At 43.1% G+C, this 144179-nt stretch overlaps 3 protein-coding genes across 3 annotated transcripts; 1 reads left to right on the top strand and 2 right to left on the bottom strand.

Annotated features, from left to right (window-relative positions):
* Positions 1-521: 521 nt before the first annotated feature.
* LOC142965733 (uncharacterized) lies at positions 522-5777 on the bottom strand. Its single transcript, XM_076106804.1, has 5 exons — positions 5343-5777; positions 4439-4804; positions 2746-2985; positions 1213-1312; positions 522-919 (listed from the first exon to the last, which is right to left on the bottom strand). Exons 1-5 carry the CDS (start codon positions 5392-5394, stop codon positions 859-861), a joined length of 819 nt encoding a protein of 272 aa, XP_075962919.1. The 5' UTR covers positions 5395-5777; the 3' UTR covers positions 522-858.
* Positions 5778-33471: 27694 nt separating this feature from the next.
* Positions 33472-34476, top strand: LOC142965760 (free fatty acid receptor 2). The gene has a single exon (XM_076106840.1). The coding sequence runs from the start codon at positions 33472-33474 to the stop codon at positions 34474-34476; it is 1005 nt and encodes a 334-aa protein (XP_075962955.1).
* Positions 34477-50675: 16199 nt separating this feature from the next.
* Positions 50676-141612, bottom strand: iglon5 (IgLON family member 5). Its single transcript, XM_076106790.1, has 8 exons — positions 140946-141612; positions 66412-66490; positions 63446-63678; positions 61626-61745; positions 54710-54841; positions 54315-54435; positions 53061-53212; positions 50676-50779 (listed from the first exon to the last, which is right to left on the bottom strand). Exons 1-8 carry the CDS (start codon positions 141004-141006, stop codon positions 50676-50678), a joined length of 1002 nt encoding a protein of 333 aa, XP_075962905.1. The 5' UTR covers positions 141007-141612.
* Positions 141613-144179: the final 2567 nt, after the last annotated feature.

Below are 144179 nucleotides of genomic sequence, written 5' to 3'. Positions count from 1 at the left end.
CAAGAACACTTTAACAAAACATAAATGAACGAGACATCCCAGAAGACAAATCGCTGAAGTTGAATCCACAATGAGTCTGGAACATTTTGAGCGGAACCAAGCTGTAGTTGAAGACTCAATATTCAACAACTGATCAATGTAAAGAATTTAAGTTTGATGTGTTTTACAGATTCGCCAAAAAAGCACTGGGAAAAAAATGACCCAAATAGCAAGAAATAATCACATTTCAGTTTTATATTTCCATTCTTTTGTATACTTACTCTTGCCTACATCTTATCTTTTTCTAAATTGACTCCCTATCATTGGATTTGCTATCTAATACTGTTTTCGCAGTTTCACAACTGTCAATGTCAAACTTTTGTTGAAAGGGTGTTTAATAGATGAGTGCTTCAAACAAATCCAACATCTAATAGTAGTTCAGAAAAAAAGATAATTGGGAACACATTTCCAACAATTTTTAAATCTATTTTTGTTTTTTAGATTGATTTAAATAACGAGTAAATCACTGAGATTCGTCACATACCGTAAAGGGATTTTATTATGAAGGCATCATTAGAAGGTACATTTCAATACATTGTACAGCTGATTCAAGTTTACAAACCTGGTTACTTTATTAAATACACAGTGTCAGGTGCAGCCCAGCAGGAGGCAGTGTAAAGACATTGCTGGCACTTCAAGCTGAATATCCATTTTGAGATATTTTTCACTTGCCAGCACGCAGTTCACTCGTCACATTGTTGCAATGCAGTGTAAGGTCATACTGCTCACAGGACAGGAAGTTCCAGTCTCACAATCCAGTTCATTTTGCCGTTTTTCCTCTTTTGTATCTCGGGTCTTTTTTTTAGTTTTTTTTTTTTTTTAGATGGTGTCATCCAAATGTTCGTGCAGCCTCTCTCCTCTGTTACTGTGCCTGTGTCGCCTGTAAAGAAACAACGTTTCCCATTCAGATCAAACAGTGACAAACCGAACGCCGGCTCGGGTAACCAGACAATGGTTATGTCAGCAGACACAGTCTGGCCTGTCATGCCTCGTGTGTGTCACTTAGGATGCTAGCTGTGCAGCATTTTGCTGTTTTCATCTTGTACTAAAGTCCTTTTTAACGCAGCGCCTACCAGTGTGTTATTTTCTCTCAGCGTATGGCTTTATTATCAGAGCATAACCTGAAATGAGATTTGTGTCTGTGCCTGCCTGTGTCGGTGTGCATTACTGTACCTCCACAGCAGAAACGCCAGCACTCCTCCAAACAGCAGCAGCAGGAGGACGGGACACAATACAGCTGCTGTTGTCTTTCTGCCTTCTGTCCCGCAAGGTGCTGTCAGCCAGGAAAAACACAGCCAATGAGGGGGAGGAAAAAAAAACATCATCTGACATGGCTGCCCTAAAAGGCCAAAAAAAGGTCGTCTACAACAAGCCTGTAAAGCCACTAAACTGACTGGAACAGCAACAGCTAACAGGAGGTATCCTAAAATACCAGCACTGTCTTTGGATCATCACGCCTCTTGGCAGATAGGAAGAATTGCATTTGTTTCGCCTGTTTAGCAACAGTGGTAGGAGCAGGAGAAGTGGCGTTCGTGATTTATTGATCGCACTGTGGAAAATCCTTTATCTCTGAAACACCACCAGTGATACAATACACAGAACAAAGTGCAATGAGGATATGGCTCATGATGGACGGTATAAAGGAGTCTGATTTCTGAATGACACAACGCAGTGAGCCGACTTTAAATATGTCAAATTTGCACAGCCACCTTCTCATCCAGTCATCGAGCTTAAACAAATTACTATGTTTTATTCTGGAATTTTGTGGTGTTGAAGTACCATAAAACTGAAATACTGAAGTAAAGTAAGCGCCTCAATATGGTACTTTGGGGCCTTTCAACAGGCGGTAAACACAACATTGATAAGTTATCGCACCGAAAAAAAAAGGTATGGCATCCTGTTTCCTATTTACACGTCCAGCAGACGCGGAGCAACATTACCATTCATTTGGAGTTGTGTTTTTGGCCACCTGGTAAATGTAAATCAAAGATTCACTCTCCTTTTTTATAGCTCTGTTTTGGTCTCAACCAACTCCTGAGGGAAATACTTGGCTCTTAAGCTGCTAAATGCTCCACTATATTCATCAGCTGCATACTTTGTGTGTCTGTCATTTAATGTTGGACAGGTGGTGTATGGTGTCTTTGCTGAAAGATGGTGAACCAAAACAGCAAAGTTGTGGGCTGTAAAACCCAAACAATGTGCTGGGATGGAATGGAAACTGAAGAGTTGGAGCTCTCTCTTAGCATATTTAATCACTTTTTTTCATTGTTAATATAAAACTATTGAGTGCAGCTTTAAAGGGGACATATTATGCTTATTTCCAGGTTCATAGATATTTTGGGTTTCTAACAGAACATGTTTACTTAAATGTTCATAAAAACAAGCCCCATGTGCTCTGATTGGCTTCGCAAAAGTAGTTCTTAAGCCATGGGTGAAGATACTCACATGGGGGCCGGTATATTTTAACAAGCCTGCATGTGACTTAGGAAGGGGAGCCAAATCTCAATGGCTTTTTAAATCGCATGTTTTCGGATCCAGGCAGCCCACAAAAAAACTGACCTGGTTATCTTATTTCACAGTTTGTGGGTTGGTAGGCACTCTAGATAAACAAATGTATGTGCACAAGCACTGAAAAAGAAAATTGTTCATATGGCCCCTTTTAAGTAAGGTAGAAGAACGGACAAACAATGTAGTGTCAACTCGTACCTGCAGTGTAGGTGGCAGAGCTGTGGCCCAGCTTGTTGCTGACCGTGCAGGTGAAGTGGCCGCAGATAGGAGTCTTGGTCACAAACAATGTCGTTCCATCTCTGGAGACTCTCCCCACAGTGTTGGTGATGGCGACTCTCTCATGGAACCAGCTGAAGCGAGGCTCCGTCCCCCAGGCCTCGCCACAAACCAGCGAGGAGTGAGACACGTTGATGCTGACTGAGACGTGGTGCACTGCCTCTGTAAAGACAGAAGAGAGACGGTGAGAATGAAAAGAGGTGATAGGGATGGAGGTAAAAAACTCTCTCTGTTATAAAATAAGAATAATGACGCATGGCTGTCCAAGAGGGTTGCAGACAAAGAATCATTAGAGACGTTTAATGCCGTCAGGAGAAACCGGCTCAGGTTCATGGACAATAATGAGACTGGAGAGTGCGGCATAAAGTCGGAGAAAGGGATGATGGAAAGCCCTGGAAGCTGAGAGAGCAGATGTGGAGTGGAGCTGATGAATTGATACTGTTAGAGCAGACGGATGAGAGTTAAAAGCATGAAAGCTTTGACAGAAAACGAGAAAGCTACGATGCCACCCAAACTCATCTAGAAGCACAGACACAAAAGGAAAACCCAGCAAGCAAAGCATATAGGCAAATTTAATTTCAAGTGTTTCATTATTAAATGAGACATCCACAATCGGAAAGAAACACTGGCTGCTGGCGTGAAATTAAAACACATTCATTATACAGTTGGTAATTGTTTGAGTCAACACTATAAAGTTCGGGACATCGTCGGCTGATGAGCATTTAAAATATTTCTACTTTCATGTCATTACTCTAATAATTATAAGGCGACCACTAACAACCCTAACACTGATCCTTTCTACCCATAGGACCTTCTTCTTGCTTATAGATTGTGGAGGACACAATCATCTATCATAAGGGCTGCAACTAATGATTATTTTCATTATTCATTCAGCTATCAGCTTATCTTTGCAATTAATCAACGGTTCAATTAAGTCACAAAATATCGTAAAATGAGGACAAATGCAAAGCCCATGTTGTCGTCTTTCAATTACTTATTTTGTCTGAGAAACTGTCAAATAAGCCAAAAGGGATTTAACAGGGATTGTTGCTTCAAATGTCAAAAAGTGAACTTTGAACCTCAATTTCTATGCCAATGTAGAAAAAGAAAATGTAATATAATTGAACGCTATACCAAATGGAGCTTGAGGTGCGATGGCTTTGTCGACAAAGGCCGTTAAAACGAGAGAACTTGCAAATCGTCTAATTGGAGAAGCCGTTACCTTCATATGTTGGTCGGTTTCATTTGATGTATGAATCAAAGAGCACTCCCTTTTTAGCTTGAAACAAAATGCATTCAAGGTGAGGTTGCTTCATACTTCAGGGTATGTTGTACCAGACGTCAGAGGGTCTAGACGACAGAAGTACTGAGAGGAACTTATGTGTAGTGAACACTGCAGAGTTGGACCATGATCAATTCAAAGTGTAATAAAGTGACTGCATGCATAAATCTCCAACTCAAGTTGCTCTTTAAAAATGGTATACGATTATAAAAATAGTTTTTCATTTTCATCAATTGACTCATTGATGAATCTACTAATAGCTTCAGCAATATCTGTAACGTTAACCAAGTACCTGACCATGATTACACTCATATGCTGAGTATCATACTGTACCATAGTTCCTGACGATGCAGTGTGCAGTGGTCTTGACCCCTCTGTGATCCGTCACAGTCACGGCGTACACGCCGCTTTCCGCTCCGCTGTATCCATTCACCTGAAGTGTCGTCTCCTGCTGCTCCACGTTCACCTGGACATTTGGCCTCGTACCAGCACACTGGAGGCCTGTGCCAGGGCAGCTGGCCAGCGTCACTCTTTCGGGGGCGATTCCAGTTTCGGGCTCCCGTTCCCAGGTTACCACGGAGACCTCTTCCAGGGGTCCGTGCTCGATCTGGGCTTTCAGAACCAGGCTGGAGCCTGGCATTACATGCACAGGCTCCTCGTTGAGGATGTGCACCGACATACAGTGGAGCCCACATGGCACTGAGGACAGAGATTGAGACCAATTGTTGTTGCATCAAAATGGTGCATGCGGTTCATATTTCTATCCAGATGACCAGTGTGAGCCAAAAGTATTTCATATTCATCGTTTTTTGACCTTTTGGCTCACTGCTTGGGCAGAATATGAAGCTAATAAAACAAACGATGATATAATACTTCATCTCTGTCCCCAGCATACACTTTATGAATATGTATGGCTGCTTTCTGTCAAAGAATGTCAAGCGATGATTTATGGCGCATGACAGCCATGCCTAATTTGATATCCATCAAACCACATCAATATCTTGAAATCTGTGTCGAGACTGCAGTGGACCTGGTAAGCTTCTGTGCATTCACTCCAAGGAGTATTAATCACACGTCTTAACTTGATAGGCAAAGGATGAAGGAGATGTAAATAATGCAGCTGTGGGCACTAATGTCAGGATGCAATGCTGAAAATACGGTTTTTTTTCTTCCTGTAGTTTCGTGCAGGTTTTTAAACAGGAATCATTCGACCGGTGGTTCCAACAAAAAGCCTTACACAGGAGAAGCAGCAGGGCAACTTTCCAGCCCAGGAAATACTGTAGATCCATAACACCTGCTGATGTAGACAGAGAACAGAGAGAGGAATTTGTCCATGATCTCAGCGACAGCACACAGTTTCCTCTGCAGCATGGGTTGCCACCACAGCAAGAATAACAACATCACCTCCAGAGAAAATGTAAAATTAAAAATGAGAGCAAAAAGCAATTAAAGCAGCATATCTCTCTGTGTTAGAAAATGGAATTCGAAATGTTAAGGGTAATCTTTTTCCCTTAATTTATTTGTGAGGTACCCAGAGAACAGCAGTACTGGCATTGCAGACAGAACTTGGAACAGAATGTGGACGGGACTATTGCCAAAACTGAAATGAGCCCCCTCAAGCACAGCGTCTACAGCAAAACACACACAGAGGGAGGAAGCAGTGACAGCAGCGCAGGAACACAACCCTAACCTGCATGCATTAAATATAACCTTGATTTCCCCTTGCTGTTTACCTTGAAGTCATCCACATCAAAAGGCCCCAGAGTGGGATTCACCTACCTCTCCAAAATTGAGACAAACAACACAGTCGAGCCAGAGCTCTTCCACTTCACTTTCTCAGAGGTTAAGGTGCAGCGCAATTCACTCTGCGAGTAGATTTATGGCACAAAATAAAACAATATCTTCAGAGCAGTTGCCATGACATTGTGAGATATAATCTAGTTAAAGATGACAGTTTCTAGATCTGCGGCTGTTGCTGCAAAACAACTTCAAAAACAGGAGCGGAGCTAAATGTTGCAGGACTGTCTTCTCCTCTCTGCTCCGCTGTTTCTCCGCCTGTCGGGTCCAGTCAGTGAGTCACGTAGGCGTCACCTTGTTTTCAAGCAGTTTCCTCCCCTCCCCGACTCCCCCATTTCCTTTACAGTAATGGCATTTTTTTTTCTCCTTTGTGCTTCAAATCAGTGAACTTTCCATTGTAACAGCCCCCCCCCCCCTCTTCCTCATTCCCAACCTGCCCCGTCCTCCTCTGACCTGCGTCCAAACATGCTCGCACAACAGTGCACGTTCGATTCGTATTTTCACACCACTGTTGTTGCACTGTTTGTAAACCGAGATAAATGCAATGGTATTCTTTTGAAGGGAAACCAGTGACAATGTTGGAAGTCATTATAAAATAGGCTTTGTGCTGCGGGCTTCTTATCCAGCACGAACACTGTTTGCCCCGCAGACACAACACATTGCCTTGGATTGTAAAGGGGAAGTAATACATGAATTACTCTATTATTCTTTTTTTTCCAATAATTGTCTCACACATGCAACTGAGAAACACCTTCGAGCCTGTAAAGTGGGAATCCCGATGATTTTATGTTTCTTCCACTGGGATTATTCAGAAGAAAAACCCTTAAATACAAAGTCTGCTTCATAGGCTAAATGAGATGCTGATTTAGTGGAGTCACATTCAAATTATGCTCATATTCTTTTATACATCTGAATTTATACCTTAGCTGGTTTCATGAACTCTCAGAAATAAAAACATCTGTCGAACAGGATTATGTAATATGATTGAAAGCTCCAGAACAGCTTCTAAATAGACTTTGGGATGAGATGGTTTTGTCAGCTATATGCCTCTTTTACACAACTAGAGCAGTGAAACATAATCTTGCACTTTCTCTCTTCATGAAACGCATCCTGGGGCACAGATGCAACGAGTGATTCAAAACTGATTATAAATACATTTGTATTTGCAGAGGGTTTATGAATAATCATGGGAATCACAGCTGTGCCTCCCACTGAGTTCTTTGTTGACAGGCGTGCTTGTTTGCTGAAATTAACCAGTGGGTGGCACTAATACATCAGCTGAAAAATATCAACACTTTGCCCTTAGCATTAGCCTCTTTTTCTTCAGCAGACATCATCACTATTAATCATTAATCCATACCATTGCACAAGGGAGTAAATGGAGCAATGAATTGAATGTATAAAAATAGAATTACCCCATATCATTTCATATGCCGCTTCATAGTAACCACAGCAAATACAAATGACATTCGAGTGACTTGTAAGTCAAAAGGAAAATCACCACTTTATACAAAATAAAATAGTTGTATTCTCTGAAAGGTGATATGGTCTTTGCATAACTACTATCAGTTTGGCACTCTATTTTATTGTCATCAATATGGTCGGTTTTGAAGCCTTGATTCCTGCACTTTGGACAATGCCATCTTGTTTCTTTTCAACCAGAAGTGACACGAGAGGGTGGAGCTAAACACAACAGAACGCTGATAAGACATTTTTAGCCGATTTAAATTGTCACAATTAACTGTCACGAACTGAAAAACACTATGAAAGGGTTAAAGTTGGAAGACAAAAACACAGACTGTATAATGCTCTGGTAGCGACCTGTCAATTACAAGGTAGCCATGCCCTAAACCTAAAGCATACCCTGATTTATTGTTTATTATTATCATTCCACAATATGAACATCATGCTGTAATGAAGAAGACATGAAACTATAGCGATTGAGACCATAAACTAATTTTCACAATGTTTACTGAGGTAATAAATCGAGTGAGAAGTAGTCATTTTCTCATAGACTTCTATACAACCAGACTTCTTTTTGCAACCAGAGGAGTCGCCCCCTGCTGGCTATTAGAAATAATGCAAGTTAATGGCACTTCCACATTGGCTTCACTTTTCATAACCTGGAGGTTGTTTCCTGTTTATTCTACAACAATGCATTGCGTTTTGTTAAGTCCATCATATGTTTTGGAGTGTTACACAAGTCTGTAAATTAACTTGAAATGAAGTCTGCAACTTCAGCTCTAAAATGGATCTAGTGGAATAAAACGTACAATATTTCCCTTTTGAAAGTTCTCACAAATGTAAATTGCTTCATGAGCACTTCCCACCACTGGTGATTCTGCTGCAGCGCTATCGCAGGCTGCGGGCCCTTTAAGAGAACAGGTGCGTCTTTGCAGGTAATAGTGGAGAAACAGGAAGTAGACTCATAAATTCGGGAGCACAAACCCACACAGATTATTATTTCAGCACAAAAATGAACATGAAGGCAGGGGGAAAACACTTTGGTAAGTTTCCTACAGCTAACTCCTCTTACCGCAGCTCAGGAGATACTGTTTTGATGTTTGTTTTTGTCAGGTATAATCGAAATTGAATAGCATATATTACAGTAATCATCTGTACAGGCAAACAGAACTGCTTAACATATCAAACAAAGTTATTTTGCATATTAAAAGAGCCTCATCTCTCTACAGACCGGCCTGACTGAAGACATGAGACAACCTTTGCTGCTTCTCAGTCTGTCGCTGGCAGGTAAAAACAACTTTCACTGACAGGTTTTTTTTCCCTCTCCTTCTGCTCCAAATAAGAGTCACAAAAGTCTCAAAAGGAGAGTATCAGTTGTCTCTTCTGTGGGGGGAAAAAGAAACAGGCCGGGGAGGGGACGATGTGGAATTCCAAGCACGCTTAAAAAAACAATTGCATTTCAAACACAAAGCTCGTCTTAACCGCTCGCAAACCTGCGCGGCTGCATTCCCGTTTGTGCACTGACTGCTGAGTGACGTGATGCCTTCAGGGCCTCCTCCCAAGCTGGTAGATCTGAAGTGTTGTGATGATTCAGAGTGAGTATAGCAGGTCATTGTTTCTATATTTGTATGGCATTTAGTAGTTTGTAGTTAGGGATGGGCAGTGCTGCAGTTTTTGATTACAGACCGTAATGATACGTAGTTGTTGCTCATGCATGAACAATGGGCCAACACCGATACTTGGCTATTGGTTAATATGACTTGGCATGTAATAAGATTATTTAGTCCGGGGGTCAGACTGCTTCTAATGACACCAATCACAGAGTTTGCAAACAACTTTGTGACAAAATAACGAAAATCAGCAAAATTACATAATGTTTTACTGCTTCAAAATATTTGTTTAATCAGTGTAATAGGCCACATAGATTTGAAGAGTGGTCTTGTCATTCGCACAACATGGTCAATTTAAAGAATAAAGCTGGTGATGATCTATGTTTTCATTATTGCCACCAAATCCCATAAAGACGACCAAAAGCATACTAACATGTGATGTCTGTGTGTCTACAGCCTGATGTATCTTTATCCATGTCCAAAAACATTTAAAAAACACACGCGAGCCACTGATTGTGAATCAATCTGTCATGTGCCGTCATTCTGCTGTAAATAACACACGAGCACCCAATGTTACTCCGCAGATGAAATTAAACAGATGCACCATTTATTCCTGTTTGTTTAAACCACAGTGCACAGCTGTTGGAAATTACCCCCGAAGAAATGTATTTGAGCGTTTTTTTTAGAGGTTTGCAACTTCAGTAAGAACAAAGCGGGTTGGCGCTACAAACGGAAGCATGGAGAAACAGATTGACACATTGCTGGTTTTGTTTTTTTAATGGGATTTGTTGACAATAACAAAATTATAGAATGATGCCAGCCTTACCTTTTTTGAAGTGCACTGCATTGTAAATTTGCAAAGATAATGTGCACCAAATGAGTATCTATTGTGGTGTTCCCGTCCCAGATTACAGATTGTAACTCCCTACTCGGGTATAATACAGTGTTGGAAGCATAACAATGATCCACTTTATTTGTGCTGCAAGATGAGCACAGAAAATTATTACCAGGAATGTAAATGATATTTTAATTTGTCGATTAACTAAGGACTGTTGTTCAGACATGAACCATAATAATTAAAGTAATGATCAGCAACCTTTTCATATAATTAAATATTCATTTTGCTGCTGTCTGTCTGCGAATCAAAATTGAAATTCAACCTACACAGTACATAAAAGCTTTTTTTTTTTGCCTTTTCTATTCTGAACGCCCGGGGTAAACGTGTTTTGGTGCATAAGAAGGGATTTATTTTACATTTTCAGAACCAGCAGTTAGTTTGGGATTAATGTAGGACATAGGTTGTTAGAATGAACATTTAGACCCACCACCTACCAGTTAATCTCTGTGGTTTATCATCAGTTCAACACAGTTGTTGGCATGGCTGCTGGGCTCACTGTCATTGTTCATTCAAGGTACATATCTGCAACTAAAGCAATTCCATAGTTCTTTATTAATGTTCACTCTTGCAGTCATACTTACAACTTCTTTGAATTGCTCTTGTAAAAACAATCCAACAGCACCACAACACTGTCACTCATTGGAGGTGCCTCCCGTCTGACTCGCGTCTCTTTATCTTTCTGGCTCTACTGATAAAGCAACAAGGCCGGTGATATTTATAATCTGGCACCAAAACACTTCTGATGTCTTTAACAACTCTGTGTGGGGAACCTGAACGCAATCCATCTGGCTGTTGGCCGGTCCTTGTATACTCTGCTCCCCTGTGAAAACCGTCAGAAGGCCGTCCAGTGAGACTGATCGGGACCATATTGATTTGCTTCACTACAATTCATTGGCCAGAGCGTTCCTGCGTGGTAGCTTTATGTGCCAGCAAAACTGCATTGAGTATTCAGCCTGAATTTGTAAAAAAAAAAAAAAAACACAAACAAGGGGGAGGACTGGCAGCAAAAATACAAAAACACTGATTTTCTTCCCATCTTCACTCACACACAGACTACAAACATCATACAATACTTCAATGCCTCTAAAACCTTTGGTTCTTTACGACACTGTTTTTGAAAAATTGCCTATGCACCGCTGATTCTTGAGGAGAGAGACAGCAAATGTGATTTCGACACGGCTTAGTTTAAGTCAGCCCAACAAAAACACAAAATGGATGTTTAGCTTGGGATCACTTACAATCCAAAAAACACGGTGTGAGATCTGCGAGGCAGAATAGAGTGATGACACTTCCTCCCACTGTACAGAAGTGAATCCAAAATATTTTGGAAAAAATGTATTTGATGTGTACTTTTTTGTGTTTGCCTCATATCCCATCCGCTAATGGAGGCTTGTACTGCAGACAGCCACCAGGGGGGCGATGAATATGTTTTGACTTCACTTTTGTGGAGCGGTCATCTTCTTGATCTCTATGATATAAAATATGATGAAATGGAAATACTAAAGTGAAGTACAAGTAGCTCCAAATTACATATAGTACTTGAGTAAATGCACATTCCACCACTGGTTCTCTCTACTTTTATTTTCTTTCTAGTCCTCCTCTCTGCCAATGTGCTGGCTCAGAACCAGGTACAGATCCAGTTCCAGACCGACCCGGTGCTGGTTCGAACCGGTGCTGAGATCGTGTTCACGGTGGTGATCGATGCCCCGGTTTTTTCCTTGACATGGGAGTACCAAGGAGGAGTCACTGTGGGTCTGTGGTCCGGAGCGTCCTCATCGATTAACTCAGGGACCCAGTTCACGGGCAGGACCACCATCACCGCCACCCAGCTCCGAATCCTAGGCGCCCAGCTCCGAGATTCGGGGACCTTCACGGTGGTGGTGGCCCCCACTGGTACAACAGCCCCTAACTCCAGATCGATACAGCTGAGGGTGTTTGGTAAGAGATAAAGAAGTGTGCCTGTGACTGAATTTAAGAGAGGAGAAGAAGAGGCAAAGGGAAAGGTGGGCGGGCGGGGTGAAGTGTGCGGTAGAGGATGGTTTTGAGGGAAGCGATAATGTTAAGGAGGAACAGAAGGGAGTAAAGAGAGAAGAGGGAGGACTTGGGGAGTAAGAGAATTAGTCTGGGAGGTATAATGAAATTAGTGACCCATAGAAGGCGAGGTAAAATTAATGCAAGAGGAGGGGATGAAGCTAGTGGCTCAGGGCTTTATGCTAATAAACCATTTGATATGCAGCGCTCATGCTCTTAGATGTTTGATATTGTAGCTGTCTAAATATGTGGCGTTACATTTACATACAGTCGTAGTATTTGCATTAATTTACATTCAGTACTGTAATGAAGCTTGAACATTCTCTTTTTACTTTCAGTCATCAGCCCACACTGGAGGGATGACGTCAGTCCTTCTCATTCCTCTTACCACCAGCGCTCGTAGGGTGTCAGAGTGACTAAATTGTTAGAAAGACTAGTCTGTAATTGCTGAAAGGTCACATCCCCCAAACTCACAGCAGCTAGTTCATGTCACGGCACATCCGCCTCCTTGAGCACGACTCCCAACCACCTACTCACTCGTAATTTGTATGAGTGAAATAATCCTAAAATATAAAATGCTTCTGCTGAGTCACAGGCAGAAAGTTAGCAAAAATGCAAGTGATTAGAGCTATTTGGTAGCTGCTCGGGTGTTTTTTGCTGTTGCTGCTGCGGTTCTCTCTTAGTCACAGCCTTCCACGTCTGCACGCCCCCCTCTTCTCCCTCTCCAATTATTTAACTTAGGCTGCCCGCCAAGAGGCATCTCGGCTACCACTCACACCGTCTGCCCCCTTATGCGCCATCTGTGCCTCTATCTGAATCCTGTCCCTCCGCAGCTCTCACTTTCTTTGATTACAACAAATTATCCTCAACAGAAACATAAAGCTGCCCTCTATTGTTCTGTCACTCCAACTTTTGGAATGAGCTCTCTCATACTCTCATGTCTCTGTACCTACAGTAATGTTGCCCTTTTTAGAAAACCTTATCTGGGCAATTCTGCTTTTGCAGCTCTTTGGTAAAACCTTCTTTTATTCTCCCTGTAGATGCAGTGGCTGGGGTCAGTCTGTCGGTCCCCTCAGTGGCGGTAGAGGCGAGAAATGTGTCTCTGAGCTGTACGTGGAATGGTGGGACGGATGTTACGGTCCAGTGGGGCAAAGGAGGCGTAGCCATCCTCGCCGACGCCAGGATCACCATCTCAGCTGGCTCTCTGGTCATCAACCCAGCCAGGCGGGGGGATGCCGGGGAGTACATGTGTACCGCCAGCAACCTTGTCAGCGCCCAAACTGCCACAAAGAGCCTCACTGTTTACTGTGAGTTTGCACCGATCGAGACAAGTGGCAGCTAATCTGCTGTAGCCACTGCAAACAACAGTAGCTTATCTACTCCATCTACATTGCACTGCTCACAGTGTCCTGGATTGCATAGGACGTTCTTCCATATGCTTGTTGTGCTGCTTCCAGCTTTGTCTTGATCACGGCATAAAATTCTGATGTGACAGTCTCACACTAATATCCCAACGCACCCAATCACCCCAACAGCATACTTAAGTGGCTCCCAGGCAGCAAGCCCTGGGTTTGAAAAGTGAAGCCAATAAGGAAGTGCCTTAAACTTGGATTCTTGCTAATGGCCATCAGGGAGCGACTCCTCTGGTTGCAAAGAGAAGTCTGATTGTTTAAAGTCTATGAGAAAATGTCCCTACTTATCGCTTAATTTATTACCTCATTAAACATTGTAAACATGAGTTTATGGTCTCAATAGCTAGTTTCAAGTCTTCTTCAATGCAGCATGATGTTCATTTAGAAAATGATGGTCCCATCTAGGGTAAAATAGACGATAAATCAGGGCAGTGCTTTATCTAAATAATTTCTTAAATGCTCTGCATGGTCTATGAATTATGAGAGAATAGTGACAGAAGAAGCGAAGGTGTTGCGTTTAAAGATGATTAACAACAATGTGAAATACAAAAAAAGCTGCATCCTCGCATTTGAGAAGCAAGAATCTGCAAATATTTGGCCTTTTGCAAGATGAATTACATGAACTATTTATTGTATATCAGAATTGGTGTTGACAATTAGTTTTCTTCTGATTTTTGGAAAAATGCGCTCATTCGGTTTCTTGGAAAGAGTTGGACCAGACGATGCATACCACTCTCATTTTTGTCCGCTATATATGAAGCTGGAACCAGCAGCCAATTAGGTTAGCTTAGCATGAAGACCGGAAGCAGGCAGAAACCTGACTCTGTCCAAAGATAACTAAATCTGCCCGTCGACGCCTCCAAAGCTCATTATTTATCATGTTAATTCTCATTTGTTTTATCTGAACAAAAACTGAAATGTAAAACCTTCAAATTGCATAATTCCCAAAATGTCAAGTCATTCCCTTTTTTGTAAAACTCTTGTCATTGCCTCATATAACTTGAAATACAAATAATGTTACAGAAACGAGTTGAACAGCAGGCTGCAGTAATGTATCTGGGTGTGTCTCCTCACTCTCCACTGTAAATATGACTTGTTGAGCCACATGTGTATTCAAGAGGGGGCAGCCATTGGGATTTTAGCTTTTCAAATCCAACAAGAAAGTGCACAGCATCTTCATTAGCTCAGTAACACGCTGACCGGATCCAGGAGGCCTCATCAAAATACTTTACCCAGACGAGGTGACTTAAACCCATAATTGATAAAATGATAAACCCTGAAGCAGAATATATCGTCGAGTTAGCTTTGTTTTTCGGAACACAGATTTTCCTGCTTGTACTTTTGAACCAAACGTTTTTGATGCTGATAACGATGTCCTCCACAACATAACAGATGGCCCTGACACCCCAGTGCTGACCAAGGTCTCCCCGAAAGAGTGTGTCGGTGGAGGGGATGTGTTGGCGGGACAGATTGTGCGTCTCACCTGCTTGTCTGACTCTCTGCCCCCTGCCCTCTTCTCATGGCAACGTGACGGGCAGGCGGTTGCCGCCGACCAGCCGGACAGCGGGGTGCTCAGCCTTCAGACTTTCTCGACGGATGAGAGCGGACGCTACGTCTGCATGGCCAGAAACGGCCTCACCGGTGGCACGTCGGAGCAAGGGACAGACTTGGCAATCGTAGGTGAGTTATGGTGCACGCTGACCTCTCTGTGACTGATGATAATGACGGTTGGTTTTGGACTCTGTTCCCGTATCTGTCTTCACGACAGGAGAGAGAGACAGAAAGTATCCTGGAGATTGATCTGGTGAGAATGTGGTCAAAGTCATTCAGTGACTTTCACACTCACGCTCTCCTCCGTTTATTTTCACTTCTTTGTCTCTCTCGCTGCCATTTCTTCATTATTTGTTTTAAGAATCTTCCCCTCCTCTCCTCTCTTTTCATCCTCTTGTCTGTCTGGGCTCCAGACTCATTATCTTTATTAATCCTCTCCCTTCGACACCATTCTTTCTATTGCAGCCACATGTCTGAATGTAGGGGAAGTGGTGGGGATTGTGATTGGCTGTTTGCTGCTGATCCTAATCATAGCGCTCCTCATCTGGCTCATTGTCTTCCTCGTGCGAAGGAGGCGGGGTAAGTGTGTGTGTGTGTGTGCGCGATCATGGACATTTTGTTTGTCCATTATTTTATTGTATACCACGCTGAATCAAACACTTTGTTAAAGACCTTTTGATGTTCCCTATTTCCATTTATACGTAACAAAATAGCTCAGCCATGTTTTATTGCACCACAGTCATTTATTTTTGTTATTTCTATTATTACAGCACAACAGAGACAAAGTAATACTGCCGAGCTTGTGCAGAAGACCAACCCAAATCCCAGGCCTATAGTAAGCCCCAGTAAAGTTTACGTATGATTCACCATTGATTTTGACTTTATCTTGTCCATGTGATGGTGCTGAATTAACCTTCTCATTCCATCTTTCTTGTGCTGTCTCTGCTCTCCCTCCCCGTCATTTTTCATCTGCTCTCATTAAGCCTCCAGATCCACTACCTAATGGTGCAAGGGATTTGGGCCAAGGTCCCCATCCCCCCCTCTATCACTTGAACACGCACACCCACCACCCTGACCGCATGTACACAGCCCCGCGTGAAACTCGTGGCAACCCACAGACGCTGCCGCTGAACGGGCTTCTTAACTCCGACACACACCAACACAATGGTCACACCCACACAAATGGACTCCTACACAATGCCCCTCAGAACGCCAATTCATACCCACACAATGGCATTGACAACCGGGCTTTCACACACACTGATGCTCAGAATGCAAACGCACTGCCGAACACACAGCAACAAAATCCCAACATTGTCATACAGACTGGCACTAACCAGGGCGGCGCCCAGCCGCCGGCGGTCCATGTCAGCCTTAACACTCCACAGCAAAACAACAATGCACAAATACCCACCATTCATGTCAACCTTACCTCGTACCCAAACACTAGTCAACAGACTCAGGGAGACAACTCATTTCCGCTTACCAATACAACCAATTATAACGCTTCACAAACCCAACAAAACCTGACACATACGGGGCAATCAAATCCCAGAATGCAAAGTGGGCAGTCCTATCCTAGTGCCATAGAAGCCGGTCACCAAGATCAGCCTGGACTAGTCCCGACTGGATACACACATTATAACAGTAATAACGCTCCTCAGCAAAATGCCAACACGCAGACGTATCAGCAGGAGCCAGAGTCTCATCGCCGGTCCGATAGAAACTCTTGGGATCTCCTCAGAGGGACACCAGCGTACGCTCCTCAGCGAAACGCCAACACAGAGACCTACCAGCAGGAGCCGGAGTCTCATCGGCCGTCCAATAGAAACTCATGGGATTTTCTCAGAGCGACACCAGCGTATCCCAGCGGCACGCTTCAAAGAGGACAGACATCACCTGAGTACACTTCTGACTATACAGACTACACTACCCATCCTCCCATACAAGTGGCAAGAACGCCAAACCGATCCCAGCCCCGACCTCAGAGCCAAACCACTTCCCGGAGCAGAGCTGCACCCAGACAAGATGCACCGTCAGCGGACAGACGGACACGGAGCCGCTCAGCTGATCTTCAAGGCCCAGACATTCGCAGTGTAACACAGCTTGAGGCTGAACACCACACACAGAGAAGTGGCCACACACAAACAAAGGGAGCTCAGCGAGACATCAGAGGTTCGTCTGGTAGCCAGACCGCCCCTAGGCAGGAAGCCCCACACAACAATAACCCCCAGGCAATGCCTCTCATAAGCCAGCAGGCCTCTGTAGGCCGCTCTGCTCTGCCACAAGGACCGGTGACACAACAGGGACTGACTGCACCGCGGGGTGCAGATTCAAGAGCTTTGGCTGATCCTAATCACCTTCCACAGGCACACATGGCCCAGCAACAGAGAGCAGTGCAGATCCAAACACCACCACAAGGCCCGGGCAGACATACACATCCGGTCACAAATGGTGCCAATCAGCCTGGCCAAGGAGGCACCGCTCCAGTCCCACACTCCTCGGCCCAGAGTAATCCCAGTAACCTAACCCAGGCTGCACTTACAGCCCACACTGAGAGGGCTCAAACATTTCAGAATCGGAAACAACAGACCCAGGCTGCTCTGCTTCATCCCGGACCACAGGCACGTGTTCCTGCTGCTGCGGCTCAGCACGCGCCGCCTCCTCCCCCCGTTATCCCCCTCGCACAGTTCCAGACCCTGCCCAAGAAGCAGCACAAATCCCCAACTAGAGGTCCTCAGCCCCCCAGACCTCCTGTTAACATACCGGTTCAACAGCGGCCCACCAACCACCACCACCATCCTGGAAATGGCGGACAAAGGCATGCCCATGGCCACAGGCACCCCTCCCACTTCACCCAGCCACAGCAGGTGAGTGAGACACAGCGTGGTGTTTTGAAACTGCAGCCCACAGTAGCCATATGTTTATTGATATTACATATTTCCAGCACACGGTTCTCTCCCAGATGTGCACTTAAGGCTGTCGTATCATGTCATGCTTCATGTGTATCATTATGCGTGTGTGTCGGGCCGTCTCTACCTACAGTGTCACCTCAACAGTTTATGCTTTTGTCAGCAGTGTGAGTTTCTTGAGGGATGCTTGACGGCACTTGTAAATGGATGTTGCATTTTTACGATTGGCAGTCTTCTTGGTGCCATAAAAATGTATTTAGTCTTGAGTGTTTGTGACACTGTGGCGTTTTTTTTTTTTAAAGTAGCATTGTGTGTCGGAGGTTCTGCGTGACATGTTGGCAATGAAGGGCTTGTTGTGTCTTTCCAGCATCAGAGTCCCAGAGGGAGACCAAGATGATGACAGATGTCAGCAGACTACACTCTACAACTGTCTCGCATGCATCTACTGACACAAACAAACAGCTGACAGACGTGCTCCAATGTACCACCAAGCAAGACTGACTGCACAAGGTTCCGCTCTCCGAAACGCTGCCACACACTGGTGTCTCAGTCATACAGTCCGTTTTTTTTAATGAAGGAAATGAACATGTCTCCTATGGGGATGATACAAATTGTACCTTTTTGGAATATAATCTTACTGTCCTAGAAATAAAGGACAAATTATCTCAAGGAAGGAGGCTAAATGTGCATGATTTAAAAAAGTTGCATGATGATACTGGAGGATGTTTCAAAGAAATGCTCCCCCATCAACAACCCCTCTCTCCAAACACACACTAGACCCACATGTATTGTACTATTTTGTCTTCTGAAGCACTGGTCATGCATCAGACTTTGCCGAGAGCCTGCTCAGAGTAGACAAGTTCAGTGATCCATAGCTCTCGACCAAGCTCGCCTCCCATCATCCGTTCATCATCAAAACTTAACACTACCTTGACAAAATGCACTTGAGGTGCTGGCATGAATATGTGTGATTCATCTGTTAGTGACAGACAGTAAGGGAATTGGCCCCTGGGTGACGGTGACAATTATAGAGGAAGAAATTCGACATAGTGGTGGTCTTTAATGTACATGGAAGTATTTATTTTGCCCCTTGTGTTTACAGATGCCTCTTATGACACTTCTCAATTAAGCAGATTCGCCTCAGTGGCGCTCAGAAGTAATGCTCAGCTAACTATGAAGGGGTATCCCACAAATGGATGGGCGCTTATTAATTAAATGACTTGGGGGGGGGGGGGGGGAATAATCACACCCTTGCATGAATGAGGTCAGCACAAAGACTTGAGCTGCCACGCTTTCTGCTGAAAAAGCACAATGTAACAGTGTTCTGTCTGCACTGGGTCATGGACAGCACATTTTAAACAATGGGATGCTGTTATTACTTTTACAGATTATGTATTTATTGATTTATAATGTTTGTGCTTTATTTTGTCTTGTAATTGATTGTGATTGTTTAGGTTGCACCAATTGATGTCAATGCCATTGTTATTGAATAAATGTTAATTTCATGGATAAAACTGGTTATATTAGATGTTTATTATTGTCAACAAATCCTGAATGAACTGATCCGACAAACAAGTGACATATCTATCATTCCTCTGTGCCATAGAGCTCCATTGTTGTCCAATAAAAACACATCAGTGAGCTACACATTTGCTCTGAGTGACATTAATATTACCATAAACATGAGCTCTGTAGTTTATTGGAGACGATCGCACACACGCTATCCTGCTGCTGTAAATTCACACCAGCACCAAATGTGTATTACTCCCCAGCGGGAAATAGTCCACAACGTATGCACTATCTGCTGCTGTGAGAGTCCCATTTTACGAAAAAGCTACAGTGTCCAGCTGTTGCAGGAAATTACTTAGCCTTTTATGAAAACGAAACTATTTATTTGCAACCTGTTTTTTTTTTTTTTTTACTCAAGATTTATATCTTTAGAACCACAAGCAGAGAACGGATGTCAAACGTACGCATTGTTTAAAAAATAAAATAAAATCTTTTTGTGGAACTTGTTGACAATAATGCCTCATCCTTTAAATCAAAAGACATAAGCTGAACATCCAAATTTGAAAACCGACATGAACAAATATGCAGCACATCTGGCGGATCCAACCAAACATCTGGAGCCTGAGATTTACTTTACTGCCTTGAAAAATGGTGCTGTTTTTCAGAAAAGGAATGCTCGTATATAGTTAATACAGATGTTGAATATTCGTGTGAGAAGCTGCAAGCACGGTATTTCAGTATCTTTGCTCCTCAGGAAAGGATTTGTACAGAATTGTTCCAAAATCACATTTTCTCAATAAAGTTTTTGGAGAACTTGGGTGAAGTCTACTGCTCAAACTGTTCAATCAAATTCGGCGCATTGTTATATTTCTTACCACAGTTGAAGTCACCTGTGTAGACTATTCACAGCACAATGCACAATCATGACTTTATTTTACCTCTACTTTCAAAATACAGCACATTCTCCCAAACATGAGGATCTTTTGATTTTCAGTACAAAACACCTCCTTGTGCATGTTGACAGAAAGACCACAAAAACACATCTATTTATTCTGGTGCTCCTCTGAATCACAGAGCTGTTTGCAGTCTGAGCATATTTCTGCTCACTGTGTCTATAGTGCTAATTATGCATGGTGCCTGTGTACACCGAGCGCTGTTGTTGATTCTCCTCAGATGAATCTGTTCCTCTGGCTTGTTGTGGAGGTGCAGAGCGTGTGTTTGGATCACAGCTTCATCAGTCTCCCAATCCCCTGCTCCCACTTGTACGTCACCTCTGATGAACAGTCCTGCTGCTCACTATTGGAGACACTTCACGGTAGTCTAGCACCGTAATGAGTGGAGATGGAGTGCATTTGAGTACCTGGTGCTAGAAAAGGTTGCGGCACTGCCTACACCGGCTCCAGATGAAAGCTGTGATTTATGAAAAGTTTGGAGCAGTTTTACAAATACTGTTCCTGCCGTCTTTTGAAGTGAAGTGTGTTGTTTTGTGGCTTAAACAACTGGAATTACAAGACCCTGTGTCGTCTTAAAACACACGACACGGTAAACCTCAAACGCTGATGTGGCCTCCTTTCCTGGGCCAATTTGCATGCAAATCTGCTGGTGTTGTTTTATTATACTGATTTGCCGTGATTTACTGTGACTGCCGCAAGTAATTGTAATTGTTTACGCATCCCTTTGGAAGCATAAATTAAAGGCAGACATAACTCAAGTGCGCTGCGTGCAAATAGGCTTTTTTTTTTTACTATTGATGAATGCTCGTTTTTGGTGTGTGTCAAAATGCAGCAGCAGAGAGCTTTCTGGCCTCAAGTGTGTGTGTGTGTTGATTTTACTCTGGAGACTATTTGCACAGGAAAACTTAATACAACAAGATGGGCAATATAATCTGAATCCAATTTTAATTTAAATTCAGTCCAGCTCAGCAGGCACACATATTTTTGTAGATTTGATGGCATTTTGTACTTTATAATAACATAGGAGGTTCTATAAGGGCCAGGCAGAATTAAGTCGAATTAGTGAATCCCCTCATGTGAACAAAAAGTCATGATGCCACCTTTATTTTTGTTCTTTTGTTCGCTGCAGTGATTATTCTCTACCACCACAATAGTCCTCAGAAGTCCATATCATCATTGAAGTGAGCGGGTTAGTCCTTTGATATCCATGTGCCCATCCCTGTCAAAGTGTCCTTGAGCAAGACACTGAACGGCTGCATCTGCACTGACCTCACTGACACCCCCCCTTTAGTGAAATGCCACACGAGTCTCAGAGGAATATGAAATGAAACAAATTCATGATTAAACTTTACACACCAGGGCAGCTGAACAAAAAGACCCAACATGCTCGAGTGTGACAGCATGACCCTGAGTTTATAGCTTCAGTCTGTGCCACAGCCAGTCAAGATGTCCTTGAGCAGGACAGTGAATCCCCAACAGTTCACTGACTGTAAATCGCTCTAGATGGGAGTGTTAAAAATGTAAATCACACAAACGGCACTGTGGCAGCCAGGGACTCCATGCCCTGTCATCCCACAAGGGGGAGCCATGAGAGAGGATGTTTTGAGGTTATCTGTTGATCACTTTCCACCCTTTTTTTTATTTTTTTCATCCTCAAGGCCTTCACCATCTGACTGCTGAAATTAAAATACAAGCCATAGGCAAAGCTATTCCTGTCTTTAGTCCGGCACACAAAAAAGCAAAAGAAAAAAAGAAATCCAGTCGTGTGCAGCAACAAGGAAACCCTCAGTTGTCATTTGGCTTGTTATGCTTAAAGGTGAACTGTTGCCTTCAGGGATGCATATCAAATACAAGAACTTCAAAGAGTTTTGTGTCTTATCGTAATCTTTTGTTGAGCGTATCATGTCGTGTTTCATATTGTCACCATGCTTTCTCTTTTGAATAAAGACAGGCTTATTTACTGATACTTCTCAGTAAAACAAACTGAAGAGTTCTTGTTGAAATTCAGCGCCTTAAAGCCTTTGAAATAGATCTTTTGATATCCTCTGTCGCTTTAAAATACAATAACTTGTCCTAGATAGTATTGTAATGTAGATACACATTCATATTTACAGATGGTTTCCCATGTTGTAAAGCCGATGTTTAAAGGAATGACATTGCATGCTGAAAATGACACCAATCATAGCTACACACATGACACCAAACCACTAAACACTGTTTTAACGGAAACATAGAGCCACAGTTTAGACTGAAACCACAGACGAAAAGCGGAAAGAAGATGCACAGACGTCTTCTGTTAGGAAGTTCAAAGAAGCAGCACTTTCTTCGAATTGCAGCGCAGATAGTTCTTCTCATAATTAAGCCATGTGTTGCAGCAAAAAAAAAAAATCCAAAGTCAGCAGAAGGAAAGAAAGATGATCGCACAAAACAGAGCAGATGCACGAGTCACTATATGTGAGCCAAGAACATAAAGGAAAGCATCACAGTTACTCGCAGTTAAGACGAGGCGTGATTAACAAAATGGAGTTACTGGCTTTTGCGCAAGCTTTCTGTTTATATATTCCATTTGAATGCGCTTTGATCCACTTTCTGTGTTTCTAGCGACGCTCTTACGAAGGCTTAACATAAGAGAGATTAGTGTTGGTCACAGCAGACCAATTGAGACAGTAGCAGCAAAACCAGTGTATTGATTTGGGCAACAGTGTTTTCTATTGCTGTGAAAAGAAGAACGTGTTATTTCTTCCGTCAAAAGTGACGTAGTTCTGTGTGCAATGCTCGCACAGCACACTCCAGTAATTGCGGAGCCTTGTTCAGACTACACCAAACACTGCTACAGGCCATGTAACCAACCCACACACCTGAAAGAAAACAAGAGGTTCAAACATCCCAACAAACCAACATGAGGTGCCAGAGATCAGTGTATGAATCCAGAGGGAGATCCGCAGCGTGTGGACAGGACAGACGGCTCAGCTGAGTGTGTTTGTGTCTACTGTAAGTTGTCCAGATTAATAGTGGAGGGGATGAAGAGAAAAGTTGCCTTTATCTATCCATCCCTCTTCTGTCATGCGGAGTAATGGTGCTGTATGTGGCAGTAAGAGGCTGATCAAACAAGCATTTCTGTCCTACCTGCCATGCCTGAAGTGTAGACCCATATACTTTTTTTTATCATAAGTCAGTGGAACTTTAAACACCCTGCAGGATAGAGGCTAAACTCTGCTTTTAGCTTGACTTATGTTTACGCGACACTGGGTGCATGGATTTCAGTCACTCCTCGACTGGTTTATGCCACTGGCCTACTTTCTTGAGACCGTAAAGCAGAGCACACACAATCAGAAATACTCATAACAAAGGTACAGTGTGTGTAACTGAAGGCAGGTTTCTATCTGAACCGCTGCGTAACTGCACCAATATCTGCACAGCTGCTCTGCAAGCTCGCATGCTGCAGAGTATAGCCTCCTATAAACTATAGAGTCCGCTTAACAGTAATGATGTGCTCACGTGCTCTTCCTTGCACGGTGGACTGTGTGCACTTTCAGCCATCACCCATGCCAATACAGATACCGGTAACCTGTTGTCAGCCGATAGCATTGGTCAGGCTCTCGTGGACATCCCTGCATCCTCCACTAGGTGAATGAATGTGTGTTATTTGATAAGGATGTGTTGCCCTACTTATTTGGGCTCAGCAGCTCAGTCTGACTACTTTAAAAAAAATTCTAAATATATCTTTTTACACCCACGGGAGCAATGGAGAATGGATGTGAGTGACAGATTTGCCAACGGTAATTAATTTATCTGAGCTTTAGCGACTCATTTAACACTTCTGATTGCAGTATCTTGTTGAGTCAAATTTATTTGCATTGGTTTCAGTCACAGTTATACTCTAAAAAGAATATTAGGGGTTTAAAACAATGACAACACACACACACACACACACACACACACACACACACACACACAAACATTAAATATGATTACAGCTGTGTCATACTGTGTAGTCAATCATTAATTTACTGTCTATACACCATTACGGATGCTTCGAAGGAGAAGTCGTAGTTTTCACAAATACATTAATAAACATTTAAATGACCCTTTATCTGCCTACATCTACATTATAGTGTTTTAAACCATTTATACAATGCTTATGAATGCTAAATAGGGAGGTTGAAATAAAGTGTTACCAACAAAAATCCGATGGAAACATATAGTATATTTGGAAGGCCCTAAAGCTGCCGGCTTGCTTCAGAACTGCTACTGAACCCCCCCCCCCCCCCACCCCCGAATTGTGTCGAATAATGTCTTTAATTTCACGAAACTGATAATCTAAGATTCACACCCACTAAGATTCACAGCTGACCCACTTCTGGTCAGCTGTGTGGAGGTGAGAAAGGAACAGAGGGCATCGCTATGGATGCCTTTATGCACCGTTATCCCCATAAACAGGATACGATAAACGTCTCCCTCCTCTAGTACTACTACTACTGCTACTCGTATAAACACGTCATCCAAGTATTGACTTTTGAGAATCTATTCATTGCTTTAGCCGTATGCATAAAAACTACCAAATCTTTGTTCTTTTTTTATTTCATCTGTAACGATACTAATTAGTGTATTTCCAGAAGTCATTTCCTAGCATCACTTTAGGCTCTGCTAAATCGTGATGGGCTTTTGTCATCATCTCTGTCATTTAAAACCAAATGATTAATCCTGAACATATAATTGATAATCAAAACGGATTGGTTGCAGACCTGTGAGCACCAACATGTTCCTGCTCATTTCTTTTGCTTGACCTTATGTTGCAGAATGTGTCCCCGAAAGCCTTGGAACGTCTCTGCCCTTCAAAATGCCACTGTTGTGCCACGTGGCCTCATGTTCAGCAAGCCTCCAGAGGAGTTAACGGTGACATTTACAAAATGTTTTGGCAGGGCTCACTTATATAGAATTGCTCACTATCATATATTTTTAAACAGCTTTTGATAAGGGAACTATTTTCAAAGGGACGTTGAAGGTCTTTAGGAAATGACATTTTTGCTAACCTTAAAAAAGTCTTTCTATCAGCCTGACTAAACAAAAGCTCTTCAAAGGAGCACTGTGATTTACATTATTTAGTATTAATCTTTCCATTCTGCACTGGCAAAGATTTTAAAGATGATATATAGAGCCCTAAAAGCCGGAATCTTTATGATACACTATTCCTTAACAGTTTAAATTATTAATGCATTTTGCATTTTGAGTTTCCATGTAGATACTTTAGAAGTCATCAGTACATCGATTGCTGCTCTAATGTATATGTATTGATATTAGTGTCTCAGCTATGAGCATCTGGGTCCTGCAAGTATACTCACCATTTTCTGTTTGTCAGAAACAGTTTAAGATTTCTGCATTTGTGTTTTTGTCAGCGCTCTTCTTGCTATTTTGAGGTGGGTGAAGCTCTGTTGGAAAGAGCTGATGTCACATAATCCGTGTTCCAATCAGAATTTAGAAACATGTTCTAAGTGCAGTAACTAACAGGAGGCTGGTGAACTGTTTCAGGAGTTTAGTTTTCTTGCAAAACAAGAACGACAGTCAACAAGGCTCTCTTACTTAAATCAGTTACGGCCGTCAAACTACGGTGCAGAACTTGAGCTAAACTTCTAGAAGTGTCTAGTACTGACACGTGTATGAGAATCCAAGATTCAGCAAGCAGATAATACTAACAGTACAGAAGTATATACTGTGTGTATATATATATATATATATATATATATATATATATATATATATATATATATATATATATATATATATATATATATATATATATATAGTTTCATTTTCAAGAAAATTAATGCTTGTACAGCTCAACCAGACCACCAGGCTTAATACTGACAAACATAAGATGATCGTCTATACAACCATTTGGTTTGAGGCTATCATCAGTAAGACACGCATTAAACTAAAGAACTGTTTCTCTCTCCTTTGACCTTTTGAATCTATTTTCATGTCTTAATGTGCATCCCAATAATAAAAAAGTAATAAGTAATAAAAGTAATTTCTAGTAAGAAAGGGAATAAGGAAGAGCAGTTATTGGTATAAGAGAAGAAGAAGAGTGTTAGCGTGAAATCATCAGCGGCTGACTTCTCATCTAAATGCTCTCAAATGTTACCGAATGTTCCCCGCGGCGATCATTAAAATTTCATCTCACCTGAACACGGCGGCTCAGTTGCTTCCCCCGCTCCTTTTTACGCTGCAAAGATATTAAAGAGGTGTATTCTGTACATCTATTGGGCAATTTCACACTCTAATCAGAAGAGCAGGGACTTTCAAGTTTCATCGACCTCCAAGAATGAGCGTGATGCCGCCGTCTCGTGGCTCCCGTCCAATCGGGGCTTCCTTTTATCTCGCCAATCACCCACTGTTTGACAAAACCATTGATTCAACTCTCTTTTGCTCCCATAATGAGATGCATTTTAAGTGCTATTCTTTTTGATCTTTCAAGATATTTATCATCTAAGCTTCTGGTCTGAGGATCAGCAGCTTCTCAACATCAGTTCAGTGTATTTATCGCTCTCTGCAGTTGTTCAATGAACTAAATTCTATTGGCTGTGAACTGACTGAAAGCATTTTGTATTAAAGACCTTGAACCATCACTGATTCATTCAGACAAGTTTTGCCTGAAAGTCAGAACTATATTAGTCATCAAGGAAGTTTGGGTTGTAAATAAAAAGAAGACAAATGATGGAGGCCGCTTTTCAAATAAAGGCAACATAATAGACTGTCGGCGCAGAGAACAGCTCAACAAGCTCTGTAAACAATCAACAAGCTGTTTCCTGTCGTGCATATTCATCATTTTCAGGCTCATAATAAAGGGCCGATGACGCGAGAGCATTATTGCTTCGGAACCTCAAACATTAATGCTGTGCTGATCTCTGGCCACTTTTCAAAGCACACGTCCATACATCCCTCAGCTCCGATATCAGCGGTGCTTTTACAACCACTTTGTGACTTCCCAGCAACACCACGATAACCCAATAAAGGCCCACGACTTGGATTCATTGTGTGTGACTTGGCCTTGTTCCCAGAAGGGGGAGAAGTTTGAAAAATCTTCACATTGATCATAAGCTTTAGCGTAAAACTCATCTTGGGTTTCCGTGTTTACAAGACTGACTCACACAAAGCCGGGTATCACCACATGTTGTTGGCTGAAATAATAATTGCACATGCTGGCAGTGAGAGTAGACTGCACAGCACTTTGAAATGAGACTACACAATAGTTTCCTTTTGATATTTCTCTTTAAAAGGAATTGATGTGATGATTATAAAGCTGATTAGTTGGTATGGGCGGGGGAGCCAGGGGCTGGAAATCTATTTTGCCTCCATTGCTTTCACACTGCCATCTATTTTTCTCTCAGATTTCTGTTGTTCTTTGGACTCAGGTCAGACTTGATAAGGCTGCCAGCAAAATGTACAAGATTATCTTTTCAACATAGCGAGCTTTATTTTATGAATGTGTCACTGGGAATAAAACGAGTCCAGCTGCTGTACATTGGAAGCAAAGTCACTCTTTAAATGACAATATGGTGGCTTAACAGCCACTGAACTCTTCTGTCGGGAAGGGGGAATTATATTGTTATTTTTTTTCCCCTCCTCTGCCATAAATATAAGGAAGCTTATAGGTTCATGCTCTGGGTATTAACAGAGGGATTAGCAAGGAGGCTCAAGTCCGTGAAGCACAGAGCCACAATCTCTTCATTGTTGAGATATCTACTTGAGGTAACACAATTAACTATTTATTTCAAATGCGCTGGGGTCTTAAAGAGGCAAGATGTAAGTGGATTTCAGTGGCAGTCATGTGTTGCATCTGACCCGTTGTAGCTGTGCTCACGGTCCTGTGTGAGACAATGGTTAGTCTCCTCGGAGGGCGACCAAAACAAATTTGCTGATAAGAGGCTGCTGAGTCTGTCCATGTAAGATGCTGTTCTGAAAATGGACAAATCAGCTGTGTGAGGTAGCAAGCCAGCTGTTTCTATTGTGTTCATTAAAGTGGAAATAGTGCAACGTATTATAGTTGATATCAACGACATTTTTAAATGTATAAAGCCCATTAGGCCTCAGATCAATGGAATGCTATGGGAGGCCTGCAAGTTAAATATTCTGTACAACCAGTGGTGTACCTAAGTAGTACTGTACAACCTAAATGTAATTGTACTTCCTCTTATTGAGTATTATGCTGCTTTATATTTTGTTCTCCACAACAATTCAGCAGGGCATGTTACTTTTCAGATTCATTTGTAAGATTGTCATACGTTTTTTTATGTTGAATCTTAAAGAATATTGTTTTATCATCTCTCATTAATCATCTCGTGTTCCCTCAGATTTATCTTGTGACCCTTTACAGGGTCCTGACCCCTATAGATTGGGAACCACTGTACACTACCCAACTGCAAAGTAGTTGAAATGAGCTCCGCCTTGAGCAGCTTCAACAGTAAGATAGTGCTTAAACACTGATGGTCAGTATTACAATCTCACAATGTGATGAATAACAATATATCAGTCTCATGAGCCTAAATGAGTACTTTTAAAATGGTACTTCAAAGGAGCTGTAAACTAAATTCAGAGTCTGGTCAGGGTTGCCTCCACATGGCTCTCACTGGAGTCTGACTGACCAAACAACGAACAGAGCGGCTCGGATAACAACAAACACAGAGGGAGAACAACTTCCTCATTCTCTGCTCAGAACACCATTACTCCACTTTATCTTTAGCAAATAGTTGTTTGTGGCTATATTAATGCTCTGTATCCTGTATATAGGACCTTTACGTTTTTCGCAGACTTTAACATCTGTTTATTTATCGCAATATAGTTATCATGATTTTCAACAATGTTACAGCATACTTTCCTAATATGCAGCTCTAATTTTTTCCTTACTGAGTACTGCACTTATAGATCATATTTGTCTTTAATACAGCAGCAGAACTTAGTAGCAGGTGATGAAAAAAATGTAACTTTTGTGTTTTCTTCATATGGAGTTTCATGTGTTGACAGTTACCTCGACAGAATTTTTTATTTTATTTTTGTTCCTTCCTCTTTCTCATAAGACATTAGGAAGCTGAGAGGTTGTTGATTTACTGTAAATGATGTAAATACAAAAATCAAGGAGGGGGAAGCGGACAATCACGTCCGCTTGTTCAGCCACTCGTCTCCCACCTCCTCTTTACAGCTCTTCAACAGGCTGTTGACGACATGCAGAGCAGCTCTTGTGCATGCTGCCCATGTTTGTGCTCTTTAACAACACAAGCGCTCTGACACTTAGCTCGCAACAGCCGTGTCAATTGAACTTCAAAGTGGCCTTTCCCAGCGAGCACAAAGCAGAGGGACGCAGACGGCCGCTTTATTTTCTGGTTAATATCATAGTCCAGAATGGTGGCTCGCATTAAACTCCAAGCAGGTTTCTGAAGGCCGACACTAATTCCTCTATTTTACGGTTAATAATTTCGGAGTCTGATGTTAATTAACACAAGAAAAATTAGCTGCTTCCGCCACATTTTATTCCGTAATGAAATATTCAGAGACTCCACTGGAAACTAAAACACTCCTTTAAAATACTCACTAATGCAATTCGTCTATAGTTAGCAACTCCATTAAGCACTATTGCCCACCCTCTCTATTTAACCTCTAGGATACTTAAGAGGAAAACAACATAGTGAGGGCAATAACGTATATTTGTTCTGGAAAAAATAAAATAAATAAAAGAGAAGAACAAATCTTTACGGATTGCTCCGATGTGGAGAAATTGTTTCTGATATTTGGGACCTGATACATTGGCACGCTATTAAATCTGTCTACTCCTCGGGTTTTTGTAATGTATGATTCTATTCCGGCTGCTTCAGTAACCACAGACTTCTGCTCTGCAGGCTTTTCTCTCTACCTCAACACTGTGCGTCTGAGCCGTGTCCTTGTTCTATTTTGTGTGCTCCTTCACAAATATCACTTTGTTGCATCAGCTTTGTCTGACTTCATCCCCAGTGTCCCAAACTCTGAAAAGCCCCTCAGGGTTGTGGGTCTGCTGGCTGCCATTCACGACCTGCTGTTTTCAGACACTCAACCTGTCTGACGCTACCGGGGAAAGTCCCTTATTTCCGCTTTACGCACAAACACACCTGCAACACCTGCCTGGAACCTCCTTCTTTGTTTATTTTGTTAATTTATAAACACACAAATGAACTCGGGAAGAATGACTCAGCCCTCTCTGTTGCCCCAAGGCTTGTCAATGCCCCCTGCAGTGCCCTACTGCTGCTGCTGCTGTCGCTGCTGAACCGCAAACACTAATCTCTGCTAGAAATATACAGTATGCATCACTATTGCTCAACAAGTCCTCCAAATGAAACCACAAAACACGTCCATCCTCTCCAAAACAACACATTTCTGATTTAATTTACATTTGTCTATACTTTTACGACCGCATAAAATAAGTCACATTTTTCCAGCAGCGTGGGTTTGCATTCAGACCTCCATGTTTGGAGATAGAATATACAGCAAATATGTCATAATTTCATGTAAGGTACCTGAACAATATGATAGATCTAAATTTGGTCTGGGTTTGGAGAGGGGGGGATTTCATTATTTTTGCGGCCCTGCTCCACCTCCTCCAGCTTACTCTGATAATAATGATTCTATGAATAATACATTATAATAATTATTGCACGTAAAGCTATCAACTAAATGAGAAAATGTTTACTGATCTAACCTTTTTATGCTTAAATTCAGCTCTATGTACAGTGCATAATCTTCCTTTGGCCTTGGCTTCATGTGAAAAATGATATTCTCTCTCTGATATCATTTGAGAGGATGAAAAAAAGTCAAATATGGAAAGTGAAAGTGCAAAATGGGACTACTTGCTGAATAAGGTTGTCCTGAAATGATGAAATATCACCAAGCGTTACAGGGAAGTTTGAGCTCAAACAACATCCCCCCCCTCCCCCCCCCCCGATGTCACTCTGTAAAACCAGCTCTTGCAGTGGAACACACCAGCTTGCATAATACAATGTGATCGTACGAATGTATGTGTGGAATACAAATGTGATGATTTCAGACAAGAGCACATTGCCTCAAACTCAAACATTTTCTTCCGTGGTTGCTCGTCTGGGGTGCGGAGGCATGCAAGAAGTTGAAAGAAGGTTTCTGAATGAGATTAATAGCATGGGGCAGGAAGTGACTGACGTCGTAAAGGGGACAAATACTTAAGAAGGACTTGAGTCAGACGGGTAACAAAATATCCAAAACTCACACATGGGAATCAAGTGTTTAAGGACTTAGCTCAAGTGAAGGTGCCTCAGAGTGATTTACATACATTAGCCAACATCAAATAGACTCTTTGTACACCTCTGAGTCATTATTACTTCAAAAGCTCGTTTCTCTCACTTTGTGGAATTAGCCGTGACTATCTGCGCTTTCACCTGTTTCACCTATTTTATAGAAACTTGACCCCGCTGTGATATTAAGAGGTAAATATAAAAAGGCCATTGATCTCTAACATCCCTGGGTTGTTTATTTCTGCAGCATACAGAATAATCTCACAATGGGAAGTCAAATCAGTCTTCTCTGAATAAACCACAAGTCATGTTTTTATTTTTTTTACTACTATTGTGTACAGTACAGTATGTGGCTTCTCAAGTAACTGGCCGCTGTTTGGATAACCATAGAGCTGGCCCTGCTGCCCTCACCACATGGTGTAAAGGGAGGGAATGCCCTGACAGCCAGTCATCACTTTTGTGTCAAATGTCTTTCTTTCTCATAATAAAGAGGCGTCCATGGAAGCAGTGGGCATGGATAACTAAATAAGATTTAATAACCTATGATCAGGCCGGCTTGCAGGGACCGTCTGCGCCACTCGTATTGCAAAAAAGGCCAGTTGTTACCACAGTAACCGTGTTTGGCGAGCGTGGGAGATAAATTGCTGCAGTATCTCCCTAATAATAATTTCTATTATCTCCGCCGGTTGTTTAGATTATCATGCAAATAAGGGGACGTGCCGGCCGACAGCAGGTAGGAGCTGGAGGCAGGACATCAAATAAAACAGTTGAGCAATCGCCACATGTGTGCCAAGAAACACGCAGTGGAATAAGGTAAGCAACAATTACTACTTGTTCTTGACATGGTTTCTTTTTAAGAAACCTTAAATAGGAAGCGTGCAGTTTTTTTGTAAAATGTGTGACCTGAAAAACGACCACCGCAGAAAAGGAAGTAGCTTGAATAGGTGTCAATTCTTCAGTTTCTTCACACTTCTCTGTAAAGCATTTTTAAAAAACCTCCCCTCTGGACTATAAGAGTTAACTTCTGTCTCACGTTGCTCACTTTTATGTGATGCTGCTCATTGCATAAAGGGTAAGAAACTAGCTTTTCTTAATTATTTTATTAAGGTTATTTTCTCTTGAATTATTTATTTTCTGCTAATTTTACAATTTTACTTCAGTCTTTATTCTCTATTTCCTTTATAAAAAGATGCAGGAATTAGATACAGATGTTGTTTTGATGACAAAAGTGTGTTGTGACACTGGACCAGCTAAAACGTTGAGACACTCATTTCCCCGGTCATTATGTTTATGAGGGTCATCACTTTCTCAACATGTCTAGTAAATGTGCATGTACTGAAAACGGGCTGGAAGTTAATGATAAAAGCATCATTGTACTGTATTTACGACACGGAGGAAGCAATAACACAGCATTATGGTTTGTACACAAACACATGCGCCAGACCAAAACACTGGCTCCTCATTAAGTGATAATTGAGCTTCACAATAAACTCTGAAGTGGGGTTATAGAAGGAAATTAAGAGGGAATTTTGAAAACAAAATGAATTAGAGTTTATCTCTCTTCTTCCTGTGGTCTTTCAGCTTGTAGGCTAAAAATGTAAAAGTCTAGCAGTGCACTCTTAAATCAAGTGTCAAATGGGCAGTAGGTAGAAAGACTGTGCTGTGCAGTGTTGTAATCTCCTTCCATTCTCTCTTATCAGCAGAGCTCAAAACCCTCGAGGAAACGATGAGCGTTGGTTTATCGGTTGGGACAGGAAAACCACGCTGTCTCGCCGGGTTTGTTCCAGGCCACTGACCCAATAAGAAGCCTTCGTCTCCTGCGGTTCTAACTGCCCGGCGGATCAAACCTCCCTGTGCCGCCGTGTATTCATTCCCCCCCCCTGGAGTCAAGGACATAATGTGACACGTCTCCATCCTTGACTGACTTACATCGAGGCCACCATGCAGGAGTGCCACACTGGACTGTGTCTGTCTGTTTACATCATTACCTTTGTGCTGGGCTTCCCAGCCAACGTCCTCGCCTTCTACACCTTCTGCAAGAAAGTGAAGCAGAAACCCACACCGATCGACATCCTGCTCCTCAACCTGACCATCTCGGACCTCCTCTTCCTCGTCTTCCTGCCCTTCAAGATGCAGGAAGTGATGAACAACATGCTGTGGAACATGCCCTACGCCCTCTGCCCGCTGTCTGGCTTCATCTTCTACCTGACCATCTACAACAGCACCTGTTTCCTCACTGCGGTCAGCGTGGAGCGCTACCTGGGCGTGGCTTTCCCCATCCAGCACACCCTGAAGAGGCGACCAGTGTACGCCGTCGCCGCCAGCATCTTCTTCTGGATTTTCTGCTTCATCCACCTCAGCATTGTGTTCATCGTGCCCTTTATCCCCTCTGACAACTCCAGCTCAGGCCACAATGCCTCTGCCATTGGTGACGACAAGAGGGAAGTGTGTTATGAGAATTTCACAGACACTCAGCTGAAGATCCTCCTGCCTGTGCGCCTGGAGCTCTGCGTGGTACTTTTCTGCATCCCCTTCCTGATTAGCAGTTTCTGCTACATCAACTTCATCAGGATTCTGTCCAAGCTGCAGCACATTGGCCGGCGCCGGCGTCTCCGGGCCATCGGCATGGCTTTAGGAACACTGCTGGTGTTCGCTTTATGTTTTGGCCCCTATAACGTCTCGCACATTGTCGGTATTATTATGTGGAAAAGTCCCGACTGGCGAGACAAAGCCCTGCTGTGCAGCACCTTTAACGCTTGTCTAGACCCTCTTATTTTCTACTTTTCCTCCTCTGCTGTGAGAAAGACCGTGGGTAGTGTGATGAAAGTGGTTCGGAGTCGCCTTAACAGGTGCATGTCCTGTCACATGCTCTGGGCCATGTGTAGGGGGATTAACAAGACTGCAAAAGATAAGGAACACAAACAAGAGGAGATCAATGCTATCTGAGCAGACTGAAAGAAAGCTGTGAGCAGCTGCCTTTACTAATTTTGTATTTCTTCATCCCTGGAAGCAGAAAATGAATGTCATGTTTATGTTTTTACACGTGAGAAAAGGACTTTGCATGCTATATACAGCAAACTGTTTGAGGAAACGAGACAAGAGACGACACCTGTCTGTCTGAGCAGACCACAGAGACAGGTCACTTTGAACAGTCATATTCAAATGAAAAATCCGTCTTACATAAGAGCAGGATTTCATAAGAACTCAATGCAGTCAGGTGTTTTGGAGTGCTGCACCAACAAAATCAATATCTAAGCAACAGCTGCGGACGTCACGTCTTAGCAATAAGAGATAATGCTTTCCCAACAGCATTGACCATGAACAGGAAATGTCGTCTGTTTGTAGCAACATGCTCATTATGTGTCGGCTGTCGAACTGAAGTGTGAGATCTTGAAGACTCAAGTGTGTTGAAGATGGAATGGCTTTGTATGACCTTACAAACACACATGCAGCTAATATGCAGTTTGCTTTTATGTGAACATATATTTGTGTATTTTGCATTACATGGCTATGACCATTTTCACCATTTCAGTTTACATTATTTTTAATCTTACTAGGATTTGATTATATGATGTATATTATAACTATATGTGGCAATAAAGTAGCATAAATGTTTGAATATATGTTTGAATGCATAAAATATACGTCTGAAAGTTGTATGACAGGTGTGACAAAATACAGAAGTACTATTTTCATACACAAATCATGTAAATAATATATTTTGCATGATGTAGTTGTCATATAATAGGACATACATGTGTGAGCGTACATGAGCCGAAGAATAGAAAGTGACAACATCAAGACAACGGCTACTTTCATAAACAAATCATGTAATAATAATAGTTTTGGAAAGAGTAACAAATGTGAACATTGCATGTAAATATCAACTGCATTACCTGAATGTAGATGTGATCACCAGATCAGTCATGTATACAATTTACACCTTTTTAAAAATTGACGTTCATAGAAAAATAAAATGAAAAATAAGCATGATTCTTGAATAATAGCAAGTTTATTGAGCAGATTTTTGTTGTTGTTTTGACACCTCTAATCTGGTTGTACTGTAGATACATAATCTTGCTGTCAATGTAAACGTCATTATTACAAGCAGTATTTGGTGCTCGTGGTAAGGTGGGCAGGCCTAAATTGAAAATCAACTTTCCCCAGCACCTGAATCAAGATATCACCCCACACACCGCACACGTAAACAATGCTATCACACAAGCGAGCGCTGGCATCGGCTGTAATCCCGTTTTGCGAGGATTAGGCCTGCGCGGAGGTTGAGCTGATCGCTGTATCTGTTTGACAGGTGGATCATGCATGAGGCATTCATTCTGACACACGGACCCGAGTGAACGACTAAGATGTGCGAACTATGTTTCTACTATGGTGGCACAATTGAGCAGATCCAAAAACAAGCTATAGTCAGCACGCCACGGCGATAAGGAGTCACAGAGAAAAAAATAGCTTTGATGTGCAGAAAGAAATCAGCATTGCATCAATGTTTAGAGGATATACAGTGGGAGAAAAGCCAAGCAGCATGTACAGCAAGAGGTTTAAAAATGGGAGAGAGGGGGGGATTATACACAGTCACTCATAGTGCAGAATGAACCGTCCAGTCAGTAAATTCATTTCTGAGCGATGACTCTGGACATGATTTGTTTGATGTTGTTTGTCAAAGGTTGGTCGGCTCAGATGAGTCGCACTGAAAACCCAGCGGCCCTTTTTCTGTTTTCTCTCCCACTTCATTTTGTATTTCCTGGAAGACAATAATTGGTCATTGCGTCAGTGTTGACTTTTTACAAACAATGTGTGATAGGTTACAGGGATAAGGCAATAAGGAAAAAACAGCCCCGTGTGTATGCATTCGTGTGTGTGTGTGTGTGCGTGCGTGTGTGTACATGACTTGTTTGCCAAAGGCAGAGGAGAAAATTGTACTCACCTGGCAGACATCATTTCCCCTTCACGCAGAAATGTTTGACTGCTGTTGAGAGCAAGATCACATAAATGAAATACAGTCTTTTAACCGCTTCCTGTAATTCTAGCTGAGAGGTTTACTCACATTTACCTTCCAATAAAAAGACGACGGTCATTGCAGAGAGGAGACACATCTTCAGAATGTTCAAGTGTACAATCAGCTCGTTAGGGGAGGCATCTGGAAAGGAAAGTAGAAAAAAAAAAGGCAAACACTGATTAGCACTGACTTATCATGTTATTGAGTACGATGGAATTAAATCAGGAAGGTTGAACTGGCTTCGGTTGATGGACATTCACCTCCTCGCTGGGAGGGGAGAGGTGTTTAAACATTGATTGGGTAAATCATTAATTTGTTCAAGTATGCAGTATTGCAGGCAAGCTGTTGCCTTGGAATGATCGATGTCTGATCCACATTAACAGTCAAGTAGGGCAAACACTGAACAAGCGACTTGTGGTATGTGAGGCACTGTCGTCCCGGAGCTCTGTGTCAGTACAGACTGTGTTATTTGGAAGGAAGTTGCCTGTAGACCCGCAAAGAGGAAAGAGTACAAATCCTGTTCACGTTCTACAAGGGGAGGTGAATCGCAGTTGTATATCAGTACAAGAGTCAGCTGCATTAGTCAAAGATGTAAGTCTGTGTACATAAAAAAACAATATTTTTTATATGACTAATGGATTAAATGACTATGTGTAGTGTGAAAGGAGTTGCGTGTAGTGATAAACCCACACAGAATCTTCCTTCAGCTCTCCTTCAGTCTTTCAGCTATTTCATTTTCACTATTCTGGCCCGCTACATCACTGTTTCGGTTCAGTCTCATCGCTCTCATCAAAAGTCTTTTCCAAACAGATGATGCAGCAGTTATTTGTTTCTTATAATGTTGGTGGCGACCAAATCAGAGCTAAAAGGACTTACATTTACTCTAAAAACATGACTCCAAGTTAATGATAATGTCCACAACATAAACGCATTATCAACTTTGTAAGGTGTAATATCAATATTGTCTTTACATTTTACTGCAGGCTGAAGCTAACGGTTTACTTTGTATAAACCTGAATTCAGCAGTTTATATGGGTTCACTTTCTGATTCTGGGTCAATGTTAGATGAAAATTGGTCCAGTGTTTTCTTTCCCCCATAAATACATTGACATGTGCTCCTCATTTGCTATAACAGCGATTTATAATATTTTGAGACATCTGTTGTACCAATCTGTTGAAACAAACATGATTAAGTTAAATAGTTAAATATTTAAAACTGGTTGGCATAATAGTTCCATATTACAGCTACATTTTTTGGTTGAAATTGTTAAAAGAAAACGCCCAAATGGGAAATTAAAAAGAATTTTAAATTAAAAAATTCCACAACCAGTGGCTCTTTGCACTTCGCAACTAATGCCTCCAAGACAAATTTCAAACTGTAAAAACTGATCATATTTGGGAAATTGATTGAGTCTCCGTTTTTATTACCCCAAGTGAAGGAGGCAGTCAGAGCCGTGGTTATGGCAGGGTGGTCCTGCACCCCACAAGTGAAGGTGATCCCTGTTTCCAAAGACTCCTTCTGTGGGAGGCCAAACACGCTGAAGAGATACACTTCCCGGCTGTGGTTGTCCATCACCTGGAAACACTTTGAGTGGCTTGTAGGCATGGAGTTCACCAACCAATCTGAGGACAGCGGGGCTCCGACGGCCAGGTGTTCAGACAGGTTACCATGAGGGTTGAATGCAGGAAGGGTGCAATTGGTGACTGACAGGTGATCGATATCGGCTGCTGCGCTCTGGTAGGTCCAGGTCAGGGTGAGCTCGCTGGGGTGGAACCCCCCAGTGAGACAGAAGAGAGCCCACTGACCAGTCTGTGGGTCCGGGGGAATCTGGAGGTAAATCTTGGGAGCAGAAGGCGGTGCTATAGCAGTAGAAAAGGGATCAGAAACAAAATGGGTAAATAGTCTTCAGCACTCAAATAAGTGTTTTTAATGATACACAGCAGCAAAAGTAAACAGACGTGTTTCAGGCCTGGGCTGTCCTTAGGGTTTCTGAGACATTTGTGTAGGAGACCCCTCTAAAGCAGCAGACAGGAACCAGCTGTTGAGCTGATACACATCATCAACCATAGTCAGAAAATATGTAGCAAAAAATGTAAATTATAAGAAAAGTTATAAGAGAAGTTTTATCAAAACAATTATATTCTCTTCTTGCAACAACTAGATAAATGACACGCTGACATTACAAAATGCATGTATGAACATATGTAAACCCATCATGTGCATAACCTACAGATAAAATAAATACAACAATCAATACAACATCATCAAAAGACACTTCCTCACTATAAGAAAGCTAAAAAGGTTTCTTTCTGGTGATGTGACAACCAGATAAGTGACCACTTGCACTCTAACAGTAAGAAAATGTACATGACATCAATAAACATCATGTACATCAATAATGCTCATTTGTATTCATATCAACAAGAAAGCAGTAATTCCTCATGTACGCCCCCAGGATACTCAATAGACCTCTCTTAGGAGAAGTTTCCTCTCCTTAGCTCCTCCCCTTAACAATGGACAAACAGCCTCAATACCCATGAACCGTAGCTTACAAACTCAATGGCCAGCAGAATTCAAGTGTTTACAGGACACTACTCTTCACTTTAGAATATGCTGTTTTCTGACGACTCTTTTAACTGACTGATAAACAGAAGGAGGATTAGGTGCTTAAAAGACAATTTTTTTTCAGAAACCACGGACAAACATGCATTTAAAATTCTTTGGTCATAAATCTTTTCTCGGGCCACGTCACACCCCGCAAATGTCTCAGAAACTCCGACAGAAGCCTCGGGCTGAAACGCGTCCGTTTCCTTTTGCTTCTGTTTGCCAAAGTACAAACACTTAATTGTGAGTGCTGACGAGTGCTATTTTGTGATTTTTGGATCGGCACCCATCAATATCTCAAAACGATTAAGCTGAACACGCCAGTTCCTTACAAATTAAAAACATCAGATGATATGAAGTCAGAATGTAAAATCAGGTCATTGTAGCAGCAAATAACAATAAGCAGCAAGGCCAAATACAACAGAAATATGAAAAGTATATGTGTAGTGTAGTGGTAGTCATAATGCAGCCATCTATTTAAAAACAAGGACAAATTAAGATCAAACGAGTTGATGAAAAGTACAAGAACACATTAAGGAAAGTATGGATAGTGCACAACATGCACATTTAAACATTTAAACAAGATTAAAAGAGGTATAAACATACAATTTGGATTGGTATTTCGGGGAGGCAACAATGCATTCAGAGAAACTCAAAGGAAGTCTTTTTTCTGCATGAATGATTTCCACATAATAATTTGGCCATCCCTCCATGCCTTGTTTTCTTGTGAGTTTCAATTCCCTGGGCAAGATCGATACAAGGCACTGCACATGGAGCCGGGGTGATTATTTCTAGATCTGTCATGAAACTGCTCAGGCAAAAAGATGAACTCTGAGGGAATTTCACATGGCTTGATTTCTTTATGGATCGAGCCTGGCCGCTCCTGTTATGGTGAATCATGGTCCTCCCCGGCGCTTGTATCGAGCTGCGTCTCACACTAAACACCGTGGCCCTCTACAAATGAGACATAATTACCGGCAACATGGCAACATCACCCAAGCAAAGCCACCCCTAATGAATTTCTGAAACGAACAATTTGTTTCTCACCCAAGACGACCAGCTCGGTCCCGTTGCCACACTCTGGGTCTTTCTGCAGGACGTTCACCTCGCAGTAATACCACCCAGCATCCTCCAGTGCTACCTCGGTGATCACCAGGGAGGACGTTTGATTCTTCTCCACAACGGACGTCCTGGGAGACTTTGGGATGGGCTGCTTTTCCGACTTCAGTTTGAACCACTGAACCCCATACTTGAGGGATTCCACTTTGAAATGACAGGACAGGGTGGCCGACTCACCCCGCATCACGCTGAGAGAGGGGGGGTACTGTCTAACCCTCAGTCCCTCTGGAGTTGCTGTCAGGGCTAAAGACAGAGCCATTAATAAAACGTGTCATACGAAGAAGTTTTAAAAAGTCTAGAGCAGACCTGCGGGTCAACTACAAATACTTTAAATGTGTGTTTAGTATTCCTGGGTGACAGAAAACTCAAAAGAACTAAATTGGAATTCAATTCAGTACAATTTTATAATGCACCAAAAACTTATTGAATGTCTTTCAATGTGACAAACTTCACCGAACAACAAATGTTTTTTTTTAAACTTAATTTTTCAATCGAAAACGAATGCACTCTCAAGTAAAAACGATTTCAACAGCTTTGGAGTATCTCTTTGATTGTGGCGACGGCTTGTCTTGCTAAGTGTGATGAAGTGATTATTAAGTGCGGTGATGCAATACTGCAGATAAGATAAGCAAAACACTCAGACGCACACAATTCGACTGCAGATGAAAAAGAAGAACACAAAAGTGGTCCGAAAAACAGGTTGCGTCTCTTTACCTTCTACTTCTCTCTCTGCTCTAATTAAATCATTTTAATAATGAAAACATATGCTATTTAATTCCAAATGTCATATCAAACTTTTGAAATAGATATTCAAAGAATCTAAGGAAAAGACAAGCTTAACAAAGATCAAACCCTGGGTGACAGTTTATACAAAGCAAACACATTTTGTAACGTGACTGACTTGGATTCGGACTGACCTGGTACTTGGCCTGCCAGCAATAGAAGCAAACACAGGCGAAGCATTTTTGCCATGCTGCTGTTGTTCCCCACTCCAATCTTGAGTGGTGAAGTAATTTCTCAGGCAAGTCTGAAGCTTGCTGTGCTTTGAAACATGATGGTGTCAGCTTGTTTTGTTGTTGCACTCTATGGTTAGAGATGATCGTTCATTAATAGGTCACTCTTCAAAAGAAACCTGGTTCTGGGTTAAATATCAGTATCTTGCCAAACAAATGGACACACTCCGCATGCTGAAAGAAACCACAGTGTAAGCAAGCGCTGCTGCCGTTGTTCTAAAGGTTTCTGTTTTCCTCTACATTAGTGCAGACGCCCTTTTAATCATCATTATTTTGATTTTAAGTAATTACAGTCATTTGGAATGAATGTGATGTTTTCCCCAAAAAGCCTTAGGTTTGTTTGAACAAGCAATTGGAAACCTGTAATATGGGTGCATGATTGGGAATACTCTGGTTAACCATATTATGTATGCAGATGATCTTGTGATTTTTAGTCCATGTAGCGCTGGTCTTCAGCAGCTCCTCACTGTTTATGGTGTGGAACATGACATCAAATACAACGCCAGTAAGAGTGCTATCTTGATCTGAAGAACCAAAGAGGAAAAATGTCTAAACTTCCCTGACTTCAAATTGCCTGATAACAATCTTGGTGTCTGTGATGAAGTAAAATATCGTGGTCACTTTATAACGGAACACATGACCGATGATAATGACATTTCTAGGCAATGTCGTAGGATGTATGCACAAGCAAACACTCTCTCACGCAAGTTTGGTCTGTGTACAGATGGAGTGAAGATGTCTCTGTTCATAGCATATTGTACACCACTCTACAATGCACACTTGTGGTCAAACTACAAAAAAAAGAAGCTTATAGTGACTTCAAGTATCTTATAATGATGCCATGAGATTATTACTAAAGAGACCGAGATGGAGTAGTGCCAGTGAGTATAGTGCCTGAGAAACAATTGCTTATTAATTAAAAAAATACCCATAACACAAAGGACCCTTGGTATTGGAAGAAGTAATGATTGAGTATTTTGAGTTTTGAGCAATAAACATTTTTACAAGTAGTACAAAATTCTGTCTTCTAGGATTTGCAGCACATTACTGAATGTGTTGATGTATTCCAAAACTCTTGTTTTGATTTAGTTTTTTTGAGTTTTTCCCGTGCAATAGCTGTAAATATGAATTTCCTGAGTCGCCTAATGAGCATAATGAGTATAATGAATACAGATCCGCATCCTCCAGGGGGAGGACGACTTGTGATACATAGGTGCAATCATCATCATCAAAGCAAGACACGCAAGTTTAAAAATATGAGTTCAACTTGAGGAAAAAACTGTCTGCTTATTAAAACTTTTCACTCTAAATTGAAAACGTCAGATGACCCATTCGGTAAAAACATTGAAATTGCAACCACTTGAAGGGGCATTACGTAACACATTACTTTGCTGTTTGTACGTCAAGGGGCTTTAAAAAAAGCGACATGTGTGACCCAATTTATTAAATAGTAAAGTCACATTCCTTTCAATATAACCTGTGTCCTTACTAAGTATAATCTTATTGATTAATCTTATATAAAAATTACATTTCTTGGGAAGGTTTTACGACGCGATTTAAACTTTTGTCAACAGACATGGTTGTTATTTGTATGTTGTTTTGTTTCACACAAATTACAATAGAATACAACTTGATTTTTTTTCCTGGCAAGACTAAATTAAGTCCCTACCGACATTAGGCCTACTGTCTTTAGGCTGTAGCAGCTCAGTCTTAAAGATAGAGTTAAAGTCCTAGCATCATATGAAACCAGACCTAATGAATCCATTGGTACCAACCTTGTCATGCTAGCTTGTCTGGCAGGGGGATAATGCTCCAGAGTTAGGCTAAATGTTGGCAAAGGAAAACTGGCATGGTGATATTTAAAGGTGTTCCTTGAGCTCTCGCCTCAAGATACGTGAATGAAAATGGGTTCTATAGTTACCAACGAGTCCCCCCTTTACATACATGCTCACTTTATGGTAATCCTATAAAGTTTTGGGAAAAAAAAATCAAGTTTTTTTGCATGCAGTATACAGTATATGTGTTATTTTAGCTTATTCTAAAAATGAGGTATTTGAATACTTCTGCATACTGGGGTCCCTAAAGAGTCACTGGAAAGCTGAGACTCTTGTGGATCCAATGAACCCAGAAGTATTCATGTGTGATGATGGTAGTCCCCATAGTAAATGTGACGTCCCTATTTTAACAAATTTAAGCATCAAATCTGCAATGAATGGAATAAACCCAAAAATTGTTGCAACAACATATGAGACACAAGTGAGCATGGGATTGGCCATCATATACTTCCATCACGTTGTTCTAAGCCCCTATATACGTTCACATTTTCTTTTAATTAACTAATCGATCATTTCATTTTAATGTATGATACTTTGATACACACCGCTAAGCTGGATCTCAAATGAATCGTTAGGTTCCCAGCTTTCAGATGTTGTGCATCACTTCTATGCGATATATACTGTTGACCTGCTATCTCCGCCTAAAGATCCCCTTCCTCCACTAAAACAGACTAAAAAAAGGGTCTATGTGGGTCTCTAAGGGTTAAACAAACAGAATATTGTTTCAATATAGAAATGAATTAGAGCAGATTTGCTCCTGAAAATTATGATCGATTTGATTGATAATTAAATACCAAGTGGAGAGCTTCCTCCAGCCTGTAAATAAATTAACATGAACAGAATGACAACAGCCAGTGTTAATCAAAATGGACAAACTTAACATTTTCCCATTAATGATTGATAATCACAACGGATCATTTCTATTATGACGTTCTCACCCACTCATAGCATTTAAATCATTTGTTGTCAAGTGGTTTGGTATGAGCCATTTATTCTGACAGATGCTCATCAAACTGAACATTCAGACATTTTAATAAAAACAAAACAAAACTCTGAGATGAACCTGCAAACTCAACAAAAGCAGAGGATCTTTACTCAGCAGGAAGCAAAAAAACAAGCTGAAGCAACTCTCCTGACCTCACCTCCTTTCCAACCACAGGGGCCAACAGAGCCTCGCTTCCAGCAACAAACCACACACAGCGAGTTCTCTTAAAAACAAAACAGATTTTTTATTTTTTTGTCTCCCTCCACATGATATGATTTTTAACGCCACTTCATGGATTTTGAAAAAAAAAAAAAAAAAGACACTCGGAAATAAAAGTCAAAGAAGACACGTTCAGCGACTAAACCGATCAAAAGGAAGTACAATCATCGCTTCACAGCACTGAACACCTGTCACGGTGGAAGGCAAATGTTTTGCTCCTTTCATTGTTTTTTTTTGTCTTGTGTGTTTTACATTGATGAGATGTTGAGGGATGGAATACTGTCTGTAATTCAGGTCTGTGTGATGAAGGAACCAAACATGCCTGCCCTGTGCAGCTCAGAGAATACACACACAAACACACACACACACTTGTGCTGCTACACTGATCAACTTATTGGACCTGTCCTTTGTCCTCACAAGTCCATGATGTCCTCACAGAGTAAGCAGGTACCATAGAAACGTCCTCATAATCCGGCGAAACCAACACACACACGCACAAATACTAACACATCATTTATATCAGAAACGGCAGAGTGGGCAAACCTGGAGTACTGAGAGGTGAGAGAGCAGGACTTATCATAGGTTATCTCCACACAAAAAGAAATGGAGGACAGGAAGGAAATGTGTGTGTGTGTAGAGAGAGGGAGAGAAGAGAGAGAGGGAGATGGGCTCCACATTCAAACACTAACCTAAGACAACTCATTCCCTCAATTATACACGGTTGGGTCTCTCCTGGTAGAATGTGTTATTAGTTTCCAAATGGGTCATTTTCCATTACTCTGCAGTGAGGGTTCCTGCAGTCTGTTCACTGTTATTGCCCTCTTGAGGCACAAAGCACATGGCCAGCCCCCTATCATACATCCTGTCGTCTATCCCAGCCTCTAGCGCACCTAACGCGGTAATAAGACACTTGTAGCCCGCATCGGTGACTTCACCACAGCCCCGCCGACACAGAACCGCAATATAAATCAGCACAAAAAAACACCAGTTGGTGCTGTCACTTGTGAAAGAAATCCAAGTTTCCCCTGTCAGTTCTCAGCACCACAACCAATATTTACCCTGCGGTTGATTGACAAGCAAAATGCCAGGCGTGGGCTGGTGATTCAGAGAGGCCAAGTAATGGGACTCCTCCTATGTTGGAGTTGTGAGGTGGGCGACTTAATGACTAGGGGAGACGTGGTGGGCGAGATGCCTCCATTGTGTTGCCTGGTCCACGCGAACGCTGCTCAACTGGAGGAGTGCAGCACGCCGTTAATTAGCCAGACGCTCCTGTTCTTAGAGAGGTGAGTGATTGACAAGATGCCATCTGTGGTCGCGCTGAGGAAGAGGTCGAGGCTGGCGTCTCTGTGACCAGGCATCTTTGCTGCAAGCTGAGGTTCTAAATATATACAGAACACCTATTTATCTACTCTTAACAAAATACTAACACTAAACACTGCAATAAAACATCTATCTATCTATCTATATATACTGTATCTATCTATCCCAATTAATGAACACTAATCCCGATCTACACCTTCATCTTGCAAGTGTCATGCGACTCTTTAATTAACAAATCTGATGCCATTTCAAACACCTGAAGTGTGCTCATGCTTTCCGTCATCACAATCCCGTCTAGCATGCTGTACACTAATGCACTCATTAGCTGTGGTAATGGAAAAGTACCGGGCCTTAATAGACTTGCAATATGGACTTTGCCCATGAGGACTGAATGAGCCTGTAGATAGTTGGTAAACAATGGATAATTAGGATAATATATGGGAATTAGGCGTGCTTTGCTGTAAAGGACGTGAGCAGGGGATTTAGAGCAATGATAATCATTCATATATAATTGTCACCCTGCACATATAGCCTTTTGGTATACTGACTCTGGTACAGCAATGTTTGCAATTTCTCACATCATTAAATTCTTTTTCTTTGTGTATTTTACATCTAGAAATAAGCCCCTGGATACATAATGTCAATAGCTGCTGACATTGGCAACCGCAAAATGATCCAGGTTACACCTCTGTCATTACTAATAAAATCGAATGTAACATCAAAGCACCCACTGCGCCTGGTGTTTAAAAGCCCAGTGGGTGTGTACGGGAAGAGCAAAACAAATACCAGCCTGGATAGACTTGAAAAACAAATGATTAATTCTTCATTCCCTGGATCTGAACCGTAGCTTTGAACACATAGTTTACTGAGCTGACATTACAGCTTGCCAAAATGGTTTCAGAGAAGGGTTTAAAAATCAATGCGCAATTAGGGGTGTCTTGTATCAGGCATGATGAATTATGCTCTCTGTTCTAAGGCTGGTCTATAGACACTTGATCAATTCAGCTTCTGGGGACCTGGTAAGGCCGGCCGGGGAGAAATTGCTCTATTCCAAAGCCATTTGTTCGAATGTATTGATTAACCATTGCATTCAGAATTGAAAGTCGGTCCTGGTTCTGTTCCATGTAGGGAGGGTGTTGTAGGAAAGGCTACAGCACGAGTCTGCCACGTACAAAATGAAGACAGCAGTACATTCAAACCTTCTCCAGGCTTGCACTTCTTCTGCCATTCTACAGTCTTGGCTTCAAAGCACCATAATTATTTTACTGCAACAGTTCAGGAGCGACGTGCGGTATCTTTCCTTACACTCTGAAGAGCTTAATTACCCGACTCCTCTCTGCAAAGGCACAGTGCTCTGAAACTGTAACAGGTCTTTTACAAACCCTATATTCCAAAGTTCTTGTCGAAACACTGTACCGATATGTTTATAAAAGCAAAAAAGGGCCATTCATTTACAGCTATATACATTCACCTCCTTTTCCGCCGGTGTAAATCCATTACTTGAATCTGACCGTAAACAAAAGTACAGCTATTAAAGTGCAACACAATGCTATACACTGTCAACTGGCGCTACGTGCTAGTTTTGTGAGCTCAAAATAAAAGCTTTGTGCCATCTTATTAACAAAGATTCTGTAAACAGATCACATAACCTTCAGCTGCAGGAGCCAATCAACACTTTCTCATCAGGCTGCGCCGAATGTAATTAGAGGCCGAGCAAACGTCTTGTTTATATCACTGTAAACTCATTGAACCCCAGTCGGGATGTTATTTATACACTTGAAGTAGGCCAGACTGTGTTTGCGATCAAGGCTATGTTAATGCTGTTCATATTACATAGTGCAACCATAAATAGTGTGTGGTCTTCCCCTGGGAAAGACCACGGCGCTCAAGTTTGGAAATGCAATATGAGGGCCTGTCTGTCTTCTCCCCCTAACTGGAGGGTTCACAGTCTGGTTAGTGTCATCCCATCTCCCTCTGGCTCTCAGCTTTTGGATTTGCATTGTCAGGGTATCGTCCCACAGGCCCGTCGGACCGGGTGCTCTCTCAACAGCATCCTCTCCTACCCTCGAATTTCAAGCCATATTGCCCGAATTCCCCCCATCTGGACCCATTACCCATAAACCTGAACACAACAATGTTTGCTTGTTTCTTTTTTTCATTTTTTTTTTTTTTCCAAAATCCACCCATACACCAACATTGACGTGCTTTTTTTGAATCCCACATTGAGAAATATGACAGTATGTTATTTTTTTTTGTCCGTGTTTTTTTTGGGGATGTTTTTCCTTCAATTCTTTTGTTCTTTTTCTTCATCAAGGACAGAATATGTACATAGAGATGTTATATGCCACTGACAAACCCAGTGGGACGCTGACATGGAACAGTAAACAGTATTTGAGTGAGAAACAGTAAAAAAAAGACCGAGATATTGAGAGGATGAAACAGAGACTGAGGCAGAAAAAAAGAAGCACTGACCAAACAACCTGCTCTTGTGCTTGACATGGAATCCGTCATTACTTTTTGCGCAACAAGATGCATGCACAAACAGTGTGTTCTGTCACACAGACAACCCGACTACATCGCAGAGGGCAAGACTTTTTGAGTACAACATGTAGTGTTTTAGATTAAGGGCCATCTAAACAGAGCTTCACAATCATTTCAGAGTACTGTACACAGTAAAAGCACAACAACAGACTTATTTGATATACCTTGTTAATCTCTTCAGATATTACACCACAGCTTTAACCATATCTGATACTTCTCGCACAGTAGTGTTAGGGGTTATTGCTGGTTTGAAACAAAATCAAACATAACACATTCAGACAATTGATTTGATACTGAGTAATTCCCCTTTAAGGTCGCAGTAGTCAGGGTTCAGCGGGGGTAAACTCATCTCTCCGTGCAGGCTCGTTATGGCAAATTTGCATATAGTCGCTGCATGTGAGTGGAAACAGTGTTTCAGCAGGGAAACGAGTGCCACCGTATTGAAATATGGGCTTACCTCCCACTGTTTGTGCTGTGCGGGGGTAGTGGATGGATAATTGTGCCATAGGGGTTTTGTAGTGCCCATGCCTGCATGTCACAGGTGACACATTGTAGGGGAGGACTCGTGCACCGAGGCGGGGTTGTCCTTGAAGAGGATTCCTGTCAGTGGCAGGTATGAGCTTGATTTATGGGGCCATCACTGGCTGGCAGGAGGGACAGGTGGAGCCCCGACTCCTTCACTTAGCCAGCCACAGGTAACGGCTAATTACATCTTTGTCTCCCTGTGGTCTGGCCCAACAAGAACCGACTTACAGCTACAATCAGAGACTGACATGGATCCAAATCATTTATCTTATCTGGTTGGAGAGAGACACACACTATGATAACTGGACAACTATGCTGTAAATCTGTGATGCAGTTCAAAGCATGTAAAAGAAATAGTCCAATACATAAACTGTTACAAATTATAAATAACATCATCATTCACTGCTTCTTGACTTGGATGAAATAATCCCTCAGACTGTTTCAAATGTGTTTTTAAAAAGCTTGTCATGGCAAAATAGAGCACATCACTTCAAAAACTTTACATGTCTCTTTTTTTTCATTTTTTTTCATTGTGGTTGTTCAATGTGTGTGACTTCTCAGAGTAAAGTACAAAAAAAATCTTTTTTCCCACGCACGGCTCATTATCATCAGATTTTGTTCTTTTTTTTTCTCACATGGAATTACTATTCATAGTTATTCAAATACTTATTAACATCATCATCATCATCTGTACTATTATTAACACCAAAAAAGTAAAAGCAGGTAACCTTGCAGAGTAAAACAGACACAGTGCAGGGAGGGGGGAGGGAGGGGGGGGTGAAGGGAGTGTGGACTCACAACAGGAACATCTCTAACCAGTACATGCTATCAACAAGCGACAAAGAGGATGGAGTCGCAGCTTTGAAACAGAAGACATCATTGTCACTGGACAGTCTCTTGCTGCTTCAGAAAACTGGAGCGCAGTCGAGGCTGATGGGAGATGTCGTTCAGCGCCGGGCAACTCGGAAGTCGCCGGCGTGGCCTCTTTACTGCATATATTTACACTGGGGGAAGAAGACGGAGGGAGGAGGGGGGGGTCGACACGGAGCAGAGAACACTAAAGCGATGCGGAGGGCGACTAGACAAGAGCACGTTGAACAGAAGGGCGGAGGGAGGGGGCTAAAAAGGTTTGGGTAGTGAGGGGGTCTACATGCGAAACCTTGGTATAAACCCCCAAAGTTACATAAAGGGGTAGTTAAGACTGACGCCGTCACCACCCACCCTTTTTTAATACATTTTGACATCATTCATAGCAGCTTCACTGCTACACAGTTAAAATCAAAAATCCATACATGTGTGTGTGTGTAGGTGTAGGTGTGTGTGATCAGAAGGTGACACTCCACATGGCCACCAATTGAACAATTTTCAAAAGGTCACATGACCGTTTTTAACACATTATTACTATAATTCTATAAATATCCACCATTAAATTGAGATTTTATGTGTCATTTCCATAAGGCAAACATTGTAGGTCAGTCATTAGTCTATGTATATTACATAAATGATCATCCAGTTGTTAGATTATCTACTTTCTCATTGATCACCGACACAATAATTGATTGTTAATATACACTCTCTATTAACATCGGCCCAGTGGTAATAATGAGGGGAAAACAAGGTGAGGAGGGAAGTACCAAGTCAGACAAATCTGCAAGGCATGCTGGGAAACAAAAAGAGAGAGACAGATGTGTGGGAGAGAGGGAGGAAGAGATGATGACAATGGTTTGACCTCGAAATTGAATCGAGGCAGCGGGGGTTTTGGGGAAGGGAGGGGGGGGGGGGGGGATAATGTGGTTGTGTGTTTGATGCAATGATTCAATGGCTCCTGGAATAATGCATATTCTTTTTGTTCACAGTGATGGGTTCGTAATTAAAGAATTTCATTTCCTTCTTCCTTCCGTAGAGGGGGAGAGAGGGAGGAAGAGGGGGGACGGGGCGTTTAGGGACAATTCCAAGTGGAGCTCGATCTTTACACCTTCAGCAGAAGAACAGCAGAGAGGGAAAACCAAAAACACGCGCTGACACCCATCCCTCCATGTAGACCGGTCCCTCGCCCTTGTATGGCGCCCGGTCCTGGACGAAAAAGGAGAGAGGGGAAAAGGAGAAATGTGTATTTTGGAATATACACAGAAATAAATAATTACAATTACAATTCTAATACTTGACCTCCAAGCGTTTACAGAGTTTACAAGTAAGAACATTGACTTTAAATTACTTTTTCCAGCAGACTTTCTTTGCGTACCGAGCTGCCTGGAATGCAGCATTAGCCGGCGTTTTTCCAAATTATAACTAAATAACAGCTTCACACTCATTGCACCATCTGAAGATGTTTCGTTAAAGCTTTGCTTTTTATGTGAGAGAACGACAGAGCTTCTGGATCCCATTTAAGATCATTATTATACTTTAAATGGACACAATATAGAAGGCTGTGACATGAGGTCTGACATTTTAAGTGAACATGATGGCTCTGTGTTTTTTAGGTGTGCCAGGAAGCGGCGCTACTGAAACCTATATGCAAAAAACATGCACCCTGGAACTACAATGTTAGTGGTGACACCTATTTGACACGTCTAAATGAGAGCGGTCTATTGAATTTCTCAATTTAGAAACATGTTAACACGGTTAATCTCAAGTTTACAAAGCCATGACATGCTACAGTTTACATGTTCTATGCATTGGGCTATTCTAGGGCTGACATTTTGACGTGAGACTATAGACGTTAATCATGGCTCTGTTCCATAAACGTGTGCCAGGAAGGCAAGTCGCTGAGCCTGTATGCACAGTACAAGAACACAGCCATTATTAATGTTATTAGTTCTACCTATTTGATATGTCTAGATGGCCACCGTAAAAAAAAAAAAGGTTGATTGAATTTCTAAATTTAGAAACATATATGTGGTTCAGGGCTTACATTCTGACTAACAGGTGAAACTAATAACATTCATAATGGCTCTCCTCCATTTGCGTGTGCCAGAAATCTAAACCAGCCAGCCAGCAAACACAATACAAGCGCCGTGGCACTGGGGCACCTCAATGAAATGCAACCCTTGTTAATGTCATTAGTTACACACGAGTCAAAATGTCCACAGTGACAAAAGTCTATTGAATTATACAATACATTTGAATGCTGGAAAAATAACATAGAATGGTTCTCCAACAAGCAAATAATCCAATTTACCATCAAGAATATCATATTTGGGCAACAAAATCACATCACGATTTAATGGACAACTGCAAAAAAAACACACTTTAATTACATTCTTTCTTCCTGTTTTGTGCCATTTTGTCAATCTATCAGATTGACAAAATACAACCTGGTGTCTTATAATTGAACAGTGCAGAGTGAAAGCTGGTACAGGCTGCCAGTGGCTTTAGTAATGGGCTCATTACAGCAATGTGATGGTGGGTTAATATTAAAATGTTACATGTTGCACCTTTTAAAATGGTGAGGTATAAAAAGGAACAAAAGCACAGAAACAAAGATGGCAGGGAGGCAACGCCAGCGAGGAGCAGCGTATCAATAGAAATATCACAAAAGTGTCCGATTATGGTCTGATTTTCCGTGCCTGGTCCAGAACAGAAAGGGATTTGTTGTGTTCTAATGATGGCTGGGGGAGATTAGGAAGGAAAGAGGAGGCAAAAGGACAGATGACGGAGAGATAGGCTGACAGAAGTAGAAGCAGCGGCGGTGGAAAAAGAGAGCAGGAAGATGTATGGGTCTGACGAGAGAGTGAGTCATTGAAGGGAGACTGGCCGGGATAATGGGTAAAGCAATGAAAGAAGAAAGGGGATAGATGAAGGACTCACTTAAGATGGTAATGCTGAATGCAGTAAAGGGGTGGGGGGGGGGGGGGTTAGGGGGCTGGGGGGGGGTGGAAGGGTAGGAAATCGCTCATTGGGGACGGTTAATGTGAATTGGGCATGGAGAGAAATGACAACTTCTTGGGTAACGGGAGAGAGCAGAGCGACTGTGTGTGTATGCAGGAATGTGTAAGGACGAGAGATGCAGGGTGAGAGCGTGAACGAACGAGAGAGAGAGAGACGGTAATATAGGCAAGCAAAGCTTTAATGGGGCGGAGAATAACGGAAAATGGGGAGGAAGGAGGGAGGAGAGGGCTGAGAAAACGCTGTGCTGTGTGCAGAGCAAAAATGAGAGTGGGCGAAGAGGGAAAAACAGTCTGTCGTTGCATATGTATTGTGTATTTTTTTTTTTAGCATGTCACGTCTGTTTGATAGTCACGTCAGATTAATGCGAGTGCACTTATGTTCTTGTGGCAGCTTGGGCTTGCACACATGTGCACACCGTGTCATTGTGCGCAATGCGCCTGCGTGTGCCTTCTATGTGATAACTTACGAAACAGCAGCATGCTGGCGTTAGAAGCTCCCAGACGGTTTGAGGCAAAGCAGGTGTAGTTCCCAAAGTGTTTCTCTGTGACGTTGGTGAACAGCAACAGTGAGCGCGTCTTCTCGTTTTTGATCCTAAGGGTGTTGTCACTCTCTACCGGCCTGGGTGGTAGTGGTGGGGGAGCGAAAGCGAAGGAGGGAGGCGGGAAGAAAAAGAGAAAAAGAGTGTGTCAGAAAAAGCGAGATAACACAACATAACATTACACCTAGAAACTCAGCCAAAGAGGCTTTTTGTTTCTCCATCTCTCCAGAGACGACCATGGAACACAGTCCCCCTCCACACACTCTGTCTCACCTTGCACTAATAGAGAAATCTAACAGTCCATAAATAACAGAGACCTCCTGCTGGGGCCCATTATAGTCTATTAACGGCTCTCTCTGGCTGGCAAAGGCTTGTCTAAGTACTTCTGCGTCTTATTTTGGCTGATGCCAAATCATTCGAACTCTTCTACCCTCTCTGGGACCTTTTACAAACTTGGAAGGACAGATTATGTGTGGGTTATAGAGAGCAAGGTTTCCAACAAGCTAATATTTCCCCAGAGATGGCGAAAACATTTACAATTATTTCAGACCTTTACTAATGTCAGAGGGTAGGTGAATGGACGGCAGCCAAGACTACATACAGTATGTCCGCAGTAAACTGTCTAAATGTGAAAATGTAATTCATGTGGGAAAATGACTAGATTGTTTTTGTAAAGATCTCATGTCCCCACTAACAGATGCAGCCCAATTGCATATCTGTTCTGTTCCCTCCTTTTCTCTGTTATCACCTGCTGTATCTGTTTTTTTAATATCGCTGAACTCACAGTTCAACAGGTCTCATTAAAATACTTTCTGTTTGTGTTGTCGGGTAAATGATTGGTATAATAATTTGACGTCATTGTGGCTCATAAAAGCTACATATTAACCAGGCAGGCTGTTATTGCTGTGCTGCTGCACTGAGACGTTGACCGTGTCTGAGCCGGCCTTCACGCCATTGTTTCAGAAGCTGAGTTTAGACATCAATACTGAAATGCAAGGCCGGCGTTTATTGATTTTTTTCACTCTGAAGTGCATTTTTCAAAAAGCTTAATTTTGTGCGTGAAACTCATCAGTTTAGTGAGGGCCGAAGGCCATGGAGAGAAAAAAAAACATGTATTTTTAGATGAAGCTGGATTGAAGTGTGGAGCAGAAACTTGAACACTGAACACTTTGCTGGTCTCACCTGTGGTCATCTTTGTACCACTCGAAGGAGGCTGGCGGGACTGCCATGGCTTCGCAACGCAAGATGGCGGTCTTACCCAAATGGGCTGGCATGTTCTTCATGTCTGTGATCATGGGAGGGTCTGGCAGAGCAAAACGAGGGAGGAAGAAGGAATTCAGCAATTAGTATACATGTGCATTCACCGAGAAGTCGAGTCAGGTCAGTACAGGGTTGCAAACCAGGTTGACAACCCCCACTGGAGAGAGCAAGATTAAGATGTATGAATTCATACATAATAATGCATCTTTAGTATTAACATAAATCATTTATACACCATTGTGCTATAACACTGGAGGTCCAGTGTGACTTGAATTATCACCGTTGGGCTGTTGTGTGGCGCAGAGAGGAATACTTACAGTTGACCGTCACCTTGACTTTGCGCTGATCGGGTGAAGCCACTCCATTGTTGGTGATGCATTCGTAGTCCTCGGCCTGCTGCCTCTTGATCTCTGTGATGTCTAGGAACTCGCCGTCACTCACCAACCCGTCTATTGACATAAGGCAGATGTCAAGGGTCACTGTACATCGAATGCATGGTGACTCAGGCTACTGATTTAAGGGTTACCATGTGATACTGCGACAGTAGGTGGACAGACAACCAATTTATAGATGAGATGATTTATGAGAATGGGGGAGGCACCACACATACATCAGATATCAACATATAAGGAAATCAATATCGTGATTTTCATAAGAAATTGATATACGTATGTATCAAAAAACAAGATTACAGATATGCACATCAATGTTTAATGCAATGAACTGCGTTTTATTTCTCAATGCTTTTCTCCCTTTTTTTACATTGCGTCTTGGAATCGTTATTCATTTGTATAACAGAAAACAACATGAAATCAATAAAGAATTATGACACAAAAAATAAATAAATATGATGACACTGAATTAACAACAAACCCTGATTAAATATCTGTAAGAATAACGTATTACATCTTAATAATTTTTGTCCCATGACCCAAGCTTAGTGACTCAAACTGTTTTGTTCATTAAAATAATGGGTCGGTTGGTGAATTTTTGTATCGATGCAAACATGACTTGACAGCAGTGACAGCGTTACTTTTAATGTGTCAGGGGAAATTGTAAGCTTTTTTCTTCCATGCATTGGACACACCAGGGTGATCGCCTGTTCTCTACATTAAGTATTGAGAAAGAATATTCGACTCTTATTTGATGTTGACAAACTCCCAGGTGCACCCAAACCGAATTAGTTAGTCTCGCACTCCTTTTCCTTGGAGCGACAAACAACCATCGAATGTCTTCAGAGGGTAGAGTCGAGGAGACGGGCTACAAGTTATTGCTCCTTCATGTGAGGGAATGGATGTTGGGAGTGTTATTGGATCGACAGCGGCAGAGAGAGAAGAAGAATGAGAATGAGAGTGCACCCCCCCTTCCCCCCTCCTCCCTGCAAGTCTTAGCAGCCAGCTGTCTCATAGCCTCCAAAACCATTAGGCCTTTTTTTCCTCCCCTTTACCCCATTAAAGAAGTCAGACTGTGGAACATGACATAATATATAATCTCACCACTAACAAGGAAATCCAGCTCTTAAATTGCCGCTCACTTTTCCCTTTCAAAGCCCTCCTAAACATACACACAACCACTGTCAATCAGTGGACCTTTACTTGCCCTCACAAACACACAAATGGCGCCTGAGCGCGTTTGTGAGCAACACCGACTCAAAAACACACACACTAAAAAGACGCTAAACTCCATGATTATTCCTGTCAGAGATTACCGCGCCGGTTCTAATTGAAGATTATACTGGAGGATTATTAGTGTGGCTACTGAGCTGGAGACGATTATTTGCAGCTGCTGCGGCAGAGGCTGAGCAGCAAGCGACAACCGCGGTGATGGCTGCTTGTGCCACCCGAGCAAGTGCAGGCGGGCGCTTGCTGATGGGGTGGGTGCAATGGTATTCACTCATTCCATTAGTTTGATAAATATAGCTCTCCTGTGACATCTCTGTCATGCAAGCAGAGCACCCAACTTTGCTAAAGGGGGGGGGGGGGGGAGCGGAGAAAAAGATATAATCAGACAACTAGCACTGGAGAAATTACACACAAGTCTGTTACAGATGACTTCCAAGAAAGGACAAAGAAAATAAAAAAAAATGAGAGCAATCGAGCGCTAGAGAGCGCATTACAGACACGGAGAGCGCAGTCATTTGCAAGAGATGCACAGATATAAAGATAGAGCAAAAAGAGAGAAACAGCAACATAAAAGTTCAGACGTCAAGTTGAGTATTTGATGTGGTCAGTTCTTTCATGGACTTTTCATCTTCAGCACCTATGTGTGATGTAATATGACAGTGCAGAGCAGCCCTCTCTTACTCCCTTTCCCTCCCTCCCTCTCCATCCCCTGAGATCTCTGGACTGGCATTGCACACCTCTCTACACTTTGGTGGGAGATCATATCTGACTGGAGCCGGCCCCTGGCACTCCTACAATGGCCTGTAAAATACATCTCCATCAACCACTTATGGCTTTTGAAGGAGCCTGACTCCTGACCACCAGAGATAGTTGGATTGCACCTGAGACAGAGAGCGAGAGAGAGTGAGGGGGGGTTGAATGAGAGGAAGAGAACAAACAGGCATCAGGGGCTCTGGCCTGCCCTACAGTGAAACTGTGCTCTATTTCCCCGGCAGCACTTTGAGCCCGACTAGATCATCAGGGCAATTGATTTCTCCGCTCCTCTTATCCATTTCCATTACAAAAACTACCGTCCAGGCAGAGAGGACTGATGTTAGGTTACAACAGAGCAGGATGGACAGCCTGACAGACTAAAAAAAACCTGTCCTTTGGAAGAATGAAGAGATGAAAGGTGTGTTAGTCGAGCTAAATGAAGCTGCAGCAGAATTTAAACCAGCAAAGGCCACTTTGTCCCAGGGCTTCTAATGCGCAATACCTAAAATGAATCCATAGTCTTCCATTCAGGTAGTTAACTACACATTCTTTCCACAGTTACATTTCTTTTATGGAGCCTGACACCAGTATTCTTTATTATATTTTCTTGTGGTCAAGAAATCCCATAAAAAGACCAAAACCAACAATAAATCAATCCTGCATAACTAAAGCCTGATACATCGTATTCATTGCTTTGTATTAAGTAAGAGTCCAGCATCTTGCACTCAAGTTCCAATTCAAGTCCCAAAACAAACATGTACAAATGCGCTCTTCACCAAATGTAATACCATTTGCAGTTTTGCATACTGCAATTCATTTGTTGTTGACCACCGCATTGTTTTTGTACAAGGACAAAACCATCTTTGGTATCTTTTGGTAACGTTAGTTTCATGATTCTCTCCTGCAACTTCATTGGATGCTGTCAGATTTGTTCAAACAAAGTGATTTGTCGACTTGCTGGTAATGAATTGCTTTAGTGCTTTCAGGACATGAATTGATTGGCGGCACACTTTTAAAACAACATACTTTTTAATCTTTGGTCTTGGCGGAAGATATAAAGTATTTTAAAGTCAAGAGGCTCAAGTCCAAGTGAAGTCACAAGTCATTGGTGTTAAAGTCCAAGTCAAATTGCAAGTCTCTTTGATTTTGTCAAATCGAGTCTAAAGTTATCATATTTGTAACTCAAATAGGACTCGAGTCCAAGTTATGTGAGTCGAGTCCACACCTCTGGCCAGAGACCTCCATTGATACACCTTTGCATCGTTGACATGTTTCTTCATCACCATAAACATGGGCACTAGTTCATCTTTAGTAAATCCACCATACACCTTCCTGGTGCTGTAATGTGTCTTAATCCACGGCAGGAAAACAAGTTCCCAAGAAACACAATATTTACTCGTTTCAGTAACATTTGCTCAACCCTAAAGTGCCCGACTGTTGTAGGAAATCATTAGTCATTTAAAAAAAGATTAAGCTGTATATTTCAAACCATTTTTTCCCAGACGTTTGTCTTCAGTATGAACAAATGCGCTTGAGGCTGAGGCTACCCAAAGGGAAGAAAAGTTTCAGACACGGAGATTAAAGCGCTATTAGTTTTGTTCTTTTAGTGGGATTGTTAACAATATCAAAAATATAGAATGTTGCCTTCAACTTTAACATAAAGCACATCAACATTTTGATAAGGACCCAATACATGTGTTTACTGAAGTAATTGTGACCAAAATATGTACTGAGCTGGACAAATTACAGTTCAAAAATAAACTCGTGAGTGCTCTCTGTCAACGCTTTCCTGCCTTTTCCAATCATCTCACTTCCACACTCAACCTGCTATTCCTTCTCTCATAAAGCCACACCTGTTCCTCATCAACTCCACTCAGTATATACACCCACACACGAGCACGTCCTCTTTCACATCAGCCTTGCTGCCATAGCAGTAGCACAGCATTTGAGTCACTGTTCATGATTCCTGTCAGTTTCTGTATTTTACACGTGTCCTTTTTGGGTCTGCTGACTGCTTACCTACCTTCCCGCTCTGTTGTCGTCAGGCATTTGGATCCACACAACATCCAAAACCTTTAAGTCTCAAAAATCTAACTCCCTAACAAATGTATACACTCTTTATGCTTATTATATGCCTTACTTCCTAATGAAAAGTGCATGCCTCCTCCTCCCCACCACAAGAAGCAACCATGCATTCATTCGTTCAAGCTCAGCCCACGAGTGTTATAACGGATGGGATGTCAAATGATAAGGCCCTGATGCGCTGGTGTATTTAACACAATGAGACAGCATGCCTGTATGTCTCTTGAGTGGGTCAGCTGATGGATGCCAGTGAGAGTGAATGGGTGCGACAGATATCTGTGCTTTGGTGCAGATGAAGCTGGCGGCGCCTGCAACGAGCGCAGATTAGCGCCACTATCTGTATGTAAGAAACCGGTAACTGTTCAAGTTGCAAAGGGCTTGAAGACTGAGCAGGTCTCAGCTCTAAGGTGTTGCACCTCCTCATCTTCCACCACCGCCTGACACACGAGCACATTTTCCACTCAACCTCCACGTATACTACTCGCCCCCCCCCTGCAGTTTCTCTATGCAGTCTGTGAGTAATGGGGACAGATGGCTGGCAGCTTCTTGCTGTTTCTTTGGGCTAGTCCACCCCCATCTCTTTCTCCAAACGCCCCTGGTCTCCTGCAACTGATGGCTTGGTTGCACAAACTCTCACGGAATAGCAATGCAGCCCCTATCTCTTCCACTGCAAGCTGAGGGGGTTATTGGGGGGGGGGGGGGGGATGTGAGATGGTGGGGGCGGCTAGAGAGGGAGGATTACTGCTGACAGAGAAATGCTGTAGGCTTGCAAGTGAGGACAACCGCACAGTTTGTGATGTAAGGTGGTGTGTGTGTGTGTGTGTGTTTGCTGCAGGTGTGCGTTCTTGAATGCTTTACTTTTCTCCTCTATTTTTGGGTGTCAACGATCACTATGGGCTTGTCCCTTTTTGAGGTTCTGTGTAGGTTCACAAACACTGACTGTGCAGAGAAGGACATTACATGCACAGCAGACTAACCCAGGGACAAACAAGGGAGAGAGGAGGAGGGACAGACCTTTTGAGCAAGCCCAAAGCTGTCTGTAAGTACAGCAGTGCAGTATAGCTTGTGCATTTATTTGCAGTATACAGTATAATTACAGCGTGTTGAGTAGTTGTTCACACTGACCTTTTTATCATTGCTGTCTCTGTGCTGCAGTTGATCTGCGTTTCTGCTGCTGTCGTCAAGCTACAACTCAGCCAATACTGCTGTGTGATGAAAATGCTTTAACCAAGACTTTTGCGACACGGATGCAACGCCAGCCGCACAAGAGTCCATAACTTTAAATTTCAAAACACAGAAACCTTTAGAATGGTAATCTTTTTTTCTGTAATATCTCCCTCAACTGTCAAAGTTGAAGCTCAAAAGTTCAATCTAAGATATACTTTGTAACGTATTGGCATACATCTCACACAACAAACAAAATTCAGTGTTCATATTTCATCAAAGAAGCCATGGAGCTCATGCAATGTGCAATATATTTTAGCCAAACTGATGGGAACAACAAATAATAGAACACTACATAAGTCAAGAGAAACATTCTTTGCTTATACGTATGTTGAAAAATATTGTAAGTTACATTAGGAATTTTGAGTCATAGCACAATTGTATATTCAGTACAGAGCAATTGTCTTCATGTACCAAACAATGATACAGCACTGCCTTTACAGTTTTAACCAGAAAGACTCATTCAGTTGGGTTGCATGGTGTGGTGGCTAGCACTGTCGACTCAGAGCAAGAGGGGCCTTGACGGCCCTTCTGTGTGGCGTTTGCAATTTCTCCACATTCTCCTGCCCCCCCCCCCCCCCCCCCCCACAGTCCAAAAACATGCAACTTAGGTTAATTGAGGACACTAGAGTGTCAATGTCCTGATAAACCAGCTGATGTGGTACAGTAGAATAACGTCATTCATGCAGATGTATAATACAAAGCTATTGCACTTAGGGCATCCAGATGGCCAGCAGCTTCACTGGCAGTATCAAATAGGTAGTATAAAAGGTGTTTTCAGAGAGTGAGTCGCTGCAACCACAAGAGGTCCTTGATCATCTGTCCATAAATGAGTGCCAAAAATATTATGCAGTTTGATGTAGCAGTATGCAAGGTTAGCTGTGGACAGACACAGAGATGTACACACAAGCATGCACACACTCATTCACACAACCGATCTCTTTATCTCTTGGTGGAGATAAAAAAATAATAAAATCTCTAAAAGCCATGTTTTGGTTTTTTGCCATTTGTGGTGATAAAGGTAGGAACAGAGATACCGGAATAAATGCAGTGCTGATCAAATCTAATGGATTTAACTTCAACTATCAAGTCCTGCATCCTGACAACTCTGAACTAGTTCTGATTCCACATAATGATGGATGCTAAAAATAGCTGATTTAAGTGGCTGTTAGCGTAGGTTGGCATCGTGATGCTGGTTGACAGGGTGGATGAAGACAGATGCTGATGATTACAGGTGGCACGGTGGGAATAATTACGTATAATGTGTGGTTATTTGGGAGAAAACACTGGGACATAGGGAGAATACCGAGAGTATGAATTTAAGATGGTGACAGACTTAACAGCTGGGTTTAAGAGTGATGACACAGGTATGTGGGATAAAGACTTGGACATGAGCTGAATGCTGATAAGCCTTTAGGAAGAAAATGGGGGGAAAAAATAAAAAGACTATAAAAGAGGTTAGGGATGAATGTGAAGTCGGGGAGATAAAGGTGAAGCTGTGAACAAGAGATCTCTGGATGTGGTGACAAGCAAGAAAGATGGGGTGGCTTACATTTCTGGTCTTTCCAGGTGACGGTGGGCTCAGGGCGACCCACTGCCAGGCAGTAGAGGTTTACATTCTCGCCTTCGTTCACCGACACGTTTTTTGAGATGTTGACAATTCTGGCCGGCACTGAAAAACAAGATCATGCCATTAAAATATGACCTCAAAATCCCCTTTTTATTTCATAAATTATTGATGAGGTATGGCCTCAGCCTATTAAGGTGCTTATTAAGGTATGATGCAAATCCGTGCACCTAAGACAGAGAGGCAATCAGCTGATTAATGATCTGCGCTCACTGAACTGTGAAACAATATGCTTGTCTGTCTGCTTAAAATGCACTGATTTTTAAATTACTGCAAATGGGAATTGAGAAATCTCCTTCTCCTGACATTTAATCCATTTTAAAGAAAATGCATAGAAGTGGTTGTCAGAATTTTGACTTTTTAGGTGAATGGCCACTCCTGGATACCGCTTTTGCCCCAAACTCACAAAGTGTTGGAGCGCTATGCATGTATTTAGTTTGATAACATGATGGCCCCTTGAATTTAAATGGCCCATTATCATTGCTTTTAATGAGCTCGGCCCTGAAATTGCTTCTTTTTTTTTTGCAAGACATCTACTGAGGATCCCATTTTTCTCTATCTTGCTGGAGTTGAATACTTGCAGCGATAAAGCACAGATTGGAGTGGCGGTAAAGCAGCTCCTGCTTGATGCACTGACTTGAGGGTATAATTATTTAGTGTGATATCAAGCTAGGGCTCGAATTGCAGGCGACTTGGAATTAGGTATATATGGTCATCTGTGCCAAGCTTTGCACCCTGCAGACAAGAGTTGTTTGTTTGGCTGCAGTACGATGTGAAAACTCACTTAGTAAGCTGCCGACATTGTCTCCGCCACCCGTGAGCTGTGAGCCAGACCTCGTGTTTTACATTCCTGCAGAATTTACCCTAATATACCCCGTGACAAATTTTTCACTTTCATCCCGTCGGTGGTGTATTAATGAAATCTGCACAACGGACTATCCAAAATATGCGAAAAATTGACACACGCAGGGGGAACAGGTCTGAGATCCATCCTCTGGGCAGTTCTGCGCCAATACATCATGTCACTGAGGATCAGTCAGACTCTCACTCACTTAGTTGCTGACTTGATGAATGAGCCCTAGTCGTGGTCCTGCACTGTCAGTTATTAAGTCAGGCACTATGGACAGCCCCCCCTGTGTACCGCATCTCCTCCTCATCCATCTGATCTGCCTAACTCTTATGAAGACAAGCAACCCTACCTGGCCACATGGAAATAACAAATGGGCTGGGACTTGGCCTTGTTATTGAAACTGACTTTCTGGTTATCTGTCAGCTGCACTCGGCCTTCTTTACTGAAGCCGCACACATACACAGGCCAGCTAAGCTTTCAAAACATGAGCAAGTAATTGCAGTTTGATATAAGCATAAATACCAACCTTGTATACTCAAACATCATAAAAAAACATTATCTACATAGTTTTCCATCATAGATTTAACTCTGATTTAATAGAAAACGAACACTGAAACGTAACCATAGAAAATCTTATTTGCTTCCCCTGCTGTCAAACCTCAATCACACCCAATAGACGACACTACGCTTGGATGAATGCCGAAATGCATAATTAAGCCATTTAATTTGTATCCAAGGGTGCTTACAGTAACATCGATGCACACATTGCTTTTATTTGCATCACATCTGCAGGCTCTGGATATATCAGGGAAATGAGTCACTTATACTGGAAACGGTAAACACTTTAAAATCCCTTTATAACAGAATCCTGTTCAGTCTCGACTCGGCTGTTCACCTTGGACAATGAGGTAGACGTGGGCAATGCGGGGCTTGTTATTGGCCTGGAAGCTGCAAGTGTAGGGCCCCTCGTCGGATACTTGCACCTCGTCGATGTGGATGGAGAAGTCGCTGTTGTTGCTGTTGGCCAGCGTCACGCGCTTGTCCAGCGACCACTTGTCCGTCCCCGTGAACAGGATGTTGGAGCGGTTCAGCCAGGCCTTGTGGGTCACCTCCTCGTCGATCCGACATCTGAGAGGACCGGAAAGTGAGAGACACGAGTAGGGTTGATGCTAAATACCGCTGAGAGGTTTTAATCGTTACATACAGCTGTACAAACGGGTGAAATGTCAACATCAGTGTTTTGGTACAGTGTTGCACACAGCTGACGAGCTTCAATGCACCTCAAAAGTTTTATTTTACTAAAAGAATTGGACACCATTTTCCTAAAGTATACTCCCTCTTTTGGTGTGTTTTTTTGGTGGGGAACGCTGAAAAACATGTTCGTCCAAAATCTCCCATAGGTGTTCAAATACATGGAATACAGTGCCTGCGAAGGTCATAGCACATGATTCACTTCCTTTTCTACTAATCAAACCATTCAGGGTCCCCTCATGCGTGCCCTGTACAAAGCATCTCGCATTCATTATGTCTCCCCACTCATTCATTCTAATTTCTCCTTTATTTGTCACCTCATTATTAGTGCAGTTTTACCAAGAGGTTACAGACAAACCTCTTTGGCAACATTGCACTAATGATTACCCATCACTCCTGTTACACGGGTGGAGAAAAATGGGTCAAATTACAGAAAATATGGCTGAGGTCAGTTATAGGAAATCCAAGAGGTTGTGAGCAAAGTGTTGCATGAGAAGTGTGAATCATTATTATTCTCTTCACAGCTTGGTTTTGTCTTTACGATAACATTAAACATGAATGAAAATAAGGAAGGATATGAGTGAGTGTGTTGATTAAAGCGCAGTAAACCCCTGGCGTTGTTCCAAAAAGGATGTGGCACGCTTCAAAAACAGGAGCCACGGTCCAAAGGTGTGACTTCAGTTCTTGGCTTGGCCACTAGATGTCCTTACCCAGCTTCAACGAGCTACAAGGCCTGGCCTCTATTGTCCTCATGTTTAATTGATGTGACCTGGATAAATATCAAGGTTGAGGTAGATCACTTGCCAAGTCCGTGGCAGTGACACCACGATGCAAAACAGCTACAGTGCAGGTTAGCCTGGAAGTCTTTTACAAACAGGCTACAAGGCACTGGGCTGATGTTCAGGTGGACACGTGACCTGAGGGCCAAGCGGGTTTAGAAAAAGAGCAAAAGAAGAAGGAACTACTTTGTTGATTACGTTTTGTGGCTGATTAATTTAGATAAAGAGACGCTAAAGTAAGCAATCCCACCATAAAGAAGATCATTATGTGTACAAACAATCTATTAATCTATTTTTAAAATGAATCACTTCTGCACTGATGATGTTGCTACAGGACTGCAAACCCAGAGGAAATGAGCACCATAATAGCATCAAATGTGCCGCGTCTTAATGGGCCGCATCAAAGCCAACACAACAGCATTGTCTCAAGCATAACACAAGTATTTGTGCCACTTGGGCAAAAGTGATTTTACATGAAAATGGATATTATTTATGAAGCTGTTTAGTCTGCTGTTTGTTTGTCAGCTACCGACTGTCCAGAGCAGACTAAACTTACTGATTACAAAATGTGCCATCACATCACTGATGATCTGTACCATGAAATCAAGCTTCCAGAATAATATCTGGAGCATCGCAAGTACAGTTTTCAAGCGGTGGTTTCGACATAGGGGACGCCAAGGACACAAGCCTGAGGCATCGGGAGATGGTCAACAAGAAGGAAACTCAAGAAAACATATTTCTGGCAGAAGAAAAACCAGGTTTGTTTTTTCTTGTGAGTTACTGGATAATCTTACCTCTTTAAAAGTATTCAAATAAAACACACGCTGAAGGAATAATCAGCCTTTGCTTGAAGTGGTGAATTGTAGACTCAAGCAACATGTATAAAGGAGCCACAAGTAGTGGCACAGCTTTTGTTCTCACAATGAATAGTCCAAAAGGTCGGCTGGTTTAAAGAACTGAAGGGGATTACCACTAGCTAATGAAAAGGTTTTGAATTTGCTAGTGCACAGCTTTCCAGATACCAAATTGTAAAGGAATAAATAGTGACATTGAAAGCACATATTTTCCGAAACCCAAGTGCGTTCAGTTTAGAATTGTTGGTGTTTATACACCCGGATAAATTATATGGATTTGACTTCTCCACTGTGTCAATAGAAGAGCTTCAGGCTACACGTCCTGATAACATTATAGATCAGCCTTCATGGTTGTTTGATTCCCAACTTTGAGGAGAGACTTGTTGATGTTGACAAATATTGACAGGCCTGTAATATGTTTGACTTTGGTGGAAGGCCCACTCTTCTTGCAACAGAAAACTAAACTAAAAAAAAGAATTTGTTCAGAGAACTGGGGGGGGGGGGGTTAGGCTTAAATGTGATGAAAGTAATGTTGACTTGGATTTTTTTTTCGCGCTGCTGAATGCACTGCCAAGCATGGTCACATCCACACGACGGGGAGAAAAAAAAAAAGTTGGCTATTTTTCTGCTTGGTTGGGAGCCGGGGAAAGCTGTGATTTCTACTTTATCACTCACAGTTAGTCAAGTGTGGTTGGACGCGGAGGAGGTCCGCCCACCGAGCTGACCTGTGCATCATTATTGTTACAGCTAAGTAAAAGGTGATTGCAGACAGACGGCATGACTCCAGCGACGTGTGACAGTTATTATCATTCAATCAGCTACAGGACAGACAGAGCTGAAAAATATGGCACAATATGGGGCGCCTAATTGAAGTTATGTGACGGAGAATTGGCAATTAAACCAGCATGACAGGTGGGGGGAAATGCAAACACGTTTTTCATGTAATTAGTGGGTGCAGGTGTAGGATCAGGAGTTACCTCAAAGTGACTCTTTCTCCTTCCAACACTGTAATGTTGTCCGGCAGGTGTCCGAACTCTCCTCCGTGCACACTGGACGCTGCAGAGAAAAATGAGAGAAGAGACCAGTGAGCATCCAATCATGGCACCAGGCGCTGGCATTCATCAATCTCAGGTCAGGTGCTTGAGAATTGACTACCTCGCCCATTGAGGTTGGGCGGGGATGTGCTCCGTATCCTGAAGGGAAAGTAATAAATATACTAAACAAAAGAGTCACAACGTCTGCACTGACCCCCATACTTGAATAATGATTTGGTTTTCTCCTGCATTCTGGTGGGATGCGCGCTCATTGAACAGCGCTGATAATGAGCCAAGGGAAGAGGATTCACGCGGAGCTGCCGGAGCGTGAAATGAAGGGACAGCAACGGTAACAGAAGGGATGCTCATCCTGCCTACCAATACACACACGCACTCGGAGAACAGAGGCACATGCTTACAAAAGCACAAACACGCACACACTTACTGAGTGCCATTAGTTGAAGAGGAGATTCAAACTTGGCATCTGTGAGATGTGTTTCACTCAGGTGGGAAAAACACTTTAAAGTAGTTTGAAGTCATTTTTTGTGAACTTGCTTGGACTGCAAACAAAGATAACCAAAGACCTTATATGCTGGCAGTTATATTGCTTACTGCGACGGGCTGCTCCCCGGTAAGACACCTGGCTCGGTCCATCTCGACTCTGCCAAATCCCAGCATGACACCAGATACCTCAGCTTGTGTCTCCCCTCCATCTCCGACAATCTCTTTCTCCCTCTGCCTGCAAAATGACCTCAATATCTCCAGTAGGCCTTTACTGTGTTCTAGCCTTGAGGTTTAATAAATGGTGACTTTATGAAATGAAGCCGGTGCAGTGAGTAGCTTAGAAGCACCTCAAGGTTTGTTGAATAACCGCACAAGGACATGTTAAGCATGCCGATTAGGAAACCCGGGAAGAGATGCGACCCAAAATGAAGGCAATGCAGCACTACAGCTTTGAATTAAAGGAGGGTCTTTGTGGAATCATGGTTTGATTACAAAGAATAATTGGAGAGGCTTCAGAATTACGATGCACTTCGTGGATTCCTAATCAAAAGGTTTTCAAACCGCAGAGCTGAAAGTCCTGAGAACTGCCAACTTCTCTAAATAATAATTAATCATCTTTTAAATAAAGACAAATTATGCCTTTTCTGCGCGTTTGCGAATGCAGCGCTGTTTGGCTATTTCACAGTAAATATAGGCTACATTGTGTATTCATATATTCATGTGTGTGTGCACCGGTGCATGGTGCCGCTCAGCAGTTACAGTAGCTGTCTGCTGCTCATTTGTGTGAATGTGTGCGTTTTTGTTTGCTGACATACCGGTGGAGAACAAGAAAGGAGGACAAACTAATGACGCCTCAAAAGAAAAGTGGCCCTGAAAATCTCCTGCTAAAAGCTGTAATCGCATTAATGGGTGCTGCTGCTGCCGTGCTATCTAGGCCGGCCAAGGATCCCAGAACTGGCTGCATCTCTCTCTCTCTGAAAGCCTGGGGGGGGAGGGGCTTGGCACATTGGCCATTGTTTCCAATGTTGGAAAAACTGTCACAAGCTTTCGTTCATCTGTGGCTTTTATTACAGAGTAATGTTGCATCGCTGTGCTAATGCTTCCTGTCTTAGACTCAGACAGTCCTCAGCTCAAGCGCTCAGCTGTTTCCCTTTCAAGTACTCTACACACTAGACTTTATTTAGGTTAATTCAATTCAGTTCCAGGGCTTGGGGACGGGTGTGACACGCTGTCATAAACACACACTACCCCACATTCGCAATCGCAGACACACACGTAGAGAAAAGGCGCTCTCTCTATCACATAATGTAACCAGTGGGACACGCGCGCGACGCACCCATTTTGATTGAATGAATGCATACGCTGGATGCTCCAAACAACACTGCGAAGGTTACAAACCAGCGGGGAGCAATTCCCATTTCCCTACTCAATTCCCATCTTCACAGCTCGATTGGCACCTCGCATTCTAAAACCTGTATCACTCCGCCTTCACTTCCAGACGCTGCACAACACGATAACCAGGCCAACACATTCAGTCCATATTTCCTCTCACACACTGCGTCACAGGACAAATCACAGACGTGTTAACTTACGCAAACACACTCATCGACGCGACAGGCGAGCTGTGATGGAGGTTTGCCTGAGTTCATTGTGACAACGATCGAAGCAAAGATCCAGGAGACAAACACACACACAGATATCTAGCATTCACTCTCCCTGCTTTATGCACACTGTAAACGTTTTCTGACCCCTCACTTACTCTCACTGCTCAGCGTGCAGTCACAGCTTTGACTTTGGAACAGACGCAACAGAAAAACTGTTATGGATATCAACAGCCTGTGTAGAACACATAATCAGGACCAGGATCTGTATTTGAGAGATGGGAGACCAGCTCTGTCCTGAGGCAAAAGTTGGCGTTCATCCTCCTTTTTTTTTTCCTTCTTGCCAAAGTATGTTTTCTACTATTTTGACGAACATTTGTTATTGTTTGACAGCATCATCTGACACTTTCTTTAGGTAGATGAAATTATGAATATATGATGCATTCCCTAAACTGATACACCTGTTTTCAATCTCCATGCTTTCCAGCCCAAAGTGTAGGAGTGCAGGACTTTGTCTGAAGAGTGTCACACATTGGTAATTCTGTTGTTCAAAATTGGCCACAGCAATCAAATCAAATCAAATATACTATAACGGTTATTGCTTCGACAGATGAATGAATCTAAAGTGTGCATCTGCGGCGCCTCATTAATAGGACAGTGGGGGTGTTGGGTGTAAACATCATCTGGCTGAATGACAGCATGTGTCGCAAAACCCTTTGATGTAATCCACATGATTTATCCCTTTTTCAGGAAATAATTTCAAATGTTGCCGTCCGAACACAGCGGACATGATCAAACAGAACAATAATGAGTCCAGAGTGCATCCAGCAGGCTGTTGCATGGCCAAAACAGAATCGTCAGACATCACTACAATCACTACCAATTCCTGGGCCACTTCTGGCTTTATTGATCCCTATCTCAAATTCTGCTTTTTTGTCTCTGCTCCCTCCTGGGGCTCAGCATGCAGGCTGATGAACTGCACCCACCAGGAGGATTCAGGAGTCTCGCCCATTGAAACTCCTAGAAACGAGGCTGTGCTTGCCAACAGGGAAGCTTAAACCACTGACTACCCTGCAGACTCTAAATGCGGAAACACAAACGCAATGTGAATTCCAAAAGAAAGCTTTTTGTCTTCAATGCTTCGGTACCCTACTTTACTGAAACAAAAATGGATTTGTTTAGGAGAGAGACAAATCCCGAGCCTATATAAACCACAAGTGAGCAGAGTATGAATAGAGGAATGATAAATAACCGTGTAAGAACAGTATTGCTGGTGAATACTGCAGTGGCCCCCTGGTGTCGGGGAGAACTCAGGCATATTAAATCTCCCTGCTCACTGTTGTCTACAGCAGACACAGTCCGCCATGGCTACCCGTATCCCTTGTCCTTGCTATGACCTGCTGTTTTGGCACACAAAAGGAAGCCCTGTCTCCATACCATACATGCGCGCGCACACACAGACACACACTCGTATTCTGTTCAAATGACCCCCTGCAGCCTTTGTCTGCACACATTGAGCCTCGGGGCTAGATTTGTCTGGCATTTTTAAGAGAATAAAATTTTATGGACATGCCTGAGGGATTACACACAGGAAAATACTGTGCTAGTAGACCATTACTTTACCGCTACTGGAAGTGTTTCGTCAATCAGTTCAGCTGTTTTTACTGCAAAAGCAGAAATCTGTTTTACTCATCTGTGGATAACACTTTATCTACTGCTGGACCCTAGGTAACCATTCATAAAACTCTCTCCACTTGTGCTTCAGTGTTTTAGTCTCTGTGCTCTCCTGCATTGTGTTTTTTGCAGCAATGCAAGGCTGCTTGCTCAGCACCCGTGAGACATCTATTGCGTGATTTGTATTCTCTTGGCTTTTACATGTGCCTGTTTGTAATTGCACTTGCTACTGGCAGACACTTATGAGTAGAGCTCTATTGAGCTGTACAACTTTAGCCTGCGTAGTCCTTGCAAGGCGGTCTTTGTACTGTTCATCTATTTTGCATTGCCCTTGACGATCGAATACACACAGAGAGGAGGCAAAGCTACTTCTGAAAGCATGATTGCCGTCAAGACGGATAACAGCGGAGGTTATAATGACACCCGTAACAATAATCCGTTTTAACAGAGACTGCCGTGGTTTTGAAATTGAAAGGAGAAGGAGAAAGGCACAGCGCAAGGTTGGAAGGGAGAGGTGGAAATAGATAACCAGGGTGAGGTGAGGTCCTGAAAACAAACGGCAATCGAGAACGAGGCGAAGCTGTAGTAGAATATGGAACTGCGGGATGTTGCGTAACGGCAAGAGTTATACAGTTGTAGCAGCAGCGGTGTGAGGTGATAATAGCAGTATTGGCGTTAGTCGTAGCAGAGAGAGGGGGAGCAATGACGTGGCATCAATATTAACAGGGGAGGAAAGTGCGAGGACACAGTCGGTAACGCTGGGGCATAGTGCAAAGCAAAGGAAAGACACACCCGCATAATTAACATCGGCATGCTGCAGCCAATTAAATATTTACAGAGGCACTTCCCTCCGACACCTTGATGATGAACAGAGGCAGCCCAAGGATTATCAGATGCTGGGTGCCTCAGGCAGGAGACAAGGGGTTGGGGGTGTGGGATTAAACATTAACCGGCACAGATATCCCTTTCTCTTCCTCGTCTGATCCCATTAACTCTGGACGGCCCAAATCCAACCTCATGTCCACCTCTCTGGAGCCTCATCTTCCTGCCTTCCTGCCCTCCTCCTCTCCCCTTCCTCTCCACTTCTCATTCAGCCCCTACACTCTGCTGATGAAAATCCCTGACTCCCCTCCTGGCTCCTTCCACCCTCAGCACCACCTGTCAGGGACAGAGCAACGGGAGAGCGAGGAGTGAGAAACCACCTGGGCACCACGCTCTCAAAACCAGCACAACAAGATGGATATACAGGTCGCCTGCCTTCCACAACTGCTGGTGAAGCAAAATGGATGTCAGCAGGATCCCACTTGACAGGAAATCTAAGAAATGTCGGAGAAGTCACGGTGAATGAATCTGTTTGGTAAAGTCATTTTTCCACCCTCTCAGACCACAGATGTTTTTTTATTTTTTTTCTCTGTTGGAGGAATGTGGTGGAATGAGGAGCGTTTACGTGATCCGCGGCTCTGGTGAGCTCGTACTGACATGTCAAGAGGATCGATTGCACATTTTGCCGCTCGTCACTCAAGGTCACACATATATCTAGCTGCTCTTATTTGCCCCCATTTACCAACCATTCTGACACACATACAACTGCTAACACGGCTTGATCTCAGAAGCATGTCAAAACCATCAGCATTTACAGAGAAGCATCACCCTCGGGTGTCTGACTTGGCCTGTACCAAAGATGTGACATCTGCCCCTTTTTTTATTTTTTATTGTAGACATGCTGAATCCACAATTCTGCCTCTGGTCGCTCTGCCCATCCCTCCCTCCCTCCCTCCCACTCACTAATCCCTCTTCACACATCAATCAATAGAGCACTGCAGAGAGCACGGAGCCATACAGTACTCAATGCAGCAGTTGTACAACTTCAATGGGCAGCCACAGATCTTTACCATTGAATCAAGCGTGGCTGGGGAGAAAAGCCAAGCGTGCTAAAACCAGGGACGAGCCCCTCTCCGCTTTCTTTTACCCCCCCATTTTCCTTGGACGGACGCCTGAACCTCTTAGCACTCTTGAAATCAATACAGTAGTTAAACTGTTACTTCCTTTTCCAGTGAGTACATACACACGCCGGCCTTACACAAAGCCCTGCAGACCCCCCTAAATGCACCCTGTGCACTGGTAGTTTGACAGATTTGTGGGCAAGTGCTGTCACTGTTTTAAAAGAGAACCTTTAAATACTGATTCACACCCAAGTAGCCCCGCATCTAGCATCCTCGGACAATAACACACATTTTAAGCATCGAAAGTAACTTAGCAGCAGCATGGGGCCTTCACTTCAATGATGCTGAGTAAATCTGAGTTCACACTGTCTACATTTTAATGTTATGTTCTGGCAAAAGCAGTGTACGAAATATGGAGGGTCGCCCTTGAATGACACTTCCGTTAAAGCCTCAACAACAAATTGTTGGGTGGTCTCTGCATGGACAAAAAAATGAGACTGAATGAGGTGTAAACTCGTACAGCGGCACACAAGTGAGCGTGTGTTGAGTTAGAGAGACGTGAGCGTGCTGTGTGGATTCTGTTGCAGGGTATAGATATTGTGTAGTTGCGAGTGACCTTACTGTAAATGATATTAGCCTTGTTGATGTGTGTTTTGAAAGCGTGTATAGTCTAGTAGTTGATTGTCTTGACTTGCATCCATGAAATCTTGGAGGCATATATTGCTTATTGAGTCTGTGTTCAGTAATACTGGAGCTCTGGGTAAGGGGGACGACATGATTGACACTGGTATTTCGCACATTTAGTAAAAACATACAGTTAAGGTACAGTGGATGGAAAGGCTGAAATATTAGTGTCTCATTGTCAGTTTAACGTTCACATTCATGTCTATTGTACTGGATATTAAAGTTACTCTTGAGGGTTCTTACAAGAAATTGTACAAGATTATGTTTATATGTAGTGTCTCGTCCCAAATGCATTTTGTATATCCTTGAGGTCTAACAAACGTGTTGATTTAATTTCCTTCCACAGGGAACTTTTGCAAAGATGTTTTGAAACTTGCATTGTTTACATATGTGCCTGAATGCCGTCAATTTTCTCCCTGCCTGCTTTTTATGGATCGAACGTTTCTTGGTGCCAAACCGCCACTGACGTTAAATAATCGGCAGGAGTGTGTATTGGGTTCATGTGCGTGTACTAGAAAACATCAAGATACAAACACAGCTGGGACCTGCTCTTCTAATCATTGCTCCATATTGCCAATTAGACATTGCGTTTTGGTTCAAATATAGTTCCAAAATGACAGTTACCACAAACGGGCCTATCAGCTAGTTTGCTTACGTTTATGTACACATTGTGTATTCAGCAGCTTTATACATCCTAAATAATAAGTCAACTAAGTCTAAATATAGCAACAACCCATGTTTAACCTATTCATCCACCACGACCTCCCCTCAACATTGACTTTGTCACTCTTAATACTATCTCCTGACTTTCTGACAGAAAGCCCTCAAGCACATTTCTCCCATGTCCAAAGACAGCCTGGAAGACTTTTGGGTCTTACAAACACCACGGGAATATAATTTACACATAAATGGCATGAAGTGTTTATAATTGTTTTAAAAAATGGTTGACGAGTAATACTTGTCCAAGGAGTGGAGGTCACAGTGTGGCCATCTGATCAGAACCGTATCACAAACAAATCAAATGTCAATCACATTTTGTTGTATTTAGAAAAGGAAAAAAAAGAAGCCGCGTGCATTTGATCAATATTCTCTGATTTGTAGGAGAGTGTTTTTTTAACTGGACTATTATTGGATGTGGAAACGTCACCATCTGGCCGTCCATCTCATAACCACGTTGCAGTTTCTGGCATCCGACCGAGACCATTTTTGGCCAGGGACATGATAAACATGACATATGGCAATATGCAAAAAAATAGTCGTCTAAATTACAATAAATGACACCAAAGTGTTTGATCTGACATGCTGGACAACATCATTTATCAGTTGTCTTTAAATAACTGTTTCAAATCGCTTTTGCACAAATTAAACACTTTTCTGGCGTTGGCTGAAACAACTGATTCTGTCATTTTTCAAAAATAAATGAATAAAACCGTGTAATTAAACTGTGAATACATTCTGGTGTGCCATATTTTTAGTGGTCATAGGAGCTCTGTCAGATGCTGTGAGACTGAACAAATATTTCCAGCCATGCGGTTAAGCTTCCAGCACAGTGGCGAGGCTTACCCTATAGTTTACACTCGAGCCTCTAAGAGGCTACAATAAAAACAGCAATTACTGGGCGATAGTGACAGGAGACAAAGGAGTGTAATAGCATGGGAGCAGTTATTTTTCGATAGGACCATTGGCTCTAAAGTGGACTCAAAAAGAATGAGGCATCAAAAAGTCAGTTGAGTGTTGGGCAGTATGTGTGTGAAATGGATGAGCAGGCAATGCAAGCTGCCAATGGCCGTTCATGACACACTTGAAGAGTAGGACTAATGGCAAAAAAACTACTTTGATGAGGGCTTGAGAATTACTGCCGCTGTTGTTAATCTGGACATTCATTTACAACGAAAAAGCTGAAATCATGCAATTTCCTTTTACAGACAAAACACGATGTGCTGAAAATGCATTCAGTGAATTTTGAACAAAATCTCGATTGTGGGGCTGAATAAAAGATCTCATTTAGCTTTTGTTTGGATGTTTTTTTTGCATGCATGCAGAAGCTTTTACGGCACCACCACTGACTTAGTTTATTAATCCCCCCCCCCCCCCCCCCCCCCTCCCAACAATTCATTTCATACTGATGACATATTTCTGTGGAAATATGCAAAATATGTAATATACTCAAACAGAGTAATAAGACCAGTTAATTGTGATGACTGAATGAGGGGCAATTTGCCGCTGTCTGAAGCCGCCGTGGTAATGAGCAATCTCAAATAAGTCGTTCTTTGTCTGTGCCTTTTGCAAACAGCAAAACAAAAGGGAACAACATTTTGGCTTCAGGGGAGCAGGAACATTTTCATATCAACACACTCCATCTCAATGAATGCAGACAGTGTAGTGCTGGAACGTGGCAGGTTTCAAGTGCGCATCCATGTGTGCGAGTGAACATTTTTAAAGTGTGTGTGTGTGTGTGTGTGTGTAGGACCATCTCAGCATGCATGTGTGTTTGCTTATGCGTGTGGGTGGACTGATGTGTTGTTCAGCACCACTGGGCAGCTTGTCCAGGGGTCTCGCTACCTGCACCACAGGTGGGGTGGTGAGAGAGAGAGGATGAAATCCAGGCAGGTAGGGAAGGATGGGGGAGCAGCATGCAGGCAAAGAGAGGCAACAAAGTTGGAGGCAGAAGAGGGGCGGTGAGGACCAGTGCCCAGGAGTAAGGTGCTGTCAGGATAATTCACAGCAGCAGTACTTGCTGCGAAGAACAAAACTGAATTACCTGAGGGAACAGAAATCTGCTAACACCTGCTTAAGAGGGAGCTCCTGAGGGACGGAATGGGAGAAAGGGGGGAATAAAGGAGGGAGGCATGGTGCAGTGCACTGAGAAGCTGGCAAGTACAGATGAAGTAAGCATCAGTGTGTGTGTGTGAGAGGGTGAATGAATGTGCATTTGTGTATTTGCAAGCTTGTGTAAATCCGTTTGCTGCATGCGTGTTTGTGAACCTGTGTGTGGTTCAGTGTTTTTCATGCATGTGTTTGCATACTTCCGTCTGTTTGTGTGCAGTTGGATTCTGCCTGGCTGTGCCCACAGCCATCCTTGCAGCTGTGGATGGGCTTCATTTGCATTCGGAATCGCGGCAGCTCTTGCCATTGTTGCTCCACTGCTGTGACTCGGCACCACTAGCTCCTGCAAGCATAGCCGCCGTGCCAGTTATGTTTGGCTACAGCTGGGCTGGAGAGCTTGTGGCAGACATTCAAACCGCCACCACCAAGCTCGGACCTAGGACTGTAAGTTGGAGGGAGTTTGGAGGCGGCTGTTCCTTTGTGGGCTATACCTGGTTCGCTAGGAGTGCACTCTTCTCCAACATGTCTCCTTTTCTCTGTCTCTCTACGTCCCTGTCTCACACCAGATGGAGGGCAGATGACACCCCGGCTAGCTTTCGGCGCCACCGGCGTGCTTGTCACTGCTCAATTGCAGGCAAGCCCCTACCCATTCCCTCAACAGTGTGATGGTCTTGCTCACATGCTCCCTGGTTGCTCTCTTCATCTTGTTGAGTTAAAATTATACCCCGACTTTGAACACCAGTCTCCCTCCCTTTTCACCCTCCAACCCCTTCTTTCCGCCTGGGTGATGACATGCTTTCGGTATTACTTTGGAGAGAGGCCGGTGTATTAAAAAGCAATCGATAGAAAGCCCATTTAATCTTTGCAGCTGAGCAGAACTGAGAGGGGACTCTGGTATGACATGCAGAAAAAAACCCACTGAGAATCAAGAAAACAAAGATGAGACGAAAGTTAAAAGGTGAATTAAAGCGTCACAGTCTGTTTGAGGAGGAAACAAGCATGCAGCCAGGTACTTGGGGCGAAGCTAAGCTGTGTGTTTATGTCAGCCCTGATGGACTGAGCCACTGATGAATCTGCTGGCTCATCTTACTGATAAAGCTGTTTTACCAAAGCCTGAGGCCATTGAGGAAATCAGGAGCATAACTAAAGCTGTGATAGGAGTAATGTGTAATTAAATACAATGCCACTAGCTAATTTGCTTTTCATTTATCGCTACACATCAGTTTCTCTGCTGTTTTCCTTTTGTGTTTTCTCGCAGAAAGGGTTGTATAACTCATATTGTGTGTGGGGTTATTAATCTTTCAGTGCACTGTTACAAACATAAACACATTTCTAAGTCACCATAAGTTATTAGGGGTCCGTCTCCTCGGAGCTGTTTGAGTTGGATTAATGCTCCTTCATGTGGAGCACTGAAAATGATCTCTGGCTCCCCACTCCCTCCTGTGAGAATGAGCTGCAAAAATTTGATTGCGCCACAAGCATGTGAAGACTGCAGACGTTCCTTATGTATTGGCATATACCCACACCAAAAAATATAGAAGCAGACTTTCTACACACGTATACACATACATTCCCACTTGAGAAAACCTGGAGAATCGTTTGAATTTCAAGCATCTCACAAGCCACACTTCTTTGATTGTGGGCCATACACAGACAAATAGAAGAAGTCATGGGCCAAACAACAGTAAAATGTGGGTTTCATAGCGTTTTCTGACGTTATACTCTTTGATCCCCTTGAATTTCTGTGAAAAAGTACACATCTTCCCAATGTTTGTGAAAATTTCGGCACTCACTCGCTACCTTTCATCTTTTCTGTTGCGCCATGTTTATCCAATCCCCGGAGGTAAATGTTTTCATCCACGAGTAATCAATTACGGTCAAGTAGTTGTAAATAATGCCAGCAATATCGAGTGTTTAAACTAAGAAGTGCAATGAACATACAGTGCATTATATTACAAATATGCTCTAGCCATATTGTAGTTTCTTCCTAAAACTTAACTGCAGGCCGTGGTGTGGCCACCCATGCATTTTACAGCATGCAATACTCTACGGAACAAACGGGCATCAAGACGTAGCCATCGGACATGAATTGAAATAATAATAATAAAACAAGCGCAAATGCCAAAGAAAATATGAATGTGCAATGAATCTTGCTCAAGTGAAAGCTTTTTCTGTGCTTATTTTAATATTTCCCCCTAAAATACCACAAAATGAACAGAAAGTTTGTTGAGTGCAAAAAGCTGCATGCTAATGTAGCAAAGCGTTTGTCATATAGCCTCAGTCAGTTTACAGTAGTGTGAATCACACGGATAAGACCATCAGACAGCTTCCTTAATTCACATGTCATTCATTATTACTATTCAGCAAGTGAGCAAGTGCATGTGTCGTAGCGAGATTGCTTTTTAGCACATCATTTCGAACCTTTTTACGAGCCGTCTCATTATCTTTACTCACGGCGTACTACATCGGCACCGACTCCATCTGCAAATGACCCAGCAAAACATTAGCCAGATGTTTATTCCTTACATTTGCACAAGAGTCTGGAGTAAAAGATTGAAATCAACACCCCCCCCCCCCCCCCCGAGATATAAGTTAACCTCCAGCAAGACATTATTGTGCCCGACTCAATACATTCAGAGCCTGATTGAAAAAAACATTTTGAACAAAGAGAAGATGATGGAGAAGATTGGGTGAATATTTTCAAGGAAAAATCCTACCTCGGATTCTCTTACACTGTTACGTAAGTTATCATCGATCTGTGATGTTTTTTGGTGTACTCGCTTTGCCGCAATCTGCCTCATTCACTTTTATTAAAGCTGGAGATTTCATGTGGTTCTTGGAATTGCACTGTTAGAGAGATGTGAGATTGAGAAATGATTATTCAAAATATAATATGTCCTTGAAACTTAACATTTTTTTTTAAACCTGCTTTGCATTTTGTTCTATTTAGACTACTGTGAGCTGAGAAATTGGTATCTTAGTCTAGGTCACACTGAATTTCTCCCTTTCATTTTGGTTGGCCTTGGCGCATATTGGTGAGTCCTGGAGAAAAACTAAACTCCACTAAATACTATTTCCCCAATAAACTACATAAAACACCGTAGTATAGTGCAGGCTGTTTTCTGTAGCCTATTTATTTTTATGTTGACACCACATTGTGAGATTGCATTTTGATTATTTTCCACTAAATATTGGCGATCCATGTAATAGTGGTGCTATCAATGTTAGTGGAGGGCGATTGGGATTCTGGCATGTTAAATTGTCATTAAACATTTATTTTATTTTTGTGTATGATCACATCCCCTATGTGTCTGCTCTACGTGATGAATTAAATAAAAATATATATATATATTTTAAATATTCCTGCGAATGCAGTGATTAAGTTGAAGTTCCAAAATTGTATTTTGTTCTATAGATGTTATTTTAACAGCTGCAGGAAATAGTGTAACATGGTTCACAGTCTATTCAGGCCGGCTGTGATCCCCCAAATCTCACCATGTTTAACAGCATTAAAAATGTATTTTCCTTGAGGATGATGATGGTGGAGGAAGCAATAAAAAATGGAGAACACTCTAAGTGGCAGCTCATTGGTGTTTTTTGTTACATTTTCTGACCTAACTCTAAAATAAAGTTTTACCTCCTGCAGTTGTTTTTATCAGGGTTTTCTTTTATTCAGTTTAAATCCTATACGCACTGAGCTGGACACATTGTCAGAATCAAATTCGATGTTTTTCTCACTCTGCTTTCTCCTTACTTCTCCCGATAGCTGTAACAGTTTGCATAATTCTTTTACATTGTGTGCGTGGCTGTCACTCTGTTGTTGCCATAGGGTACACAGTGTATGTTTGCATACAAAATAAATCTGAGGACTGATAATACAGTTAGAGCTAAACCTCTCCCCCCGAACACATTTATCAGCCTAGCAAATAAAGCTCCAGCGTAAGTTCAGTCAGGAAGACTATACTCTTGTGTGCTTGCTTGTAGTTTATTTGTCAGACATCTGCCATTCACTCCTCACGCATGCATCATTTCCTTGCGGTCATTGTTCGGGGCTGTCAATCTTGATATCAGCTGGTCTCTTCTAGCCAATAGCACAATGAAACAATGACATCGTTGTCTATCATCTTGCTGCTGTCTCTTTTTAAATGCGATTGTCTCTCTACCTTCAGTAGTTTCATGCTGCTGTTAGGCGCCCCTCCACCTCCCCATCTCTGCCCCATCTCTGCAGCCTCATCACCGCCAGTGTCTGGACTCCACAGGGGGGGGGGATTTATTTTGCTGGTGCTGAGGGCACACGCCCCTCGACTACAAATCTTCCTGTAGAGTCCAAGCGCCAAAGACTCTGTCATCACATATCATCTGTTAGTAATAAACACTTGTCTCTCCTGATTGAACTGTATTTCTCCACATTTTGAGCCAGTGTGCATGGGGATGCAATAAGAACTGGATGTTTTCAGATTTTAGCGTAACGTTAGCAGCTGTCAACGTCTGCCAAGCACGTCGGTCAGTTGTCGTCCCAAAAGCCTTTTCTCTTGTTGCATTAAATGCAAAAACGTATGTAAGCTAAGCAGCCAAATTGGCTTTTATTAGAATGAAATAACCATCTGAATGTACTTTTTGCTTGTAGCTTAGCCGCAGTCTTTTAGCACCGTTAGAGTGAAATGAAGTGCACAGTTTAGAGCCGGCGACAGCATTTGAAATCAATGGACAAATATTAAAATTGACTTCAAATTTTGAGAAAAATCTGCCAACGTTATTGGAAAGCTTGACAGGCGTAGCAACCGTAAATACCTTCCTCTTTCCAAATACTTTACTCATCCTAACCCAACCGCTTTGCTCTCCTTTTGCCGTCTTCGTTCAACCCCTGTTCCTCCTCTCGTCTATACACCTCCCTGCATTCTTATCTTCTCACCTGCTCGCTCATCTCCTCTGCCCTGCAACGCCACAGCTGATCGTCTCTAATTCAGCAGCTTATCTGGGCATGCAAGTTCCACAAAGCTCCATGATCCCCGTCACCTCGCAGCCGTCATGGGAATCATGAGTCAGTGCTGCGGATAGATGACGGTGTGAGAGCCGGTTGGGGGGGGGGGGGGGGGGGGGGGGGGGGGGGGATGAAGGAAAGTGGGAGGTTGAGACGGTGACAGAAAGAGAGGTGGAGGAGGAGGAAGAGCAGCCCGGGGGAATGCTGAGGAAGACGCAATGAAGTGCAGAAAAGAGGGGAAAGATAATAAAAATATAAGAAATATGAAATAAAATAATGGAAATGAAAGCGAGAAAATAGGTATCCTATAGAATGGGCAGCATAAACTAAACGCTTGGGCTTCCTGTCACAAATCATCACTGCAGATATGCTATGGAGTAATTCCAAACAGAAGCAGGAGAGAAACAAAGCAGATGTGGATAATGGTTATAAATTTAAAAACAATATGGAGAGAGTGAGAGACGAAGCTCCCCAGATAAAGACAGAGACAGACTGATCGTCGTCGTCAGAGATTTAGTACAGATGCGTCACACAAATCCTGATCTTTAGTCTGACAGGCACAAAGAACATCTCGCTGCCATACAGAGGCCCCCCGTTAGTCCTCCTCATCGCCTCCCCCTCTTCGGCTTCCCATCTCCACAAGCTTCTCTCTCTGTTGTCACTTCCTCTCATTTCTCGCCTCATTTCTCCATTTGCTTCACTCCATTCCTCCTGCTTTTTTCCCCCCTCTTTTGCTCTGGATCATCTCTCACTTCTCTCGTTTGCTCAGCTCACCTCAACCTTCTCGACTTAATTTTCATGCTCTGAGTCCGTCTCTTTCCTGCGACTCTTAGCCTCTCATTTCTGCTCTGCATTCTTTTGAGAGCGATGTTTCAATCAAAAGTCGGTTTCTGGTGCCCTCGGTCCCCTCTCTTCCCTCCCCGTCTCCCGTTGTGCCACTCTCCTGGTGGATTCTCCCTTGTCTCTCTCCACTAATGAATTTTGGGCACTTTGCAGCCACAGATGGTGCAGCAGGCGGCCGCTGGCGGCAGGGCCCTGGCTTAACAAAGAGGGAAAGGGAGAGAGAAAGAGAGTGCTGCAGCGATAAACCGTCTGCCATTACCTCTTTTAAAAGGGATGATAGAAACCAACACATCGCTGCATACAGTATGCCCACAACTAAACCCCACTTCCTCCCAGTTGCATGGAGATACTGAAATACGCACTTCAGCCAGAGAGTGACCACACAGACCACTTACTCTCTTTTAATGTACTTTCTCTTTTTGCTCTTTTCTCCACCACCCATCTTTCTGGCTAATTGTAAAACCTTGTTTATTTTTGGCAAGCTTGTAACCTCTTTCTCTGCAAGGGAGCCTTCGGGCAAAAAAACCAACCCTGAAGTCCTGCTTCTTTCCCCAGCTTTTCACCCAGCAGCACCACACCCTTTCCGTCTTCTTCTTATTTTTTATTCCACTCACACAACTTGCTGGGTTCAATACTTACTTCATTCTGCCCTTGGTCTTTGAGAGTCTAAAAAAGCATCAGAGTGGCACCAGTAATGGAAGCTCACTAAGATGACGGAGGAAGTGGGGTTTAGAACAATAACCTCGTCTATAAAAAAACATCCAAGGTCTCTATTGCAGCTTGAATCTAATTTTTGTGGTGTGATGAATAGTTCTCATACCAAGGTTATTGCTGACAACTGCAAACACGTCAACATGTTGATATACACAACTTAAACAACATCATGAAGGACTGTAAGTCGACACTGCTTCATGGGTCAAAATGTTGGGAGCCACTTAAGATCTAAACCAGATTATTTGCATGCCCAAATTTACATTTGATGTGATTTGGTGAGCTCACTTTGCCATTTCCAGATTTAAAAATCTCAGTGCTTAACTTGAGTTGAGTACAGTGTAAATACTGACAGGAAAGAGGGTGAACAAACTAAACAAAATGGGCTCCATTAACCTAAATCATCCTTTAAGACGCATCCCCTTAAGCCTGCTGCTGCCCTGATAGCCGTTAAGGCCGGACGAGCATGTTTGGTTACCGTAGCCCAACCCTCAGCTCCACCATCATACTGAGAATACTGTATACAAGGACATCAGAGAGTAGACTGTGTTCTTGTGTGGGCGTCCATATATGGTCAGCACATCCTGAGGTAACACTGAATGATTTATGAATTCTGGAAGATTTAACAAGCTCAAATGATACGGCTCGAGACTATTCTATGGTACCCTCTATAGGGAGCTATGTATAGCACCAATGGGTACACAGGTTAATTGTGCTAACTCAAGGGCGTCCCAGCTGTGGTGCACTGGAGAGTTCTACTAAGATACATTTTAAGGCCAAGCAATCCTTCCCCTAAAAGCTTTCCTCCTATTCTCCCCTCTTCTCTCCCTTACCCTCCCTTTTTCTCCTGCCTCTCTCCTCTCTGCAAACAAACCGCCGAGTCATCATCATCATCTCCCTTGACAATGATGGTTGCTTTCGGTGCCCCAGGTGAAAGCTGTTCTCCCACGCAGAGGTCAGAAGTTCAAGTCCTCTGTCTACTAAACTTTTTGGGAAAGTAGGCAGCATCACCTGCTGTGCTTTTGTACTCTTGACATTTTAGACAAAGCACATGTGATAAAAAAGAGGGCAAAAAATATATGCTGGACTCAGGATGTGCAGGGACTCAACGGAGTATTGAGGCAGACTTGAAGTTACATCTGTTCCCCCTGGTGTTACATGATTTTCTGTGTGGCACTTTCACTTAAAAAAATCTCACAGCTTTTCTGGAGGTGTAATGGCTGTTACATGCTGAAACACTGACAAACATGTTATATAAAAATACATTTAATTAATTTTTAATAACTGTCTCGCATGTTTTTTCACTTTTTAAAAAAAGAGTTGCTTGCTTTTAATCAAACTGGGCGATGTGATATATTATGTATTAAAGTACATTATCTAAAACTGTTTAAGTTTAAGATAATAAACTAGCTAACAAAAAGCATTTACATAGCTCTTTTTAAAACACAAGTTACAAGAGACAGAAGTCAGGAAATGAGAACAAATACAGTGTATGATCTACAAAATGAGGAAAGGCAAAGAAAACAACTGGGCTTCAAGATGGTTTTAAGACGTGCACCAATTTGGCTTCTCTGAGCTAAATGACAAAGAAATCATAGCAATTAAACTAATTATGTAACTTTTCGATTGATCTTTTTATCGATTGATTAATCAATCAATCAATAAATAATTTAGTCAGAAAATAAAGGAAAATGGCTAGCACAATTTCCGTTGTCGGTTTTTAGACCAGTCCAAAAACCCAACAATATTCCATTTATATTGATAGGAAGCGAAGAAAAGAAGCAAATCCCAACATTTGAACGATCAATTGACCCTTCGCTAACCTCACCCCCACTGCTTCTCCATAAAGCTGTCAGGGTCACCATTGTGCCCACACGGTCTTTATTCACTGTTACAATCATTAAAAAGCAAAAGCAGCATGTGTATACATTCAGCAGCTCAGCATAGATAGTTAATGATGTGCTAACGTACTCTGCTAATGTTAGCTCCAGAGCTTTTTACGTTGAAAAGCAATGTTTTAGAAACGTATCTCTCCTAGCAACCTCTCCGGGTAAAAGTATCACAACGTTTAACAATGACTAGCTCGAAATCCACAAAACCAGCCTGAAAATAAAGACAATCTGAAAACATTGCATGAGAGTCTATGGAGCAGAGCCGGTTAGTTATTGAACCCTGGTCGGACCTGGCCGATGCTATGATTGGTCAGTCTGAGTCCGAGAGGAGACTTTAGCGAAGGATCATTTATAAAAGTAGACGAGCTCACCGATTTCCAACAAAGCTCCAAATGGACAAGCAGTAGTTCTAAAGAAATACCTTGGTAAAAAAAAACCCACATCTCTAACCAGTCGACATATCGCCTCAGGATATCTGTCTTCATATCGCCCAACTCTAAACTGAACTTAATCACTGCTTCATCCAATCATCAGAGCAGATGATGACTGTATCATCTCCTGTCTTGCCCATACTAACACTCCTCCCTCACTCATACAGACCTTGTCCCTCCTATCTCCCTCCCAGAGGAATAAACAAACCACAAAACAAGTTTGCTGCAACTTTCCCCCCCCCCAATTCATCTCTCATCATTGCGTCTCCCGCTGTCGTTTTCTCATTCTCCATCATTCCCTGAGGTAGGCGGCGGTACGGGGGAAACTGACAGCCATCATTGCATCGTTTGTCGGCTCGGCTGCTAATCTGCATGGCGTTAATAATTGATTGAAGCCTGGAACCACAGATCTATGATGGACTCTCTCCCCCTCCATCTCTCTCCCTCATTCGTTCCATCTTTTCTCCTCCGCCTCTCAATATACTCCCACTTCACTTCCCCCATGCTATCAAAAAGCATTTTTCTAGCATTTTTCTTCATTCTCTCTCTTGATGAATCTACTGAACCATCCCAATTCTTTTTTCCTTTCTCATACATACACAAACACACTCTGTGCCGTCCTCTCTCTCGCTGTGGAACCTCTACATCTCTGTTTCAGCTTTTCATCCACCTGTTCATTTTTTCAGATGAGCCTTTTCAAGTCGTTCAGCTGTCTCCGTCTTGTGAGGTGGCTTTATGTATCCCTTCTTCAACAAACAATGGTGTCAATGCCTCGCCACCTGTCCTACCTTAGGCAGCAGCACTTTGGACACACACACACACACCTCACATTTTTTTTACTTGACAACATAATCCTGCCATGCTGCTGTCTGTGATTTATGAGACCCAGTTAAAAGGATGAGGGTTCTCTCTTGCCTTCACCTCTCTCTCTCTTCTTATATCCTCACCTGTGTGTGTGTGTTGTGAAGGAGGGGGAGCATCTATATGAGGCCCAGGGCGAATCAAGTCACTTGTGTCCCCCTGTGATTTCTAACCACAAGCTCTTGCACCAAAGCACTGCAGTGCTCATCCTTCACCTGCCCAGTATGCATACAGACACACACACACCAACATAAAGGATGCATGTACACTGGAAAAAAAACACATCTACCCACACACACACTAGGCTGGCCTGTTGTTCCTTGTATACAAACGCTGGTATTTATGTATTCGTGTCTGGATTACCAGCCAGGCAACATAAGGCTCTGGGGTCCCAGACACTCGGTTCATTGTGTAACTAGTTTGTGGATGAATTGCATATAAAGTGGATTGTGAATATGCACAATTTGAGTCTCGTATCATCAGAAATGCCATGGGCCTTAGGGTAGGCTGACCATACTTTCAAACTGCCAAATGCATGTGTTCAATTCATACGTGTGATCCATTGTTTGTTTTTATATTGGGTTAGATAATAATAAGTGTGAGAGAACATGCTAAATGTCTATATAAGCCCTGAAAACGAGTACTAAATAGTATAGTCTCATTTTTATTTTTATTCTGTTGAAAACCGGGATAATTTAGTGGTGAGCATGTTTTACCGATATTTGTCCTCAGGACACAAACTGGGAAAATCCCGGACTACCCAGGATGTCTGGTTACCGCACCTTTTTAAAGGAGCTATAGAGCTGCCATATCTCAAAATCTTATTTCTTATTTCTTAAGGCTGGGTATTGGACCCCCGTACTTTTTGTATACCTACCTTAATGTGTCCATATTAACATTTTCTCTACTACAACTCAGAGGCAAATATCATGCTTTTTGCTCCACTGCATTTATTTTAGAACATTAATTACTTGTTACTTTGCAGGTTAAGATCAATAAAACGATAATGTGTTGTTATAGGTTAAGATAAGACAAGCCTTTATTGATCCCCTGGGAGAAATTCACAAGTTACCACGCAGTATATAAAGTAATTATAACTGACCCACCTAAACCACCTGCAACATTAAAGTGATGTCAATCAATAATGCATTAATACATTCATCTGAAATGGACCATTTTGGTTATTTAAGTTTTTTACTTCTGTAAAATCTTGAATGCAAAGTATTTCTACACTTTGGTATTGCTACTTGTACTTAAAGTAAAAGCACTTATTCAAACACCAACAAGTATCAAAAAAACACTCGGGTATCACAACAGCACTACTATCAGAGAACGTTAAAGCCGAGCCAGAACTAAACGCAAATATTTGTGTTTGTGTCAAATTACAAACTAACTGACACAAAACAAACCTGAGGCAGTATAGTATTCTACCAGAGCATAGTACTGGGTTTCAGCATCTCTATTCTGCTATGTGCACTGTACCTGATGGATATTTAAAGGCAACAGGATGCATACATTACGGGAGGGATCGTAACGGGGGCTGAATACCTCATTTCTGCCCTGGGGCCCCCCTGCAGGTTAATACAGCCCTAGCTTAGCATTTTCCTTTGGAAAAAAACATACATGTGTTTTGCTGCTGCGGTATTTCACAGCTGCACAATCAATCTCACCCTTTCATATAGAGATAAACTCAACACATATATGTTTGCTGCACTCGCGCACGCATTTCTACCCTGCAGACACATAAATTCATAATAATGTCTTAAGGCAGCCATCCACAGCAACATAAACCCATTTAGAGGAATCTAAGCAGCAGGAGACACCGTGATGTGTGCGTGTGAGTGTGTGTGTTGGGCATAAGGGCTTGGTTGGGGCCGGGGCTTTGGCGGCAGCCAATCTGCCCAAGCTGTTAGTCACGACGCTGTGACACCCCCAGCTCCCAGGCACTGCACGGGCCATTAAGGAGCAGCAGCACAGCCGGAGGATGACCTCACACACACACCCACAGATGAGCACACTGGCACACATCAGCACACAAACACAAAATATTGTGTTTGTTGTATCTATCTCTCAGTCCTCTTTAACCACACGTGCTTCCTTCCACAGGGGGAGCTGGCATGGCATGAGCCAGCCAAATGAGAATCATCTATTCAATTTACTAAATTAAATCCAAAGCCCCTGAGGGCCTGGGAGACTCAGGGGGAGGCTAATTGAGAGGATGGGATCCTCGCAGGAACCCCAGTGTTGATCTAAATCCTGACCCTTGCCACTGCATGTTACTGAGGCCATGCAGGACAGCATGGGTACAGGGCCCAAGATAAGATCTCCAGAGTCAAAGCGAGAAGGGTCAGAGCTGTATGAATCAATGAGAGAAGTGGATTAGAGTTGATTTCTGCTTCCGTGGACTTAACTTTGAACCTAAGGTGGGGTAGCAACAGGATAGATAATCGTGAATAGTTGGTTGAGCAATAGCTTTCCATTTAGACCCCCAGAGAGTGGTTGTTTACTGTAGCAAGGGAAAAAAGGCATTTTATGAACCCTTTTTTTGACTTTAATTGCGCTGATCTATAGGTGCAATAAAAGAAGCTGCGAAATAATCAGTGTTCCAGGGAGTGTTGAGTGGTTTCTCGGCCACCAAAGTGAGACGCTCCCCATCCGGAGGGGAAAGTTGTTTCTGTTAAGGGCGGTGAAGGATTAGGGGAAAAAGTTAAAGGGCTTTTAATTAAATTTTAATCAAGAGATAATAACCCCTTCCCCAAACTGGTTACGAGGAAGAATTGGATAGACCAGAGTAGAAGGTGAAAAAGGGAGCCCCATGATGGATTAGATGTTTGAACCAGTAAGAAAGCCCACCACTTGTTTAAATAGAATTGATTAGTTGATCCTCCATGAAGCTGCCGTATCGTAAAAAAGATGATGCCGCTATAAAGGTGAACTTCTTCCATCCGGCTTGGCCCTACTCATCTGTGGATAATCTCTTGGGGAAACCTGTTGCTTTAACAACAGTTCAGCATGAGACAGATCTTTGTCAGTATATTTCTGCTCTGAAAATTAATCCAATTAGTGTTGTAGTTCTTTTTGGAACTCTGACATTATTGTTGATAATGCCACCACCTTCTGTACAGCCAACACCTTCACTTGGTAACCAAAAATGACCCGACCTTTAAGCAAAGCCCATTGCTCAGTACGACTTTATTACTTTATTGACTTGACTGGCCTAGCAATGCCAGTGCTGCAGAGTCGACATTTCATCCTGAATGTCAGACTGCTGATGTCATAGTTGCTGGACCCATCTTCATGAAACCATAGAGCCATGTAATCATCTAAACCCCTCAACTCCCCCTTGCTTCGCTCCACTCTCTGCTCTTTATGAGGAGGTGGGACGGGCCGGCCGTATTCTGGCCTGCAGCCTGAACCCAACATTACATTCTCCTCACTGATGCGCAGCAATATAATAATCACCACCAGTAATCACATTATTACATTGACGGCAGCATCTGTGTGACTTAAAGAGGAGCGTTGACAAGCTGCGAGCTGGATGTTGCATCGGATTACATTTCAGCTGAGTGTTTCCTGCCGTTACGGCTGGCTATTACTATTATCACCTTTCTCGCCAGGCAGGATAGGAGCGCAGTGGCACAGAAAGTGAAAATGTCACGGGGGTTTTAGAGGGTAGGGAAGAGGTTTAGAGGGGGAGTGTGGTAAGAGGCTCCGGTGCACAGGGCAGAGTGTGTTTCTGACATGGTGTGTGACGAGGGGCAACGCGCCGACCCCTGCTCATGAATAAGACATTGGCTGAGAGGGCTGCCGGGGTGCCCGCTGTCCATTTGCCATTTGCACGCTTGGCCAAAGCCATGGAGGACGACTGGTGAGGGAGTGCTGTATGGAGTCACTCTAGGAATACAGCGTGGAGATACAGAGTACACAGAAGAGACTGCTGCATGCAGGTGTGCCATTTGTGGATTGAGGTTTTGAGGTCTACTACACTACCATAATTAATGAGTGGCTTTCCTGATTACATGAGCATGAACAGCATGTCAAGGGAAAGCATCTGAGATTCTAATTTGCATTGGGTCTCCACATCACTTTCCTACTGTATTGGATAACACACAATTCTCCATATTCCTGTTCAGTTTGTGTCAGGTATTTGACACCAGTCTAACGTAGAAAAATAGCTGCAGGGGAAGATATAGTAATGAGGTACTGAACATCTCCAGTGCCTTCTTTGGATACGGATATTTGCCTTTATCGTTTCCGAATTTGGCCTTGAGCTCACAAATTGATTGAGGTAGCTTTTGGAATTAAAATAACAAACCAAAACATTACCGTTATTTTGTCCCTTAAACTCAGGCTGGAAAACCAGAAATGGTTAATGACTTTCATCCGAAACGCATCTGACCCATCCCCCCATGGGAGGTCAAGCGAACATCGATCCACCACCCTCCTTTCCCGTCTTACTCCATTTTCTCTTTTTCTTCTCCTTGTCCACCCGACCAAGGCAGATGGAAATCAATAGAAAATCAAGGAAACAGCCGGAAAATAAGTTGGTCGTGTAATGTTCCACTCTGAACTTTTACTTCAAAAAGGAACTTCTGAAACGGGGAGGAAGACTGACATACCAGTCACAAGGTCTTTGAAGCCTAGGCCTTGTGGATATAAAGCGGCAAATTGAGGTAAAGAGACAGAGGGGAGGATGCGAGTTCAAAAACACTATGGATGAATGGGACAAATAAGTGCTGTGCTTTTAACACAACCTGACATATGTGCAGAAAGTCTAACCCCTGTTCAACATGGCTGCACTTTTATTCTCTGAACAAAGGTTTGTCAAGAGGGTTTGAGGGTTTCCAGCTCAAACATATAATGACCAGTGTTGGGGGTGAAACGTAACAGTAAAATATTACTTTTAGCAGTCACTAACTTATATAACGCGTCACTAATAAGATTTTGGTATAACACTGTAAGCGAAAAGTAATTTTGATGCAAAGTGGCGACCACTGCATGTGAATGCATGGATGGGTCTGGAACCAGGCTCCATTTAACCGTAGCTCTTGGACGCTCATCTTCGATAACATTCACCGTATTGTTGTCTCCGACGGATCGCGGTTATGCACCCACGTCCTCCTTCTTCCTCTACGGCTATCAGATTGAGCGGTGATGAGCTCATCTGCACAAAATAGGAGGGCACGCATCCTTCGGTTGGTGCTTATGGTAAAAAAAAAACAATGTCAGGCAAGTAGTAGCCCATATAATTAGAATGTAAAAAGCAAAGGGGCGATGCTAGTCCATTATACAAAGCGGTTAGAGTTGTGAGATGTTGTCAATATATTGTTGTCCTAGAAACAACCCACACGCAGTGCTGAAGCGCTCCCCAGCCCCCTGCGAGGGATTTTCTGCCTGAGACATATGGACACACGCCCTTAGGCTAAACAATAGTTCCCACCACTCGATTTGAAATGATCTGCGGTACACTTGAGCTTCTGTGCTTTGATTACCTGCTATAAAAAAACATTACCCTCTTCCTTTTTATCATGCCTAGTCACACTTTAGCAGTTATTTTGGTGAAAGTAATGCAAGAAAGTGTAGTACATTACTTCACACAGACAGTAATATTGTAAAGTAATGTATATGTAATAAGTCACATTTTGGAAGAAAGTTGCCCAACACTGATAATGACTGGAAACACAGCACCAGTTCTGGCTGCTCTGTCTTTTTGGAGTTCTGATTGGAGTCTGTGCAATCCTGCCGCACATCAGTGTGAAACCTGCCTGCTCTCCTGAAGGCTTGCTCAAATGTAAACAACTCCAACTGGTTGACACAGCCTTAACCTCGAAGCCCATGAGTCTCCTCAAGCTTTTAATACACCTTTCAACTGAAAAATGTGTACTTCAGGAGGCAGCAGGATAGTTCTCGGGAGCTGTTAACCACTGACCTTGTGGCTCACAATGCCTGTTAGTAGATTGACACGTCCAACCCAAATACACTAGGCCAAACAAATTAGGCAATAAACCAGGCAAAGGTCTGGAGGCACCCAGCTGAAAGCTTCAGTTGGGTCCAGTGGAGAAGCTAGACAAACAACTGAGACCCCATACTAAAATATCTCTTGAATAATGAATTGCTGCAGTGTAGGATAACCCCCAGATTGATTGGTTCCGTCTAGACAAACCTGCAGAAAAACAAACTCAGAAGTGCCACAGCCCAGAGTTTTCCAAACCTCCCAGCTTTTTAACCCAAACGTTCAAAAAGGAAACACAAGTTTGTCTCAGTGTGAAAATTGAAACTTAAGTCTTTTAGCTGATCCGGGAAATATTGCTCCAGTGCTGTGCAACATTAGAAGACATAAGACTACATGACAGAGATACCCGTTAGCAAGCAGTAGGCACTCATTATGTAACAGATACGTATTTAATTAAATCACACTACATGGCTGCTGCACGCTCAAGGATGAGGACAGAGAAGTAGAAAACGGGTGTACATATCAGAGAGCCTTTAATTAGAGCTGAGTGGAAAACATCTAGCAGACCAGGAAGCGTGCTCAGCGGGGACTTTGATTGGACGGGAGCAGAGGAAAGAGATGAAAAATATCAAGAAACAATTGGATGAAGAAAAGAACTTGGAAGGGTACACTGCTGCTGGAGCATTGATGGAGTTGTTGGAGGTGTAAGACAACACATGGTCCTCGCTCTGTAGGAGGGAGAACTTTGGTACAGTGGATAATTAAAGGTGATAAAAGAAGACTCTTCTGAGTGAGGAATGTAACGGAAGAAGGAAGTGTATGGAAATAGATTGAGGTGCGGAGGCACACATGTTGAGGATGGGGACAGGTGGCAGGGTTGGTGATGTGCTGTGGTAATTGGTTGGCAGGCAGCTATGCTGAGCCTATTTCTGCACTCTGGGGCAGTTTGGGGTGCAAAAGCGAGAGAGAATTCACCATCAGATTTGTTCAATCCTGTGGAAACGCTGTAGGCCAGACAGGGTACTAAGTTGTCAGAAGAATTGGGCTTGTGTAGGTTACAATCAAGAGAGAACAAAGGTAAACAAGGGAGACATGGAGCATGAGAGAGAGCGAAAGTAGTAGAGGGAGTGCGCTGATGAAGCATAGAGAGGGGAGCAAGCCACAACACAGAGAGAGAGAGAGACACTGACTCATGGGAGCCGAATGCAGTGGTGGAAAAATAAGAAAAACTAATTTCCAGAAGCCGGTCAGAGGCATCTTCAAAGTTTTTGGAGTCTAAGAATTTCAAGCTAGCCAGCCAGATTTCAGTGAACCCACTCCGAATACTGGTCCACTGAGAGAAAGACATCTCTTTCCATTCAGGTGGCTCAGACAGCGGGTTATGTAGTCGCAACAATTGTACGTCCAAGTCCAATTTACTCCAATCTTTCCTCACCCTAAATAGTGCAGCGCTGCTTTGACATTTTTTTAACAGGAAAGGCAGGGAGGGTGTTGACATTTTCTGACTTTCTCCCAGAAGGGCTGAGGAATTGGAGTGCTGTAGCAGAGCTTACTGTGTGATGAAGATTGAGGTGTAACTCTATGATGAAAAAAAGCTTCTTTCCCTCCATAACCCTGGCCACATGCCTCAGCAGTCCTTTCTCAATCTGCAATGCTTACGTGGACTGTCAGCGAGCAGCATTATCAAGTATCCCAAATGTCTACTTCTGTACAATGTTTGAGTTCAACCTTCACAAATACTATCGGCTCACACCTACCCACTCTACACTTCAGCTTGTGAGCCGGCAGATAAGTGTGCAAACCTGTAAATCCATCGGGATCAAGTGGAGGAGAAATGGCGTGAATGAAATGTCTTCAAACGTGTGTGTCTGACTTTAATGTACAAAACTTCATTTTTAAAAGTCATGTGTGCTGTGGGATTGCTCATGTCAATCACAATAATTTAGAAATGCAGCTGGAGAAAGAAAGCCACCGCGTTAGAAGCAGGGATAAGGGGACGGCAATGAGCGGGAACAAAAAAACGGGAAGGTGAAAGAGAGAGACACTGCGAGTGCAAGCAAAAGCAACCAAGAGCAACGAGACGATGCAAGGGAAAGCTCAGATGTTTGTCGCAGTCACATTGCAAATGTCTCCAGAGGGGATGTGAGGTGAAGGGAGGAGAGCGATGAGGGACATTAATATTGCACTAAGTCAAGCAAGACTTAGGTGTGAAAATGGCCTCCAGTTTGTTTCGCCAGTACAACTGTCAAGCTATCAGCCTATCCCTGACAGGCAAATTCTCCACAACACAAACAGACACTCATATTGAATGAAATATATATTTTTTTCTTGCAGCAGCTAATCAAGCTGCAGTTGCATGGTGCTGCATTTGTAACAAGTTTTCCCATGCTTAGGGTTATAATTCAGGACTGGAGGATTCTCAAACAGTAACACAGCATTGGTCACTCCGCTGTCAAGATTGTACTGTAGGTGAGACATTGATAAATATTCCATGAAACCAGCTCAAAAGTGAGCAGAATAATTATATAAGCCCCGAGGCAGGAGGGGAAAGGACTTCAAGGAATTGCAATGGGAGCGAGAGATGGAAAACAGACACACTGGAAGAAATGAGCAAGCTGTCTATCTCCAAGCACCCTTGACATACATGTCAGGCCTTGAGGCTGAGCCATAAAGCCTACCCCTCATTTGCATGGCAATACATTTCGGCAGCAGATGCTTTGATGTCAATCGGGCGTCCTTGATGCATTTAAACAAACTGGTTTATCTGAATGAGGAGCGCAAGCCAGGAAGACGGATCAACAGAAAGCACCAGAGAGGTGTAATTTAAGGCTTGAAGGAAAGGAAGGGAGAATGATTGGTCACTATTGAGACTGTACAATAAACTAGCATGCATCTCCCTTCCTGAAACCTGCCCCCATCCTGCAGCCACCCTCTGGAACCCGTAACTCTTTAACTCCACCTCCCCCAACCATCCCCCCCTGCCCGCCCCCTGGAGGCCGCTCGTACTTCCTGTAAGTTTCCACTTTTCAGTGCCAGAAACTGGAGCTTGTTGCCATAGAAACAGCCTTGTATTGGAGAAAAAAAAAAAAACTCTGCCGCATTGCTCGACTTGGATGAGTGTTTTGTAATGTGTGCGTATGTGTGCGTGTGTTTGTCTGACAGAGACCTTATGAATGAGTGCGCAATCAGGCACTTGTGGAGACGGGATGCTGTGTTTTTGTACGGGTGTTTGAGACAGACAGAGGGAGGGAGAAACAGTGTGCGCTTATTAATTATGTTTCAAAGTACATCGTAAGGTAAAGTTAAACCTCAACTGTCCATCAACCTACTTTGCATGCTGTGTGCATCCATTAACGTGTGAATGTGTGTTACTGATCTTATTTCCAGCCCATTAATGTATATCATTAATGTAAATGAGACAGGATGTTTGAGCGGTGACATCACTTACATTTGCTGCCTGCATGTCAGGCTCATTAAGCACCACGGCCCGTTTAAAGCATCTCGGTCAATCCAAGAATTGCTTTGGTGGAATTGAATCTGTTCAATTTGCTTTTGGATCCCAAAGATCTTAACAGCCTTTTCTGTTGATGCCGCCCCCCCCCACCCCCACACACACACTTCTCTGGCTCAGCCCCTCTGGTAACTGAGATGACATAATGTATTAGACCATCACAGGAAGGTTATGGAGCCTTGGTCTGCGCCCCCCCCACCCCCCAATTCTCATTCAGGCCCAGCCTTGGCCTCCTTCGCCTTTCCAGGCGCTCAGTAGCCTGGCAGCCCCCGTCCTCTATTGATCCCACAATCTCATCAAGCACGTTTCCTTGAAGATGCAATTTCCACCACATCAACACACAGGGCCGGAGCACTTTGTTCTAGCCGCACCCGCCGTGTCATTGATCTAGCTCGCCGGTTCCTTATCCTCTCCTCCCCATTCCGCCGCCATTGCACTGTTGTCAACGTCACACAAAAACAGACACTCCCCGCCCTCCGGCGCCCCACAAAGCACACCTCTCCACCCTCCCTCCACCTTGGCGAAACGTCCACCCGCCGCCCGCGCTTTTGACTGAATACGGTTCAGAGGAGCGGTGAACCATAGTGCACCCGCAGGCACGCACACACAATGCACATGCAAACACTCACCACACATTAACACACACACGCCAACCTATCAAAGCTGTGGCAGCAAAGGCCATGAGGGATTCATTGGGGAGGTATCCTCATTCTGAAAAAAAAAAAAATCCTCTGTCCCCTGTCGCAGTCAATCAAACCTTTACTGACACACACAAACAGCATCTCTCAACCGCTAGCTATTTATACTGTAGAATAGACAAATCTGCCAACAAAATCTTTCCCAGTATATTTGCTTTATATCTCACCTTTATTCTCTCTTTGTTTCACACGCATCCACACATTCTTTAGTACACCCACAGATATGCATATACACACAAAGCCCTCAGCTGGGCTTCAGCTGTGAGGTCATGGCGGTCTCAGTCTACACCTCGGGGCCTCCGAGACCTCATCCAATTCCTGCCTCCTCCTACTTCTTCTCCCATTTCTCCTCCTCCCCTCTCGGCCCTCTCTAATCCGCTTCTATTTTCTTTCTCTGTAATCGTGTCGCAAACTCGTTTCAGATATGACTAACACATCCTCCCATCCATTCCCCTTTCTTCCACTTCTTTCTCGCCTTCTTACTTTAATTACCGAGGCAATTATATTCACCAATCCCCCCCACACACGCACACTTGTTTATGCCTCCCCGCAACTGTTTGAATATTGAAATTGCAATATTTATTTGTCTTCACTACTCTACATTCTTGGAGAAAAGAGCAAATGTAAGACGGAATCGTGGGGGATTTAATTGAGTGGGTCAGTGGCTTTAGGATGAATTATTAAATAAGCAACAAACTTCGCCGACATGCAGGCGGCCGCACTGGTAAATTTCTGATTAAAAATGCCACACGCTCTCTGTATCCTCACTCTGCTCCTCGCCTCCCCTCCCTCCCACTTCTTCTCACCTCATCCCCCATATTGGATGTCAAAACTGTCTGTCAGTTCTTTTTAGCAGGCAGAAAGACACAGACTTCGCTGCAAGTGGCTTTTGAGGCACTAATGTCAGTGTTTATTTTCCTGTGCCCACAATTATGTTGCACGATATTTGATGACAGTGTCACCTTGAGTTACGCCATTAAAACGGGGTGAAAGCCAGTGAGAACTCAAACAAATGCTGAATATTTTTAGGCACACGCAAGACATTTGGGTGCATGGATGTCTTCCTGATTTACCTGCTGCCGTTGGATGCCTCCTAACTGATGCCGCAAAACTCCGAACTAGACAACAGTGTTCCTGCTTTTCTAACGATCACACATCTACAGCTTTTATGGCCTCTGACATTGTTTCTCCTGCAGAATAAAATACAATGGGACCAATTATCACGTCACTGTTCATGCACAGGAGAAATGGCACACCTGCTATGGTGTGAGAGACTTACGGTAGTAACTGCATACACTAAGAGATCCATTTAAAGGATAAATAAGATGACAGTTGCTTCGATGAGTCACAGAGCAGCAAGCCGCGTCCGCTATCTAAATTGAGAATCATTGGCCGTGGCGCACGCGTAACCGGACCGCCATCAAAGGCTGTCACTGTTGACACATTTGGCAATCAGCAGAGAACTCCTCTGGAGGCCGGCCTGATTACCCCGTAGGGGGTAACGACATTTCTGAATGTAATTAATCACGTGTCGAGCACCACTTTCCTTGGCAGATGCGAGACATACATACTGAGACCATTTTCTTTTTGAAAAGGACAGCTAGTGACTACTTTTCCCAGCTTGTGTTCCATTTACATACAATTACCTGGTGGTGGGAGAGACACACACATAAGTGGGCTTTGTTTCCAACGATACATTGACCTTGTTTCTCCTTGCTTATGAAACCGAAATTGGAAAGCCTCCACTGTCTGACCAATCCCTCCAAGTGTCTCGTTGCTGTGCTCTTGGTTTTAATCAGGAAGAGGATGGGACTTGCTGGCCTGTCTGAGGTAATCAACATCAGGGGCCATAAAGCGATGCTAATTGAATGGTCTCCTCATTGTCATGCACAGGGGGTATCTCTCCTCACTCCCTTTCCCTCCCAATCCTTCTTTCCAATCTGACTCTCCCAACCCTTTTTCTCTTGTATGCCTCTCATACAAGTCCCTTGGAGACCCTCCATTGCTGGCGCTGGCTTTTCCCACCGACAGCTCTAAGAAAACAGGCCTTGTTTGAAGTGGATGGAGGAGCTGCTGAGAGTTTAGCCCCTGTTTGGATCCAAATTTTAAGGAGGGGGAACGGGAGGGGGCTACTGAGGAGAGTGGAGGAATTGGCGGAAATGGTATGAACATTCTACAGAGATCAACAGAGCAACTGAGGTGAACATGCACAAGTGGGTGTCAGTCGGTATGTGTCAGAAATACAGTGTGTGTTTTCCATGCGGTAGATAGAGAAAGACGCTGCCTACACAAGAGTTTGTATTGAATTTCACTTTTATTTCAAAGATTCATGAGTTTATTGATTGCAAAAGTTGGTCATTTGAGGATTTCTACTTTGGCTTTGCTGAAACTGCTAAAAAGTATCGACTGTTTTAAGTGTTCTTCCCTAGCAATGGCCCCTCACTCAGACCCACACTGTGAATACCCATACAGACAAGCCAGAGCCGTGACCGATCACATTGGCTAGAACAAAAGGCCACTGATTTCATATCCAGCTTTGCAGATGAAAGGAATTAGGGTTACATCACGTAACAGGGTATAATGGCACAACAGTGACTCAGATCGAAGCAAATATTGTGGGAGGATATGGTTTTTTGTTGCAGACGTTGTTTGACAAATTCATGTGGTTGCATAACAAGTCCGCTTAACCTGAACAAATGGCGTTGCTCACACTTAGATCACTGCCTCTCCCGCATATGGAGGCGATTCCGCATTGAGACTTTCCTCCAGGCTACCATGGCAGAGGGCTGTCATATGGGAAGGCATGTTCGCCACTTCCAGAAACAGAGGCGGCGTTCTCCAGCGACGTCTACAAAGCCCAATCATCGTCACAGCACCTCCGGCGACAGAGTGGAAAACACACAGCAGAGATGCTGCTTGTGTGTGTCACACAGTGGCTCAGCAGGCAGAACATAGCTTGCTGCCGACAATTGATTTTATTTTGTGTGTGCCCATTTTAACCTGGAAATGCAACAAAACTGTAATCATCCCCACGCTCCCCATCTTCCTACCCGACAACTCCACCCTCCACCCCATCACCACCTACTCTCCCACCCCCAGGCAGCTGCTGCTCAGGCTGCCATCTGGAGAGAGGCTGACCACCGCTTATCAGCCCCTGGCTCATCACACAGCTGGCACGGTGAGACAGAGAGAGAGACAGACACAGACAAAAGAGATGTAGCTGTGGAGAGATAAATGTGGGACTTTGGAAGATGAAGAGTGACAGAAAAAAAATTACAAGAAGATGGAGTAGTTGGACAACGTGACTGCCAAATCAGGAGATAAGCAAAGATAGCGCAAACCAAATGACAATGAGGGAAAATCAGAGGCGAAAGTGTGAGAGAGGGTAAAAAAAATAGAAAGAAACGGGAATCAAACAGAACAATCTCAGGGGCAGGGGGGGCAGTTGGAGCTAAACCAATGTGTCTGTCCTTTATGCCTCATCAATTGTCTTTCAGGGCATCATTGTAGGGACTATTGATCTGAAAAAGACAAACACACCCCCTCTGGCCTGGGGACACAGCCACTTGTTGCCTCCATTGATGATGTCGCCGATCCATTCACCTCTCGACTAGAGACGGGCGATCTTTACACACAACATTCTCTGTTGGACTCTCATCATCCTGGCCTACGCCTCCAGAAGAGTAGGAGGCTCCAGGAATAGCCTTCTGGGTCTCCTCTCCTCCCTGTAATGAGACTTTGTGTTGCTGTGAGTCACTATGTCAGTCAGCTCACTCGGTTGAGGCAGTGTGTCTGTCAGACAGCCAGCGTGAATCAGGCAGTGTGTCATGTGGGTTAAATGGTACACAGTCCACTGTATATCTCCCCATCAGCTGTCACAAAGTGCCTGACATTGATGCAGATTAAATCAAAGCCCCCAGCTTTCCGTTTCCGCCTAAATACCCTGGCCTTGTTTATGAATTTGAGGGCTTCTCTCTGTCGGATGGTGGACGTTGCATGCTTGGAGCTGCGATTTCCCCAGAGGCTTGAAAACCTGCCTCCTGTTTGGCTGTTGTGTTCCTCCTCCTTGTTACCCAACATGCATTTACATCAAGACACTGTTGGAGTGCTTGCATAGCACATGGAGACCCAGTTTCACTCCTGCAGGATTTCATGATGAGATCAGTGAGTAGGACTGGCGAGAAATGATGTGTTTCATATGCTCAGCCAGTCTTATTATTTCTATGATTCAATCATCCAACTTGGCTCTAAATTGGTCCTCTAGTGCCGGGATCTCCTACTGGGCCTGCAGCTGTGGGAGCATGTTGAGGCTCTGAGGGCTAGGGCATCTCATAGGTTAGCCAGCACCAGGTGTGGTCCGACCACCTCCTGAGAGTCCAACAGGCTTGCTCATTTCCTCTCCACTGCCGTCCTTAATCAAATTCAACTGGTCATTTGGATAATAACTCACACTGGCTGTTTTATTCAGTTTTTAAAGTCTTGCAGACATGCCCCAATGAGCTGATAATTAAACAGTACCTGAACTTGCGTGCCCCCCAGAGGAGTGACATTATCTCTTCCCTTGGTTACACTAGATCAGTGAGATGCTGCTTGTCGCTGCCAGAGCTTCCTCCTGTCTTGGAGGCAGGGAGTAAACCCTCTCGTTGAGAGACAGCCAGAGCAACCTGATTTAATCAGCAGATTTATATTTCTGTGTTGGTCCCCGTTGTCTCTTTGTTCCAGTTTGCTTCCTTTCCAGAAAGCTTCTGATGGGGAAGAGGGGAAACAAAAGGAGCAGCAGCAGTAGCTTTCTTCTTCTTCCCTCTAAAGAGATTATAAGTGCTTGTGAAATGACTTCAAGGAAAACCGCGTGGAATCGTCTTTATTCCCTTCATATCCGCCCGCAACTATGAGCATGAGATGGCTTCCGGGGAGACAAAGTGGCTTCAGACATCTAGCAACACACGCAGAGTTGCAGCACACAATGGAGAAGCCTTGTTTTAAGCCTGTTCCCACAGCCCCAATAACCATCTGGAAGATCTAATGGCTTGTTAGCCTGAATCCAGTGGACCAGTCAGCGGGCTTGTGTAGTGAGGACAGTTGGCTGGCTAAAGGCTGAAGGTCAGAGTGTTGGACGGGGCTCGCCCGCCTGGCATCCACGGAGATGATTTACAGTGATCCCTTTAATTAGTCTGTTCAAGCGTGTTACTACTTGCTGCCATGCAGACCAAGAGCTGACTTATTACACATGTGCTGGACGGGCAACACCAATGAACCGCAGGCTTGGATTTACAAGATGTGTAGAGGGGCTGGTGAGCTGCATTTGGGATTCCTTCCTTTAACGCTGACCACACTTTCTCTGTGCAGCTGAATATGGCCGAGGACAGCCGGTGCCGCTTTGCCAGGAGTTAGCATTACCGTGGGTTTAAAGCTCATCCATCAAAGCTGGTGTTTTGCGATGCTCCCCGTCTCTGATGCTACCTGTTTCCCACCTGATCAGTCAGCTAAGCCTACACCACCATCCTAACGCTCTCCCTTGTGAATTGCTTCTGCAATCCAAAGTGACTGATCCAATTCCACATGTGATAAAAACATTCTGGTTCTGTATGGATGTGTGGGCTCCACTCGCTCAAATCGTTGAAAGTCAATTGTATCGCCAACTCCCTGGTCCCTCCGTCCCGTGACACTCATTTCTGCTCGGTGGAAGATCTAATGAGTTTTTGGCACAGCTTGGGCTGATGCACGAGGCGCTGATATTGGAGGAGACTTTCTTGCCAGGTGGTGCATTGCTCTGTGGAAAAACACTTGGATATGGTTGTCCTCGGGAAGAATCCTATCCAGCTGTATTGACAAATTAAATTTAATGACTTGCTGTTTATTTTAGAGTTCGAATTAAATTCAAAGGTAGTTAAAAAATATGGTTGTGTGCAACACTTAAAGAATAATATCTGAGTTGTACCCTGGTGGTTCCTTTGTTCTGAAAGCCGGATGACAAGAAAAAGGTATTGAGTCAGGAATCATATCAAAATATTTTGTCACCCGTTTCTAAATTTTATAGGCAGTTCTCAGCTCTAAAAACTTTTCGTTGTAATCATTATTTGTAGACATGTGTTTCATGTCAGTGAACATAAATCAAAGTTATTAATGCTATGATATTGGTAACTATTACAGTGGCTAATTACCACTTATGTGTGATTATTACCCAATTCGTAAGAAAAGAAATGGATACAGTGTTGCCCTCATAAGCACCGCGGGGATTTCCTGCACTGCAAAGAAATACATTAACTCGGACATAAATCTTGACACAACAATCCTTTCTGTGTGCAGATGAACTCTCGTCAGAATGAGGGAAAAGGGGATATTGCTAATTATAGTTATTATATGCATGCCTGTCAGTATCAGCTTGCTAGGAGGCAAACATTATGGGTTTACAGACTGATATAAAGAAACCACTTCATTTGCTAATTATCCGAGCAGCCGGGGTCACTTATACAGCTTCCGGAAAACATGAACGATGAAGCAAGAGGTTGTGTCCGTCACTGTCAAAAGAGGTTCTGAGCTGCCTTTTAGTGCGTCTACCCTGCTGGGTCAGGACACTTTTTAAAGTCATATAGATGGCTATATCAACATTCATTTCCATTTGATGGAGGCATAAAAATGCACAGCGGCCCGCCGCTTAATGTGAGGACAGGAAAAAAAAAAACCAACAACTGTCAACATGAGCGACAGCCGGCGAGCCCGAGCCGACGCATGATTGCACTCCACAAGCCACCTTCTGGGGAAAGGGTCAAATGAGACTGAAATCCTGACAGGATTCTTAAAGTCGGCGAGCTCATAACCAAGTATAATTTAAGGACGACAACAAGCACTGCAGCTCAAAATAGCAGCTAATGAAACAGCCCCCGGAGTTGTGTTGTGGATGCAGTGACACAGTGAAGGGGATGATAACGTGATGAGACATTTGATGGGTTCAGAGTTAAAACAGAAAGCAAGTAGGATGAAACCACTTATTTTCTCTCTCTCTGTCTTACTGTCTTTTTCTCTCTCTCTCTCACACACACACACACACACACACACACACACACACACACACACACACACACACACACACACACACACACACACACACACACACACACACACACACACACACACACACACACACACACACACACACACGTACGTAAAGCAGTCCCCAGCATTGCCCTGGGTGCTGCCCATCAGGGACAATTAAACCCAGTGATCTGTGACCTCCATGTCACTGGTTGCCTTCTCAGAGATATACAGAGACTCTTAGTTTCCCCGGGATTCACTGGAGGCTACAGTCAAATCAAGGATATCGTGAGTATCTGCAGTGACTCATACGGTGTGTTTTCTCACTCATTGTCTCCTAACCATCCACTCAGAGTCTTGCAAATTCATTTCCATGTCACGAGTGTTCCCCTCTTTCAGTGCCTAAATTTGAAATGCAACGGGTTGAGAGAGAAAAGCATGTTTTGTTCTGTAATTAGAAGTGTTGAGCATGAGAGCAGGATATAGAGAAGAGGAGCGGAAAACTCCCCACAATGATCCTGGGTGACAGTGAGGAAAGAAATGATGGTGCCAGATAATCTCGCAATTGTGGTTGTTTTTCTGTTGTTCTTTTCCTGCTGTCTATCAAGTCCATCGTCCCACCGTCGCCCTAAACGCAGTGCGCTGGAACGCATGCGAATTGGCTGATTTGTTGCCTGCTCTTATTTTCCCTGCAGACTCATTTGTAAGGCCTGGCGTCTGCCGAACACGAGCTGGATGCACACCAGAAGGTTCAGAGTCAATTAAACGGAACACAATGCTACAGTGATGAAAAGAACGCAAATGGATTTGACGATAATTTTTGCCCTTGTAACACCATTTGTGAAACTTTTGCTTCTGAATCGATCTATGATGCTGTTATCACGACCGAGAGAAAGAAGCAGAAAGAGAAAGAAAGACAGATCCCACGGTGCTGCTAGCATCAGCATTCCACTTGTATAACAGCCAGCTAGTTATGAAAAGCCTCGACGCGTGTGGGTGTTCTGCTTTTAGTCAAGTGCAAACATTTTAGCCTTAAGAGGGAGATCTGCCGGAGTCCACTGCCAATATAAATGCAGCATCGACGCCCACTCCATTCCCAGTTACTCAAATACACACCTCATACATATGAACAGAGCAACAACATGCTTCAAACAAGCTCTCGCATTTACTCGTGTAAATACCTTCATGCTCTCATGTGAATTCCCACATTGGGGTAATTAGCGTGTTAAATCACAGCATACAGTGCAAAGCAATATAGAGGGTGATATAAATGGTGAACTAAAAATATCGATATTTGTCAACCATGAACCAAAGCCAGACAAACCCTGCATCAGACTTTATCATCGATTTACTAATAAAACTCCTGGACTTCAGACTTTTTAATGAGTTCTTTCTTCCTTTTTGATATTTCCTGAAGTGATTTCTTAGTGCATTAGAAAACCTATCGACCTCTCCAAAAAAAATCATACTGTATTAGCATTTTGTGATATGCCAGCTCTATTATTGAGCTAAGGTTATGTGTAGCTACTAAGGCTACTTGGTTAAGGTTGGGAGAAGATCCCCTTGTTGGTTAAGAAACCGCCTTTCCACAAAATACTTTATATATTAATGTTATAGCTGGACAATAAATCTATTTTATCGGTTCATTTGAATCATGATGATGAAAAAAAAAAATTTGGTATGGAACTTCCCTGAGCTTTCGTAGTTCATAGTAAACGTGCAAGTTCTCTTCAGACATATCAACATAAATATTCTGCACCGTGCACCTAGACTTGTTAAAATGTTTTACATTTCGAGTATTTGGAGGAACACGAGTATGGTAAATATTTTGGGGGAAACACCATGTGATAAATCTGATTCACCCATTTGTAGAGTCAATTTACAAGCAGAGGCAGCGATGCGATGGAAGTGTTCCTTTGATGCTCCAAACCTTGTAGCCGACGGCGGCATCATGCACAGGTCGCTTGCAATATGTACGACAACGAAAGAAATTTTGACCATATTGCTGGGTAATGAGGGTGATAGTGATTCTGGGCTGTCATGTGTGCACTCTGTGGGTCCCCATCTGTAGCAGTGAAGGTTACAGCGACACGGCGACGGAACCAGCAAAAACCTCTCACCCCGTCACAGTGACGGGCAGGCGATGCTGCTGGTTCCCATTACAGATCACCTCCTCGCTGATTAATTATGCTCATTCTGCTAATTGAAAGTCACCCCTCACCCACTGTTCCGCTGTGTGACTGAGGGCAGACCGAGAGACTGCGACCGTCCCACTCTGGAATGGCGAGCCGCTGAACTGCCACAGTTTATTAAATCAACCAGCGAATGCCACATTTATTCTCACGGCGTTTTCTCCCCCTCCCTCCCCTTTGTGTCTCTCATTGGTCCGGACAACTCCCCCTCTTTTACCGTTTGTGGAGGCCCTACGATGAATGACAGCCAACCCACACCGGCTGCCCTGGGAGCAATCGGCGTAATAAGCCAATTAACTAATTAAGACCTCGTTTGGAGGCCTAACGAGGAACACTGACACTCATTTGTGTAAATAAACAGGGATTTTTTTGTGTGTTTTTTGACGGCATTTGGAGAGCTCAAGTGTTTGTGTTCTTGCGCAGAGGTCGATAAATGAAAAACAAAATAATCGAGAGTGTACACAGGTTCCTGCCAATAGACGCCTCCTCATGTATGCATGCAGCGAAGAAGCAGAGACGGTGCAATATGGTGATTCATTTATTCTAATGATACTGCTGACATCAGCCAAGCGAAGGAGCGGCTCAGATCTGTCTTATCGCAGTTGGGAGAGGGAAAGCTCTTAGCCTTCTGACTGTCAACTCATTGGCAGCCTTTGTATCATAATAGCATGGCTGCATACCAAATTGTAAACAGACGCAAGTTGAATTGTTACCGATTCTCCTGCCGTCCAGTATCAAGCCACATCAGGAGACATGACGTCCATTAATCCCACAGCTTGGCGCAAGCTTTGATGAGAACGTTCTATAAATTAGGACTGTATGATGGAAAACTGAATGCCTTGCTTATTGGAGAGTGAATATGGATCGAATCACAGTGCCTCTGCAATGCTGAAAGGCGTCTGAGAAAAAAACGTGACAGCCATCGTCAGGAGATACAATATTAAGAATCCTGATGATTGTCTTGGAAAAATGAAGCTTATGGACTCTCAATTGGGGAAATTAGTAAGTTGGTATATCACAGCTTTCTTTCTAGCAGAAATATACTCTAGGGCACATCTGCCAACAATGCACAGCAGTGGGTTGGCTCTCCTGGCATCTTTCCTGCAAAAGAATGAATGCCCTTTCTCTGTTCCTCGATCTGTTTTATATTTGAATAGTTGTATTCCAAAGTGTTATCCATTTTGAATTAGCAAATAATGATCTGAAACTTATGATTAAATACCTTGATTTGTTTAATTTCCATCATAAATATGTTAGGGTAGGTTTCTCTTCTTTCTAATGCATCATATCTCTATTGTAGTGAGCTTGCTCACTGAATCTATAAGCTTGAGATATCTACTGACTGGAATAACGTGACACCTGGAGGGCACCAGCCAATGGAAGATGATGGGATCCGATAATTGGCACATGACAAAACCTCTTCAGGTTGAAATGTTTTACTGGTGGTGCAGAAATGATTTGTAATGTGCTGGTCTCTCATTACTAAAATATCTTCATAAAAAGAACACTCATTTGAAGACAAGTATACAGCATGAGCAGCCCTGCCTGCCCCATAAAGCTGAAATACAGACATCAGGCTCAAGACACCAACATGTGTGTTATTAAGTGTCTTGTGTAAATCTTCATGCCACAGATTCAACTTTGGCAACCGCAGAGACTCTGATCAAGTCTGTGGCTAATCCCTTATGACTGAGCCTCCAATATGGGCTACAAACAGCAGGTGGGAAGACAGTGAGAAATGTGTGTCTCTGATAACCCCAGGCAGGCCCTTTTATTTCATAGATTTCATTCAATTCAGGGAAAAATTTATGAAGTTAATTTAATTTTGTGAAAGGCTGTTTGTATCATGATCCTTATGCAAGATTCACAGTTTATTTTCAATGCAATGTGATCTTCTTAGTCCCCACATGCAGTGCATTTGTAATTTAGCCATTCATGGGTAACACCTCCCACCCCCTGCATAGCATGACAGCACCTTTAGCAACAGACTTATTGGTTGAAAGTTGTATTTGAGCTATATTTTATTCATGCTGACTGAATCTGGTCCAAACCCTCCTGCCACAACAGATCGATAAGGCCATCGACAAAACGGGACACTACAAAATATTACAGGAAACCATCTGGAAAGCTTGAGCTGCTCTCAGTAGTTAAAACAACTGACAGGGACCGGGAGAGGTGAGGTGATACGAGACAGAAAAAAGGTAATATACCCCCCCCCCCCCCCCCCCCCCTTCCCCACAGTCGAGTCTCCTCAGGACCAGCTGCTCTTACGTGCATGGCACATCAATCAACAGTGGCCAGTGAAAACTTCCATTAATACTTACAATGAATTTTCATACATTACAGTGGATGAAGCAACTTTTAAATCAATCTAATTGTTTTTTTGACTGGTGGGGCATGCATTGCATCCTAATGCCCCACCCTGGGCCTGTGTGTGTTTGATCGTCTGTGTCGGTGTACACGGGCCAATAGATGTGCAGAGCGAAGCAGAAAGGAGCAGATGCAAAGAGGACAGGGTGAAAGATAGATGGGCGGGAGGTAGAAATATGAGAGATGGGAAAGGAAATTGGAAAATTGGATCTTGGGATGAAAAAAAAAAATGCTGAACAGGGGAGCAAACACAGGAGAAAGTCACATCTGATATCGCGTAAGTGTCGTCGAGAGAGAAAAGTGTGAGATGGAAAATGGCAGGTATGATCATGGGGAAGGAAGAGAGACCAAAGAGAGGAGGAGTGACCTGTATTGTTGATGGTTGTGATAACGTAGAGGTGGGGAGTGAAGAAAAGAGTTTCTTTATTTTCTGCCTGGAGTCAGCAGGTTTGGGTGTGGACTGCGGGGCGAGCGGATCGATGAGTTTCAATAGCCAGAATACTCTCCTCCATCTCTGACAACCGTCATGACGGCGTGATAGACCAATGGGATGGAGGAGAAGGATGGAGGCAGCAAAAACAAGTGAATTTTTAAAATACATTTCAACCATTTGCCATGAAAGATGAACTCTGAACTAACAAAGGGTGAAGGCTGGGGTTGGAGGAGGCAAAGCGTTGCCAGCAGTATGGTCTGTAACAGTGTAGGTGGAGAATGAATCAGTGAGGAGGGAGTCATATTTAAATAAGCCTCCTTGAAGTGAGAGTGGGCTGTGATTGGTGCGTGGCCGATTGGAAGCTATGATTCAATCGGCTGGCTGTCAGCAGTGTTCACATGTAATCTCGTAAAATGTATTGTTGGTGAGAAACTTGAATAAATCAAGTTGTTTGAAGGGGATGTTTTCACTCGCTCTAAGCCGCCTATATTTTATTTTATGAAGATAAAAAAAAGACTAACAATGTAAAAGGTTAACAATTATATATTTTGATGGTTTACACTGACTTCAGCTCGGTTTAAATTATTTAGATTTTAACTTCAAGTATCAGCGGCAAAGAAAACGTGACAAGGGATCTCTAAAAGTTATATTTTTTTCTCTTTTGTGCTGATCCGTGATATGATCCGATAATAGCGCGTTACCATGAATTTGCTTTCAAGCCATTAATATATTTGACGCATTATCACAGCTGTACCTGAAATAATTCAGATCCCACTATGAATTGCCTTCAAGAGCCACCATCTCATCGAAGATTCGCAAGTTGTAGGAAGACCAGAAAGCCAAAGTAGCATGGAAATTGGGACTACAATGATTGCGCTCAGAGGAGACTATTGACAGAGAGGCCCTTTGCTGAAGCGAATAACCATGAATACATTAACGACTTACAGAAACATAGTGTGCAAACTCCACCTTCTCTCTCTCACACACGATAATCGTCTCAGTCTTCAGTCCAAAAGTCAAAATACATTGAAAAAGATAGATGTGAGGATTTCCAAAATTCGCAACAGGTTTTAATCTCATGAAATATTCTGCTTCAATCCATATTAGTTGGTGTTTAGCCTTTCAAAAACTACATTTTCTCTGTGGTCAAAAAACACCAAGAGAAGCATCTTTATTTTGCAAACTTTTCCATCATGACATTTGAAACCTAATTTGAAAAAAACCTGTTACAACCCCACATTGAACATGAAGTTGCTGTTGTTGCCTGTTGGCCTTGAATTTGCCATGTTGTGATTTGAGCATATCTTCATGAGAAATGCAGTATCTGGAGAGGTTTAATCGACAGTATTTGTCATTGATTTGTGTTGTTAATTGATTTACAATAATAAATATACATACATTTTGCATAAAGCAAGCATATTTGTCCACTCCCATGCCGATAACAGTATTAAATAGACCCTTGTACTGTTTGTTAATAATGTGGCATTTACCACCAAAGACTGCAAATGCAATCCAAACAAATTCACTGTCCAGATCAGTGTGCTATTAGTGAGTGGGTAGAATGTATTAGCAAGTGGCCCAATGTTTGGTGGTCAGATACATACATGTATTCGGTAAAGAAAACCAGTGTGCAACGTGACACCAGTGAGACATTACGAGCACACAACTACGTTGGTTTTGTACAAAACATCAAATAACATGACATCAAGAAGTTGAATAGCTTGCAGCCATAGACACCGGAGTTCAGACAGCCACACGTTAAACTGAATTCTGTAGAATGCAACAACCTAATATTTTCATAGAGTTAAGTTTTAATTCAATGTTTAAAGCTTTCTTACTTTGAGTGGAACTACGGGAACTTCCTTTGCCAACATGCACACCAATACTGTTGATGTTGGCTGTGAAACGGTCTATACTTGGCAAATCTCCTTTCAAGGTACATTTATAATGATAAAGTGTGCGATTTATTTGCAGTCAACCATGAACAATCATGCGATTAATCGCGATGCATTATTTTAATCAATTGAAGGCCCTAATACAATATCTTTTTTATGTGTTCGATTAAAAGGCGAGCTACCATCTGCTTTATTTTCTATGTCCTGTCCCTGATAAATGAATCTCGCCTGGGCCGTTTAATCCACCCACACAGTGCCATAAGCAAAGCTCAACTATTAAGTCCTGAATACTGAATGTAAAGTAAGGTCTGGCCTTGTACTGCCACCCCAGAAGTTAACAAGCTGTATTAAGGGAGCAAGGGGAGGGTCTCTGTACAAGGTTGAACATACTCATCCGGGCTGAACATGTTCATAAACACACAAGAAATAATAACACCCACACACATAAACCCTCACAATTCATAATCTCCGTTCTGCCAGATAATATATATATATATATATATATATATATATATATATATATATATATATATATATATATATATATATATATATATATATATATATATATATATATATATATATATATATATATATATATATATATATATATATATATATATATATATATATATATATATATATATATATATATATATATATATATATATATATATATATATAATGTAAATGTTAAGCCACAACTGTGTCATTTACTAGATAGCATTATGTTCTGGCTTAAGAGAGCCACTGAGAGATTTATGTTTGTCTTTATTTCCAGTACTTCACTCTCAGCCTTTCCCCTCATGCAGTGTGATATACTGTCCAGTCAATAAAAGGGAAAAAGTCATGAAAACAAAAGGCTGTGTTTTGGAGTAGAACCAGGCCATTCAAGCCTGCAAATGAGTTTTGAGCCCCCTATTGAGGAGCCCCAGCGTGGAGTAGCCCTTACATCCACCTCGCACTGGGGGTAGAAAGAGAGAGTGAGAAGTGTATAAGACAGCGGATAAGTCCCAAGATGAGGGAGTGTGTAACAGTGACAATGCCCTTCAGGAAGGTCCTTAACCTGGCCCACTCAGGCAGTACTAACTCGCTAATGTGCACTGTATGAAAAATGTAAGTGGCTTAAATTGCATTAGATTAAGGCAGCCATGAAGCGAATAACTGACAGAATAAAACAATAAGTCTCAATGGGAGTAGCACCAGCAGGGGGAAAAAAAGCATGCGGCATGCCGCTTTAGTCCCCAGGCCTGCTGCTGCGGGCTCCACGCTGCCGACAGCCAGTTGGACACGCGCCACAGCCAGGTGTAGGGGATTTTATGCTCGTTACCTTGTCCTCTGTGTGAATATTGAGTTAGATTACAATCCTATAACCCTCAATGTGCTCTAGCGACTTTGTTTTTTATTTATTTACGTCACAGAAGCGCCATGTGGCCGCGACACACCTGAAAATGGATCAAAGTGTCGTATTGCATTTTTTTTTCCCCCACCGCTTTTACTTTTCTGCAGTGCCAGGTAGAACCGTGCTCGGTATGTATATAACACAGCCAATCATAGCCAACTCGGTTTTCTTTGTCCCCAGCTGTGTCCCCTGATCCCAAACTGCTATGCACCAAGTCTAACAGCGAAGAACCTTGAAGGTAAGCGCAGGATTTGCTTCTCGACACATTTGAGACAGATCGATCCTGTACCGCTATAGAGAGTACTTCTTTCAGATTATTAGTTATAAATACAACCACTTTACATCAATCCTCTTTTAAAAGCAGTGCTAGAATTCACAATGACATGGTGTAAAGACACAAATGTTTGTCATTGCACGTGTTCTACAGAACAAAGACAACAGTGCAAGAAAAAGCTGCAGGACAAACTCCACTCTACTCTACAGGCTCAGCTGCAGATGGGATACAATGAGACTTCATTAGTGCAGTGCAGCATGAGGGAGTTTTAAATAAGATCAAACAAATCAAATGTGCCAAGAGGATTTTTCAGCGTTGATGTGAATACTGAGGTTATGTATATCACGCTGACATAATGTTTGCGCTCGCTTCTGCTAATGAACGACAACTTTGAGTATGTGCAACTGCATATATTCAAAACTTGAAGTGGAGCTGTATCTGTGAACACCCACACAGGTGTTCCCAGTTAGTCTGGCTGATTAGACCTCTTCTCGGGACTGTGTGCGCGTGTATAGACTGTAATTGAGTGACGTCTTCCCGAGTCTACTGTTAGCTTTTGTTGCACCTGTTGGGGCGGGACAAATTACACCTTCATCATTCTTATTGGTAGATGGAGATTTGTTCCTCAAAAAGGCTCCGGACAACTCTTATAACCTGAGCAGAGGTCTAATCAGGCAGAATAACTGAAGACACCTGTGTGGCTGTTTAACTAGCAGACACTAAGGAGTTGTTAAAAAAAAAAACATGTTTCTACCACAGCTTTTAGTGTCCTATAACTGACAAAGATAATTAAGTAAAATTCTCAAAATAGAGAGTAGTAGGTTATCTCATTAGAGCAGAGCCCCTAAAGTATAATTTACTCAACAGATAATATATCACTAATTGCCATTTCTTAATTTGGATCAAGAATGAGGTTCTTTGTCTTCATTGCTTGAAATGTGTTTTACATCCATCTTGAGAGGCTGAAAATTAAAGTAGTTCAGAAAGTCTGAAATCTAAGCGACCGCTAAAGCAATATTTTAATATTAGTCTTAAACTGCAGGACAAAACAGCTACCCACAAGTTATGCTCATGTTGTGCTGTTAGATGGCAAAAAAATAATGAACGCATCTTAAAACCTAAAGACATGAAGAATTCATGAGAATAATTTCGGACGTTGAGAGAAGAGGAATGTCGGCGAGAGCAGCACCGACCGAGGAAAGTTCAGTTAAGTAGGCCAAGCATGGATGCTCCCGCTCTCACCTTGGGGCTCTGTGTGTGTGTGTGTGTGTGTGTGTGTGTGTGTGTGTGTGTGTGTGTGTGTGTGTGTGTGTGTGTGTGTGTGTGTGTGTGTGTGTGTGTGTGTGTGTGTGTGTGTGTGTGTGTGTGTGTGTGTGTGTGTGTGTGTCTGCCAAAGATCCACTATCTTAAGAACCAGAAACAAAGCTCTGCAATCATAACGCCAATGTGACATGTAAATAGCAATGTCGCGGGGTAATGAGTGAAAACCTTCAAATATATATACGGTACACTGTGCAAAAAAAGAAGACAGTGATTTTTAATTCTGAATGATTTGTTGACTAATTTAACTAAAAGCGAACAATGCAATTGCCATAATCATATTCCCATTTGGATGCTGTGCTGCAGTGGTTGTTGTTATGCGGTTTTATCCCAATATTTACTTACTGATAACATTCTCTAAATATGTTATTACCGGGTGAAAAGTATTGAATCTAATGAGTAAATATTAGTACAAAAAGTGGTTCATCAAATAGATTTTGAGTCGCACATCCTCCCATTCATCTAACACAAAAGTCCTGCCTGTAGACTACGACAACACAATCAGCTGATTAGACAGAATACAATGAAACAGAGTTGAGTATAATCGTTCATTTATTCCCAAGTGGAGCGGCTTTAGCTTGGTTCATTGGCCAGTTCCCCTCGATGATCTGAAATGATCCTTTCCTAATGATCCCCTCATAATTATCTGAAGGGCAAAGCTAGTTATATATTGTCTCCTCTAGTTGGAAAAACGGTACAGGGCTTACGTGCTGAGGATACCACCAGCTCAATGCTGAACATTGGCATTTAAAAAGAGTTTAGAACAATACAGACGCTTTTCTGGAGAGGATATTCACATGCTCTATTGTCATGAGGACAAGTTCTCTGTGGCTGAATACAAACGTGATCTCGTGGAAAGACAAATAATTAGCACACCACTTTTAAGGACATTACATACATCCTACACATTTTAAGCTTCTCGCATGTCATTTCACGCCACATCGTTAACATGAAACGTTTGCAGTTATGTTTAGGCAACAAAACTGCTTTCAGGTTTCAGGAAAAACATCACGTCACTAACGGAACTTCAAAATGTGTCAATAAGACTTTTCGTTTAACGTAAGACTCTCGGATATCGGTGTCCTGGGTGAAAGTCCCAACCTCCTAATGAGTGGTCCCTCACCTTTTATATTACGTCGCTTAGGCTCCCTCACTTGCTGTCTCTTGTTATTCTAGGTCACTAGCTCTGAACGTAGCATACACACGTGGATTGGTTTACATTCCATAAAAGGCATTCTGTATACAATTTATTTTTCTTCGTATTATTTACTTACTCTTTGATTAAAAATATTTTTCCTGATGTATAAACAATTATGTTATAATTGAATATTTAGGGAAAGCTCTTGTGTGATAAAGATGACATCAAACACTGATGCTTCGTAAAAGTTGGCATATTTTGTGAGATCAACAAAAGGTCTTTGAAGTAAATGTACCTTCAAATTAATTTCAAGTGTTTGCAACAAAACTTTTGTTTGCACTGACGTATAAATATTAAAAAAATGAGCCATCCCTATCATTATTCAGGCAGAACAGCCTAAAAATAAGTCAAATGTTTCCTATTAATACAATATTCCTGTGAGATTAGAACAGCTGGGCTGAGTCAACTCAAGGTACAATGTTACCTATCAGAGTTGCCCTGTGTATTACAACCTTTTAAGCCGTGTATAAAAACACTTTCACATCGGCACTGCCACAATCTGAGCACATCTCTCAGCACTCATCTAATTATGGGGGTCAGTCAGCACTGCAGGAGGAAGGAAAAAAACTTGACAGATTTGCATTCATGTCAGGAGTGGAGTTCAGATCATTTGCAAAGCCATCAACTGGATGTCCTTTCATATCCTGAGTCTCTGCTGTCCTATCACTCTTACACGCTGGGGATCTTAATGATGGCTCTCTTATTTGCAGTTATTTCAGGAAATTCAATGCCTTGCTTGCCAGGGTCATGAGCAAAATGAACAAGACAAGCATCTTTGAAGATTATGATAATGGGAACGGAGGGCAAAATTGGAATTGTTTTAAAATTCACCCGCACGTTCCACATCTTATTATCCTTCCACTTGGCAGCCACTCATTTTCAAAGGCGTGATAAAAATACACATTAGATACATTCACTGCCACTGCTATGAAGCAGAGCATTTTATGGCCTGTAAAGTTTGGCATTTCAGGATGAGGAAAAATAAACACTCTTCACAGGAAAGACTAAAAGACAGGAATCAGATCTACAGGGAAGACGGATGTTAGTCCATCCACAAAATAGTCATTAGGATTTACCCGGCGGATTAAACACAGTCTTACATCATATCATTTAGTAAGGTTTCTGACGCTCATTGCTACAGACGCCCATACTGAGAACAAAATTGAAACCTTCCGTTCTGGGTGGGAGAATGACTATTCAGTGCTTGATACGGCACTGAACTGAGGACCAGATGGTGCAGACTAAAACATACTTTAAGAGGGAGGATGTTGTTTCAAAAGGCAAACTCATGCAAATCAGGTCCACAGTGAGGCTGTTGACTCATGCAATTTCACAGTGTTTACCAAAAACAAATCGGGATGGAACATTATTAGTGCTTTCTGTGCAAAAAACCCGACCGATAAAGCGAAATGTTCAGAGAAATGTGTTATTATTGCTGACCTCAGAACCGAAGAGCTATATTAGCAAATTATGAAAGGTTTAGTAGGTGCCCTGCATGAAGCGACTGGTGAGAAAGGGACTCATTGACCTCAGAAAAACACACACGCATTAAAGTTGCCGTGGGGAACTTTTAACTGGTTATGAAACAGCCAATTTAATACTGATACCTCAATATGACCTACAAAAGTAAACGAGACGATAATTCTATACTGTCAGATGAAATCATGCAGGTTCACCGGACACTACCACTCTCGTCCAGGGGCTGCACATCAACACAAAATGAAAGTTCCTTGTAGTAGCTTGAGCTAAAAAGCTGGGCAGCCTCTGAGGCCACAAAATCATTCATATCATTCAGAACCTGCTGCTTCTGTGATTCATTCTTACAGCCACTAGTTAGAATTGTACCATGTACTGTAAAAAGAAGTGGACATAGTCACCCATTGGTTTGCGGACTGAGATTTTAAAGCCTCGAGTTCAGCATTTTCACCATCGCCATCTTGATTTCTTTTTTGCAACCAGAAGTGACCCAAGAGGGTGAAGCTAAGTACAACCGAACATTGAAAAAGACATTTGTATGTGACCAAAATGGTACAATCAACTTTCATGATTTGAAACAACACTGTGAAAAGGTTTAAGTTGTGAGACAACGCCGTGGTAACGACCTGTCAATCACAAGGCAGATTCGTGTTTACTGAGCTAATAAATCAAGTGAGAAGTAGGGCAATTTTCTCACAGACTTCTAAACCATCAAGAGTTCATTTTGCAACTAGAGGAGTCGCCCCCTGCTGACAATTAGAAAGAATGCAAGTTTAAGGCACTTCCGCATTGGCTTCACTTTTCAGAACCTGGAGGTTGCTGCCTGAATTACACAGAATGAAGAGTTTGCATAGTGTTGACATTGTTTTTAGTAGGAAACGGATATTTTCACGTAAGTGGAAATCATTTGGAACACATACGAGCATCTTGTGGGCTGTGTAGTAGTGTTGAAGCATTTACTTGTCTGACTAGACTATATTTACAACAGCTCCGCAACCACCTCCCTCCTCCATCCTGGTTTTCCATCTGGAGTGCAGCAGTAGCTAAAGGAGGTTGGAAGGACACGGCAGACTGCGGGGGGAGACGGGTAGGTGTACAGTATGCGGGGGCGTGAGGCAACCAGGTGCTGTGAAGTGTGAGGCTCTGTCCTCCCAGCTGATGATCAAAGACAGGCATAACCGCCACTGATGACCATGGCTGCTGGCCAGACCAAACGCACAACGTGGACTGTGATGATGCAGACATGAGCTGAATCAAGGCAATGCCAGCTAGAAAAACACCATCATTGCTGGCACCACAACAACACAGTGGATCCATAAAGAAACAAAAGCTGAATAATGTCTCATCAATTATCTATAAAATCCTTTTGTCTGCTTTTACTAACCTTGAGTTCTCTCATTTAGCTGGTAATGACCACTTTGTGGTTGCACATTTTTAAGATGGTTTCGTGGTTGGGGATTACTCAGGACATTGCTGTGGAATTAGAGAGAGAATATGTCCCTCCAGCCAGTCAGCCAAGATAATGTTAATGATGTCTTGTGGGATCCTCGACTAGAAGGACTGTTGATATAGATCCAGGGGGATCCACTACGAATTATGGCTCCACTCCGGAGCTCCAGATAACCCCTATTATTAATTCCCCTTTAATACAATTAAACTCTTGTTAAAAAAAAAAAAAACTTTCCATAGTACGATTACCTCTCATGTCAAATGATGCGAGCAGAGAGAGAGAACCTTTCTGTTCTGTCAGAGGGATCCTATAGAAAAAGAAAAAAAACAGTTTGACTGGGAATGGGAGATAGATGTCACGGTGTCCCAGTGCTCTTATGTATAAGCATCCATGTGAACCACATAAGAAAAGACCATTCATTGAATCAATGGCCTCGGGCATGATCTGCCGTCCTAAATGCCTTCATAGAGGAACATTATATTCCATAACACTATATCAGAACTGCCTTGTAAGGTAAGGTCAAGAGTGTTTCAAATGCAAAGTGCTTTTAAAGCACAAATTCAAAGGATGGAAACGCACTAATTAAAATAATGAAACAAATGATTTCAGAGAAGGGAGTTCAGGATGTAACCTTTTTTACAAGTATTATACAGTAAAGAGGATTTTACTTACTCCAAAACCAATTGGTAGTATTTGCAAAACTCCTGTCATCCTGGAATCTCGTGAAGAGACCTGAGAATTGCAGCAATGCACTCGGTAAGCTAAAAGAGGGCTGCCTTTCAACCATTAAATTCCATTAGTAAAGTCGGAATTTCATGAAGTATTCATTCGACATAAAGGTGTGTTGACAGCAATGCCGTACACTCTGCGCGCAGCCTCCACTGGTTATAGTGCACCGCGTCTTTAAGCCTTGCCTGGGTGTACTCCATTGTCAGGGATGACACTCTATAGTAAAAGCACTGAGAGATCAATGCATGCAGGGGCACCACCTGTGCTGCCTGGAGCCCCACTAAAAGCCTCCGTGTCTCCTCTGAAGACGGAGCTGGCATCCCCGGGGACTCACCTTACAGCAGACGGAGGGAACTCCCCACCCCCCTGCATCATAACTGTGGAAAGCTCGAACAGTCATCCACTGCTGGGAAATCAACGCGACTAGTAGCTACCCCTGTCTACTCTCCTCTTTTTCTTTTTTTTCCACTTGTGTGGTTCAAGCAGGCCTAATTAACTTTCTGTAACAAAGGGCTTTACCACCGTCGCTCTACAGCCCGATTTTGGTTGAGCTTGCGGCGCGATACGAGCTGAATGTCACGCTCTCCTTGGGCCGATCAATTCAGGCGATCAGATATCAGACACCTGAGGGATGGCTCCAGCCGCAGATCACTCACGCCCACAGGCACGCGCACGAACGCAATCGAAACACACTGTCGGGCACGTTGCAGGCGCGCACACACACAAACGCGGAGGAGCAACACAAGCGTGCGCCAAAACCATGGCTGGGGCCAAGGGCGAGAGCTCGAAGGAAGACAGACGCGCTGAACCGAAAGCTTTTCCCCAAACATTCTGTCTTTCTCCTATTGCAGTCATATTATCTGCATGTCAGGTTGATGAGATAACTCCCGTCTTGATAAGACCGCTCTGCTGAAACGCAATTGCTGCACTTGTCACATGCTTACTGACTGAAAATTGTGCACCTTGCTCAAGGTCACAGACAGTGGTTTTCCCCCGGGGAGGGGGGGACGGAGACAGACGTGCAACTCCCTCTGTTCACATGTCTACACCTTTGCTCGATTTCTAATTGCCTCTGCCAGAGGTTATGGCCTGTGGTGAGGGGGGGGAGGAGAGTGGTACCTACAACAACCAGTTTGTGTTTGCCTGTATAGTCATTAAAAAAACCAATCAGCAATGATAAACATGCAGTTTGCCCTCCCTAGGGGTGTTGATGACAATCATTCTGTTTGTAGATCATCTGCCTCTAACCTAGAGGGATAACAACGACTCCCTTATGTAAGTCTGAAGCGATGTCGCTTACAAAGTTGGGATGAACTATACACACTGCTCAGATATACTCACTAGGCTCTGGGCTGTTGTTCGCTGCGGAGAATGAACGCTTCATTCGTCTAAATAACACTATTGTCCTCCCATCCGTTGCTCCTATCCATCAGTTTCAAGACAGTCCGTGTTACTCTTTATTTTTTTCTACCTCTCAGCTCGATCAATATGTTCAGCAATAATACATGACTGGAGCTTGCGTCTGTATCTGTATCTCACCCTTTTCTGTCTTTTCCACCCTGACCACCTCATTTACCCCCCCCCCCCACACACACCTCATTTACCCCCCCCCCCCCCACCCCCACCTCCTAAGTCTTACTTGCGCTACTCTCCACCAAGGCTAACAATACTCTTCAGTGTCTCCGTCATCAGCAAAGTGTTTTCCCCCTGCCGACACTGGCATGACTTCTCGTCTCCATTAGAACAAATACTCTCTCTCTGTCTCCACATTCCCCTCTCATTTCCCACTCGGTTCTTGTTGAAATGCAGGGGAGATGACGGGACCCCAGCCATTCTCTGTGGCGCATCCACGACCCCTCTTAGCAGCAAAGTGAGGCTACGGTGGACAGGCTCCGGTCTCCCACTGAGCTGCAGCGCTAATCCGCCTGGGGAATCACATCAAATAGAATTGCTCTCATGTGTCATTTGTGTGAAAAAAAAAAAAAACACCAAGCATGGCTAATTATCCTTGCAGATGTACTTCCTGTCGAAGATTCACCGTCATTAAATGGAGTAGCCGACTGCAACTGCAATTCCTTCGAGAATTCCACCACAAGTCACCATAGATGACGCGTTTGTTGGACGGCGCTGCACAAACACAGCTCTATAGACATATTAGGGTTGATTTGCTTGGGTTTTCAGGATAATTTGGCGGCCAGGGGAAACACTGGCGAGTAACAAGCGCTCCAGTGACGCTTGCTGCTAAATCAATCCCAATCTGAGCATGTCCACTTACTCTCCTCTCGCTGCACTGCCAACATATTGAGCAAGCATCTTCCTGGGCACTGGGGTAATCCAATCAAAATACATCGTGGGCATACCATTATGTGCTCATTTGTACAGCGGCAGAGGATTCTCTTCGAGGAAATGTGCAGAAATCAATAGCTCAAAACCCTTCCCTCTCTCAGCTTGTCCTTTTTTTTTTTTTTTTAAGAGGTTCAAATTAGGTTTGCAGAGGAAATCAAATGGAAGTTTTGTTTTTACTCACAGCTGAAAAAAAAGGGCTCCTGCTGATTTTAAGTACAACAGCAAAGTGAGTAAAAGGTTGTATCGCTCAATTTGAGCGTGGGATTTGCTTACACAGTTAAACTGGTCAGAGAATGAAAAGGCAAAAGATAGTCTTGGAGCGCTCATGAGATGCATCATTTTTGCTTTCACTAGTTCCCTTTCTGAAGGGAAATGGGCTCAGGAATTCAATCAGCTTTGGAGAGCTAAAGCTGCGTGTGATCCAGCTCCGCCTTGGTGTCCTGCGTACACGAGTAAAAAGAAAACAAACAAACAAACAAAATAAAAGATCAAACAGAAAAAAAAAAAAAAGACATTCAACCAAACTGCAGCAGAGCGTAAAAATAATGCTGTTTCAAAAAAGCCACAAACATCCTGGCTGCATGCACCTGAATTACTCTTTCAGGAAATGTAGACAAAATTAAAAAAAAATTTAAGACCAAGTCTTTTTGCCATCTGGCTCAATCTTTTCAATCTCTGTTACACCTTTATGCTTTTGGCTGAACACAAGCGAGTGCTGTGGTATTGATCCAGTCGTATAAACCCCTTTTTATTATCTCTTCTTCCATCCGAAGGCATCTTTCCGCTTTGATAGCACCACTGTCGCAGAAAAGCATAAATTCTCAAGCCCATTTGCTGTGAGGGGGCGGATAAATGGATGTGAAATCAAGCCATGAAAAGCCAACATGGCATGGTGGGGAATTTTATCCTGAGCTCATTAGGAAAAGCATGTTTCCTTATTCGTGCACCGTAATGTTGCACAATATGCTGATAGAATTTTTTTTTTTCTCTCTGCCGCCCACATTTTCATGAATGCTTTTTTTAATTGGGAATGTTTGTTTGGGCTTTTGTTCTGCAGATATTCTTTGGCACACAAGCCTTGGGAGAAATCAAGCCCGGCTTCGACTTGTCAAACCAACAGTGGGCCATAGAGGAGTTGGGGAAGAGGGTCCCCGAGACTCTCCGTGCTTTGTTGTGACAATAGGGCAGCTGTGTGTCAGGGAGACCAGAGTAAATAGGGCTGTGTGGAGTCACAAAGATACCCTGATCAAAGGCGTCTCTCTCTGTTTGCTGTCACAGTTTCTAGTGTCCTCTCTGTTGCTCCTCTGCCCAGTCTGCCTGGCTGGCTGTCAGAGGTACTGGCCTAAAGTGAACGGAGGATAACCCCAAAAGAAAATCTGAAGGCATCGCCTGCAACACATTATTATTTGGCAACAGTTTGTGTGAGTCTGGAGGTGCAGGTTTGCTACTCACGCTGCCTTTTATTAAGAGCCACTGTTGTCTTATATAGCTAGGGAAGGATCTAGATGAAAAAATCATGGGACGGCAAGAGGGTGGCATGGAGACTTTAAGTGTTGGCGCTGGCACAAACATCACACATAAATAATTGCTTGGAAAAAACAACAACTCAAAAGCATTAAATTATTGTGACACACAAGTGAAGCGTTGAATAGAAATACCAAAACGTGGCATTAGAAATCGAAATGTTTCAAAACTTAAACCAGTAAAAGTACAAAATCATTAAAAAAAGAGACTAAAAGTTGGGGAAAATGAGATGAAAGTGCAAACTCTCAAGTGTTAAGCTTTGAATGAACTGTCACTGCATTTGCTGACTTGCGTGTTTTTTTTTTTTTTTGGGGGCTTAGAGTAAGTGCTTTTTTTTGTGTCTTTTAAAACGGAGTGCTTTTATATGTTGCACATGCACGACTGATCTAAAATGTAGACACGTTTGTCTGCAGAATGAGAAGTTTCAGAGATGTTGGTAGCTGCAGGCAATCACAAGGCACCCGTAAGCGCCGGTGAATGTTTGGATTTAGTCAGGTTTAATCTGTCCCTCACACAAAAATGGGTTACTATTACAAAACAAAACACGCGTCAACAAAAGAACCGTCCACTATCCATCTGCGGCCGCTCTGTATTTCTACTAGTGGAAGTTGGCAACCCTATACACGCATCTAGCAGGAAAGAAAGCCTTCGGCAGTTGTCCTGTGTGCGGCTGGGATTGGGAGAGGCTGCCGGGGCCGGAGGAGAAAACCTAACTGCTGCCTGCTTAGGTCCAGGGCGGGGAGCGTCATCTCCTGCTGCATTCACTTGCTCTCTGACATCGGCGCTTCGCTCTTGTAAGCGTCCGACCAGCCACCATTTCCATAAGGCCTGTTGTTTTCTTTCAATGTACCTTCACCATGCTCGCCCACCTCTATCTCCTTCTCCCTCTATGTCTGAGAAAACTGCATACGTGAAAAAAGGCCTTGAGGTTCGTGGTTCCAACAGGTATGCTAATGAAATTCACTCGAAGGCGGAATTTCTCTCTTAGATTTCTTTCCTCATGGCTGTGCCACGCCTCAGGGGGCCTGCTATGCATATATTACATTGCTGCACATGGTGGAGTTTGTGGAAGAATGTGCTTTTGCATTCGTACATTTATACAGAAGCTCTATGTTGCGTACCCTCAAAGAAAAACATACCCGCAAAAGATGCTCTGAGGGCTTGCCGTCCCACCTGCCCGTGTTTCATCCCCTCCTTCTTCTCCTTATATATTTGCTAGAGCTGCAGGCCATCTCCAATTAGGAGAGCTACACAGCCCAGTGTGCATATCTCCCCCCCCCTTTCCCACATGGTGGGATCGCAGTGAGGTGATGCGTGACTGCTCATGATTGAGCCCTCCTTAGCTAACAGGTGCTATCATCTCTGCAAACGTCCGCCGACGCCTCACACTCACTGTCCCCACAGAAGGTGTAAAGGAAGAACAAATGTATGAATTGTCTGATCACAAAGAGAGGCACAGCGTGAAATCCCAGACTGAATGATCACTGAAAATGGGCTTTTGGACTTCAGTAAAAGAGCAAAGAAAAAGTGCTGAATATCAGAGGCGAAGGTGGTTCCCTGGATATGTGTAGGCAAACTGGTGATTTCGAGAGCTGATGGCCCATACCGAATTATCTCAAGAAATGCACTGTTATGATAAATTTAGTGGCCCAGCTTTTAAATACTGCTGGCCTTGAATTAGGACGGGTGTTAGAAGTGTTTGCTCCCGACAGGCTCCTTTTTAAAAATGCCCAGGAATAACCCAGAACCCCCTTCGTTCATCAGGATGACACATCTCTATTGGCTTATATTCGAGACGAGCGGGTGCTCGAGGAATTCTACAAGGGGGCTGGTGAGAGCCTGGCTCTGTAACCCGGACAAGGTTGAAGAGCTCCCTCTCTCCATGTCCTCCTCCTCATCGCTCTCTCCGCTTCTCGACAACATCCCGCTCCAGGTTTTGCCTTCGCTTCCCTCCCTCCAAATCACAGTCTTTGTACCTGTAGCCCATGGGTGAGAGATGATTACACCTTTCCGAAGCAAAAAATTGAACTGAGAGGTTGACCCTGACCTCATATGCCCACCTCCACCCACCTTGACTTGGAAACATCAAAACAGGAACCCTTAAACATAAGTGTACACCTGCAGAATTGAGAAGAACGGTAAATAGGATTAACATTTACAGCATATAGCACATATAAATTGGGCACCATGTCGGCATATCTTCTCAGACATGCACTTGCTCTTTGTCCGTTGATAAGCACGTCACTCCACGGCCCCCAACACCCACAGCTGTTTGGAGGTAGCAGGACAGTGGACCAACATGGCAATTTCTAATTCACTTATCCCCAAGGCCAGATGTCAGGTAGCCAATGTCCTGTTTCTCTGCATGCCAAATCTTCCACGGAGTTGGCGACAAACTCATTTTCCCCACTACAAAGAATCACAAAGTCTTTGTTGGCAAACTGAGAGAGCGGAGACAGAGAAAGAGGGAAGTAGGTATAAACAGCAAAGGGAAATTGAGGTTGAGGGCAAAAAGAAAAAATGAACGGGGGGGGAAAGATGTGATGGATTGAAAAGAAGGGGAAGGGCGGTTTGAAGTGAGACTAGATAACGTCAAGGTGGGTGGAGGGAAGGGGAAAGAGAAGGGGGGGGGGGGGGGGGGCACTGAGAAAGCGACACACTTTCCGGGCTTATTTACACGTAGCTGCCAGTATGACAGGTAATTTGGGCAAATTCTCCACAGAGCCTGCAGCAGACGGCGGGGGGATAAAGACGAAAGGAGAGAGCAATAAGAGAAAAAAGGGAAGGGAGAGGGGAATGAGGGGAGACGCACTGAGGGGGACGTGCGCAGACTACCTGACACGGTCTGAGTTGGGTCTGAGCGCACGACACCAAATGGGTTTCCAGATTCCAATCAGAGGAGAGGGGTGGGACGGGAGGTGGGGGCAAAGAGATGGAGGGAGGAGGGTGAAACGGGGGCGGAAATCATCCTTTTGACAGAGTTTGATCATTTTATTTATCTGCAGCAAGGAAGAGATATCAAAAGCCCTTTTTAATTCAATTTCTCTTTTCCTGTTGAGACTGAAAGATCAAGCAGAAGGCAGGAACGGATGAGGCAAAAGAAAAGAGGGGAAAAAAATACATATCCAGATACCCCGATTTATTCAGGCTCTGATTTATTCACTTGTTTGTCTAAGTCGTGCTTCGTGTGTGCGCACATGTGTCTGAAGGCAGGTGTGCATTACTCTCACTACACTTCACGTTGGGGCGAAGCAAGCCTGTTAGACTGTATTTATAGAAAGCTCTTGTACTTGTTCGGTGTGCGTCTGTCTGTCAGTGCTCAGGGCCAATTAGAAGACACTTGTTAATGGAGCAAGCGCTCCTCTTCCCGCTCGGTGTGTGTGTGGGTGTGATGACTTTATTCTCCCTCGCAGTGATGGCAACGGAGATGAGGATGACAGTAACGGAGATAACAATAAAGGGGATAACGAAGCGTTTGTTCCTGTGGGTGGAGGTCCCCCTCAGGGTTTTGGGGTTGCACTGCACTGGGCCCTCCGCTGGCTTCCACTTGCTGTGGTGACTCATGCTTTAAAGGGGGAGGGAGCGCTTACCCTGTCGACCTTTTTAACCCTGCCTCCTCCTGTGCTCAAAGCCTCGGGCATCACAGACGTGACCCTTCCGTTTCTCTAGTCACACACATACACGTGCCACGTACCCATGAGCACATGCTACCCACCCATACAGGAACACTCCAGTGTGCATGCACAACCATAGCCCTCCTGACAGTCCTCCTTCCAGGATTCTGGATTCATTCAAGCCGCTTTCTCATATGAACTCTCGGACAATTTCCAGGGAGAATCCGGTCCGCACATTGTCCTGACTTCCACATAATGTAGCACACAACAGGAGACCGTCCGTTGTCAGACCCATTCTCGCCTCCTGGCAATACTCTGTTTGGTTTAGGTGAGTGATGCAGCGTGGGTAGAGCGTGCAGGGGGCCTAACATGACGTGGGTCACAAACAACCAAGTCTATCTATTTTTGGAATTTTTCCTAACCGACAGATGTTCCTGAATCTCGTCGTCTCCCCAGTTAGACATTTTCGGTGGCATCATGTGTAAATGATCTTTCTTCGCTAGTTGTGATAGAAACGCCTACAACACGCCCACTTGCTCGACGTGAATTCTCCGCACAATGAGCGACTCTATCCACACGTGGGCTAAATCGGACATTACACAGACTTCGTACTAGGGAGCTGGCAGGGTTAAGTCGGTTTAATGCCCGTCCGAACAATTGTGACATTTGCGTTCTCACATAGAACTCCTGCGGGTAATGTCGAGATAATTTCAAGGTTGCAGTACATGTGTGAAAGGGGCTTTAGATACACACTGAGAACAGGCCTATGCACATGTACGCGTGCATGAAGGCAAAATACGCACGCTACCCCGCCATTTCAAATACCAGTACTCCTGTTACACAAGATCTGCACCCAGCGCCCGGTGCTACACAGCAAACTCAGTTAATGACACAGGAGGAGGAAAGGAGCAACTGAAGTCCCGCACATAAAAAAGACGAGGCAAACTGAATAAAGATAAATAAATGGGGAGCAGATGGGTTGAGAGAGGAACACCCAAAGGAACAGAAAGAGAAACAACAAGGAAACAGGTTTTAAAGAAAACATACACTGACATAGATTAAGTGGTAACAACAGGGACCTAGAATCAACAACCGACAAAGAGGTCAGGACAGATGTCCACATCTGGAGGGTGCACAGAGGAGGCATGGGTGGGGTGGAGGGGTGAGGGTGGGTTGAAGAATGAGCGCAGTGAAATATAATCAAAGGCAGTGAGAGAAGGGATTACCTCCTTTGCTTCAGTAGAGTATGTAATTGTGGTTAAAAACACAGGGACTCGCTGTGACAACAAAACACAATTGTGCTGCAGAGACCCGAGTGTGATGCTGGAAGTTAGCAGCAGTGATAAAGACGGAGATAACAGTGAGAAGATGGGGAGGAAAGATTTGGCTGATTATCAGTGCTGATGATAACGGTGTTGGTGGTTATCATAATGAAGGTGGCGAGGATCAAACGTGGCATAATGTCTTGATGATATGAGCAAAAAAAAAGAGAACTTGATTAAAATTGCTAGTGATGCCAGTGATGATAGTGGTGTTTTGTTGGGCACAATTTTAATCACAGAGATTCTAGATTTTACAGATTCTGCCATAATTCAGTAGGCTATAGCGGAAAGCTGTTTTACATCACATTATTCCCTTTGGTTTTTAGCACTGTAGAACGCACTCCTCCATATTACTTCATGAATATTCAACCACCAATACTGCCCTGGGGTATCAACACTGGTGTCACTCATTTGCTTTTATTTTAAATCTAGTATGCCTGCCAACCCTACAAATTAAATTAGGGCTACATGGCCAATTTATACCTACAGAAGTGACATTTTTAGATTCAATAAACCGCAATCTTTTGAGCTTTTCCAACCTCAGTTGGTGAGGGTTTCACCCCAACTCTTGTCACCCATACTGATGAGCTGTCCACTATCTAGCCTGAGGCTAAGGGTAAGCAGCATCCGTAAAGGCCCGCACCGGTGTGGAAGAACATGAAAAAAATTGGCAACATCGGTAAATAATTTTACATGTTTGGGTTTCAGTTCTGCCTGGGAATGTTCAGCCCAAGGGCCAAAAAACTGGATGACTTGTTAAGATAATGCTATGCAGTAGAACATCTATCCAGAACAACTCCAGTGCCAGAGGTGTGTGTGTGTGTGTGTGTGTGTGTGTGTGTGTGTGTGTGTGTGTGTGTGTGGTCTGATGTAGACAACATTTCAAAGTCTTGTTGTATTCAGACCTAATATAAGGTTTAATTGGGGAGACATACATTACAAACTAAAGACCGTCTTGCGATTAGATCACACCAGCCAAGATGCCAGATCGGGCCTAAAAACCTTCAATTGGACCACACCCATCTTCAAACTCAGCCTTCATTTTATCCTTAACTACACACCTTAACATTTTTGTGATACCAAATCGGGCCATGGACATAAAATAGAGACTGAGAGTACATGTTTGTATGAAGTGTGCTTTGTGAACAAAAAATGTATAACTAATGATTAACCATGACATTTACAATGTTTTAAATTGTACACAATTGAAAATATGCAAAAGCACAAGCAGGATCATAAACAGATTGACACGGTATGACAATGATTTTGTATTATTTTAATGTCAGAATTTGCATACTGTAGGTTTCGGGTACCCGTGTACCAATCTGATAACTTCTAACTGGTATCTCTGTAAGGTGACATCCACACGTGCATAAACACAGCTTTGATTAAGTGGTCTTTACTCTGACCCCAATCTTAGAAGAGCCCAGATTTGGCCTAATTCTGCGTTGTTTTTACACAGGTAATGTATGGCAAGGTTATCCGTCAACCCTGTGTAATTAACTGGCTGGCATGAAAATGCGCCTTTAGGATACCGTTAACCCGTGCTAGCCTTGCAAGGCTGTGCAAACACAGACTGAATACACCAGCAAACACACATCTGTGAATGGAGTGAGTGGGAGAGCAGAGAGAGGAAAATCCATTTCATGAATATTGGATTTCATTATGAGGGTGAAGAAACAGCTTTGCTGTGGATCATTCTTTAATGACCCAAAGTCCACATGCATGAATCTTTTAGTAGTGGCTGTCTGTTTGATATGGGGAAAGGACCAGGACAAAAGAGAGGGGAGAGCCGTTTCCCCTGTGGGTTTTGAAGCACCATGAGACGAGACTAAGGTTTGAGCACCTGGATCATGGACTCAGACATCTCGACAGGTTGGTTACCCTGTTGGAAAAACAGAAAGACGCCAAGTGGGACGCCAAGAAACAATTGATTTCTGGTCGAGATTGAATGTTTGTGTGAAATCTTACGACGTGACTTACTTTTGGATGCTTGAGGTTGGTCAATTTTCTTTGTTCGGGGTTTGTTTTTAAAATGAGAGAGAAAGCTTGCCGCTGAGAGCCTCTCCTTCCCTCCTCACTTTACTCGTCTCGTCTCTCGAGCCACTAGACTCCACCACCCTTTAGTTTGGTTTGTTGCTGGCAATATACAAACTCACCTTTCTGGACAGATTTAGCCCTGACCCAATTTTCCGAGAATGTGACAACAGATGTGGGAGTCCGATTTGTTTGCAACTCAAATCCAACATCCAGATATTTTCTTTGTGTCATATTTTGGCAACGGAAGGCTGTCATATTCAACACATTAAGTCCTAACATAGATTTATTTTCAGTCTAACCAAATTTTCCTTCGATCAATCGGTAACTCAGAGGTGATTCAACATTATGACGAGTACCTTGAAAGAACGCTGGCGAGAAATAAAGCTAACATGCCAGGGAACATGATGCAATCTAATATTAGTCTGCTGCTGAGTTGATGTGTCACCTTCAGTTATGTTGTAAAAAATCAAAGCAAATCTGTATTCAACGATACAATTCAGAATATCTGAATATCTTGCGTGTGCACAAGATCAAAAGCTTAAAGCCAATACTCAAAGAAATAAGCATATTATTAGTCACTTGTAATTACCTTAAATGCCACATGGGCATTGATTTTATTCATTTATTTTCCCGCAGTTTGAGGGAAAGCAAGTGTTTCCAGATTATGGAGCTACTTAAAATCCGCAGCTTCAACCGAAGTCGCAGGTGGAGTAACACAGGCATGAAATGAATGTGGCAACCAACCTGGCAGAGCTAATAAATAAAACAACCAACCACAGCCAGACACAGCCCTCCTTATGGTGTGCTTCTGTGTCAACCAACTCCATCTGACTCATCCATCCTTTATACAAGTACGGTCCATCCCAGGAGTAGCCTTACCCTGTCCAGCCCTGCCAAGTATTACCTCCTGTAATGCAGCATTCTTCTCTTACCATTTCCTTACATGCAGGAGCCATTACAGGTTCTGCCTCCACCTAAACCTTCTTTCAAACAGGATGAATCAGTTACCCAGAATCCATTGAATGACATCTTTACATCAGCTGTATGTAACCATGGGCGCCTGTGGGGTCTATCGAATTATTGAAACATGTGAAATTACAAATTTCATCTATGCAGTTTTTGGAATGAACAATTGTCCTTGTTCTATTAGTTCTTGCAACTGCCAACTCGCTATTTTGTCCTGGGTACGAAGTAAACAATGTCTCTCCTCACTAGCTTCCCATCAGCAACATTGCAATCTGTTGAAATTAGCGCCAAGCTGGAATCAATGCAATCAGGGATCAAGCCTGTGTTTTTGAAATTAATGGAAACTGTTTTATAGTATAACAATAAAGTTATAATAATCCTAATACCATATGAAATGTAAATCCTGTTTTCACATACATTTGCACAGGAATATTGCAAAATGTGTCGAGTTTTATCAAAGTGTGACTTTTAGTTACAGAGTAATGTGTATGGCTAGTTCCTGGTTCTAATGAGCGAAGTACCCGAGCAAACCATCGCTGTTTTTGTTTGTGAGTGACGGAAGACTGGGCAATAATTCAGCGTTACTGTATCTCAACTTTTTGGTGGAATTGGACCTTGACAATATGTTCATATTGGGTTTTCAATTAACAAAATGTTGAACAAGCCAAGTTAAATTAGAAATTAACAAAATGAAGTGGAAAGGTTTTCCTTTAGTGAAGCACTCTGTTAGATGGTATGCATAGAAGGGGAATACAATTACATTAGTTTATAGAAAAGTTTCCAGTCATTTGCCGTGTTGGAAAAGTATTTCAATTATTATTGTGATATTGCTAACAGTCACATTGCCCATGCCCTAGGTTGATTTCAGCACCATGCAGTTTATTCCCCAACACCTGCTGTGACATACCATTTACATGACAGACTATTACATGGTGTCATCCTTTAACGAGCAAGGCATGAATCAAGTTATTCCTATCGCTCCCTTTAAACCTGCTGCAAAGGGAGTATGTTACAGCGGGCACCGCAGCAGGGGAGCCACAGCTTTCATTACTTTATAAGTTGTGAAGATGTGGCGTTCCCCGGGGAATCGGGGCAGACTCAGAAGGTTGACGACACTGATGGTACTTTTTTTTATCACATATGGCCGTATCCCTGTAGGCATCCAGTTTCCCCTGAAAAAGCAAACAGATGGCCTAAGGTTGCGCGCTCGTGTCTTTAAGTATGAGCTGAGAGCAGGAAGTTGCATCGGTGTGAGTGGGCACAGTCAGAGGGCCAAGGGGGTCCCCGGGGCTGAGCACCGAAGCATAACTTATACAACACAAGTTGGCTGGGTTTTACATTATCATGATTGTGGCGCTACCGTAATGCAATTCTATCCAATTGCATGTTTGACTGTGTAATTGCTGTCCTCTGAATTGAAATGTTGCTTTTTCAAAGCCTCTGTATTTCAAAGCCATTCGGTCTATATGGCTTGACAACTTTGTGTCGCGCCATCTTTGTGTTCAGCTCGTGCAGCACACGTCTATAAAAGAGAATCTCTGCTCATTTAGAAGTCCCCGCTATAAGAAAAGAAACATCACTGCGCTGCATCAAACTGCGCTGTCAAAAATGCTGACAACGGACATCTATATACTTGAGGATAAAACCCCTTCTGTGATGAAGGGAGTAGAAATGAGGCATTAAATGACACACATTGGCTGAAGCATTTCTTATTCAGTGCATGATATCAAACATATTTGCTCAAGCGCATCATATTCAGCGCAATACCAAATTTAAGAGGCAAAACAGCCTTTAATCAAGTGCAATCAATTTCACATATGATGCCATTGCTTTGGCTGTCTAAAGTAATTGAACCTTAAGGCAACTCTCTTTCTACCATCATAACTCCTCTCATTAATTCCCCACACAAAACCAGTCCAGAAAAAAAAAATCTTATTAAAAGGAAAATCAATCGCACCAGCAGAAGTCCTTCCATCATTTTTGGATTAAAAAATTGAAATGCAATTATTTGCACAGGAGTCGATCAGCTGCTATCTTTCTTTTCTCTCTCCCGTCAAAAAAACAAACCTTAATAGAAGCCCAATGTCAATAAGGCTTGATCATGATGGATTCAAGAGGATCAATCACGTTGCCCTGATTGAGAAAACACCTGCACTGTCTGCCCCACATTTGTCATGTTTGATTTAGCTGCCTCCCTGCAGTATACAGATCAATACTGATTACAGCTGTCAAACCCTAAATAACAAACAAAGGTAACTGCAGGTTTGATAAAGCAGATATTTACGATAAATAGGCCAACATGGAGCTTCATGGCTGAATCGGGTTGTTTATCTTCTATGCTTCAGATATCGTCTGATTCAAATCTTTAATAAAGAGTCTTGCTCTGACAACAGCCTGATTTTCTTTTTATTGTTTTGCAAAACTATTTTTACTTCTCATGTTTTATTTGGTATTGGTGGCCTCTCGTCACGTCATCACTCAGTCTGTGTCTAGATTTGTATTACATAGTACCATTTAAAGGCATCTCTATCACTGACTTACTTTGCTAAAGTCGATCGTAGCAGAAATGCATCACCGTTTTTTTTGTTTTTTTTAAGGGTTGTGAAACCGGTTTAGTGGAACATAAATCAACAAATCCATTTCTATAATGTCAATGATTCCAATAACTCCCCGTGTCTCAAAGCACAGCAGTTTCTGTCAGGTATTGACTTGTCAGCGCAAATATGTTATATTAGAGTACCGTTGCCCAACATTAAGCAACTAATTGCCCTTTTCTGACCCCCTCATTATTCCCTAATGGAACTGGAGGTCTACTGGCCAGATAAAGGTCACATTGCTACAGTCAGTACCCCCTTGATGGGGGGAGAGTGTGATGTTTTGCTGCTGTGACAAAATTATTTCACAGTCTGAAGGGAGATTTAAAAAAAAAAAAAGTTGTTTTTATGTGATAACTCCATTGAGAACTTCCAGCACTATATTTGATGAGTATATCAAACATTAGCCCAGACAACTTTGGGAATATTTGGGGGTTTTGGCAATCATTTTCATTGATCTATTCAAATATGCTGTTGAAAAAACTGCTGCAACTAGGAGTACACCGCAGCTCAATAATGACGAGGAATGTTAACTGGAAAGTTGACTTGAATCTCTGGAATGATATTCTGCATTTTAATGAGTCTGGTTTGGCCAACTTCCTTTTCCAAACACATGAAAAGAGAAAAAAATATAATTAAAGTGAACCACTGCCACGAACGGCCTTGAAAGGTCTAAAAAAAAAAAATATTTTAAACAGATTTAAATAGACAAAATAACACTAACACATATATAAGAAACATATCACACACCAAATTAGACTAGCACTATCCACCTATATCCCTCCAATGAATAAAGGGACTCGAATGTGATTGAAACACAATTTAAAAACACACCATATCCTTGAAATGTCTTAAATATTGTAGGAGTTGAATATTGTGCGAAATAACCACCCCCATGCAGGTCCATGCACTCATGGAATTCCCCTCACTGCATTACAAAACTGGGAAGAGCAGCACAGGCTTTTAGCGTTATCCAACCCCACATCTAATTAGTGAAATATCATAACACAATAACACAGCAGCGTCTTCCACTAAACCCAATTAATGGTCTATTGCTGCACAAATGTTTGATGAAATCTCACCTAACATCCCAATTACTACATTAGCGCCACAATATCACAAATATGATATTTTGTTCAAAAGAAATCCCTGTGATCTTTTGCTTCAAAATGTGTGCAGCAGTTTTTAACGCCGCGGTGAAAGGAATCACTGAGGAACATTTTCTGCAAGTCCATTTATGGGCTGTCACAGCCAAATCTTTTGGTGAAATTCTGGTTAACTGAGTCTTACTGTCAGGATGTCTCGCTAATATGGACACTTTATTACAGGAAGATCCCACCGGCACCTTCACAGCCGGAGCTGGAGCCGCGTACCGGCCTTAAACGACAGGACAATTGTGGCATATCTCTAAATCGCAGCATAAGCTTACGACTGGAGGGCAACGACTACACGCCAAGTACCGACTTCCCACTGGTCATCGGCACAGTTTGTTTTCATAATCATGTAGCCTTCAAAATAGCGACCAAAACATGCAAAGTTCGCATTTGATTGCCGTGTGTGCTGGCAATTTTAAAGAGTGTCTAAATATAATGTTTTATGTAACCTGTGGTTTCTTGACAAGCTCCAAACCGCTCATTATGATGTGGGTGCACTGTGTGAGCGTCTTATTAGAGGTGTGCTGCCTCGCCGGAATGACTCCCTAACCAGTGGCATATCACATTAGCACCAGCTCCTTAATGCCGCAATATCACACAACAAGTGACCCTGAAACAATTTGACTACTCCCACTCACAGTGATATCACCCAAACGCAGGATAAAACCCGCCATGTTTTTGATTCCACCTAATCATCTGCCTGCAAAAATCGATCCATCTTGATCACTGCCTGTTGCGGGTCTTTGAATCCCTCCTCCTCTTCCTCCCTCACACCATCTGTCTCTCTTCCCCTCGCTTCCTCCCAGCAGCCCTGCTTCAATCATTTTTTCATAACTCCTCCATCTCTCCAGCCTGTCCACCCTCATAAGCGCTCTCTCTCTTTTATCCCCCGCTGCTTCTCACTCCCTGCATTAAACACGCACGCTGCATGTGAAGTGCGTCTTGTGTGTGCAAATTTTACGGCAGTGTGAGAACACATCGGCTAATGATCGGGGGCATAGTGGCATCGGCACTGGCCACGTCCGCAGCAGCAAACGCATTAGCCGTCTCAGTTGCTGACCGGCTCATTATCATTTAGATCTGCTCGCTGCACAAGCTACACACCCACACGGTATGTCGCCAACTCCTGACAAGAATTAGAATTATGTGAGAGATTCTTACACTCACTATTATGTAGTGCCAAAGTCCAGGGACCCAGCCGCTGGTGCGCCTTTTTTTTTTGTTTTTTTTTGTTCCCATGGCAGACAATGTTTGTATGTGCTGCTCGTTAGCACACCCTGTGTCGCTTCTCCACCCCTCACTCATGCCCTCTCTCTCTTGTCTATTTAAGTCTGGGACACAATTATCCCCATTCTCTGCCTCTCTCTTTCACCCTCCATCTCTCTCGCCCACTGTGAATGAGAGTCTGGAACACAATTACCCCTGTTCTCTCTCTCCCTTTCTTGCACTTTATCCATCCCTCCCTCCCTCCCTCCCTCTCTATCTATCCATCTATCTCTCTCTCCACCTCTTATGGCTTCAGGAGAAGTCTGTGAAGGGAGCAGCTGCTGAAATATTTATTGATCTGTTTTCCACAGTTTTATTTATTTCCCTCTCTTCGCTCTCGCCCTGCCTTCCCCTTTGCACAGACCCTGCAACACCTCCAGCACCACGAGATGTCAGAGGCGGTGGAGGGTCTGAGAATCCACAGCACGAAACCATTATTTAGCATTTGTTGCGCCCGGTAGTTTTACCTGTGTAAACAAAACAAGAGGCGCGAGGATGGTTATGACAGTAAATGTGAGAACAGCAGCAGCGTCGGCTACGGCGAGAACAGACGCGGCACGGATTGAGCCGTGAGACAGGTGGATTGTTTGGCATATTTTGATGCCGGCATCCTCTGCAGGGGGTTGTTTACAGGAAACGCCATGGTGCTGCTCTTTATATTTTTCAGCGTCAAGGAAGTTGTACACAACTGCAGGCTATTGATGTAGTAGTAGTCATGGCAACAATACCCTGAGCAATTAGAATTACAACGGCGACAGTGTTGGCACCGGACTTAATGGATTCACTGATGAATCTGACGTTATCTCCGCTTTATTAAAGGGCTTCCGTGCTGTCGCGTGACCCCGTGGTAAATATCAGCGGAGTTAACCGGGAGTTTTGAGGTTACTCCAACTGCGAGCAATCCAGCAGTCGTTTGAAACTAATGTTTTTTTCCAGCCTTCTGTTGTAGCACAAATGATTAAACTTCCACACACACACACACGAGGGAAGGGTCACACACATAAACACATGCACACACTGAGACACAAAAAGCTAAGTCCCATCACCAGGCATGGCCTGAATTAGTGCCTAAGCCTTTTCCATTGATTTGCCGGCGAGCTCCTTGTCTTTTGGTAATGAGGACAGGGAGAGAAGCGGGACCCTCGTTCCTCCCGGCTCCCCTAGGACAAGCCGCCCGCACTAATCTGAATTGTGTTTCCAATGATGCTAACTCCCTGGCACAAAAAAGACTAGAAGGAAGAGGAACAGAGGGGAAAAAATCACATGGCGCTCTCTCTCCAGTATTCATTCCCCTTAAATGTGTAACATCTGCACATCACCAAACAAGAAAACATCTTTTTCTCTCTCACTCTTTTTTCCCTGCAGATAGCTCAATCTGCAGTGTGGACTGAAGCCTTGGAAACCAAAGGGAGGTCATTTGCACTGTGCTGAGACTTATTGATCTCTTCTTCAATGGCGTTCATATGAAGAAAATCGAAGAGTTTTTAATATCCACGATTATGTATGTATGTATATACTGTATGTGTATATGTCCCCTTGTCTCCTTCATGGCTGGGCTCCTTTGACTTTCCATTGATTTACCGCTCACACCTTTAGAGGGGAAAATGTTGAAATTCATCTTCCCAGTGGCCCATGTAAAGGTACTATTCCACAGTGTATGCATGCATACGTTTATTTCTCTGTGAGGGCTCTCTCTGTGTGTGTGTGTGTGTGTGTGTGTGTGTGTGTGTGCCTGCGTGGGCAGTGGTTGATGCAAGTACACGAGCTGCCACTTATTCCTGCCTCTACAGCCACTCTGCTCCCTCTTGAATGATCCTTCCCCTGCATTAAATAAAACATAGCCTTTTTTTTCTATTTGTTAAAGTGATAACCCGAAGCCAGCCTTCATATTCACACCCGGACCGACGCAGGTCTTTGAGCTGGGACTGGGACGCTGGGAGGTTGTAACGAAGCAAATTACTACAGTAATTAAACACACCTGTCCCGGGTTGAGTGCCGTCCTAGTTCCTTTTCCATTGCACCAAACTCCATATATTATAACTATAATTATAATTGCAAACAAGCCTTGCTGTAATCATTATTTATGACACTGACACTATGTGTAATTGCCAACCCCCCGAACCAATATGTGAGGCCCAGTGAAGTGTTTATCAAAAGCGACAGGAGAAATCTCAAGGGCGGCGAGGTGGTGCCGCGGCCGCCTACCGTCCGCAGCAACACTGTGGCTATAGCCTCATCCTCAAAGGATTTGAACCTGTGACCTCTCAGTCGCCGCTCTGGCCAGATAGCTGATAACACTATGAGATGCAGAGTTCAGCTTCAGCCTGGCAGGTCACGGGGTCACCAGCTCAGGGGTTATTCATCTCTGTCTATCCTGTAATTGGAAACGCTGCAAAATCCACGAAGTGAGGGCATGATAATGAATACAATTCAACATTCCCCTCGGTCCTGGTCGTTTAGTGTTGCTACTGATACCTACCACCCCTTAAAGAAGACAGTTTAAACTGCTTCCTTTAGGCTGGAGGAACATCCTCTCCTGAACAAAGTGCAATAGATTCAAACATTTTTTTTTTTAGAAGCCCACTTTCCTGTAGTTACCAAAAAGACCCGATATTATTTATTTGTTTACTAGTTCTTAACTGTTTTCATTTATTTTTACAAATGTATCTTTACTTCTTTTGTTGTTTTTTATTGTGCGTCATTCTTATTGTGTGACTGTTGGTTCACTGATTGCACTTTTACCGTATACTGTTATTCGTATACAACCCACATAATTGTGGGCCAGGTTGGCAAGGCTGCCGCTATGGAAGTCAGGTGACGTAGTATAAAGATACAGTCTGCATAAGGAGGATGTCGAGGGGGATGGACGGGTCAAACATAAACAGGACTTTCACCCGGGACACTGATCGCACATGCTGCTGGAAATTTGTAAAAGAACGCATGAAAAAATGAGAAAGAACTTTTTCGTCAGATATTAGATCCCTTGCATGATGATTGGTTGGTTTTGACCCATGCTGCGATCCAAATGTCCCATGAGTTACAATAATGACTGAACTGAACAGGTTGTATCTTACAGGCCTTGATGTGGTTCCTTAACACCTTGAAATCCAATGACAATACTGTGAGTGGTTGTTACAGTAGGAATGACATGATTATTTGCATTGTATTCAAAAGGCTGAAGTTACGGTACAATAGCTGTTTCAATTCTATATTAGTGTGGGTTGTAATTTAAGTCAGATAATCAAAGTGATTCTACTGAATCTTGCTATTTTAACTCTTTTCAAGAACTACATTTTCCAAGTGCTTCTGCTGCTTAAAGATGACATCTCAAGATTGTTCTCATTCGCTAATGCTCTTACCATAATAGCACCTATTTACTTCGCTACACAAAACAGTGGAATATATCAATAATAAACCAAATTCAAAACACGCCTCACTACTGCTTTTCAGTACACCATTGCTTTATTCAACCATGCTGTCTTTGTCAGGTTGACTACGTGTTTTGATTTTGATGTAACCATTAATTCTAATGATGTTTCCATACAACACCAATTTTGTTTTTACATCACAGCACCTGTCTCTGCCAGTCCTAGGTCAAAACGCAGCTAGATTTTCTTAAGGTTACTATCACTAGGAATAGCACCACAGGCCCCCACACAGCAGCTAGAGAAATAGAGAAAAGTGAAACCCGAGGGAAAAACGTTCAGACCGCAGACCCACTCCAGGCTGGTTAAACCTCCAACCCTTGTCCCCCAGGCTCTTGAGACCAAATCCAGGCCCTCTCACTCCAACACTTGCAGATAAATAAAAACCCGCCAAAATGGCAGGGCATTTCTAAGCCAAACATGGAGAACAACAGCACACAGAAACCATGGATTTCAAACGGAGAGAGAAAAAGCAGAGTCCCCTCCAGAATAAGAGCGCAAGGCATCTGTTGATGCTGGCATCTCTATTCTCTTCATCTCCAAGCCAAGACTGGTGATCCAGTTGAGTGTGTGTGTGTGTGTGTGTGTGTGTGTGTGTGTGTGTGTGTGTGTGTGTGTCTGAGGGGGCAGGGACGATGGAGGGTGGCTACGTGCTAACATGTGCGCTGCGCATTGACCCCACTTGGCCCCCCATATGTTGCTGAAACAAGAAGGACGGCGTGCGACAGCGCGACCCCACCTGTTTTCACCGTGTTCCATCCTTGAACACTTCCTGTTAGCAGAACCTCCATCACAGCGGTGCATGTGGGTGAGAAGACCCATCTGTAGACTGTTTTACATTAGTGACAAACGTGCAGCATACAGTACAGTGTGAGGGGGTTATTCCCTGCAATAACTGGATACTGTAAGGCAGAAATATGCTTCCTAAATATCTAAATATTGCATTATCTTTGATATGTAACCTTAAACGTCCTCTGCTGTGAACTTATCTAGCCCCGAAAGCAGAAACAATTTCTCTTGTCATCTTCACTTTTCACGAAATCAATGACGGCATTATTCTCATTATCCGATCTTGCAGGTTTCTGTCACAACAGAAATCCTTTGAGCGGAGGGTAAATTGTTTAATTTCGTGTGGAGGTGTGTGTGTGTGTGGATACACTCACAGCCTTAATGTTTCATAAGCCTCACAGTGTCTGTTCTCATAGATGAAATGGGTTTTGATTTATTTTCAGACAGCTTGTGTGCCAGAAATACATAGATGATATTTTACTGCATGTATGAGTGGGCGCTTGGATGTTCACCTTTCTAGAGTTCAGGTACTCAAAGGGGGAATAAATGTGGAAGGGAAACAGCATGCCAGGAGCTGGCCATTGCACCCATGGAGTGGATTGTACATTCACACGGCAAGCCCGTCGCAAACCTTTGAATAGCCTAATTGTGTTCCGCAGCAAAGAAAAAAGCCCTTTTTTCAACCTGGTTGGCATGCCATTGTACCGGTCTGAAACACATTTTACTAGTTGTTTCTGAGGGTACATGGAAGATGTAATGGTGCTCTCTCTTAATAAATGTGTTGTGCATTATGCCAAGTGGCTAGATGAGTGATAATCTCTGTCAAGAAGGAGAAATGCCTTTTAGGCTAATAAAATACTGTACACGTCATTCAAGGGAATAAGTCTTATTCCTCGTTAACCAGGCAATAACAACTCGCACACAATCTGCTAAACAACGGCGGTGAAGCATTTAAGCGACCAAACTGGCCTGCCTCTCAGAGGCACAGACACAAAGGATTATTTCACTGCTGCATGATTTATCGAGCAGCGGACGGTGCCCTTTTAACAGCCATGTTCTTCCTTTTATAATGCATGGCTTTCTACTTCTAAAAGACCGACGTGCTGTGGACCTACAGCAACTCAAAGCAGCAGGCGGGATCCCTCTCAACGGGATGAATCTGCTTCAGATGTGCACAACTCCCATCAATATCCAATCATTCCTCAACTGCGGCTTACATGATTGGTCACACCTTCACGTCGCAAACCCCCCCCCCCCCCCCCCCCCCCATAGGTTACAAATTCCCGAGCAGTAGTGAGACTCGGTATGGCTTTGTTTGCGCGGTGCTGAACCCATTGCGCTTGTGTGCTGTGTACGTCCTGCAGGGCCGGCCGTCTGCTCTCTGCCTGGTGTGGAGAAGGGGCTTGCTGTGGCAAGCCAACCATGACCAGCTGGGCTCTCCTGCCCACATTGAGCGCAGGAGCAGGAGGCTACAGCCCGTCTGCATCTGCACATTGTTAACCTCGCATCTTATTGCACTGACACATCAATTATTGTTATTAAGGGCCAGAATAATTTATTTATATACTGATTTCCCACAGGATGAAGGCAGGACTAATTGAGCCAGGTGTGTGTGTATGTGTGTGCGTGTGTGTGTGTGTGTGTGTGTGTGTGTTCATGCTAGATGGGCAAGGAGTACATGGTGAGAATGCCGTGCGCAACTAATATATGGTGGGACCTCCCATAGCATGGAGAGAGTATTAGGAGGTCGATGGATTTTAAATATTCCCTGGTCAGCGTTCCCCGTGGACGACAACAACATAACAACACTGTCTGTGTGTGTTATTAACAATGAAGCGGTTTAAAATGCCAACTGAATCTTCTGGTTGGGCAAGTTATCTCGACACTGTAAATGAGCAGATGAATGAAGTGTGTCCGTCCCTTTTGTTGAGCTGTAGGGAAGATGTTTTACGCCAGCGATAAAAGAGGATGAATTTAAGCTTCACTACCCAGTGCATGTTTTGTCCAACTGCCCATCTTTCTCAATTTGTCTCTCTCGACCTTGGTTTTGAAGAGAGAGAGAGAGCGAGAGATAGAGAGAGAGAGAGAACAAAACACTGGTTTTCTCTCCTGAGTCTCTCTGCATTGCTTCTACCCGTACTTAAACCCCACCACCACCACCCACAACCCCCCTCTTTGCGCTGCTGGTGCGTCGTGTGCGTGGGATACCAGGCCATTCAAGTCACGTAAAGGAATGTTCACAGAAGACTGGGGATGCGAGTTTTTTTTGTCATAGTAAACATCTTAACATGCATCACTCGTTGCTTACACTGAACCACGAGGTTGGCTTGGAGATGAACCAGGCGCTGCGCTCGCACGCACGCAATCACGCGCACACGCACACATACAGCATCGCAGTGGCACAGCAGACACGCGTGATTCACAGGCAGGTAGATCATTAGTATTCACCTCCACAACCTGCTTTCAGAAAATGAAAGGCGAACATACATGCGTCGTGGCGCAGCAGCACACGGGGCCGTCAGCGCGTCGCTAAAGTAGCTCGTAAGAACTTACCTTTCGACAGCAGAACCAGGATCAAACCGGCAAACGCGTTCCGCAAGAGAGGGCAGCCCATGATGGAGTTCTGATTGATTTTCTGCTTGTTTTTGCAGCCTCGGTATTCCTCCTTTGTGGTGCCGTTGCGGGGACTCTGTTTCCCTTATTAATAAAAAAAAAAACCGAACCAGTGGATGAATATCAACAGCAATAGTCCAACGCTTCTTCTACATGTGACTGGACGAAAACATCAGTTTTATCCACTTGACTTTTCCTTCTGATGACCGGAGAGAGAGGCAAAGGCGGCTGTTTGTCTTCTCCTGTGCAGACTCTGTCAGCCAGAAAAAAAATATCAGAGCCGAAAAAAAACAAATATCCTGAACACTTAGTTTGGCTCTCAGTGCCTTGAAGGAAAAATATTTAGAGAAAAGGCATGGGAGGGAAATGTTCAATGTAAACTGTCCAATGACGCGACCAAAAAATAACCTTTTTTGTTGTTGTTGTTGTCAGCGAACAAGACTGGTTCTGCGCGTCCTAGCCGGTCGTAAATCGCCACTTGAGCTTAATTAGCCTGCTCCCGCGTCTCTCTGTTGGTATGCAGCGCGTCTCGTCGCTCCGCACTCAGCGCGTCGCAGGGAGCAGCAGCGGATGCGAAGCGCACAAGAAACGGCTTGATTGACAGTTCAAGGAGAGACCCTTTCTCCCAATCACCGGCCCCAAGGAAGGAGGCGGGATTTACGATTACACCGATGTCCCGCTCGGAGAGGCCGGCCGAGGAGTCTCACCGGCCAATCGGAGCCGCGCGATGGGTGGGTGGGGGGGGGGGGGGGGGGGAGAGGGGGGAGGAGGTGAGCGCGAGGCGAAGCACGGCGCGGTGATAATGCAATGTGATTTATAGCGAGTTCGGTGTTGCTGCAGTACTCAGAGAAAAACATTCCACAGGGGGACAGGCGGGAATAATAACTACAGGGTGAGTGAGGGGCAGGGGGAGCCATATGGGGTTTTGGAGACGATCGCCTAAATGAAAACAGAACGAGGTAGAATGACAGGTTGTGCTGCTGATAAGCAGATGTTACTCAATTTGCTGAAAATGAATTCTGTCAGAGAGGAGGAGAAGTTGTGGGTACACTATGTGGACTCTGTAGAGTGTTGGAGCAGATTGTGACAGCCCTGCAGAAAGCACCCCCATCTGACTCAATCACACTGCTGACTTAATTGCAGGCGACATGAACCCATGCAGGAAGACACTTTGTATTACGCAGAACCAACTAATGAGCCATTTATAAACATGTTGCTCTCTTAGTCTCTGCGCTGCATCTGCCACGAAAAAAAGTGTGCGAAGCCATTGCTTATAGTGAAGATCTAATTTTCTTTAAAAGGCCTTTCACGAGGTGATAATGATCTTGCGTGAAGCCAGAGACAGATGCAGACTACCACACAGGGAGCTGTGAAAACTCCGTGATTGCCAAATGTATGCATACTTCCCTAACGTTTGGCAGTTCGTTACAGACATGTTGCATCACATCAGCGGACCTCCTCGGTCAGAAACACACAACATCCCTCTGAGTGGACCCTCTCGGTCCACTCCTTGCAATATTTACTGTATGTCAGAGGATTCTTTCCGTATTAGCTCATGTCTTGCTCTTTTGACTATTTGTTTCTTTATTCCCCAAATAACCAATTCGTGCTTTATTACTGCTGTGTGCATAAGTAACAAACTATTTGCTGATTTATAGTGTTCAGACAGAGTATGCACTGCATATCTGCCTCAGATTTGGGAGATGGAGAGAAATGAGCGAGCAAGGCATGCTGAGAAAACCAGGACTGATTAATGAGTCAGCTAATCGAGGCCCAGCATTATTTACAGTGTGTGATTTGTTCGTAAATAATAATAATAATTATTATTCCCTATTAATTAGATTTGACACAGAGGAGTGAATCAGGAGACAGTCATTGGCTCATTAGGCCATTATATATTCATTGTCACGTTTATATTTTTGGGTAACTGATGCACAATTAATGATTTATGGGTATAGGAGAGAGAGATGGCTTATACACCCTTTACTTTATGCTTTTGTTAAAACAATTAATCCTTGCACATGCAGCATGCCACACTGTTCCTCTAATCAGCATGTTCGCCGCCACCTCTTCATTTGGACGTTCAATATTTGCACTGAAATGCCGCACGGCAGTTATTGTGCAGCATCCACATTAGCATGGAAACATTGCCTGCGGGACACAAAAAAACTCTGATCCAAACAAGAGATACTGTACATGCAGTTGCGAAGCTTCATTAATGATATTCATGTTTGCAATCAGTCATTCAGCTGCGTCTCCGTCAACACACAGATATTATTTACAGACCTGTCGCAAGTCGCAGTTTGTTTGTACACAGTTGTTGCAAGTTATTCAATAAAAGTGGAAGCACCTGCGAAAAAGTTGACATGAATTTGCATTTTGACTCCGATTTTACAGAGCCAATTACCCTCGGACCTCGACTGCTCCCATCACACTGTATGACATCCTGAGCACAGAAGAATATTTCTTAATTTTACAAAGACTGACATGCATCCGCATAGGGAAATGGTGCTGCATTTTGCATTGTAATCAAATGCAAAATGTGGATACACAGCAGGTTCTCGTGTTCTTACGCGCTTTGAGTGTCTGTTATAGTCAACCCGTTCCCACTCCCGACTTGTCAAATACTTGGCCAATGGCCCTCGGTGTTTTGTTCCGACGCTTCAGGCTTTTAACTTACTCCAATGTAAACCCATCGGCGTCATTATTAGATGGTGGGAGTTTTGATTGGGTGGGTCCAACAAACAGAGGACTTTCACCCAGGACACCGCTGATTGTGTCCCATCTGAAACAAGTCAACGTTGACTTATTTGACCATAGTTTGGTTATGTTACTTCTATAATTTGTTAACACCAGATACATAATAAACAGATTTATTACAACCCAACCCAAATCGTTACCTCATCCTAACCAAGTACTTTTGTTCCCCAAATCTAACCACAGATATTTTGCATAAACCTAAAAAAAGTAAACCTAAGTTGGAAGTTTATTTTGAAAATACACTATGCATGTAATGAGCACAAACTGTACCTATCCTGTGAAAATGGAAGTTTATTTTGAAAAGACACTATGCATTTAACAAACGGAGACTGACACGTCCAAATCCGACACTAGAGGAGTACCTAAAGCGCCATAGTTTGAATCTTAGAGGCCCGCTGACCAAGCTGCGGGATT

This window comes from Anarhichas minor, unplaced genomic scaffold (assembly GCF_050575085.1).
Source record: "Anarhichas minor isolate MPS153535 unplaced genomic scaffold, ASM5057508v1 ptg000035l, whole genome shotgun sequence".
Classification (NCBI taxonomy): domain Eukaryota; kingdom Metazoa; phylum Chordata; class Actinopteri; order Perciformes; family Anarhichadidae; genus Anarhichas; species Anarhichas minor.
This window is presented reverse-complemented; position numbering and strand designations above follow the sequence as displayed.

Excerpts from the sequence above, each read along its gene's own strand:
- iglon5 (XM_076106790.1), bottom strand. The coding sequence starts at position 141,006 with ATGGGCTGCCCTCTCTTGCGGAACGCGTTTGCCGGTTTGATCCTGGTT. Across the intron at positions 53,213-54,314 it reads TGGTACAAAGATGACCACAG|GCCGGTAGAGAGTGACAACA; the intron begins GTGAGACCAGCA and ends ACTACCACCCAG. Across the intron at positions 50,780-53,060 it reads CGCCAGCATGCTGCTGTTTC|GACCGGGCGCCATACAAGGG; the intron begins GTAAGTTATCAC and ends TTTTTCGTCCAG.
- LOC142965760 (XM_076106840.1), top strand. The coding sequence starts at position 33,472 with ATGCAGGAGTGCCACACTGGACTGTGTCTGTCTGTTTACATCATTACC.
- LOC142965733 (XM_076106804.1), bottom strand. The coding sequence starts at position 5,394 with ATGGATCTACAGTATTTCCTGGGCTGGAAAGTTGCCCTGCTGCTTCTC. Across the intron at positions 4,805-5,342 it reads TGCCCTGCTGCTTCTCCTGT|TGCCATGTGGGCTCCACTGT; the intron begins GTAAGGCTTTTT and ends CTCTGTCCTCAG. Across the intron at positions 2,986-4,438 it reads CTGCATCGTCAGGAACTATG|AGGCAGTGCACCACGTCTCA; the intron begins GTACAGTATGAT and ends CTGTCTTTACAG.